The sequence below is a fragment of the Lycium ferocissimum genome, chromosome 11 (genome assembly GCF_029784015.1).
Source record: "Lycium ferocissimum isolate CSIRO_LF1 chromosome 11, AGI_CSIRO_Lferr_CH_V1, whole genome shotgun sequence".
In the NCBI taxonomy this organism is placed as follows: Eukaryota; Viridiplantae; Streptophyta; class Magnoliopsida; order Solanales; family Solanaceae; genus Lycium; species Lycium ferocissimum.
In genome coordinates, this window is record NC_081352.1 from 48247222 (window position 1) to 48391400 (window position 144179).

A 144179-nucleotide genomic window follows, 5' to 3' on the forward strand; every position below is an offset into this window, starting at 1 on the left:
GTTTTAAGTTTCTTTTTTCTTTCGAAAAGATGACCATGCTGAGCAGTGTTTTCAAAGGGTGTATTTCTTGGACCACTTCCTTTTTTTATTTTTGTTGTTCGTTTGTGTACTTTTCTCCTTGATTATTTTGGAGGATATATATTTTTTAAAGGGTGCCAAGTCATTGAATAGCATGCGCCTAATACTATATAATAGATGTTATATCTTAAAAATATGATTGAATAATTTATGTTATTTGTGTCTGTCTGCGCACGCGTGTGCAACTAGTTTATATGCGAATACAATAATCCACGGTTCAAACATGAGATCAAAGACTCTTCATATTAACTCCCAAAGACTCTTCATATTAGCTCCCCATGAGTGGCGACATTATTAATGGCGGTGTTCGTCCGAACTCCTACTTCCTTAAAAATCTTACTTCTGAGTTAAAATTATTTTTTATGTATATATAGAGATGTTGAACCCCCTGTTTCCTCTTCGTATGTTAACTTTTTTATATTTTGAACCCCCTCGACGAAAATCCTGGCTCCGCCACTGCTCCCCACTACCATATATATACCACACAAAAAGATGTGGTGAGCGGATGAGGGTGCTCCTTCCTTAACCAGATGTCTTGGGTTTAAACCCTGTGTATGAAAAAATTCTCGGTAGAGATTGCTCCCCTTGAATGAGCCTACGTGGCGTGAATCCACATCTAATCGAGCTCCAATGCAGGTACCGAACATCTGATGGGAAAAAAATAAACAAAAAAAAACTCCCCACCACCATGGAAAGCCATTTACAATATATGGGACTAGTAATTTTATTCGCGCTTTTTGTTAAAAACCAAAATCAAAAAAAAATTTAACCAAACCGAATAAAAAAACCGACATTTGGTTTGGTTTGGTTTGGTTTGGTTTTAAATTTGAAAACCGATAATATTTGGTTTGGTTATGGTTATAGTAAAAAATAACCGAATAAATAACCGAACCAAAATCGATAATTATATACATAAAATTTATAATTATTTATATGTATAATATTAACTTTTCATAAATAATTAAAGATATTTTATACCTTTTAATTATTAATTTAATTTTGGTCTACTTATTTTTAGACCCACGTCTTAAAAGAATATGTCGTCAACAATCCAAGCCCAACTCTAATAAGTCGTAAGCATAAGGGTAAAAAGTAAAAATCCTACTATCTCTTTTCATTTTACATCTGCTGAAAAGACGTTTTTCCTCAATATCTGCAAGGAGTTAGCCCTCAGGTAGTGAGGAAAAAAGAAATTCATAAGAAATTTGAAGAATGTAGAGAGAGAATATTTGAATTATCACACAGTCATAAATTGAAAAAGCAACCAAACCGAACCAAACCGACAATAACTAAACCGGTGGTTATTATTTTACTTTTGGTTATGATTTTAGACATTTAAAAATCGACTAAATTGGTTTGGTTATGATTTTAACCAATAACCAACCCAAACCGAACCATGAACACCCCTATATGGGACCCTTCTCAGTGAGTCAGTGTAGCATAAGATGACTTTTTGACAAAAGTAGTCCCGCTGCCTTTTCTTTTTCTCAAGTTTCCTGGGTAAAGATGTAGTCTCATTCAAATTATATATTTGCGGGTTCGGCAAAATTTAATGTTTCGATCCACTAAAAGAAATTGGAATTAGATACGAACTTTGTTGCTAATTCATCGAAAATTGCTCGTAAGTAGTAACTAATAGAATTTTTTGCTAATTCTTCGCTAAATACGGTTAGCGGCGAATTTTACTGTTAGCTAGCTATAGAATTGTTTGTCGCTGATTTCTGTTTGTAGTAGTGATCGAGTTGAACCATATGTGTGTAAAAGAAAACATGTGTATAGGGAGTTAGAAATACATTTCAATATTTATGCTCTCAATTCCCGAAGTAAGAAATTCTAAAAACCCTCCCATTCTTAGAGTGGGGTGGTGCCTCACATACTCTACCTCTCACTTCACGCTGTGGGATTCGGCAAGTATGTTGTTGTTGTTGTTGTATGTAGAGGCCGATTTACCGTTTAAATAATGGGTTCAACAAAATATAGTAGCTTTGAGATCTTGTATTTGTGTTTAGAATCTACTTTAATATATATAAATAATCTATTCAGAACTTCGTTCAATAAAAAAGGTTGTGATCCATAATTCATAAACTGAATATTTTGAATCTGCCTCCAAATTAAATTGGTATGGACTCACTTTTATATCCAAACGAGTATGCAACTGTCCCCATGATGCTTGACTTGCAGATATATAAACGCGACAATCAAGAAAATAAGATAATTACATAGAACTAATATGAAGATTTATTAGAACTTAAATTTATCATCGTGTATTCCACTTTTAATATGCAATACTAGCTTTCTTGTAATTCACATGAAGAATTTATCAAGTGATGTTCTAGGCATGTCGGGCCTTTCGGGGTTGAAACAGAAAATATAGTAATTCTGTTTGTCCTATAATTTAACTGCTAGAAATCTGGGGCGCACTCGAAGAGGAAAAAGCAATAAAAATTGTCAAAATTGTGAGTTGCGACTTGTGACAGCTGATACTAGTAGTAAATTTCAAGACTTTACTGTCAGAATTTGGATGGACATACCGATGAAGTCGAGATCACTAGTGCTTAACTCTTTCTAAGTTAGTACAAAAATTTGGCCATTTCTTAAACGGAAAAAAGTATTAATGTAATAGTGACCAACTATGGAAATGGCTTGAATTATGTCGATATTTGGGTAATAAATAGTATTTAGCCAATAATGAATGGTAAAATGGCCATCAGTACCATTTTTCATTAACGCTTGTATTTTACAATAATACGATATGACATTTGGTATACAATTAGAGATCCACGCTGCTTAATTAAATCAACACAAATTTATGAGTTAAGCTTTAGTTTAATTTAGGATGTAATTTGTCTTTAGATTTTAATTAAACGACGTGGACCTCTAATTAGAGGCCACGCCACATATCTGCATTGTAAAACCGATGTTAATGAAAAATGGCGTGGATGAGTCATTTTGGAATGACGATAAAGCATAAATGAAGCGAACTATTGACGAGTGGCGTAAATGGTCATTCTATAGTTAAGATATACTTAAATATTTCCGTTTTCTTAAATCTAGCTTTTTTCACCTGTACGAAAAATTAAAGATTTACAAATCTTCACTTTCCTTTTTGGCTTTCATTGTTTATCATTTTATATTGTAATATCGTCGTAGAGTATGTTATAAACTCTGGGATAGTTACATGATATTTGATCTTGTTTAGCTCTTAGTTTTTGCAAAGCATGTAAAGGGTCGGACATGTTTTACCACATCAGAATTAGTAAATTAAGATTTGCCCCCTTAGTTGTACTAATTTCTTTTTGAGTTATTAATAAACCTTAAATCCTAAGCCCCACACAAGAAGAAGAAAACAGATGTTTTCTCTGTCTCAATTTATGTCTTTTACTATCTTTTTTGTCTGTTTAAAAGAAATCACTTTTTATATTTACTAACACTTCAACTCAAACATATAATAACATGTTTAAGATCACAAGAACAAAAAAACACTCACTTTCATAAATTTCGTGTCCATTCAAACTAACACACATATAAAAAGAACGAAAGAAGCACTAGCAAATTAAAGGAGATAGTAGATTAATAGTAGTAGTGATATTAGTGCTAGACAATACAAACAAAAATTTTGTGAAAATCAAAGAAACGAATCACAAGAGGAAAGTCTTCATAAATAGAAACATCAATTGACTTTGTGAGTCATTTTGCAATCAAAGTAAGCGACAGACAATGTTGTCTTTTTCAGGTTTTTGACACTTCAATTCTTACGACCATTCCTGTTAGCTTTTGCATACCCTGTTATCTTTGTCTTCATCTCTTAGGACCTCACGATCCTTTAACCAAAAAAGGCTGTCCAAAGACTAACATGGGTCCAATTACCATATTCTTGCTTTGCATTTTGGGTCTCACATGGACCCCCTTTAGACCTCCACCCTTCTTTCCACCTAGTCTTTTGGTCCTCTATTTCCTTTGATTCCTTTGTTTTCTCTAGGCGTTCGGTATTTAAAATATATTAGTCCGATTAATCTAAACTTGTATCAAGTAGGTCTACTGGAAGAGTAAAATGCTCACTACTAAAACTAGAATTTGAGACTTCTGATTAATGCCGGAGAAATCTTACCCATCACCCCATACCCCTTGATGTTTAGTTCCACTTGTTTTCCACTTATAACTTGTTTGGATGGTTGTTAGATATCGCTTCATAACGTATTATATCGTATTCTATTATTCTGTATTATTTTGATGAATACAACTTTTGGATAAATTTTATTGTTTTTCGTCATTCCATTATGATAGAGACCAACAATTTGAAGAATAAACTTACAGTGTTACAAATAAAAAGGGCATCTGATAGAGTTATTATTAAAAAGGTAAGAAAAAGGTAAAAATGATTATTAAATAGTAAGGACAAAATATGAAGAAAATAAGGTAACAACCTTGATCACACAAAATTGGCCAAATAGAATAAAATGAAACTTGTCATTGTTACTTAACAATGAATTTAATAATACAATACAGTTTTATTCAAATCACAATCAAAATAAATTTTGTATTTAAAATAACCATATATAACAACCATCCAAACAAGTTGTTAGTCTCGGTCTTTATGCCTTTTCTTTGGGTTGAACTTCTGTATCACCTAGAATTTGCTATTAAAGAAAGGGAAAGTGGAAGAAAAATGGAGGTAAAAAGGAGAAGAAGAGACCACTTTTAATTTGGAAGTTACCTTTTTTAGCTTATCTCTATATCTCTTCCCTTTCCGCGTTAATATATTCCTTTTCTTCTGTAAAGGTAGTAGAAGGTCAATTAACGCTTACTTGGCACGTTCAACTCAAAGAAAATAGCGTACTAATATAACTTGGTTGTCGTTAATAATGCAGTGGCTAAAGGTCACAATTTGAATCATATGAATCCGAATGGTCATTGAAAAAATAAATACAGGTAATGAATATGATCAGTTACTTAAAAATACAATATGTTACTATATACCATGTTAAATTTCACTGATACTGTAAAAAAAATTTACACCTTTAATTTGAGTATAGAAGTAAAATCCTTTTCTTAATACCTGTGCTTTTATTGAATTTCAAGTCAAATCATATTAAGATAGTTGTGAATGGGGTTGGTAAATCTGAAATTTTGCATTTGATTGGGTGATAAACAACTTCACTTCTCCTAACCAAAATGGATTTGTCAAAGGTAGAGCTATATATCTGAAAACATTCTCCTTGCTCAAGAAATTATCAGTGATATAAATAAACCTAGTAGAGCTATAACTACAGGTAATGAATATGATCAGTTACTTAAAAATACAATATGTTGCGTGATACCACAGTTAAATTACTGTCAGATATCAGAAAAAGAATTTACATCTTTAATTTTAGTATAGAAGTCAAATCTTTTTCTTAATGCTTGTGCTTCTATAGAATTTCAAGTCAAATCATATTAAGATAGTTGTGAATGGGGTTGGTAAATCTGGAATTTTGCATTTGATTGGGTGATAAACAACTTCACTTCTCCTAACCGAAGTGAATTTTGTCAAAATGAAGAGCTATATATACGAAAACATTCTCCTTGCTCAAGAAATTATCAGTGATATAAATAAACCTAGTAGAGCTATAACTACAGGTAATGAATATGATCAGTTACTTAAAAATACAATTTGTTACTGTATATCATGTTAAATTACACAAATACTGTAAAAAGAATTTACACCTTTAATTTGAGTATAGAAGTCAAATCCTTTTCTTAATGCTTGTGCTTCTATAGAATTTCAAGTCAAATCATATTAAGATAGTTGTGAATGGGGTTGGTAAATCTGAAATTTTGCATTTGATTGGTGATAAACAACTTCACTTCTCCTAACCAAAGTGGATTTGTCAAAGGTAGAGCTATATATTTGAAAACATTCTCCTTGCTCAAGAAATTATCAGTGATATAAATAAACCTAGTCGGGGAAGGAATGGTCTTAAAGCTGGATATGACCAAAACTTATGATAGAGTCTCATGGAGCTTCCTCTGTATGGTTGTAAAGAGACTTGGTTTTTCGAAAATTGGGTGAACTCATCAAAAACTACTTATCTAACAACTGATATTTTGTGTTGATTAATGGAGGAAGAAATAGTTTTTTCAAGTCCGGTAGGGACCGAGACAAGATGACTTCTTATCTCCCTCCCTTTTCATTCACAGTGTTGAACTTCTATCTCAATTGCTCAATGATCTTCAAAGAAAACCTCGTTACAAAGGTTTCTGGATGAATAGTGAAGGACCTCAAATTAATCATTTGACTTTCGCAGATGATACAATTCTTTTCTATAATAGTAGTAAAAGACCTATTCAAATTTTTATGGATGCTCTTACTATGTATTAGAATGTCTCTGACAACTCATAAACAAGAACAAAAGTTGCTTTGCAGTGGGTCTAAGATTGGACTTAATGCCATCAACAAGATTAAGTAACATCTAGGGATGAGATACTAAATTCTTCCTATGAATTATCTGGGGTGCACACTCTATACGGGAAGGAAACTCATAGAATACTTCTCTGGTTTTGTTTGTAAGGTGATCAACGAGATAACAGGTTGGCATGCTAAGTTCCTGTCCACTGGTTGAAGGACAACTTTAATTAGACATGTCCTACTTGCTATGCCAATCCACATTCTTACTGTTATTAGTCCACCAAAAGGATCCTTGAAGCTTATTGAAAAATATATTAAATAATTGTTTTGGTTTGGGCATGAAATGGAGGCAAACACTACTAGATTTCTTGGCAAAATCTTTGCCACCCATACAAGGAGGGGTTGCTAATTTTAGGAGCCTTCATGACACCTCTAGAGCTTTTAAAGCCAAGCAATAATGGTCTCTCAGAACTGCTAACTCCCTTTGGAGCCAATACATGAACTTCAAGTACTATAGAGAGCAACATCCTACTATTGTGGTATGGAATAAAGGTGACTCTCAATGCTGGAAAGATCTTTGCAATATCGGGAGCATAACTGAAAAGAGTATATTTTGGAAGCTTGGAAAAGGAAATGTATCCTTTTGGTTTGACAACTGGTCTAGTCTTGGGCCTCTTAGAGCCTGTTTGGATGGGCTTATAAAAAGCAGCTTATACCGCTTTAGATAAATGAAGTTCCTCAACTGGCTAAGAATTAATTTTGGGCTTGCTTTAAGACAAAAAATGACTTTTAAGGCATACCAAAACACTCAAAAAGCTGAAAACAACATAAGTAACTTATAAGCCAATCCAAACGGGCTCTTAATCAGCTTTTGAATATAGATTCTTCTTATAGCAATTTAAAGGTCAACATGGTTTGGAAAAGAGGACAATGGGACTGGAACTGTTTATATATTCACGGACAGTGGGACTGGAACTGTTTATATATTCACTCCCTTTAGAAGTGACGAACAAGATCAATAAACTTAATATAACCCTCAGCATTTATAATGAGGATAAGCCTATTTGGACTGATACCCCAATTGGTAAGTTCACTATGGGATTAGCTTGGAAAAATATAAGACAAAAAAGGAGTCACAATGATACTCTGAGCGAGCTTTGGCACAAATGCACCTCCTTCAAAATGTCATTTCTTACTTGGAGAGCAATTCAAGACAGACTACCAACAAATGCTAGAATTGTAAGATTTGATGTTCATAGTGATCATGGATGTTACTGCTATGAGAATGCTAGTGATAACATTAATTCAGATAGTGTGGATCATCTTTTTTCCTCTGGAGATCATGCTAAGGAAGTTTGGAGTATCTTTGCTGGACCATTGAGGATACATTACAAAAATTTACCACTCAAGCTCATTCTTCTCAACTGGTGGAACCTAAAGACTGCTAATCCCATTACAAATTTTGTGACTAAGATCTTGCCTACCATCATTGCTGGGAAATTTGGAGATCTAGATGCAACTACAATTATGAGGAAACTAAAGCTTCAATACACTTCACAAAAACTAACATTCTATTCACTGTTTTGTAGGCTACTAAGAAGCAGTTCAGAAGAGCAAGAATAGGAAACTCTTGACATAGTTTGTACAGAATGATGGAATATACAACAGCTCAGAAGTCAACAATAGCAGTGAATTAGATTTTTTTTTTTTGAAAAAAAAACACCATGATTATGAAACTTAATAGTGATAATAGCTGCAAAGAGGGCCAGTGTGACAGTGATGGATTGATCAAAGATTACAAAGGAAACTTCATATTTTCCTATATTATTAATCTAGGGCATGGTACAAGCAATACTGCTGAAGTTGCAGCTCTTTTATATGTAGCTTGGGGAGATACTGATTCATTATTACTAGCCAAGTGCATCAACAAAGAATGGAAACCTCCCTGAAAAATTGCTAGAGAAGTGCAGGACATTCAGAGATTAGTTGAAGTATATGCATTCAACATTAGTCACTGTTTCAGAGAAGCGAACAAACAAGCTGATAAGCTAGCCTGCCTGAGCCACAAGATTGATGGAATCCAAACACTCTTTTGCTAAACGTCCAAGACTAGTTAGAGGGTTAATAAACTTAGACAGATGAAATATGCCTAGCTTCAGGGTAAAACCTGTCAAACCATCACCTTTTGTTTTTTCTCCTCCTTAGTGGACAGATCTTCATAGTCATAGTTTAGTTTCCTTAATTTACTATGATCATACTTTTGGTGCTAACCATAGAAGCTAGCTTCTAGATAGTCTCATCTCAATGATCATATAAAAATTTGGGATGCCAAATACAAAATTGTACATTTTGCTCATCAATGATCAATTGAGACAGTTTAGATAATTTGATAAAAACTTCACTTCTCCTAACTCCTAATTTTCTTTTCCTTCATCATTTTCACTTAAAAAATATTCATTGCATGACTGTGTTGTTAATTGTGCATTTTAAGGGTTCTTCAATTTTTTCAGATCATTTTACCATCATAATAATTATTCATAGGTATTGAACCACTCATGTCGTTTTCAACTTCTTAATTAATAATCCGATATTTTCGATATTCAATAAGAGTAAATTGGGGTATACATAGGTCGGGTAGTTTAGGTTTTTCAATTACCAAATCAAATCAATTGTGTTGATTTTTAAATCCGTAAGTCAAACCAAACCGACAAATTGAAGTCGGGTTTTTGAATTTTGATTTTTCTGGGGGTTTTTCAGTTTTTGGATTTTCCCCTGGTAAAGTCTTCATACACAAAACATACTAACTTGTGCATCAAGTATTTCATTCCTACTAGGATACAACTATATAAGTACTACTAATTACATGAATAAACACTAAAGAAAAATATAAAACTAAGTTATACATTTTCATTATCTAAACCAAACTAAAAAATAGATATCCAACACTACTATCATTCCTAGTGATGAATTGAATTTCTTTTTGTTAGCATTAGTATTAATTTGATTTCGGTTTGAGCTTTATTTAAGTAACTAACATTTATGAGTTATAAAACTTATTAAGGGCAAAGAAAGTATATGTACATAGTAAGAGGGTATATTTACAGAACATGATGAGACTTTTCAGTTTACAAAATATATCAATAGTTTCCTTACAAAATTTATACTAATCAGGTAAATTAAAAGGCAGTGAATAAAACACAGTAAATAAATTAGACGTCAATCATGGAAATAACGTGAGGAAACTGATCTTCCCTTATTTTATCAACTTTTTTCTCTCCATTCAAAATTAAAAAATATTGTTCCCTGATTTTCTCCACCTTGATCTTCCCTTATTTTATCCACTTTTCTCTCTCCATTCAAATTAACAAATATTGTTCCCTGATTTTATCCACCTCTTGCTAGAAGTCCATTCTAATTGGTAATTCTGGGTTGTATAAAATTTGTATAAAAAATTATATTCTTCAAATATCTACAACAATATACATCTTAAAAATAAATTTCATAGAACTAATTATATAATTTATAAGTTTAAAATAAAATTTTCATACAACTCCACATGCAATTATAATACAACTTAATGTAATTTTGCTACATCTTCAAACATGTGTGTGTGTATATATATAATAAATTTTGTAATTGATACAAACCAGATTCCATACGCATACACATTTTAAGACTAATTTATATCGAATTTATTCGCATTTCATACACATCGTGACCACATATATCTCAAAAATGATATATATCATATTAATACAAATTTCATACATATATTAGTTTTTAACATTTTTAAGAACTATAGTATATATAATTTATGCAGATTTCATATGTACGGTAATCATATATATATCTCAAAACGATACAAACCAACTTTTATATATATATTTAATACGCAGATCAGTAATCAAAAGCTTTGTATTATTAATGTATGCATAATCTATCAACATTTGTAGAGGGAGGGAGGGAGGGAGGGAGAGAGAGAGAGAGAGAGAGAGAGAGAGAGAGAGAGAGAGAGAGAGAGAAAGATATTTAAAAATTAAGAGAGAGAGAGATATATTTTGTAATTTTGTTGGTGTGTTTTGTAAATAAGAAAAAGTATTCTTATGTTTTGTAATATATAATCTTAAGCAGTATTATTAGGTCATTTTCTCACTTATTAAACCATTCAGAAATTCTAAGTCCAAACTTGAAATAATATGTTAAAATAGAAAAATAAAAAAATTAAGAAATATATATAATTACATTACAATAAATATATACAAAATACTTTTAAAACTTATATACATGTAATTAGGGTATTTCACAGTTTTGAAGTTAAAACCAAAACCAAACCGAAAATTTAACCAAACCGAATAAAACCGACATTTGGTTTGGTTTATTGGTTTGGTTTTAAATTTGAAAAACCGATAATATTTGGTTTGGTTATGGTTATAGTAAAAAATAACCGAATAAATAACCGAACCAAACCGATAATTATATACATAAAATTTATAATTATTTATATGTATAATATTAATCATAAATAATTAAAGATATTTTATACCTTTTAATTATTAATTAATTTTGGTCTACTTATTTTTAAGGCCCATGTCTTAAAAGAATATGTCCGTTCTAACAACTTAATAAGTCGAAGTTAAGGGTAAAAAGAAAAATCCTACTATCTCTTTTCATTTTACATCATCGCAAATAATATGTTAAAATAGGAAAAATAAAAAATTAAGAAATATATATAATATTTGAATTGTCACTTCGCTACCATAAATTGAAAATAACCAAACCGAACCAAACCGACAATAACCAAACCGGTGGTTATTATTTTACTTGGTTTGGTATGCTTTACATTTAAAAAACCGACTAAATTTGCTTTGGTTGGTTTTAACCAATAACCTACCCAAACCGAACCATGAACACCCCTACATGTAATGTCGGGTTGGTTTGATTTTGATTTGACTATTTTAGTTAAATCAAAACCAATTATGATTGTTTTTTTTTTTTTTTCAATACCAAAACAAATCAAAGCGTACCATAGTTGGATTCTTTTTTCCGATTTGTGGGTTTTCTTTGTACACTCGCGAAAGCTAAGAATGCAAAAGTATCCTGAGGGAATCAGAATGGAATTCTGATGTGAGATTGGATAATGATTGACTGCAACGTAGTGGACCCAGCCCACTTCATTTGAGCCGGTTTATAAGGTTGGGCTTGTCAACCCTCATAAGGGTCATTTGCAATTTTTTTTCCCTATTTTGTGCTGGTTTTTCACTTTTTTTCTTTCAAAGCAAATAATTTTTTCACACGGCATAAATTTATATTTTCGCATAGTATCCCACAACTTATTCCACCCTCCCTTAAATAATTTATACCCCATTAGGAATAAGTTTAATTTTCAAGGAGAAAAATTAAAGACCAGCTCCTTTAAAGGACAAACCGTGCAATTATTTCCCCTCATAACCATTTGTCTTGATAGTTTAACCGGTGTGTGACAAATATCCACTTCTAGGATTACTAATTGAAAATTTGAAATGTAACCAATATTTGCAAAGTAATTGAAAAATAGCTACCGTCATCGCTTAAATATCAAACTGAACGCTCACAAGTGCTTCTCATGAAGTGAGCTGGGTCATTTGCCAAAATAATCCATTATTACGTCAGGTTCATATCATTTGTCTTTTAAAATTTCTGTACATCCCTTAAGAAAGATAGTTAACCACCTTAATCAAAAGAGTACTTGTTTGAATTATTGTTTTTTCTCTTTATTATTGATCTACTAATTGCTTGAAAAGAAAGACATTAAATGACTTTATTTTCTTGAACTATTATTAGTATTTATTTATATGCAAAACTTCTTGACACTATTTTTCCTTTTCAAATGGAACATCATTTTATTTTGAACATAGTTACGAGATACGTTTCTGTATTTCTATGAGAAGCTCGACGGAACCCACGATTCCCAGTAGTAAGTCGTCGGCATATCACACGTAACAAATCCTTATTAAGTTAAGGGGCCCCCCCCAAGAAAAAAGAAATGCGGTACCGGCTATGTTCACACGCTGGACACAAATCCGTCATTCATAATGGTATTTCCTACCGATCCATGCCATTCTTCGTAGTATACCTGACAAATCGGGAGGTGTAGCCGCAATAGCACCAGTTTTTATATGTCTGTTGGCTTTACCCTTTTTTAAAAGTATGTATGTACGTAGTTCAAGTTTTCGCCTGATTCAAGGAATATTTTGGTTGCTTTTGGCGGATGGAAAAGCCGGGAGTGGGCATTCGGGCCGTCGAATTGGATATGAAAATTTTGGTTTGGATTTTCTGATGGAAGAAATAACAATCTAAATCCAATCCAATCCAAACAAGTACAGATCGGATTGGATTTTTTAAATTCGGTTTCGGGTTAATCGATTTGGATATTTCGGATTTTCGGTTTTGACTTTTGAGTCTTTAAGACAGGCTTGTTAGGAACGAAATTCATGTGACCCAGTGACCAAGTTACATGTCTTAGCATAATGCAAAACTAAATATGTGGATTCAGCAAAGAGTTGTTACTACTAAACCAAAAGTTATCAATTATTCCATCTGTTTCGATTGAAGTCGCTTATTCTTAAAGTAGTGAAGTAAACTCCCGCCGTTGCAAGCTATTGTGTATTTAATTTAGTAGAAAATTCTATAATGGACTTAATATTATAATGAGTAGGACTAGGGGTGTAATCTATCAACATTTTGGACTACTTATGTAACAATTCGAGCTAAGATTTGACTCATAAGACAGGGGTATAATGAACCCAATTTGAGTAGCGTATAAATGGAGTTTGAAACCCAATCAAGACATGAGAAGAGTCCTTGAGCAAAGGAAAGTCGAAAGCTTTTACGGAGCGTGTTTAAAGTGAGCTTGCACCACGTCTCAATTAAAATGAGTATACGGAAAAATCCGTAAGGAATTTGGGAAAATTTCCTTCTTGAAAGTTTAGATGTTAAATACCTTTCCAACGGTATATCATGGAGGTCAAAAGACATCCGTACAAAAAGTTATGCCCATTTTACTAAAATATATATATATATATATATATATATATATATATATTCAGACCGTAAAATTGGCCCGTAAAGCCCAAATCACCGGAACGATTTAAGACATAATTAGAAAATAGAAAAGGGTCCGTTGTAAAACTTCGTTTTAAGGCTTTTTCACTTCACTCTTCACACCCCTGTTTAGAACGACCTTCTATTCTCTCCCATCATCAAAACACCAAGAAGCCTATCATTCCAAGTCAATTCTAATATATATCCTTGTAATATAAACAAGAAATCATCATTCCTAACCTAGGATTTTCAAGAAAACCCATCTCAAGGTTCAAGAATTCAAGATTTTGAAATCTTTCAAAGCTCAAGTCTTTAATTCAAGTTTTCGAAAGGTTGTACTAGTTATATCTACGCTAATATCATTGTTCTTCCCCACGCCTCCTAATCCATAAAGTATGAACTTTACAAAACTAGGGTTTCTATACTATGCTCAATAACCCTAGGTCCATGTCTATGACTATATTATGTTTGGATTGCTATTATTCTATTTGGTATACTCACATGATTTTGTCGTAATCCATGAAAACTCATATCTTGTATTCCATGGGTTCTTGCATGCATGTTTTTAAATAAAAATGCTTATTTCACGAATATCCTACATATCTACAAATTTTCATGCAATTGTATTTTATAACTATGTTCATGCCACGACTCAAGATACATACAAAATACAAGTTATTTCATGAAACCATGTTTACAAGTTATTTCATGAAACCATGTTTACAAGTTATTTCGTGAAATCATGATTACAAGACAAGTACAAGTTAATTCACGAAAATCATGGGCTAGCCAACTATATTATGTTCATGTTTTGGGAGTTGCACGAATTCCGTATAGCCCGAAACTACGTAGCCACCGTAGGACAAGGATCGCTATACGATACCTTAATTTTACACCGAATGGATCCATCGTGCACGTTACCACCTTATAGCAAGGTTCTTAGATTTGAATGGTGATATCACATGGTCGTTTTATGAAATGCTCTCCCTACTTATCAAGTTTTACTTATGTTATATATATATATATATATACTCAAAAATGTCTTTTCGAATTAATCATGTTACCATGTCCCATGTTATTTCTTTCGGTTGCTTTATACGAGTACAAATGTGCCGCCCTTTTATTCTGGGGCCCGCATTTCACGAATACGCGGTACGGATTTACAGACGACGCCGATAGAATCCACAAACCAAAACCGGGTTTAGACATTGTCATTCTTTAATGTTTTGGCATCTAAAGGTATCTTTGGTTTGTCCCGAATATTCAATAAGATTTCATAGACCGACAAGTCGGTTGGTCATGTTGGACTTGGTTTTGGCACAGCTATGGTTTATCCGCGTTTTGTTTTTAAACAAGTATTTCATAATTACTATGACGTCGTATGTTTTCTTAAAGCCCATCGTGTTTCATTGTATATTTCCTAAGCCTCGTGATGATTCGACCGTCACGTGGTTCGCTCGGTCCATACTAATCTAGTTGTTACGCTTTTCGGGGCGTGACAACTTAGCTTTGGACACATATAATATGGGTAGGCTAAATAAAAGGTATAAAAATCTGAATCCGAAAATTCGAATTACTAAATTCGATATCCAAAAATTTTAAAAATAAAATCCGAAGTCCAATCCATAATCCCAAAATCTAAACCAAATATTAAAAAAAAATCAGATTTCGATTTGGATTTCGAGTTGGCCCAAACTATGCCCACCCCTACTTACCGTCTTAGCTTGGCAAGTAGTATCCAACATGTAAGCAAATCAAGAAGTAAATTAGCATTTTAAGTTGGACCAATAGTCATAAATGACCCATATTTGGAAATCAAACTTTATAATAAATCTCACTGTTATTTAAAGATTTTGGGAATGGAATAGAAAAATACAATATATAAAGCATATACTAAAAATAAATTGAATAGGGATGCGTTCCTTTCCGACTTTTATTGGTGCCCTAAAAACAGCACATGAAAATTGAAGCCCAAATATGGATTGGTGTAACTTGCACTCAATTTTTTTTAGGGAATTTTACACTCTATGCCAATTATGAAAAAATATTTACCCGTTTTAGCCCATCTTTTTTTAATTACCCGCCATAGCCATTTTTTTTCCTCTTCAGTTTTTTACTAGTCTTATACATTATTATACACTTTTATATATACATTGTCTACGGTAGATGTATAAAGTTATATATTGTTGTATAATATTGTATACTAGTCTTATACATTATTATAAACTTTTATATAAGGTGTATATCATTGTCTACGAGAGGTGTATAAAGTTGTATATTATTGTATAAAGGTAAATATTCAAGTTGGGCCATGAAATATTGGGCTATAGGTTTGTAATTTAAAATATGGGCTATGAATATGTAATTTTGACCCATAAATTGTTTATAAGTGAAATATCCCCTTTTTTTTTTATAGGGATGTTTGCGCAGTATATACCCAGGCTACTAAAAAAAGTTACGCAAATATGCTCATTTTTAAAGATTATTACACTTCATACTATTTAGGAAACTATATTTACAAAATAATCAACACACGTTTCCGTTTTATACATTTGGAGTATACAATTCACATGTTGTATACCTTAATGATATACAACAACAAGATTCAACTGTTCTTACTATTTTAATTTATATCTTATGAATTTATACCCCGAAGATATCAGCGTATATAACTGCTACAATATAATTTTTTTTACGGAACGAACTTTGTAATGGGAATGGGTATAGGCAGATAAATGATTTATTCTGCCTGGATATTCATGAAAAGCCTCCTTTTATGACTTGAATACTAGTAGGCAAAGAAAAGTTTTTTTTATTCTCTTTTCAAAAGTAATATCTTCTACATTTCATTTATAAATAATTGTTTGCTATATGAATTTCCTACGAATTAAAAAAATCACAAACTACCACATGGAGCTTAATTTTGATTTTTTTTTTTTTTAATAAATCAATAGAAGTGGATGGGAATAGAATCTAACTACTTTTCAAGTATGAAGTGTGTTTGTGGCTAAGAAATGGATGAATAAAAAAGTTTATGGCCCTGGACATGTAACATCTGTGTCACATAAAGATTGAACTATAGTAGATATGTAGGTCCCATAAATCTATAATTAAATCCACATAAGGTCCACAAATAATCTAAACCAATGTCGCACTTCACCGCCACCACTTTCATCAAAGTCAATCACTATTAAAGAAGTCACAAGTCTAATCTCAAATTGCAATATATTTTTTTTCTTTTACAAAATATAAAAATAAAAAGATGAAAACGACAAATTATTAAGCACAAAGTCGTCACATACCATAAGTTAGAAGCAAGCCACTTAATTTGGTCAAACTAATTAATTTTGGCATCAAAAATAAATTTAAAGAAAATAACTTGCATGACTTCCGCAAATCAAGGGTCCAAAAATATTTGGGGGAGAGTTGGGGGTAGGGGGGGGGGGTGTCCAACTAAAGAACATGCAGGTTAGGACCACACACACTTCCATATTCAACTTCTTCATTTATATACTTTATATAGCAAATGAAGAGAATGTTCATTTTGTTTAATGGCTTAAGAGGGAATACAAAAAGTGAACTGGCTTTGTAATGCTCTTTAGCTGGCTCCATTCTTCCAGTTGCCCTTACAACCCCACTTACAATAATTATCTCTTTTTCAAACTAGAATATTTAACTTATCAGCATAATAGATGGCATAAATTTAGTTGAAATTCCAACAAGTGAACCAAAAAAATACTAGCATGTGATTTCTTTTCATCTGTCTAAATTTAGGTGGTCAGATGGATTAGTCATAGGTAGCTAGCTAATCCATCTGACCACCTAAATTTAGACAGAAATGGATCAAACTTACTGGCTCGCCTTAGCTTATGACTAATCCATATGCAGTGAGCTAGTAACTTTGATCTAAACCCTGTATATTTCTTGAGAAATCCACTGAATATGTACATATTATATAACTTCAAAACCAATGAACTTCAAATCCAAAACCCATAAACTTTAAATCCTACGTCCGCAGAGTACACGAAAGTTAACGCGACAACCAACATTATAAAAACAAATTTTGACATAAATGAGAGTTCAGAAGTAAACAGACTGCAATGAAAACTATGTATATAACTTTATTGTTAGCAACATTAGCATTTTCTGTTTAGTAGCAGAGAGTTCTATCTGCCCCTATTATCTTCTTCTCAAACTTAGAAAGAGACCATAATTACATTTTAACTTCTAAAACCTGCAAGCCTCAAGCTTGCATGCTCCGTATCATTAACTTCAGATGAAAGCAGAAAACCTATTTCAACTTGTTACATGTTGGGATTCTTTTTCTATATCATTTTCTTATGATGTCCACCTAAAATAAAGGAAGAAATTTAAACTTCTTGCGCTTTCTGCTGAGAAACTATTTTAATTACTGCTTCTATGGAAATATGTCAGATACTTTTAGTGTCTAACCAACGAACTGTTTTGCCAAAAATCAGTCCTCTGGAATCCTTGTGTGTTTCTGAACCTAAGTGACAGTTGAAATGCCATTCCTTATTGGAGATGCAAAAGGGCTATCTGGTAGATTCAATCCTTGACCACTGCAATATCCCAAAGAAAACCTTAAGTGAGAAAAAGTCATCAACAACAAACTCAAAAGGACACAAACAACATACACTTTAAAAGGACCAAAGGGAAAAACAGTGAATTAAGAGGAAAGGACAGTATCGAAATGACTTACCTTTCTTGGTCACAGTGATTTGTCTTAGCATGCCTAGTTCTGTCCTCGGTGGTGGAACCATTGTTCCATACATCTAGCATGTAAGTAAAACCCTCGACCGATGGGAACTCCAGTTGTTCACTTTGGCCTATATAGGGGGAAGCAGGAAAAGAAAAGAAAAGAACAACGTTAGATGAAATGGATAAGTCAAGGATATCCTTATATGCAGCTGCAAATTTAACAACCTTCTGAAGAAAGCTTCAAATCCTCTACTGAGTAGCCAACGCGCATTTGATGGTGTTGCAACTCAGGAAAACGCCGCCTCTCAAACTCAATTGCACGCTCATGTTCCTCCATGAGATGTTTCTTCAATAGCCTTGAATTTTCACATACTCTAGGTGCTAAAAGAGTAGAAAATGATATAAATATAACTTCTACGACAAAAAATTAAGAAAAGTGTCATGCAGAAGGTAGATTTCCACTGTTTGAGTTGAAATGCATCTTACAAGATTGGTGCTCCGATTCTGCATCAGTGAAAGATGAATTATAATAGGAACCTTGATACGCTTTCTCCAGGCATTTTTTGCTGATATAAGATAAAGATCGTATCAAATGCAAATCAACGTTTGAGGGAAATATGTAAATATTAATTTGAATAGTATGAAAGATGCTTGCTGAAAATTATGCATAGTGAGATAGAATAAACAAATCAAATAGAATTAATTGGAACACAATTGAGCCAATGCTCCTCAGGTACTCTATTGTCAGATAAATTATTATCATCAGATACTTCAATAGAAGGGAAAACTGGTGGATAGGGAAAAAATTGAGATTCATTTAACCAGCAACCACAGATCTGAAAATGCAAGTTCACATATAATCGAGAGTAGTCAAAGAGCAACCACTGCTAATTTCAATAGATTAAACTACAAACATAAATGGCATTAGCAATGCAATATCATTGCATGCTCAGGATTCCACATCTAAGGTTTAAGTAAGGTACATTTGAAATGTGGATCTTTGACCAATAACCGTCAAATATGCAAGTAAGTGATTAGAAGCCTTATAGAAAAAGAAACCAGGAAATATACCCATCTCCATCCTTGGGCTTTTCCCTGTAAGGTTTCACCAAAACACGTGCTCCACAAACTAAATGAGGATTCCCCTTTGCCAAGATCTGCTTAACTGTCTCTGGGAAAACAAAAGTTACAAATCCAAACATTCTCTTCTGTTGACAAGGAATCCTAACATCTTGGACTGGTCCAAACTGACTGCATAAACATGAGAAGGCTCTAATAATTTATGAAGAACGGAAAAAGATGACTAATAGTAGGTGTCAATTCACTTGGAGCGGCCACTTACTTGAAATAGTTGGAAACATCTTGCTCGCTGAAGGTACTCTCAGCCGGAAAAGTCAGATAAATCTGGCGAGAACCGGCTACAATTGCTCCGTGATCATTTCTTTCTCCACTGTACTCCATGTATTTTGGAATATCCTCAGCTAAAATAACGGCATGCTGTCCGTGGGGCCTGTCTCAAATATACAAACATTTATATCAAATACAGCCAGAGTCAAAGAACACAATCCACCAAAGGAGAGAGCTATACAAGTTGCACCTGTCGATGACACGAATACTGTTTCTTAGTCGAGCGAGGAGCTTAGTCAGGCTATATCCAGCTTTCCCGTGTCTCTGGCTTTCTGTGAGATAACCCTCAGCCTGAAGTGATCTGCCAAATGTCTCATAGTACAACATGGGCAATGAAGCAATAGAAACCGGGAGACCCCTTCTAGATTTGAGAAGCTCAGTCAGCTCCATCTCTAGTTTCTCCAGAGATCCAGGGGAGAAGATATGTTCATCACTTCCTACTTCATTTAAATTTGCGTTGAATCCTTGGGAAAAGTTTTCTGGAGTTGGTTGGCCATGAAAGTATCTACAATTGCTTCCATGTTTACAAAAGCCTTTGTTAAAGTAATGACAAATCTTAACAGGAAACTCAGGCAAGCTTGGAGACCTTCGACTTGATCTTGGACCTAATGCAGGTCCAGCAAAATAGTGGTCATGGTCCGAGTGATCATCCAAAGATAAGAACTGAAGTTGGTTTGGGAGTTGACGTTCGTCGGTCATAGTATGAAGCGGATGATTTTCAGAAGGTCCTTGAGGGTCCCAGTAGGGATTTCCAACTAAAAGAGTCGGAAAGGGGCGAGGTGAAGCTGGTGAGAATGGAGCAAATTTCAAGGGAACGTCTACAGATAATGCTCGGTTGACCAAGGGAGGTGAAAGAAGACCAGAAATGGACGGTTTGGATGACAATCCAAGATCGTTCTTAGCTTTGTTAATCAACGAATGGATCAAATTGTCGGGACTAAAGGCTAATCTAATCATGTCTTGTTCACCATGATCTTGTAAGAGGAGATAACCAATGATCTTAGACACATTTTCTGGCTCTAGTTTCTGAATTCGATTATATACAACTTTTGTAGACTCGGAAAAGTCCATGTTCATCTTCAACCTAACAAATCAACATGGATGTTGACTTAGTCGAAAATCATTACTGATAAAACAATAAACATAAAATATATTCCAGCATATACATCAAAGAACAGCGCTTATCTAATTGCAATGGCACCAGCATACATTTCTCCATGAGAAAATCAAATATCCTTGAATCAAAGAGGGAAAAAATAACTGAAGAGAACATAATCAAAAATAAATCTTGAAAATAAGAGGAAATTAAAGGAAGACACCAGTGGTCAGCTTTATCTGACACCGTTGCTGATAACATTAGCCTAGCCACAACTGGACATAACAATAAGCAATCATCAGTTTTACCAAAAGAGGCAAAACACTAAAAGTTGTGGAGGATTCAAACAATAAAGGAGGTTAGCAGATATCACCAAATCTTGAACATAAAAATCAATTCTTGTTTCAAGAAACTTGCTAATTTTTAAAATTTGCTTTAGAAACCAACCTAACACTAGAATTAAAGCAAAAAGGACATTGTTATTCGATTTTATTTTATTTAAAAAAAAAAAGGAAAGTTAGCAGATATCACAAAATTTTAAACATAAAAATCGATTTTTGTTTCGAGAGAACTACTGAGTAATTTTTAAATTTGCTATAGAAACTAACCTAAAGCTAGAATTAAAGCAACAAACAGGACATTCTTATTCTTTAAAGAAACTGAGATTTAGCATATATTATCCAATTTGAACATAAACGTTGATTCTTGTTTATGTAACACCAAAAATGAGTTTTTTGACATTTCTCTGAAAACAGAAACATCAAAAGTTGTCTCTTTTCTTCATTGAAACAACATTCAAGACTTCAAACTAGTCACAAAATAAAAATAAAAACACAGCCCCTAGAAGAGAGAGTGACAAAAAAAAAAAAAAAACATCAAAAACACCATTTTCAAGAACAACAAAATAAAAATACCTTCAAAGTGTCTGAGTAGAGTAGAGTACAACACTGAAAAAGAAAATTTAATCAAAGCAACCAATCCATGTTTCTCAGTTCTCAAATAATTTCCTCTTGCTCTTCTTGTTCTGACTATTTCTTAATCTCATTTCTATAAAATAAAAAATTCATATAGTACTCTCACAACACTACTACTCTTTGTTCACTAACAAAAAAAAAAAAAAAAAAACAAAAAATGACAGAAAGGATTGGCTTTAAAGGGATCAAAACCAACTTTTAAAAATCATTTACTCAAAATCTCTACTATAACCAATAACCCCACATGTAACAGTACCAAGTACTACTATCAGTATTATACGTATCTAAAGATTAAGGAATTTTAAATTATGGGAGTCTTTGATACTGATAGGAAAAAATGGATAACTTAAAACTTTTTAAAACAAAATTTTGAAATGACTCCATTTACAGGCTGTATCTGTCGTTACAGAAAAATGCGGGAATTTATTAGGAAATGCGCCTGGATTTTCTAATTCAATTAGAACGTTTACTTACATAATAACATTACATAAATACCCCTCATCTATTTGTTTTTTCGGATTTATCTATGTGGCTAAGCCTTACCCAAATTATTTTTTTAAAATAATTCAAATAAAATATTTGTAACCGAACAGGTTGGCTTATGTGGGATACTATTTTTGTATCTTGAGAAAGTCTAGTGTGTTACTAGGTGTAACATAACATTATCGTCTGAGTGCCGCTAGGGATGCCACGTCATAACAAGTTCCTTGCATTTAAAGGAGTTGAGGAAAAAGGGACATGGGAATATTTGTTGTTTACTATAATTGTCTTATCGTCCTAATTATGATTATATTGAACAATAACAACATATTAGTGTAATCCCATAAGGTAGAGTTGGGATGATAGGGTGACGAGTGTATGCAGATGATACCCCTCCCTTGAAGAGATGGAAAGACTACTTTTGATATAGACCTTCGGCTTAAATAAAACATTTCAAAAAAGTAAAAAAAAGGGAATACAGAAATAAAAGCGGTAACAACAATAACAAAAATAGTGCAAGATGGAAATTAAAGCAGTACATAGCATTTAGGAGAAAGAACGGTAACAACAACAAAATAATGTTCAATAATGATTATATTGAACATTACCTTTAAAAAAAAAAAAAAACAAGTACAGTAGTTAAGACTTAAATAAGATATTCCTTCGAAATAATGTCACCTACACTGGTAAAACAAAAAGAAATGAGTATATATATTTGTGTAAAGATCCCAAAGTGAGTAAGGAAGGATTACGTTAAATAGTCATTGACCCGATCGTTTAAATTAAAAATAGCCGATTGATATTATATATATGTGTCTATAATTAATATATAGCGGCTAAAAAGATAAATAATAAATTCATCCGGCTATATATATAAAAATAATTATAGCGAGTATGAAGCGGATCCAAAAGAGAATATATGAATTCACAGGAACGTAGTAGCTATTATTCCTATTTTGTATATCATGTATTAAAAAATTCATTAAATATTTATAAATTCGCTGTAGGAACTCATAAACTTTAAATCTTGAATCTGCTTGTGTTAACACTATAAAAATGAAATTTAATTAATGGGCATTCTGAACTTTGCTTTCTATCCTTTACAGTGAAATGGCTAAGTAGCTATTATGGTTAAAATATATGATTGTTTTACTTGAAATGTATTAATTACTCCCTCCGTCCCATAACAAATGTCACCTTAACCAAAAATACGCATTTTAAGAAATCAATCATGCAATGTAAATTTTACTAAACTATCCCTATATAACAAAAATAAATTACTTTTCCCTTTTGATTAGAGCATGCATGAAAAGTACGCCTTTTGATATTGGGACTCCAATAATACCAAGTTTCTATGTGCTTTTTGTCTTAAATACATAAATTTATCAGTTTTTGTCTAAGGGCAAAGTTGGAAAAAACTTGTCAAAGCATTGATTTCCTAATGTGACACTTATTATAAGGAAAAAAAATTGGGTAAGATGACACTTACTGTGGGACGGAGAGAGTATATTTTTAGCTTTGGTTCAAATATATGATTGTTTTACTTGAAACTAACTTTTGCTTGAATGGGGCCCTTAGTTCAAAAGTTTAATGTTTGTATGTAAACCTGAATGGTTTATAGTTGAAGGAGTATGATAAATGGCATGCATGCAATCCATTTTCTTTCCTATAAAAATAATGAAGTTTTGCATGTGTGTCACTTGTCAAATTTGCTCTTACCATGCGACAGTATTTGGATTTTGGAACCTACTTTAATACTTTAGACTTTAGGCCAAAGTACAGATAGAAAAAAAATCCCAACAGAAAGTCTCCTCCACATATGCTCAGAAGTAGGGACCACACATTTCTTACTCAAAATCTACCTGGCAGCTTGTGGGCCCACCAGATTTGTGTTTCTATATTTAAAAAAAATCTGAGAGGGAAATTTGGTTTAGTTTTGAAGAATATGTCAAATTTGCACATGTACTAATGGAAATTGATTAACTTTTTCCTCTATTAGACTTGACAAGCTTGAAATAGACACCTGAATAGCAAGTATGGCTAGTAACAATTTTTAAAAATTTTCTTTAACATTCTTGTGTAATTTTTACTCTGAAGAAAAAGCTTTCGAGTTTGCACTTTAACACCTAAACTCTAATTTAAAGGCAGTTTTAAATTTTAGTAGATTAAAGGATAAATTTGAGCTTTTTTCCTCTAAAAATTTGAGCACGTATAGATCAGCTCATCAATTTCACATTAAAGTTCCATCAATAACAAAAATAAATACGAGACAATTTGCTAATGTCAAAAATATGAATAAATCAAAAGTATATTATATTTAGTGAAGGGCATTATAGTAAAAGAGAAGTTATAATTTTAGAATTTTTTTAAAAGTAAAAAAGAAGTTACTGATTAAATGGGTGTTTGTAGCCGATTGTAGCGGCAATGGAAGAGGTATCAATCACTTGTTATATAGTCCAACAATTGACTAACTTAGTAAAAGTTGAGCAAAATGTGCTGTAGATTTAGCTGTACGCCAATGTAGGAATCATACAAGACTTCGTTAGATTTTTGGGATTTTCTTTTTTACCGTTTCTACCGGATATACATTTCAGGGACATCTGTTAAGCTACTAGATGAACATATATTCAAAAAAGGGAAAATTACGCTCTATGTTTATTTTTATTTTTTAAATTACGCCACGTAGCCAATTTGTGTATAAACATCTTTTATACACTTTATACAAGATTGATACATTATGTATAATGCTCCCCCCCCCCTCCCCCCCCCCTCCCGCGAATATAATTTGTATATTGGGCTACGCGGTGTAAATATTTTCAAAAGTTGTATATTTTTTAAATTATATCACAACAATGCATACAAGATATATGTGTTTCATATACACATTTTGTACTTAATTATAGTTAAATTATATGTATGGTTAAATGATATGTATTTTTGTTTTACTCCTAAGATTAACTTCGTTTGTTTAGTATAAATAGTCGACACTGATAAGTATTTACCCTAAATAAGACAACAACAACAACAACCCAAAGGAAATCCCACAACGTGAGGTCTGGGGAGGGAAGAGTGTCTGCGACCTTACTCCTACCAAGGTAGGACGGCGATTTCGAAAGACCCTCGGCTCAATAAAAAAGCATAAAAAAAAAAAAAAAAGGTCGTATAAGGCTAAGAAATTCAAAGTGATATGAAAATGCAAATAACGAAAGCGACACGGATAAAATAGGATAATCAAAGTACGAAATAACGGATAATAGCGAAATCGAGCACAAGAAATTATACTGCGATAATGCGTCTACTAATAAGGAAGGATAACGAGACTATCTACTAGCCTACTACCCTAATCTGGGTCCTCCAAACCCTCCTATCTAAGGTCATGTCTTCGGTAAGCTGCAATTGCGCCATGTCCTGTCTAATCACTTCTCCCCAATACTTCTTCGGCCTACCCCTACCTTTTCTGAAACCATCCATGGCCAACCTCTCACACCTCCGCACAGGGGCATCTGTGTGTCTCCTCTTCATACCCAAACCATCTCAGTCTCGCTTCCCGCATCTTGTCTTCCACCGAGGCCACTCCCACCTTGTCCCGAATAGCCTCATTCCTAATCCTGTCACTCCTAGTGTGCCCACACATCCATCTCAACATTCTCATCTCGGCAACTTTCATCTTTTGAACGTGAGAGATCTTAACTAGCCAACACTCCGCCCCATACAACATAGTCGGTCTAACCACCATTTTGTAGAACTTGCCCTTAAGTTGTGGTGGCACCTTCTTGTCACATAGCACTCCGAAAACGAGCCTCCATTTCATCCACCCTGCCCCAATACGATGTGTGACATCATCGTCAATCTCCCCGCTGCCTTGCATGATAGACCCAAGATACTTGAAACTACTTTTCTTCTGGATGGCCTGGGTACCAAGCCTCACTTCCACGCCAACCTCCTGAGGTGCTTCACTGAACTTGCACTCCAAGTACTCTGTCTTGGTCCTACTCAGCTTAAACCCTTTAGACTCCAAGGTATGTGTCCAACCCTCCAGCTTAGCGTTAACTCCGTTACGAGTCTCGTCGATCAGGACTATGTCATCCGCGAAAAGCATACACCATGGCACCTCATCTTGAATTTGTCGCGTCAATCCATCCATCACCAAGGCAAATAAAAACGGACTAAGAGCTGATCCTTGATGCAACCCCATCACAACTGGGAAGTGCTCTGAGTCTCCTCCTACTGTCCTTACCCTGGTTTTGGCTCCCTCATACATGTCCTTGATCACCCTAATGTACGCCACAGGTACACCTTTAGCCTCCAAGCATCTCCATATGATCTCTCTTGGAACTTTGTCGTAAGCCTTTTCTAGGTCGATGAATACCATGTGTAAGTCCCTCTTCCTCTCCTTATACTGCTCCACCGCCCTCACAAGATGGATGGCTTCGTAGTTGAGCGTCCCGCATGAATCCGAACCGGTTCTCTCGAAATAGACACGCCTCTTCTCACCCTCATCTCCACCACCCTTTCCCACACTTTCATAGTATGACTTAGCAGCTTGATACCTCTATAGTTGTTGCAACTCTGGATATCCCCCTTGTTCTTGTATAGAGGGATCATTACACTCGACCTCCATTCTTCAGGCATCCTTGCCGTCTTAAAGATGACATTAAACAACCTAGTCAGCCACTCCAAACCTACCGAGCCCGTGCTCTTCCAAAATTCCCCAGGAATCTTGTCAGGTCCGGTCGCTCTTCCCCTGCGCATCCTACGAACAGCACCCTTAACCTCCTCAACCTTAATACTCCTGTAATACCCAAAATCGTGACGCCTCCCTGTATGTTCCAAATCTCCCAACACAATGTCTCTGTCCCCTTCTTCATTCAAGAGTTTGTGGAAGTATGACTGCCATCTCCGTCTAATGAGAGTCTCATCTACCAGTACTTTACCATGCTCGTCCTTGATGCACTTCACTTGATCCACATCACGTGCCCTTCTCTCCCTCAACTTGGCTAGCCTGAACGATTTCTGATCCCCGCTTTTCTCCTCTAGTTCAGCATAAAGGCGTTCAAAAGCTGCCGTTTTTGCCATCGAAACCGCCAACTTCGCCTCCTTCCTCGCTATCTTATAAAGTTCCCTATTCGTCCACTTCTCCACCTCATCCTTACTTTCTATCAACTTCGCATACGCCACCTTCTTTGCTTCCACCTTCCCTTGAACTTCTCCATTCCACCACCCGGGGCCCCGATGCTGACCACGACTACCTGTCGAGACCCCCAACACTTCCCTTGCTACAACCCTAATGCAACTAGCCGTCCTATCCCACATACTGGTCGTATCCCCACTAATATCCCAGGCCCCCATATCCTTCAATTTCTCTCCCATCTCCAGGGCACTAGTCGTGGTCAAACTCCCCCATCTGATCCTAGGTCGGTCATTCACGACCCTCTTCTTCCTCGTCATCTTGATCCCTAAATCCATCACCAAAAGCTTATGTTGGGTTGTAAGGTTGTCGCTCGGAATGACCTTACAGTCTTTGCACAGACCTTTATCATCCTTCCTAAGAAGTAAAAAGTCTATCTGAGTCTTAGCCACCGAACTACGGAAGGTTACCAAGTGCTCCTCCTTCTTTGGGAAACTCAAATTAGCTATCACCAACCCAAAAGCTCTAGCAAAATCCAAAAGTGACACTCCTCCTCTATTCCTGTCCCCGAAGCCAAAGCCTCCATGCACATCATCATAACCTCCGGAAATAGGCCCGATGTGCCCATTGAAATCCCCTCCCACGAAAATCTTCTCAGTAGGCGGTATGCCTCCCACTAACTCGTCCAAATCCTCCCAAAAGCGCCTCTTCTCCTCCTCGCCTAAGCCCGCTTGCGGCGCATATGCACTAATAATGTTCAAAGTGAGCCCTTCAACGACCACCTTAATCGACATCATCCTATCAGTGACTCTCCTAACCTCTACCACCTGATCCCTTAATTCACTATCTACTAAAATGCCTACCCCATTCCTATACTTCGACCTACCGGAAAACCAAAGCTTATACCCGTCTACCTCCTTAGCTTTAGGACCTACCCATTTGGTCTCTTGAACACAAGCTATATTAATTTTCCTCTTCTTAAGAATCTTAACTAACTCTATGGACTTCCCCGTCAACGTCCCAATGTTCCAAGATCCTACTCTCAACCTAGACGCTCCTTTAACCCACTTACCCCTCCTAACCTTTGCCCCTGTCCCCGAACGAGAACATGACCTTAGTCTACCATCAATACCTAAAGCCACGAAAATGAGTATGAACTAATAAATTATTCAAAGGTCTAAAGTCAGCAAAATGTAACTACAAGTGTATGAACAAAGAATAGATATGGCAACCGGAGGTACCAACTCCAGTTGAACTGAACCTGGTCGCCGCCGAAAACACTGTTCACCGTCGGAGGTACTGTTCACAAAGACCTGAAAGGGAGAAGAAAAGAGGGGGGGGGGGGGGGGGGGGGGGAAGGAAAGAGAAAAGGAGAGAGAAAGAGAGGACTGGCCGAAAAATGATGCCGGAAAAGGTCGCCGGCAACGGAGCAGCGTTGTTCTCGCAGCGCCAGAAGCAGATAACAAAGGGGGAAAAAAAGAAGAAGAGAAGAAGAAAAGAGAAGAGAGAAGAACAGTAAATCTGGCCGGAAAAGTGGCCGGTGTTACTTGAACGTGACATCGTTACCTGGATCTGAACAAAGGAATCTTACCGTTGGGTTGGGTGAGCAGAGGAGAGAGGAGAGAGAAAGTCAGAGGAGAGAGGAATAGAGACAAAATCACATAAGACTTATTTACCCTAAATAAGAAGGTGTTAAAAATTTATTGCCTACTAAATAATTATGTAACTCTTCAAATAATAATAAGACTAATAAGAAAGGAAATTTTACAATAAGTTCTCTGGTCCATTTTACTTGAGCCTTGTTGACTTGACGCTTTCCTTAAGAAACTTTTTATTAGGGATTTATTTTGCTAATTTACTCTTATTAATTATGTTTTGCAAATCTAAATTTGACTACAATTACTTTATATAGTTATTTAATTATAAGGGTAATACTGATAGAAAATAATAAATCTCTCTTGATTTGTTAAAACGGACAAGTAAAAATAAAAATCTATTTTTAGTATGAGGGCCAAGTAAAATGGAAGGCGAAGGGAGTAGTCAAAATGGGCTCCTAACTATATTACCACTGTTATAAACATCTATACTTAATTATCTAAGATAGCAAGATTTTTCAAGAAATACCAATTGAAGGAAAAAGATATCCCTTGTTTTTAGGCTCATATTTTGAGTTCTCTCTACCAACCAATCTTACCATCTCTCTTCTCTTTTTATTACTAGACTAGAAGACTAAGGAATGACAGTTAAGGTAAGCCGTCGGGAATCTCGTTGGGAAGCTATCTCTGTCAACAATTTATTTGAAACGGATATTTACCCTACTGATAAGTATTTACCCTAAACAAGAAGATGTTAAAAAATTAATGCCAACTAAATAATTATGTGACTCTTCAAACAATGACAAGGTTAATCTAAGAACGGGAATTTACTCTAATAGTCGAAAATGGGATACTAGTTATATTACTACTTTTATAAATATTTAGACTTAATTACTTAAGATAGCAAGATTTTGTAAGAAATAGCAGTTTAAGAAAATAGGGAATCCCTTGATTTTAGGCTCATATTTTGTGCTCTTTCTTCCACCTAACCTTCCATCTCTCGTATCCTTTTACTATCAGAAGACTAAGGAGCGACTATGAAGGCAAAACATCAGAAATCTCATACGGGAAGCCATCTTCGTCAACGATTGTCCTTTTTTATCTTCTTTCTCCTACTATCTTATTCTCCGTCTTTATCCACTAGAAATTCCGCCCTTAAACTTCACCGGTGATAAGAGCCACCATGGGCTACACTATCGTTCCCGACCCAAAATCATCACTCCGTTGCTGACTCGCGCTCATTGTTTTAGATTTCTCCAAATCTAGAATGGAGCTTTCTTCTTCTTCTTCTTCTTCTTCTTCTTCTTCTTCTTCTTCTTCTTCTTCTTCTCCTCCTCCTCCTCCTCCTTCTTATTCTCCTTCTCCTGCTCCTACTCCTTCTCCTTTTCCTTCTCCTTCTCCTGCTCCTCCTCCTTCTTGTTCTCTTTCTCTTCTTCTTCTTCTTCTTCTCCTCGCCTCCTCCTCCTTCTTCTTCTTCTTCGATCTTATTCTTCTTCTTCTTCTTCTTCTTCTTCTTCTTCTTCTTCTTCTTCTTCTTCTTCTTCTCCTTCTCCTTCTTCTACTTTTTCTCCTGCTCCTTCTTCTCCTTCTCTTCCTCCTCCTCTTTCTTCTCCTTCTCCTCCTTTTGCTCCCCCTCATTCTACTGCTGCTTCTCCTCCTCCTATGGAAGTAGTTTTTTATATTGTTATGGTGGGATGGGTGATGTTTATGGTGGTGGCTATGGTGATTTTTATGTGGTGGTTTGAAAGTATGAGATATATGTATGGTGTATATTTAGTATATGTTGGGTGTATGTCACTGTAAGTCCTATGTATAACTGGACACACAATGATAGATACACACGAAGTACATATAATGACATACACGCAACATATAAAATACATACAAACGACAAACAAAAGACATACAATGATATACATTACATATTTTGTATTTGTGTATGTTTTGCACCCATGGAATTTACTTTAATAGTCAAAAATGGGATACTAGTTATATTACTACTATTATAAATATTTACACTTAATTACTTAAGATAGCAAGATTGTGTAAGAAATAGCAATTTAAGGAAATAGGGAGTCCCTTGATTTTAGGCTCATATTTTGTGCTCTTTCTGCCACCTAACCTTCCATCTCTCATATCCTTTTACTATCAGAAGACTAAGGAGCGACTGTGAAGGTAAAACATCAGAAATCTCGTAGGGGAAGCCATCTTCGTCAACAACCGTCTTTTTTTTTTTTTTTTTTTTTTTAATCTTCTTTCTCTTACTATCTTATTCTCCATCTTTATCCACTAGAAATTCCACCCTTAAACTTCACCGGTGATAAGAGCTACCATGGGCCTTTACTATCGTTCCCGACCAAAAAGCATCACTTTGTCACTGATTCGCGCTCATTTTTTTTAGATTTCTCCAAATCTAGAATGGAGCTTTCTTCTTCGTCGTCTTCTTCTTGTTCTTCTTCTCCTTCTTTTCTTCTTCATCTCCTCCTCTTCTTCTTCTTCTCCTACTCCTTATCCTCATTTTTCTCCTCTCCTCCTCCTCCTTCTTCTTCTTCTCTTGCTTCTTCTTCTCCTTCTTTTTCTCATTCTACTCCTCTTTCTCCTTCTTCTCTTTCTCTTTCTTCTTGTCCTCCTTTTTTTTCTTTCTTCTCCTCCTTCCCCTCCTCATATGGAAGTAGTTTTTGTATTGCTATGGTGGGATGGGTGGTGGCTATGGTGATTTTTAAGTGGTGGTTTGAAAGTATAGGATGTATGTATGGTGTATATTTAGTATATGTTGGGTGTATGTCACTGTAATTCCTACGTATAACTGGACATAAAATGATATCACACGAAGTACATACAATGACATACACGCAACATATAAAATACATACAAACGACACACAAAATACATATAATGACATACATTACATAGATTGTATGTGTATGTTTCGCACCCACACTGTTGAATAAATATCTTTCTCATATTTTGTTCGTGGTTACAATTTATTTTTCATACATTGAAAATTTATTGTAAATAAATTTGGCATGCCCGGTGGGACTAAATCTTCCCTTCAACTCTTCTCTTACAAATTAGATCTGCAAAATCTATAGTCAATTGCTATGATGGCGAACACCGAAGAAAAAAATATCTTCAACAATGGGGGCAATCTCTGAAGGACATCTCTTATTCTTTATCCAAGTGGTTCCTTATCGAAACTGCAAAATAGCAAAAAGGAAGCATCAAGTGGTTTTTCCCCAAAGCCGCAAACTACAAGGATCAACAAACAAAGTGGGCTTCATCGATGTCACAAAATCACAAAGATGGAAGCTCCATTTTTATGGTAGCTTCAAGTCTCGTCTTTGAGTTTCATCAAAGCCCACACTCCGACAACCCTTGGAATAAGGGGATTCTATAGACATAAAAAGTTTATTGGAGTTTAGTCGGACCTATAAGACAATATCAATCCGTGGTCTTTAAGCCCAATTTTTTTTTAAGGGTTTCTTGGAGGCTACTTTGCCATAAACCTTAACTAACCCATACAAAGAGGTACTTGTTTCCTGGAAGAGGAATCTCGAATATTCAATAAGCTCTGTGGTGTTCACAAAAAGATCAAGACATCAAATATTATCTTTCCCAAAGCTGAAATGATCAAGAGGCATTCTTCCTCAGGATCAACTCGAAATACCAAAGTACTCTTTGCATTCTTAGAGATCAAATACACCACATTAGATTCACATCAATCTACGTTCGAGAAACACATTGTCCAACACTAGAATCACGAAGAACAATTCGGAGGGAAGAACTAAGAGATAAATAAAATGTACCCATACTATTTTTTTTCAGACATAGAAAATTTATTACAAAAACCATTGTCAATCAATACTCATTACAAAAAGCTAACTATGTTCATTACAAAAATACCCTTAAGGGTTGGTTGAGTTGGTTAGGTGAGTGGTTTCCCACATGGGAGAGCTAAGATCGATTTTTCTCAACAGTAGCATTTTTCAGTCATAGCTCGTCGCATTGGACTTGCCTACTGTGGTTTACACCTCCTGTGCGGTTTGCAAGCTATTGCACACTGAGCAGGTTACCTAGTGCGCACCGAAGAGTAGCAGCTATGGATTTGCCAAAAAAAAAAAGTGGCTTTCAATTAGTAATTGATTGCCTTAATAAAATTCAGGTATGCTCCAACACTGCAAATGATTTTTATACCATAAAATTTAAAATTTATTTGCCTTAGCTGATTGTAATAGTTGATTGCTTAAAAACGTCACTCAACTATAGATTATTTAACCAAGTCGACATTTTTTTAAACAAGAAAGTCATTCATCTTAACCTACATCATTTCAAGAATCACTCTACCAAAATCTAGCCAACAAAAAATGTTGTGACATTCTATTTAGTCCATATGGACTTTATGTACTATTGTATCTAACTTTTTGGAATTTTTGATCGAAGTAAGCCAATTCACCAAAATAATACGTTTTTTAAAAAATTTATAGAACTAGAATAAACGTATTCTTGAGTAACGTATTAGGTATTATTTTAATAAAAAAAAACCAACGGTCAAAAGAGCTAGGGGGTTAACAACGTTAAAAGATAATACGCTACCATAGGTAACGTATTATGGCTAATGCCTAACCCGGCCTAGAGTTAGTAATTGTCCCTCGTTTAAAACGATGTCGCATACTTTTGTTCGGCCCATATGTATACTGTTAAAATAATATCACGGTCAAAACATATCCCAATTGACCTTAACCCTAAACCCTCGTTCCCAACCCACACCACAACTACTGATTTTCATGAAATTTCACAAATCGTAGCTGAGAAACTTTCAAAGCTTTGTATTATTTGCGATTGTGCTATCAAAAATTATTCGAAAAGCTTGGGACGGAGTATTTTTTCTTTGATTGAGGTATGTTTTTCTTAACACATAGGAATATAAACCTGCATTCTGTTGGTATTGAGTTTTATCTGTTTTCTCTTCTTCTTTGTTTCTTTTTTGGATGACGAAGGAATAGTTGGGGATAATTTGACTTGGTTCAACAACCACGTTTTCTACGACTTGTGTTCACGTTTTGACTTTGAACCAAAACCCTAGGTAAATCAATATTCACAATTTTAATCCCATATGATTAATGCATTTGTAGGAATAGACACCTACGCTCAAATTTAGACATCCGATTGAACTCTTTCAAATTTAGATCTAATCTAGAATGCAAATTGACCAATATTTGGCACATAGGAATAGACACCTATGTTCTGCTACAGGTGTGAAGTTGTTGGGCTATGTTTTCTTGGCTAATGCCAACTTGTTTTGGCTTCTTCCTCTAAAATTGAAGCGGGAGCCTCTGAAGGCTCAATATAAGAATGAGTTGGAAAAGTTATATCAGTGAATCATTCTTAGTTCCCTACCTAATTATGCTTCATTAGCAGATTTATGTGCCTGTTGGCAGTTAAACATCCAAGATAAGCCCAAATTTTCCTGTCGAAGTGCAATTACACGTCTCTTTTTGTTGTTGTGTTAATGTTAAAGCAGTCGTATACATCTTTTCATATGGTTGTCCTTTTAAGGAATGAGGTATAATAGATATTGTATTCCCGTTAAAGGAAAAAAATAGTTTTGGCTTCTTCCTGGTAAGTGTTATTCAGAAAACCTTTGTTCTTCCAAAAATTCATAGTGCTAAAATATTTTAAATGACTTACTTTTAAAAAAAAAATGTCATCTTTAGGATTGTGTTGTTGAAGAGAATATTGATTGATTTGGGTAGTAAAGTTTGGCAAGTATTAGCAAAAATCACATGGGGTTTGAGTCCCCGATGCATATAGGAGTTGAGATGGGATTCATGATTGTTCAATTTTAGACAGTAGTTTTAGGGTCTTCTTTTGTCACTACTGATATTCTTGGATTATGGTTCCTTTAGCTTATGTTTCTGTAGAAAAAAGTTACATAATTGAAGCTAGCTATGTGGGGTTACTGAAAATGGTACTGAATATCAATTTAATCATTATTGTCTTGTCTGTGAGTTCTTTTTTATTCAATTTGAGCTTCAAAATGATTCTGGTTATTGACCACTTATTCCAAATTGCATATGGGATGGATAAATGTATTTGAGTAGAATTTGCATTTACGTTACAATTATGATTATATTGCCCATGTTTATGGAGTATCTTGCATCTGTTTTATAGAGAACTGCTACATATATTTGTATTTGATAAGGTAGGTTGCGAATACTTGTAGCTTTGATGACTGTCATCAACTATTACTTGGGATTTATTTGTTTATTATTCTGAAAATATTCACCTATGTATAGGTACTTTCTTTATGGGTAGTAATAATGCATACCAATTGGATCCTGGTCCACTTGACCCGTCTGTATTAACTGAACAACTCACCCATAGGTCACGAGATATATGGGATGGCAAAGACAATATGGTTCTGAATACGAGGAGGTGTGATGGAAAGTTTTAGGACCTCGTAAAGAAACATCCCATCAAGCCATGAGTTTTAGAAGTGATTAGACTATCTGGATTGTACGGTGTTTATAGATCTCAGCGGCTTGTTGTTGACCGTAGTTTGATCACTTCACTGGTGGAGAGAAGGCATCCCGAAACTCATACGTTCCACTTTAGGACGGGTGAGGCGACGATCACCTTCCAGGATGTAGAGGTGTTGTATGGTTTACCCGTGAATGGTAATCCAGCACTTGGGATTGAGCAGACAAGGGACAAAGTGCATTGGCAAAGTATTTGTGCAAGATTATTTGGTTTTATTCAAGATCCTGGAGACATCAAATATAGTTGCCTCAAGGTATCTGCGCTTAATACACATATGCAACATCAACTAAAGTTGCCTAACATGGAAACACAGGATATAGTCAACCAGATAGCTAGATGTTATGTGTTTTGTTTGATTGTTGGTACGTTGATGACAGATACATCTGGCAGTTACTTGAAGCTTATGTACTTGCCTATGCTCGAGGACGTTAATGCTTTTGGGTCTTATAGTTAGGGTAATGTGACCCTTGCATGCTTGTATCGCTGTCTTTGTAAAGCCTCACAAGGTAACCAACATGAGATAGCAGAATTCCTACCACTACTACAAGTATACCTAATAAGTAAACAAATTGTGTTCTATATTTCTTCTAGTTTATAATTACCTAACTATATATATTCTTCAGGTTTGGGGATAGGAGAGAGCTACTATCCTCAGGCCCCAGATAGTAGCACAAAGGGATACGCAAAATATTTTTCCTGCCTGTTTACCTAGGGGTCCATATGCTACTAGATGATTTGCACGTTTTAGTTGGACCGGCACTACCAAGCCCGTGTTGAAAGTTTTTAGGGACGCACTTGATTCTTTAACGGAGGATCAGGTACAATGTGGTATTAGTTTGATTTTAATTTCATGTATTTGTAATTGTAAAGACTTGTTTGATTTTTTTTTCATGTAGTTTATCTGGGAACGATATTCTAATGAATTAATTGAGAGCCTTCCCGATTATTGTCGCGTTGGACGAGAGATATGGTTTGCTAGAGTCATAATCTTTTGTTGGGATGTGGTTAAGGTTCACTTGCCTGATCGAGTTATGAGGCAATTTAGGTCGATACAGGAGATACCAACTCCATTTCCATTTGATTCCACACATTTTCACCACGATCGTCGGGGAAGGCCGAATACAAATTGGGAGTTGGAGCATGCACAATGGTTGCCTTTAAAGTCACCATACACCAATTCAAATGCGCGTTGACGTCCAAGCCACGCTTTCCTGTATGTCACTTGATGACCAAATTTCTCGTGAACCTGACTCATGGCATCTATTACTAACAACTTGGGATTTTCTCGACTTTTGTTTTAAAACAAGGATGCAATCCAATTGGTATCTAGGTTGGCATGACCTGTCGTAAGCCCTTCAGTCTCACATCTATGATTATCAACATACTTTCCTATCTTCCAAAGGTATATCCAAACTTCCGACCTCGAAGAAACCATAGGCAACCTAATAAATTATAAAACTTGCATCTCACAACCCTTAGACTTTTGTTTGATGTTACCACCTCGAACTCTTTATTTGTGCACAAACTCCAAATCGTCATGGCCCGTTTCAACTCTGCTTTACATATTTTTTTCCAAGTCTTTTTTGGCATCCTCAAACCAAACTAAACAACATCCCATCACAGATTCTCGTGTAGAGATTAAAATATCTTCCTCGTTCTCCAATATCGTAAAGTAGGGTATATCATGACATGGAATTTCGGATACACCATGACCAAATTGATTATGAGGATTTACACCAATATTATTTTGAAGTAAATCTCCAATATCACCGATATCTTCATGAGGTTCACTCTCTATTTCACTCTCTTCATCATCTCCTGAAGGTTCGTCATCCTCTGAACTTTCAGAGCTAATTTCAGCATTTGCATCATTATACAAATCAATGTTGATCTCAGTTTCTCTGTGGAGAAAAGGAAGGAACGATTGTAGGATATATAAGAAAAAAATTTCTCTTCGCAGAAAATTTATACGAGTACTAACACATTAAAAGTTAAAAAAATGCAACAATTTTGAGGTTTCTAATAAACCTGTTCTAGCACTAAATAATAGTGCAACAATTAAACATATGTAAAATTGCAACAGTTGGTAGTACAAATATCTTCTTGGGAGTACATATAATTTGACTAATTTATTTGTTGAATATATATAAACCCAAGCTAACAGAAAAATATAATTTGTTGCTTTACCTGGCCTCATATTCTCTGTGGCTACGACTAATATGTCTTTGACTACTTGAGCCTTCATCAAATAATCGGTGAACATCCCTGCTAGGACTTGCACCAAATGATTGACGGAAACCATGTGTTGCACTATATGATGATACATTGGTGTCAGATTGATTACAGAAATTTGAATTGTCGTGCATCGGCAATTGTTGGAATGATGGTTGAATAATTGGTTATGCAAAATGAGACTGACTGTCCATAGCAAATCCATAATTTTGGGCCAACTAATTCATGTGATAACCATACTGACCACTCATTTGAAATACAATTTTTTGATTTGGTCTTTACATAAATCTCTAAAATATTTATATCGATCTTATCCGCAAATATTTGAGGTATGGCGAAAAATTGTAGCAAGGATTGGTCATTCTCAATTTTAAACTCAATGAACCTTGTATTGTTACCTTGAAATGAGCATGGATAATTTTCAGAAATATCGATTTGAATATTTTCACTATCTGCCCCTATTTTCTCATGCAATAGTTCAACCAATTCAGCATAGTTCGTTGAAATAGACATGCTAACAATCATTTGGCACCTTCAGTATACCTGAATCCGTTCATTTCAGTAATTATTTCGCCACCCCAATACAAAGCAACCATCACATTATGTTCAAAATTGGCCATCTTTACTCCTACACACGAAAATAAGACACTTATTATTATTATTCATATAACAGAAAAATAAATAAAAAAATAGTTTTATTTTAACATATTACAACATATTTGACTTAATTAACTCATACCTGTTGAATTTTTGAATGTTGTTCCTAGAATAGGCCACACAAGTAGAAGCTTTGCTGAAAATTGTTGGAATGTGTTTGAACATTCGTTTCATACATTATATTTTGTAATGATCTGTGTTTGTTCGAAAAGTATGAGGAAGAGGGGCTTTAGCAGTCTATCGTTATTGTGTGTCACGTTTTACAATTAAAACGTAAGCGTGGATATCGTTTATAGTCAAATGCATTAGGAAGGATTCCCAATTTGCAGGATTCTCTGCAAGATTCGATTGCCCGTGCCTAGTTTCAGAAGAAACGTTACCGTCAGTTACATTTTATGCTGAAGTCGTAATTGCGGTTTACGACTTTAAGATCAATCAATGTCAGATTTCGTAGAAGTATTGTCTGTATTTGGATTCTCTAAAGTCATTACTGCCAGTAACATACTAGCCATAATACGTTACTCACGGTAACGAATTACTTTTTAAAGCCGTTGACCCGTAGCTTTTTTGAATAAAATAATCTGTCGTTCTTTTCGAAGATACGTTTATCTTGGATTCTATTAACTTTCAGAAAAACGTGCTATTTTGGTGAATTGGCTTAGATAGTAGTTTACTTCGGTCAAAAATTGTGCTTTTTGAAGACGGTTTCAATTGTTTTCACACAATAAAAAGAGGCCCAGCTCATGACTGAGGAGCCCTTTTAATTGGGACCAGTTTTTGGCGTCGAGGCGCCCTTCCTCTAAGGGCCCCGGCTTAGGTATAGATGAGCCTTTTTGCCACTTCTAAGAACTAGACAACAATGCTTCAAGAATTGTCAAAAGAGTAATTAATACAAGTTGGGAACTTGACTCTATTTTGCAATAATTCGTTGATGAAACAGACACAAATAGAATAATGTACAACAAGTTGCATCACTAGTCAAACATTCGACAAACTTTAGATCCATCACTCTATTTAGTGTCCCAGAAAATTACGAGTTCTAACTCATAAAGAATCTCGTTTACGAAGGGCACTTTTTTTTTTTTTTTTTGGTTTAATGGTAAATTTTCTCGGGGTAAATTGAAATTAATCGAATTATAACTTGTTTGGCCAAAATCTTCTGAGAAGTAAAAAAAATGTTTATTTTCTTAAAAAGTGCTTAATTTAAGGAGTTAAGGTGTTTGATCAAGCTTTTAGGAGAAAAAAACACTTTTAAGTAGCAACAAAAATTATTTTTCAGAAGTTAAAAAAGGTAGTTTTTTTCCTATAAACACTTTTTCAACCTTTGTCTAGCATAAATTGTTGATCTAATATTGCAAAAGTGCTTTTCTAATTGACTAGCCAACCATAAATATTTTTTAACCAAAAAGTAATTTTTCAAAAAAATACTTCTGACAAACAATACTTTTTAAAATAAACAAATTTTGAAAGCTTGAATAAACACACTACAGCGTCAACTTTTTTTTTTTTTGAATTATTTTAAATAATTATTTATTTTGAATTAACCTATTATTTCAACTTCAACCTTGAATTTTAGAATTTAAAATCTGAAAAATAAGTTTTAAGAATTATTTAAGTTTTTGCTCAGAAAATTCCGACCTTATTTTCATGTTCAAAAACAACATTAACTTCAATTTTAAATATAACTATTAAATACTATTTTTTCCTCAAGTCTCAACCGCCAACTAAAATATACTCCCTCCTGTCCATTTTACTTTTCTTGTTTTTTTTTTACACGTCCCTTAAGAAATCATTAACTAAAATGGTAATGTTACTAAATTATCCTTATTCATTCTTTGATTTCAATTTAATACTACTCTCTTTTTATCTCTCCACATTTATTAAGTAAGAGTAGAGGTGGAAATTAATATATCTTGATTTTCTAAGATGACAACTACTCCTTCCGTTCACTTTTACTTAGGGGTGGGCATAGTTCAGGCCAACTCGAAATCCGAACATTTTGGATTTTTGGATTATGGATTGGATTGTGGATTTTATTTTTAAAATTTGTGGATTTCCTATTGGATATGGATTTAGTATTATGAATATTTGGATATCCGAAAAAACTGAAATTTTTATACCTTACGTTCTACTCTATCCATATTATGTGTGCCCAATAGGCCAATGATACTAATAAATCCAATTTCGAAAGGTCTAATAGATTAATACCCTACGAGCTACGACCCTACCCATTAGTATAGTAATAAGTCCAAATACAAAACTTTCTACTAAATCAAATATAATGTAGGATTTTTCTTACATTCGGATACAATCTTATAATTATTTTATCTTGCATTGCCTAGAAAGCTTTTTGCATGGCAAGTGCCACTGTGTCAGCTGATCGAACTAGCTCAAGTTATCCAAGAAATGCTTTTCTTTCCCCTGTTCGTACTATTATGGAGCAATTAAGATCTAGATTTTCCTTTGTGGTACTCACAATTAAAAATACTCTCGTGTTGAAGTAGAGAAAGATGTACTTTTGAAATTATGCTGAAATTATCTTAACTGCATTGGTTTTTAGTTTTAATTTGGTTTCACATTATGCCAAGAAGTGTAGCTTGATAATTGGAGCACATGAATTTCGTTACAACTAACCCAACATTAAAGGCTCAAAAGTCAAATCCGAAAATCTAAATTATCCAAACATCCGAAACCGAACTTAAAAAATCCAATCCAATCCGAGCTTATTTGGATTGTAATTTCTTCAATCCAAAAATCGAAAATCCAAACCGAAATTTTCGTATCTAAATCCAACGGCCTGAACACCCACCCGTGTTTTACTTGTCCATTATGGACTTTGCACGCCCCTTAAGAAATGATAAATGAAATGCATAATTTACCATGATACCCATATTAATTGGTGTATAGTCTTAATTATTTGGATTAGTAATTAATGCTAAGGTTAAAATAGGAAAAATAAATTATTTTTCGCTTGATATGCCAAAGTGGGTAAGTAAAAGTGAAAATCTATTTATGAAATAGTGAACATATAAAAGTGAATAGAGGAAATATTTTGAACTATCTATTTTTAGCAAGAATGACAACTAAAGTGGATTGGAGGGAGTGGATTGTTAAACCAAAAGAAAAAGTGTACTTCACTTATCAAAATGTCCATTATACAAGTGCGCGTGGCAGCGCAACTCACGGAGAAATCGCGTGAAAGCAGAAAGTAAATTAAAATTAAACATAAATAAACAGACATATAATTCAGCAAGTACTAATAATGGTCAACGGGGCCTATTTTTGGGCCCACATAGTTACGAAAAAGCACAGCTGACGCTACACTTCATGTAAAATCAAGAAAAGCAAAACCAATATAACCTGTTCTCACTCTCAACACAATACTACATTTTTTTTTTCTCTGCAAACAAACATAGAAAACCAAACAAATCCCAATTGGCTAAGTGACTAAAAAACAGGTATTTTATGTTTATTTTCAATTGTGTGGGGGTGTTTGTTTGGTAGTTAATTAATTATTGTGATCAATGGAAAAATATCTTTTTTGATCTAATCTTGGTTTTTTTTTCTTGTGTGAAATTTCAGGTCCCTTTATTCCCATTTTTGGGTTGGGAAGTTTTCTATTTGACTCTATGAGCAAAGAAAGGCCACCAGAGCCTCTGGATTTCTTCATTTGGACTGTTGAGGTATTCTGTTTCTTTCCTAGTTTAAGATTCATCAATATTCCAGATCTTGAGAGTCACTGCTATTTTTTAATGGGGTTTTATGATTATTTTATGTAGAATGTTATTTTTTCTTTGTCTCACTGTTGTAGTTGTTGTGTATGATGTGTTTTTTCTTGATAAATTGATGATGGTAGGTGTGAGCAGTTAAAAAAAATGTATTTATTTCATCTTTTTTGCCCTTGCTGTTGAATTTTAGGCATATGATAAATTCTGCTAATGCATTTAGGGACTGATGTAGAGAATTGTACTCTAGGAGTCTAGGTTACTCGTGAAGGGAGTGGGCTTGAAATCAGGAGCTCAAAGAATGTCTATTTTTGAGAGAAATTCAATCCTGAGTGCATCGAGTTGGATGAATGGGTACACCACTGTTAAGATCAGTTGATACTTTTGATTGAAACGAAATAACATAATATGAGGATAAAAAAAGCGGTCTTATATATGTGCGAGGTAGGGATAAGGTCTGCGTACACTCTACCCTCCCCAGACCCCACCTGTGGGATTACGCTGGGTATGTTGTTGTTGTTGTTGTTGTTCTTATATATGTGCGAGAAAAATAGAGCCGCTTCTTCCTTTTTTCCCATCAAGCATGTATCAAATTCTACTTGAACTGTAGTAAGAAAATCTAGAAAGAAAGAGAGATATGGGAAAATATTGGAACATTGAGTGTTGGGAAACACTGTTTTGAAATTCCTTTTGGAGAATTTGTGAGACATTCTCTTGGCTATTGTATGTGTTAACTAGAGTGTTATCTCTAATGTTTTTTACCCTCTATACACTTGATATAGTAGAATTGCTCCTCCTAGCCCGTGGGGCATGTTGGTCGAGCTGCATAAATCTCTATCTCTATTTTCCTACTGCCGTTACTATCTTATTTTGTTGTCTTATTCAATCAAAAGAATTAGTTGACATGTCCATGGTATAACAAATGAATCATAAGCATGTTTTCTTTTCTGTAATTAGTTGGACGGAGAAAGAACATCACGGAAAGGGAACGATATTATAAAATAACCACAAAGAAATAAGTGAAAAGATAAACGTAAGGGGAATGAAGCGAAATGCACAACAAACCACAGTATAAGGAACACCTAATGAAGCAACTAAGGGTGTGATGCAGTGGTCAATGAAGTGGCTTGAGAACCATGAGCTTTCGGGTTTAAAACCCAGCGGAGGCAAAAACATTAAGAGATATTTTTTCATTGGTCCAAGCCTTGGTGGATAGAGTTACAAGGTACCTGTGTTGGTGGGAGGTAGTAGGTTTCGTGTGGAATTAATCGAGGTGTGCCGTGTGCGCAAAAGTGGCCCGAGTACCACGGTTATAAAAAAAAAACACTTAATGATTTGGAAAGTAGTGAAACCTTTTTTAGCTCTTCTCCTACTTAAACTAGCACAGCCATACATCCATTTGTGCAACATTAAAAGACTTAAGGCCCTGGTATTATTTTAAAGCATAATGTATGCAGGTTGTTCACTCTAGGCCTCTCTTGATGAGCATTTATATGACCATCGCTGATTGGAAGCTCCATCTACTGGAATTTGTTTTCGGGTTTACACGTTTCGTGTAATTTTGCTCTGGATTCTTAGAATCTGCGAGTTATGGGAAATTTGAAGTAAGATATGGTGAGTTTGATATCCCATGTAGTACATATTGCAGCTTGTGGGACCGATCTTCCCTTTGCACACAGAGGCAGAACTAGGATTTGATGTATATGGCTCTGAATTTTAAGACAAGACATCGACCTCAAGCTAATATACAATCATAACTAGACTAAGTTATGAGCATCAATATTCAATGTATTTTTAAAAAGTAACGAACCATTTAAACACAATATATGAATATAAACATTGCAATTACAATTGTATTTGATGACTTGTCAGGTTTTGAGAATCAATGATCGCATCATTAGGTATACTTTCAAATACTTCATCCTCTATACCAATCAAAACAAAAAAAAATATTTCATCCTCTATATAACGAACTAAACAATCATTCAAAAAGTTATCACCAATTCTGCTTCTCAAGTTTTTTTAATAAACTTCATTGAAGAAAAAACTCTTCCCATTGCAATAGCGACATGTAATATCAAACTTAATTTAACAAGCAAACAAACAAGTATACATATTTTAATGCATATTTGTTTCAGCCAATGTCCTTGAAAGATGTCCAAGTCCTTTCAAGTTAGAGAAAACATTGTCCAATTCATGCACATAGTCAATATAGTTGTCAAGCACAAAACTGAGATCTCCAAGCTTTGAAAGGCTGAACTCATTTGGATAATATGTAGAAGTTTCATGATCCTGTTTTTATCATAGTTTGCAGAAGAGTCATCGGGCCTCAAACTAGTCATACCAAGAAGCAGATTAGTATTCACTTCATTATATAGGTTGTTGAGCTCTTGAGCTCTGAGAGTTGCTAATCAATAACAACATAAAAAACGTCTACACGCAAATGATGAGAATATGTAACACTTGAGCTCTTACACAGTTTTCCAAGTATATACTTCTCATCCATTTCTGGGATCACAATATCATGCTTGTCACAAAATGAGGAGACATCTTATAGGTCCATTTAGAATCCCTCATTGAATGCAATTGTCCCTTTGTGAAATCAACAAGCTTCATAGCACTTAAATATCTTGATCTTTTAAGCCATATTAAAATCATATGTAATTGCCAACACTTTCAACATCAAATGCAACATATATACAAATTTATACGATCTTAAGTCGTCCCAGACTTTTTGCCATTGCATTCTCATGATAATTTGAACCCTCATTTGGAAGAACTCCAAGTACATGAACAATTGGCGAGAACAAAGAAATAAAGTTATGCACCGTCTTAAAATGTGATTCTCAACGGATATCACCTGCCTTTTGAAGTCCAAGTTCTTGATTTCATACGCTTCTCGTATGAACTTCACCAAGCACTAGTAATTTTTCTTATTTTTCAGCTTGATCATCTCCCTACAATCTCCAGCAATATTCAAAACATTAGCAAAAATATCAAAATATTATCAACATTAGAATATTTCATTGCAATAGCTACAAGAGTTAATTGCAATTGATGAGCAAAACAATGTATGCAATATGCCGAAGTAGTATCTTTTCTATCAAAGTTTTACGACCATTAATTTCTTCTAGCATGTTGCTTCATCACAACCTTGTCCCCGTATTTGAAATGAACTTGATAAATGGTCTAAACGCAAAGAATAGATTGCTTGTTTTGATGACCTTGTAGATGTATCTTTAACATGAACAAGACTAAGAAAGCGCTCAACAAGTTTATCCTTTTTGTTAACATACCTTGAGAACAAGGACCATTTGTTCCTTATGAGAGACATCCTTAGACTCATCAACGAATATCCCAAAATAATCCCTATTCAAGTTTTCATAATTGCTTTCACCGTTTCTTTTGCACAAGAATTCACATTTTAATGAATATTTGAACTCATGGTGTTATTTTTTGGAGCTTTTTCTAATATAATATTTTCATATCTTCCTTCCTATCTGCAAACCACTTTAAAAGATCTAAGAAGTGGCCTTTTCTTGTGGAAGTTTCACTCTCATAGTGACCCTGAAAAGGCATTTCTTCTTTCAAAAGAAACCTTACCATATAAATCAAAGCATTCGAGCTAATTCGATGCTCACTTTTAATTATCTCAGGTTATCGGTCAAAAAAAGTTAGAATAGATTGTGCTAGATTTCTTAAATCCCACATCATCTTAAATAACACCATGCCTTCTCCAGATATTCAAAAAGATATTGTGAATTCTTGTGCAAAAAAAATGATGAAAGCAATTATGAAAGACTTTAATTTGAATTACTTTGGGATATTGGTTTAAGAGCCGAAGGATGTCTCTCCTAAGGAACAAATGACCCTTGTTCTGCGGTATGCCAACAAAGAGGGTAAACTTATTTAGTACTTTCTTAGTCTTGTTCATATTAAAGATACATCTGCACGGTTATTGAAACAAACAATCTATTCTTTGTTTGTAGATCGTTCATCTCAAATACGGGAACACGTTTATGATGGAACAAGTAACATGCAAGAAGAAATTAATAGTCTTAAAAATTATGATTCTCAAAGATACTTCTTCGGCATATTGCATACATTACTTTGCTCATCAATTGCAATTAATTCTCATAGTTGTTGCAAAGAAACAATCTGATGAGGATAATTTTTTTGTTTTCTTGCTAATGTTTTGAATATTCTTAGAGGTTCTTATAAGCGTAGGAGATGATCAAACTGAAAAACTAAAGGAAATACTAGTGCCTGGTGAAGTGTATTAAATAAAGAACTTGGACTTCAAAAGCCAGGTGATACCCGTTGGGGATCTCATTTTAAGACAACGCATAACTTTATTTCTTTATTCTCATCAATTGTTCATGTACTTGGAGTTCTCGCAAATGAGGGTTCAAATTATCATGAGAAAGCAATGGCAAAAAATCTGGGACGACATAAGATCGTATAAATTTGTATATGTGTTGCATTTGATGTTGAAAGTGTTGGCAATTACATATGATTTTAATATGGCTTAAAAGATCAAGACATTGTAAGTGCTATGAAGCTTGTTGATTTCACAAAGAAACAATTGCAATCGATGAGGGATTCTAAATGGAATTTTTTGCTAGAAGATGTCTCCTCATTTTGTGACAAGCATGGTATTGTGATCCCATAAATGGATGAGAAGAATGGTCTTGAAAAGTCAAAGCGTAGGAGCTCAAGTGCTTACATATTCTCATTATTTGTGTGTAGAAGTTTTTTATGACGTTATTGATTTGTAATTCTCGGAGCTCAACAACCGTTTTAATGAAGTGAATACTAATATGCTTCTGTCCCTTAACTAGCTATATAAAGGAGAGCTGGCCCTTTTGCTATTCTACTTTTGTAACTACTATGCATCTGCTTGATGCCTGCTATGAAATCATTTACTTCATAAAAAAAAAAAAAATACTAATATGCTTCTTAGCATGGCTAGTTTGAGCCCTTATGATTCTTTTGCAAATAATGATAAAAATTAGATCTTGATACTTGCTACACATTATCCAATCGAGTTTAGTCTTTCCAAGCTGGTAGATCTCAATTTTGAGCTTGACAACTATATTGACTATGTGTGGGAAGTGGACAATGCTTCTTCTTTCAAATACATTGGTTGAAACAAATATGCGCAAAATATGGAGACTTGTTTGTTAAGTTTGATATTACATGTCTCTGCCAACTTTTCTTCAATCAAGTTTGTTAAAAATGTTTTGCGAAACAGAATTGGTGATGACTTTTTGAATGATTGTTTAGTTTGTTATATAAAGGATGAAGTATTTGAAATTATACCTAATAATTTGATCGTTTTCAGAACATGACATGTCATCGAGTGTAATTGTAATATTCATATTCATACATTGTGTATAAGTGATTCGTTACCGTTTAAAATATATTGAATAACAATACTTGTTCCTTAGTTTAGTTATTATTGTATATTAGTTTGAGGTCAATGTGTTGTCTTAAAATTATTATTGTATATTAGTTTGAGGTCAATGTGCTGTCTTAAAATTCAGAACCTATACTCTTAAAATCCTAGTTCCGCCTCTGCACCAATGTCTTTGTGTCTACTGGTGAAATTTCAGGCAAGAACTTCCGGTGGTAGGTAGTTGTCCTGATGGTGTGATTTAGGGGGAGAGTTGGGTTGGAATAAGAGTTCCTAAATTTCTATCGTCGTGGGTTTAGGACTTTCTGAGAAAGAGATTTAATCTAAAAAAGGTGGGGGGGAACCAGAGGCGTATCCAGGATTTGCAGTTTGTGGGTTCCCGCCCATCTCAAATAAAAAGAGACAACCAGGATTTGAAGTTTGTGGGTTCCTACCATCTCAAATTAAAAAATAAAAAGAGACAAATAAAGGCCTAGATGGTGACAAAGGGTATTTGAACCCTTGACCAAGAGGGTAGCAAAGCTTAAAAGGTTTCTTGTCTGTCACTGGACCAACAACACCCTTAGTTAATGTTTCCCAAGTCATATAACTTATATATTTATTGGATTTTTCAACACAAATACAGGATTAGCGCAAAAGTTACTGGGTTCCCGGGAACCTCCATCTAAAGCCCTAAATCCACCCCTGGGGGAACCTAAAAAAAGGAAAAGAACTTGGTATGCTAAAGAAAGGTCCTCCAACGACAAAACTAAAAGAAACATATGTTCTTGTTACTATCTCATCAAAAAACCAATCTTCTTGGAGCTACATCCTATATACCTCATTAGGAGCTAATTTATCAACACTTACATCCTTCATAAAGTAAAAACACACGCTGTAACGTTGTTGTCCACTATTTCATGGCATAAGAGCACATATATTTAATGTGCATGGACTTCTTATAATAAGAAAATGCATAGAATGATCAGTTGAAGTAGTGAAGACTTCTTAGCTGGATGGTTTTACTGATAGTTTTCAATTCCAAGTCTTTCTCTTAATGTCTAAGGATAGAATGAACAGGAGGATAGACTATACTCTTGGCTCCTCTACTTCATAATAGTGTGTGTAGTTTCTCATGTAAAATTAGAAGATTACAGTATTGCACTAGGACCCCTTCAGCTAGTAAGAACATGACTTTACATGTGAAATCGTGATAATAAAGAATGCTATCATGTGTAGATGGGGGTTAGCTGCCTGGCTAAGATACACCAGAAAATTTAAATTCTGATAATCAAGAATGCTATCTTGTAGATACTGGATAGCTGCCTGGCTAAGATACGTCAGGAAATGTAAACCTGTTACCTGCCCAACGTGTGCTACATATTAATCCACCTTTTGGTCTTAGCTAGGAATACATTGAGATGCACACAAGAGATGTAGTCATTTTGGGTTGTGTGAGCTTCAAGATAGCAAATGAGCAGCCCTGGTAATGGTCTTATGAAATAGAAGATAGTCGTGAGTTGTTCATAGGAGAAAAATAGTTCTCTTTGGATCTTTTTTTGGGGGATGATTTACAAAGTTATGCTTTGTACACCAGTTTTCAAAAAAAAGAAAAGAAAAAAAGAAATAGCTCATTGGACTTCACCATATAAGGTGGCTTTAATGATAATGTGGTACCACTATATTTTCTAGCAAAATTAGTCGAGAAGTTGGGGTGGCATGTAAGATACTTTTTGAATCGCTCAGCAGTTAGTCTAGAGGTTGGCGTATCCTGTACGTCTTTTCCAGCTAAAACTATGTAATATAACATTAGTGATTTTTGTCACATGCTGTCTTTTATTTTTGGGATACAATTTTATCATCTTTTATATAATAATCGAGTTATAATATTCTTCCATTGTCTTCGTATTCTTATAGCATATGAATGTATCAAATTAAATGTGCCTTCCACTTTTAGCTCAGTAAATACTTGTATTTGTTGTAAGGTATATGCATGTAGTTTTTCAACCTCGAGTTACCCAATAATTACATACTCGCCGCAGTCTACTTTGTAAATTGGTTTTCACATTTAAAAAGTCTATAGGTGAAATGAAACTAATGTGTGTGATAAAATAGAATTTAAACTTGAAGGTATTACTTGGACTCCGGACTTCGCCTTTTATATGGTGGAGGCATTAGTAGATGAAGATGGTGATTATTTTTCACTTTCTATATCACTACCAAGAGCTACTTTAGGGACCAACTTCCCCTTCAAGGTTGGTAACTCAAAAAGTGATTTGTTGAACCGCACGTCTCTGCATCTAAATTGTGAAAGTCATACTTCGGTAGACCAATGGAATTTGTGGTGATGAGCTGATTCTGGTAGAGTTGTTAATGCAGATGCCCTTATTTACCTTTTAAGTAGTGACATAAAAATCATATGATCAAATTCAAGCATGACAGAAACCTGGATAGGTTCATAGGAGTTTATCATTCTTCAAAGAGGACAGACACATAATTGAATCTGGTTTGAATTCTTAGATCTGCTGTAAAATGCTTGAATTTCAATATATTGTTGTGTGTGTGTGTGTGTGTCTGTGTACAAATACAATCTCCACAATGTCCAATGAGCAGATCGTATTACAATGGAAGTCATAACTCATTTGATAAAGGGGAAGCATTAATGAATATCTAAAGAGATCTGTAGTAATTCATCATTCTTTGAAGAGTAAGCACATAAGTAGGCTAGAATTGATTCCTTGAAGTGTCTGATTATTTATCTACTTGAAAATTGAAACTGACTAAGTGACTATTTGAGTAGATTATCTCCTCATTTGTCAAATCTTTTTGAACAGAAGCTGCACCGAGTGTGCTTTGAGCTGATGTGATTAGAACATGAAAAGGAGTGTTTTATTCCTATTGCAAGATTTGCACGCTTTCTCTTGTCCTCTTTCCATGTATTATGACATTTAGGTTTTGTTATTCACAACTTCATCCACATGGAACCAGATATTCACTTTACAATTGCTTTCCTGGGGCTATAATCCATACTCATCCAGTTGATGTAGATCTTGAGAAGGGAATGTATCTCGTTCAATGACTGATTTATGTTGTTAATTTTGTTGGCAGGATGTTGGTTTATGGTTGGAAGAAATAAATCTCGGTGGCTATCGTCAGATTTTCAAAGAGAACGGTGTTAATGGAGAATACCTGGAGGGTATGTCTATGTTCACGACTGAACAGATACTACGGTTTATAAGAAGATGTCACATGAAATGGGGAGACTTCATAACACTGTGCAAGGAGCTCAGGAGGATAAAAGGTGCATCTAGTCCCCTCCCCCTCCCATCTCTCTCTCAATTTTATCCGTAATCTTCCCAGTTTCTTGGTGCAAAGTTTTTCCAGTGCTTTTCCACTGTCTCCTCTGCTTGTCCAACAATGCGATTGAATCTGCTGTTGTGCTAAAGGATGAGCATAATATTATATTATATTTTGTGCTATAGTTTATTACGCTTTTATTGATTCAACTCATTTCATGTAGTGGCTTGCTTGAAAGGGGAACAAAAAGTCCGCCAACCTTGGTGGGCACCATCATGTCTCTCTGTAGTATTTACGAAGATGGCCAAGCGTAACAGGCAGTCTAGAGTGGTTTCATTGAAGCTGGAACCTTGACACTGATATCCTTCTGTATGTATGTTAATTTGTATTTTAAGAGGACAGCAGTAGGAAACTGCCTACATATATTTTCCACTTTTTTTTCGTTCTTTTTGTTGGTTCTTCTTTGGAGAACTTCCTCCTCTGTCCAAGCATTTACTATACATAGTTTTGTAGTCTGCTTTTATCCTAAATTAGTTGTGATGAATATATACTCATATGAAGCAAAAGAGATACAGTTATGTAAAAATCTCTACGTGCACTATTCTTATTGAAAACTCTGATTACTTTTGTGCAAGATTGAATGATGTTATTGTTGGGATATAGATACTATATCCAAACACATGGTTAATAGTATATCCGTCATATGATGTAAGTTAGCGAAATATAAAGGATTAAATTAGTCGATGAATTAAATTATCGGAATTTAATTTATTTGATTGGTGTCCGTAATCTTAACATGGGGAGTTAAATAAGTTTTTAATGAAGGATTTCGAAATTAAACAGAGAAGAGTGCAATTACGGTTTTACTAGTGGAATAAATTGTAATTTATTGTGGTAGGATTAATTCATTCATATTCCGAATTAATACCACAATAGGAAGCCTCGTTATTAAATCGCGGTCCTGCTTGTGCCCGAATATTCTAGAACGGAAAATAAAAGGAAAAATAATATCCTTGGTGGGTTAGAAAAAGAGCTACATCGTTTTTAGGCTAGGGTTTACCCTAAAAACGCGTGTGTATATAAAAAAGCCATTGAACCCTAAGTGATGATTGTTCTTTTAGCCGAATACTTGCCACTCAAGTATTACGTTCGTAAGTTCGTGGATACATAGTAGAAGACCGTGGAACCGGAGGAAGAACGCGTGGATGATTTTTGCTCGTCTTGAAGGTAAGATTAAGGTTGCATTCACGCTTCAAGAGATAAGATATCAATTTTATGTTTGATTAATATTTTGATTATGTGTTGTATATTACATATTAAAGTTTAAGATCACCGCTTATTTTCTTCCGTCGCGTATGCCTCGTATTCCATCATCAAGATTGGCAAAGAGCCGCTTGCATCTAAATAGATGACCTAGATGATATATACATCTAATTATACATATGTTCATGATTTATAATCTTGCCGAAAACCATGTGTATAGTTTTAGAACCTTGACGTTGAACAACGACATTGGTTGGAACCTAGAGACTAGAGTTGTCGGATTCAACATGTTAGATATGTTAAAACGGAATTTTTATTTGCTTACCTCTTTATTCTGTTTGTTCTCGCAAATGTGACTATTATTGGGTTCTGTACAATAATAATAATAATTAGTGAGGCAATGGAGAATCATTGTTAAAGGAGAAGAGTGATTCTTGTTTTCTGCTTATGGTATACGTTTGGTTATTGACAGCGGAAATTAGGTCACTGTTAAATAATGGAATCAAATTTTATTTGATTATTGGAGTATTCAGCAACCTATTAAATTAAGTTATAAAATTTCCTTTGCTTGTTCAATTATTCCTAGGCTAACCATAAGCACTCGTGCCAGTGCTCAGAAGAATCATTAAAGAGCCTATTTCTTTTCTTGAGAAGTTATAGGAATATAAACTAATGATTTTTTGTGTACTGAAAGGGTTTAGCTCAAGAGAAAAATTAGAAAAAGGTTTTATTATATGGGCTTTACTACACATGTATATAATCTGGTATAAATAAGAATTTTATGATAAATAAATAGTGATTTTCGAGTTGGTCTATTTATTTGGGATTGTTGAAATTAAATTCTTAAAAGCTTTATACATGTGAGATTATACTAATACATGAATTGAGATTTTTCGATTAATAAATTGGATCCATTTATATGGTTTATTTATTTGAGTTATTGGAACATTCTCAATGTATTGTGAAAATTATTCTTGAATAAGTGTATACTAGTTGTGGTGTTTTATATCCGATACAAAATTTATCTTTTGTTACTAGTATCACTTAATTAATTCATGAGAAGAGATATCGAGGTTGTCACCCGAAAGGGAAACGTAATATCTTGATTTTCGGGTGTATTAATCGAGAGGATAATTTGTTGAAAGTAGGCGTGTTGTGTCTTACTAGAAGAAGGGACACAATGTATGCCTTGTGCTCATGGATAATTATAAAAGGAGAATAGAAACCTAAATCAGATTATTTAATCCTTAGTTATGCCTAAAACGGTTATTTTGACGGATTTGGTTAGTTGTGGAGATCAAGAATTTCATGAACTCTTATTGACCTGAAATTTGGTGTGTTCATTGGAAACGCCCAGTAAGAAATAATCTTTGAAAAATTTTGTTTAGATGGGTTTTACGTTGTTCTTTCCGATTAAAACTAGTATGAAAAACTACTCTTTATGTCAGTTTTATTTATGTTAAATCTAGAACATGAATACACATGATTATTTAATATGAATTGATATATGATAAGAATGTAGGTAATATTGTTTAATTCTTAAAGATGCTTAAATTGTTTTGAATCTGATTTTGGTTATAGCTTTGGAGATGAATTATTTTAAGTACTCCAATTAACTGAAATTTAATAGATTCATTGGAAATGACCCATTAAACAATATTCATTATGATTTGGGATTGTTTAGATGGTGTTTTGGGCTATTTTCGTTTTCTTGAAAATTATTTTAAGGAAAAATAACTCGGTTATGATCTAATGGTGATAGAGATTCTTTCTTATGTTTTTCATGTCTAAATACTAGTGAAATAATAAATTTATGTGTTGACATTAGGTCTTCCTCCCCATCGGATGGATTTATTGTGGGTTGTCACTAGGTATAATCACTAGTTACATGTTGATAACTTGTATTAACTCTCCATCTGAGTTACATGTTGGGTCAATGGAACTAGAGATAATGATAATGATATTCACTTGGCTTAAATTAGCAGCATACTCTTCGTTTGAGTTAGCTCTGGTTTTAAATTTATGGAGTGAATATCTTGCATCACATGTATTTGTTGCATGAATTGTTCTCATACATGGATATCTATGTGGTGTGTTTTGAATTTTATATTCAATGATTACGTAAACATGCTAATTTCGAGAAAGCAACACGAAGATTATGTAAACATATTTTAAAATTTGTTCATTGTTCTTGATTCATGTATATTAGTATGCTAATGATGATATGTGGTAAGAACTACTGAACAAATGTATATGTTCTTAAATTCTATTTTGGCAGAAAAAAAAATATCGGAATTGGTCATGGTTTTGGAATTCTGATTTTTGACGAACTTCGATTGACTCGGAATTTGGTAGGTTCATCGGAAACGACCCACTGAGAAATACATACAGCTATGCTGTGATCTAGGGGATTTTTTGGCCATTTGGGGTCGTTTAGATGGGTTTTTGGATATTTTTCTGTTTTCTGTAAAAAAAAATTGTTAACTAAATTTTTTTTTTTTTTAACAAATAATGGTGTTAGGGTTCATTTTCTATGGTCTCCATCGTATATAGTAGTGATATAATTAGTTTATGTGTTGACATAGGTCTTCCTCCCCATCGGATAGATTCATTATGATTGATTCGTGTTCTAGTCCCTAGTTAATTGATAACTTGTCTTGACTCTCCAACCGAGTTACACGTTGGTTCAATGGAACTAGGGATAATTAAATGGGATATTTACCTAATATAAATTAGCGGTTTACTCTCTATCTCGAGTTGGTTTTGTTTCTTTATGGGGTGATATATACGGCATGACTCATATATTTTGCATGAATTGTTAAGTTTCCTATCGAATCTAACGTTCTAAGAAGCATGGTTATATGTGTGATGTGTGGTTTGAATTTTATTATTCATTCAAAGATAACTAATGATCTATTTAATGATTATATCTCAAATTCTCAATAGATTTTATCTAGCACACTTACTACTAGTCGAAATTTCTTCGATAGAAATAAGACATTAATTTAAAGGATGCATTATATGTAACTTCATTAGAAAGAATTTATTTTCAGTTTCTAAAGAATTTATTTTAGGTTTCTAACCAAACAAGAGATGGATAGTTAGTTTATTTTTCTTGTAACTCTTGTGTTATTGAGTTTGATAAACATTTTATCTCGTGTGGTACATTGATGCTTGACCCTTTAAATTAATAACTCTTCTGAACTGAATAATGTTAATCTGTCTCCTCAGAGAATTTTTTTTTTTCGTGAATTGAATGAACTTATCTGTGACGCTTGTGTCTAGGTCATTTAATCTGAATAGAATTTCGAAGTTGGTCAAATGATGAACTTTTGAGGTTCATTGAAAGTAGAGGCACTACCAACTTGTGAGTCCTATTTAGAAGGAAAAATGACTAAGAGACCTTTTCTCTTAAAAGGAAATAAAGTTAATGATAAGTTAAGCCAATCCATTCTGATTTGTGTGGTATAATGAATTTCAAGGCAAGAGGTGATTTTGAGTATTCAGACATTCAAAGAAGATTACTCATGATATGAATATATCTATTTGATGCTCTATAGGTCCGAATGCTTTGAAAATTTTAAGGTATTTAAGGCGAAAATGAAAAGCGTCAGGGAAAATATATTAAGTCACTGCGATTTGATCGTACTAGTGAGTACCTCTTTGTAGAGTTCATTAGTTACTTATTAGATAAAGGGATTGAATTTTTAATTGTCTACATCAAGTATCTTACAATAGATTGGTGTGGAAGAGAAAAGAAATATGACTCTTTTGAAGGTGGTAAGATTAATGATTCACTTATTTATATTTTCTTTTCGTTTTGGGATATGTCTTAGAAACGCTAGTTACATTCTTAATTTAATTCCCTCTAAGTTAGTACCTTTGATACCCATAGAACAAGGAATGGATGTAAGCCAAATGCGCAACATGTTCGGATATGAGGTTGTCTAGCACATGTGTTCAAAGGGAAAACAGATAAGTGGAAATCAAGAACGGATGTATACATGTTTATTAGATATCCAAAGGGAACGAAAGGAGGTTTATTTACTGTCCTAAAAGAAAATAAGGTAATTGTTAATACAAATGCCAGATTTTTAGAAAAAGACTTTTTAATAAACCAAGTTCCTAGAAGTAAACTAGTTTTATAGGAACTGAGCAAAGAAATAGCAAATGAGTCATCTAAAATATTCAAAAGTTCAAGAACATCTAACCGACATGTCAGGGTTGACGTTCCATTGCATTTAAGTAGTGGGAGTACCGTTAATAGGCGTAAGGAAATTCACTACCTGTAAGTAGTGGGAGTGATGTTGAGCAAATAACACTATATGAAGTCGTTAATATTTCAATACCGAAAGGCAATGAAGATAATATTAAGACTCGAAAATATGTTAGTATGACTATAATAGTAGTAGTACTTAGTCGTAGTGGGAGAATAATAACCAAGATCGGTTCGGTGTATACTCTTGGGAGAATTGCATGATAGGATTCTGAAAAGAAATACATTTTTTTGGAGAGTTTCATGATAGGATCCACGAAGATCGTAGTACGAACCGGTCGATTCTGACGAAGCACTACTAGACGAAGTTGCATTAGAAAACAACTTGGTAAGTTAATTTTTGCAAAGAACTTAGTCTCTAAGACTTTTGGTAGTCGTGCAAAAGGAATACATGTGAAAGTTGTAAATGCATGGTTAAAAGTCTAAGTGGGAGATTGTTGGGATATATATACTATTAACCATGTGTTTGGATATAGTATCTATTATAGAATAATTATTTATTCATTGTTTAATAAAGAATTAAATAGATCATGTACTAGTATGTGTGTCCTTTACTTATATAGTAGATGATTTAGTGTATAGAGTTTAGCTTATACACGGAAGATTAAATCGTCGGTTCTTATAAGTATAAAATTTATGTTCACAATCGAAGATGGAAATTGGACAAAGCCATCGGTATGATTGTAGCACAAGATTAATATAATGTATCTTCATTATGGGAACGGTGTAGTTCCGTCTTCTTGTGCTACTACATTTTGTATGTATTGAACGGACCAAGTAGAGATAAGTGTTTTTGTGCTGAATATATAAAACAAATTCTCTAGTTCATTAAATGTACTTATACTCTTAATCTTGATATAATTATTATGATCAATGTGATTTGTTCATTATTTTGATTTATTAAAAGGTACGACTCAATTGCGGGTCTATGTATTCCTGGTAAATTGGATAATGACAAATTACATTTGTGAAATAATAATTAGTTGATAGAATCCGTGTCTCGACTTTGAGATTGATGATACCCCTTTATGGATGCTTATAAGTCTCATATGAAAACCCTGCAGGTGGATTTTGTATCCGTCACATGATGTAAATTAAGTAGAAATATAAAGGATTAAATTAGTCGATGAATTAAATTATCAGTAATTTAATTTATTTGATTGGTGTCTGTAATCTTAACATGGGGAGTTAAATAAGTTTTTAATGAAGGATTTCGAAATTAAACGGAGAGAGTGCAATTACGGTTTTCTAGTGGAATAAATTGTAATTTATTGTGGTAGGATTAATTCATTCATATTTCGAATTAATACCACAATAGGAAGCCTCGTTATTAAATACGTGGTCCTGCGTGCACGAATATTCTAGAACAAGGAAAATAAAAGGAAAAATAATATCCTTGGTGGGTTAGAAAAAGGCTACACGTTTTTGGCTAGGGTTTACCCTAAAAACGTGTGTATATAAAGAAAGTCATTGAACCCTAAGTGATGATTGTTCTTTAGCCGAATACTTGCCACTCAAGTATTACGTTCATAGAAGTTCAGGATACATAGTAGAAGACCGTGGAACTGGAGGAAGAACGCGTGGATGATTTTTGCTCGTGCTTGAAGGCTAGATTCGAGGTTGCATTCACGCTTCAAGAGATAAGTATCAATTTTATGTTTGATTAATATTTTGATTATGTGTTGTCTATATTACATGCAAGTTCGATCCTGGCTATTTTCTTCCGCTGCGTATGCCTGTATTCCATCAGTTATACATATTTGCTTATTTGGGAGTGAGACTGAATCCTTAAGGAGGATAATATCTGCATTATGATCTTCAAGTGCTATGTTTTTGTAATGTCCGTACTACACTGATATTTTTGAGAGATCAAATGTAAAATCATTTTCCAAGTCCTCATCTTTACATTATGAATATGACAAGTGAAGGCGCTCTTTTTTTTTTTTTTTTTTTTTTTTTTTGTGGTAATTAACCGATTATATTACCAAAGCAATATTTACAGCACAAGCATTCGCAGTAGTTTGGACATCCCCCAAAACACTGCATTCATCAACTCATTCATCTATATATTCTATTCACCCTAACTAATGACATTATTTAAGGGTAGAAACTTAGGTATGTCAATCTCCTATTTAGTCTAGGCATCAAGCCAGCAAAGGCCCTCTACAATGAATTTCCTGAATTGTTTGCCTCCTTAGTGGTATTGGAGCTCTACTTTTCTGCTAAAAGTGTAACGACCCGTTTGGTTGTTATAGTGTTTTGACCCATTTAACCTCCCGTTAGTACGATCTATGACTTAGTGAAGTCACTGGGTTGGTTCCCGCAAGGTTCGAGTGTAAATTGAGTCATTGATGGAGAAGCTAGTTAAGTTAACGAGTTAGAGTTGACCACGGTCAACGCCAGGTTAGGATGACCCCGTGTCAATGTTTTGAAAGTTCCAACGAGTTAGTATGATGATTTTGAACTTGTCCACAAGTTTTGGTGAGGTTCCGAAGAGTTTCAAATGGGTTTGGGTTTTGTCGCGCTCGTATTCGATGTTTTCGCCGTAGGTCTGTGGATAGAAAGGGCTCCAGATTGATCAAAATATCTTTGTTTTGTGTGAGGTTTGAACCATTAGATCCGTATCGTAATTACGAAGCTATAGCAAAAAGAATCATCGCGTTTCGCCTCCGTATGAGGGAGTTATGCCCTTTTTCGTTCGGGCTGTTCCAGCAGGTCCGCTGTAGCGGACCCATGGCCGCTATAGCGGGTCCGCTGCAGCGACCCACTGACCGCCGCAGCAACCAACAGGGGGCAGAAAGCCCTATTTTTATACCTCAACTTCGAACCATTACTCACAAGACCCCAAAGTCAGTTTTCAAGAGAGAAAGAGGCAAACAGGCAAACTTCATTACATTCTTCGGTGAAAGCATCTTGGAGGGTAAGTCCCACCTTTATTTGTTCCTTTTCCTTTCTTCTTCAAATTCCATAATTATTTTAAGTTCCATCAATGGTGGGTGGAAATCCTAGAACCCTAAAATTAGTAAACACTTAAATAATTGGTGGGTTGTTGATTAATCATCTATGGGTATATATTATCACTTTCTAGGAAGGGAATTTGATTTCTCATGGTTGAAATTGCATGTTGAGACTTAGGGTTCTAATAAAAATGGAAATTTTGTCCTAAAATCTGTTTGAAAGGTTAAATTGATTAGAAACCCATGAATTGAAGGTTAATGATTGTAGAGATAGAAGTTATGATAAATTCACCATTAAAGGATGGTTTCATCCATTGAAAAGGGTAGAAGTAAGTGGGTCTTCTTCCCAAATTGTTGTTCTTGTTTAAATACATGGTTTGTTGCTTACTTAGCATCATATTGTTAGACTTTGACCGTTATGAGGCGCTTCGGAAATAGAAGACTCGTGTGGAGTAGTTCGTGGCTCCTGTTCTGCATTCGAGGTAGGTTACGGCTTACTTTAGTTAGACTTTGATTAGCGAAACGTATGTATTGTGTAGAATTGATGAGAGAAAGCATGATTAGGTCTTCGGACATGGTGTTTTGGTTGGATATTAGCTAGGTTGGTATGACTTCTGATTTTGTGGGCTCGTCGCCATTACTTTATGTACCGAAATATGAGATGTAGTTGTATTCATACTGTGGCGATTCAAGATAGATTTCTATTAGGTTGATTGTTGTTGATGGTAGCTCGTTGCCCGGTTATTGTGATTAGACTTATTACCTAAATTGTCGTGTTGCACTCAGTTCTCTCTTATTGTGACACATATTATCAGAGAAAGGAAGGATAATGAGTTTAGATTTGAATTGTGATATAAACTTATGACAGTAAGTAGATGAAAGCTTGATGTATGATTTACTGTTGATGATAGTATATAGAAAAATGTAGCATTTTGGTGATACAGGACTTAGTTGTGAGGCGTACTTGCTATGTGTGGAAATAAAGAGGGACATAGACTCTTATGTTGGGTGAGACGGGTTGTATGATTCATTTCATGGTTGAGTTGATCTAAGTCTTGTTATGACTTGTGGCTTGTGACTTGTACCTTCACTGTTGCTTTATCGGTTTGCATTGATTTACCATATTTACACTCATTTATGCATTCATACACTCATACATGATGGAAATGGTGGAAGGTAAGGATTCATGAAAGACTTGTGGCATGATGCGTTGTGTTTGACATTGATATTGCTAATTGTTCATAGTCCATACATACTAATGAACTGGAATACGTGGAGACATACATTGTAATGTGAAATTAGTGAAGAGGTTAATATAATCTTCTTGTTGAACTTGTGATACTATTTGATGCTAATTGTGAGCTTGTGGTCCGAGGTTCATTTCGGAAACGAGTGGTACATGATATGGATCCGTGTCTGAGGTTCTTTCCGAAGCGGAGAATTTATGGGTCGGTCCGATGAGTATCCGGAACGAGTGGTACATGGACACCATGGGTCCCCTGCAGGTCGTGACTTCTGGGCAATGACACCGGTGAGCATGTGTGTACGGTGTGTATTTGCCGATATTGCATGCACTTCATCATATTTTGCATTGTACATCATTACATTTTATTCTGCATTATGATATGCTCGTTTGGTTCTGATTTTGGTATGAATGTTGAATGCCTATTGTGATATAAATATAACCATTGACTGAGTTAAATTGTGGATTAGTGACTCTACCTAGGGACGGAACTTGGACTTGTGAGTATCAGGTGGGATTATTGAAACTTGACAGACTTGTGGTTTAGAAGCTTCATCTTAGGCTTTGAGCCTGTGACTCTGTTATGGGATATTCTGTGACTTGGATTTGAGTATTAAGTGGCTATCTGTTTATCTTGTTGATTTTATACTTATATGCGTGAACAAATCTTAGTCGGCCTATGATGCTTACCGGTACATAGTGTTTGTACTGATACTACCTTGCTGCACCCTTTTTGAGTGAAGATTGTGTACCAGATATTTCATCCAGACCACATCTCTAGCTTGAAGCTAGTTAGCTTGAACGGATCCGAGGGTGAGCTTCTATCCACGCCATGCCACCTGAAGATCTCTCTTTTCAGATGTCTACTTTCATTCCAGACATTATTTGTTACTATATTTGAGATATACTTCATTCTTTAGACATTATTGGCTAGAGTCCTTGTACGATGACTTTCAAATTTTGGGGGTGTAATAGTTAAGACTTCCGCACTTATATTAATTATTATTTATGACTTGGTCAGACTATTTATTCATTTACTTATTTATTGATTGTTAGAGTATAAATGATTAAAGAAGTTGAAATTGGCTAGTGATTAATGGGTTAACGGGTAAGGGTTCACCTACTAGTGATAATAAGGTGGGTGCCCGCACGATCGGTAATTTGGGTCGTGACAAAAAGAGTCTCAAATTCCTCTCTTGCCAACAGATATAGGCAACATGCTAATTGCTAAGGATATTTTATAGATAATTGCACCCTTTGTACTCTTGGCAGCCCAGCTAAGTTCATCTTGCCAATCTTTGGATGATTTGTTTACTCCTTGCCACTGTAGCAGTTTGTCCAGATAGCAGTTGAGTATATTGGAAGAACAAATGATTAACAGATTCATGTAGTATTACATAAGGGGCAGCAGAAATCACTTATAGGACTCCATTGTGCAATTCTGTCTTTAGTCAACAGCCTTCTATATATAGCTAGGTATAGGATAAATGTCCACCTAGAGGAGACATAATTGTTACATATTGTACAACTCTATCTTAGTCAACAGCCTTCTATAGATAGCACCCTCGTTTGTTAGTACAACAATCCTCTGTAGATGAACTTAATGAGGATAGTATTGTAGGCGCGTTTCTGTTTACACTACGAGAAAAAAAATATTTGGCAACAAATTTTTTTTTTTTTTGCCATAGATTGATTATTGTTGCAAAAAGTACTTTTGGCGACAAAAAAAAAAAATTTGTTGCATGAACTTTTCGGAATATTATGCGGCGTAAAGTGCAACAACTTTTTTTTTTTGGTTGCCAAAGTACTTTTTGCAACAATAATCAATACTATGACAACAAAATTAAATTTTTTGGCAACAAAAAAAAAAATCATTTGCCAACAATAAAACTTAGTTGTTGCCAAATATAAAAAATTTTGTTGCGATTCTATACTTTCTTGTAGTGTTAAGTCTAATTCTAAAATTGATATCTTGGAATAAAACTGATCTCTTAAAAGAAGAAACAAAAACCTCTTAAATTGACATCCACCTTATTTCTTTTTTATCAAAATTTATTCTATTAACTCTGGAATAATATTAAGATTTGAATATAAGAAGATATAATCGTAGTGTAAAATTACTTATACAACATTTGTTAATATAATCGTCGTGTTAATTACCTCTAAAATGTTTGGTATTCGATATATAATTTCCGTATGACTAATAAAACGTTTGATTTTTTATAGTAATAAATTTCATATAAGTTATGTGGAGTTTAATCCCAAAAATCAAATGATATATTACTATTTAAATATAACTTACACGAGAATAAAAAGGGCAGTATGATGCACTAAACTTTTACTATTTGTGGGGTTCGAGGAAGGAGTGGACTATATTGAGTCTATTGTAAGCATTTTTACCTCTTGCATTTCTACAAAAGACTGTTTTCACGACAATCCGTGACCTCCTAGTTACACAATGACAACTCTTACAATAGTCGGCCGCCAAGGCTCCCCTTCTATAAGTTATACGAGACTTTATGAAATATTTTATTAGAGATAGAATGTAAAATAAGACTACATGCATGTATTAGCAATACTTGAATAAGACTATCTAATGAAATGAATGCTGTTAGATTAAGCAATTTTTACGTAACAGTTTATGTACCTATTCATCACGTAACATTACAGGGGAATCCAACTAGACAACAGCTAGTCATGGCCAGAAATAAAGGTGAATATAGGATTTTAAGGCACCGGAGATGAAGAACTGGAATGTTTCATCATACTAGTACTAGTTCGTAATAGCTAATCATAATGCATGCCTAATAGAACATGTAAGTTTTACTCTCACAATTAATTAATAACCAATAAAGTAAGTCTTCTTATTCACATTCAATTTTATGCTTCTGGCGTTTCCATTTTGTAAATGTGATATTAATTGCATTCATTAACCATGTATGTTACCTTACCACTATTCTATAGTATATAAATGGTCCTAAACATCTCAGATCATTCATCAAGTGCTTAGCTCTTCTCTGAGGTCACTTCAGCTCAAAACTCATACGAGAACAGCCAAGTAAGAAAAGCAGTCCTCATCTTATTTCCTGTTAATGTTGCTTATATTACTGCTAAATATTCCACACAATTACATCTTCCCATCTTATTTTGTGCTAAGCTAATGTTTAGACAGTTATTTTTTCTACTTCGGGACAAGAAATAATGGGAAGTGCAATTTTCAATAGAAAAAAAAAAAAAAAAACTGAATTTTGTTTCTTTTTTCAAATATTTGTTGTTTACTTCTCCCGCTCTCTGAATAGCACTTGCTGACTAGGCTGTGCTACTTTGTGTTGTAGTGTTAACAGCAAATATGAAGATGACTAGCAGGTTGGTTCTTTTGTTTGTTGTGTGTGTTTTCGTGCAAGCCACATGTGCAAGGAAGCTTCTTCAGTTTCCGTCCGGTGACATCCCCGGCTTCGGCGGAATTGACCAAATTATCGGAGGTATCAGAGGTACTGCTGGCGGTGGAGGTGGAGGCGGCGGCGGCGGAGGAGGAGGTAAGGACGGCGGGAGTGGTTTTGGAATTGGAGGGGGTAGTGGATCAGGCAGCGATGGAGGTGGCGGCGGCGGCGGCGGCGGTGGAGGAGGAGGAGGAGGAGGAAAGGACAGCGGGAGTGGTTTTGGAATTGGAGGGGGTAGTGGAGCAGGCAACGATGGAGGTGGTGGTGGTGGCGGCGGCGGAGGAGGAGGAGGAGGAGGTATCAATGGTGGATATGGTGGAGGATTTGGTAGTGGATCAGGTAGCAATGGAGGTGGTGGTGGCGGCGGAGGTGGAGGTGAAGACCGCGGAAGTGGTTTTGGAATAGGAGGTGGATTTGGTAGTGGATTAGGTGGCAATGGAGGTGGTGGCGGCGGAGGTGGCGGCGGTGGAGGAGGTGAAGACGGCGGAAGTGGTTTTGGTGCCGGAGCTGGTGAAGGCCATGGAGATGATGGCGCAGCTATTGATCCTATTGAAATTTTCCCTTGAAGTTTCAATAAGGTCCTTATACGACTTTAGTGATCAACTATTTTCATCGGATTTTTCTCAATAGTTTAGAGTTAGAATAAGGAAATAAAGGCAAATTTGTCTCAAACCATATTCTTTAATGAGCTCTTTTCACTAAATAAATTGTGATTCATAGTTTTGTCGATTTTGAGAGTTGCTAAAATTATGTCATTGATTATATATGTCAATTGGAGTACCGTTATAAAATAATACAATTGAGAGTGAAACAAGAGATTTAGAGAGGAAGCTTAAGGAGAGATTTTATTGACATATTTTGATACCTTACCAAGGGATAAAGCCTTCCTATTTATAGGAAGATAAATGTAACTAGTTAGATTCTAACTCGATGTCCCATAGTTACTTTAGGTTATTTCCTAGTTACATTTTTCTCCAACCAAATCTTTCTCTCCAAGTATAAATTAATACATATTTTATAATACATGGACATTCACTTTTAATATTATTTACTACATTCCCCCTTGAATGCCCATTAATAGATAATGTGCCTCGTTAAAACCTTAGTAGGAAAAATCCTGTGGAAAAAAGTCCTAGCGAAGAAATAGAGTACACATATCTAGTAATACGCTTTGAAAGCTGCCTCAGTATAATCTTTCCAGGAAACCTAATTGGACAAAATCTTGGTTAAGGGAGAAAGAGTGCAGCGCGTATTTTACTCTCCCGGATGAAAACTTCACTTGATGTATCAGAGACAACATATCCCAATCGTGTATACTAGCTTCTCAAATCTTGAGGTTGGTAATGCCTTAGTTAAGATATCTGCTACATTGTCACTTAAAATTTCTTGAATATATTTTCACCACTTCTATGACGATCATGTGTGAAAATAATTTTCGGCGAAATATGTTTTCTTCTGCTTCATCTTCAATGTATCATCCTTTCAGTTGAATAATGTTCAAGCAATTTTGTCTTCAATATATCATCCTTTCAGTGGTACTTCATTCTTCAAGGAAAATTCTTTGCCCTTTTGAAGACTTAGCAATTACTGACTGACTTATAGAATGAATGATATGGCAGTACCCGCATATGTACACATAATTTGTTCGAGATCGAACTTTATAGAGATTATATAAATGTCCTGCATTTCATAACCAACAAACCTTGATTATATTGGTTAGAATCAATAATTTATATCATTATTTATTTCACTCTAATGTCTCCACGGGTATAAGTGAGATTACATCTTGCCTGAATAAAAACATTATCTCATGGATAGTAATAGCAGGATACATTAGTGCACCAATCGCACTAGACATAGTACTTTTTGACCATTTTCATGAGATCCAGAATTGATCTTTCTTTATGTTAAGCGATCTTACAACCATTGAGGTACTCGAGGACTTTAAGACCTTTTAGATCCTTTAAAATATTTCATATAAACTTCACTGTCCAACTTGACATGACAATATTTCATTATACACATTCAATTTTTCATGTATTGCAAGACTACATGAAATCTCATTGCATCCACCACAGGATAACACATCTCCATACAATAATGCCAAGATTTTTGCGAAAAACCTTGATACCACAAGTCACAAGCCGAACTTTATATCTTACGGATTTATTTTTCATTTCACTTTTCGCACAAAAATTCCTTTATACCCCAATGACATTATACCTTGAGGTCTTTGGACTATAGGGCCAAAATATCACTTTTTCAAGTGAAAAAAATATACTTGAACTGTGTATTTTTATTTGGCCAATCATTTATCTGTCCATACTCTTTGACATATTTGACTTCAAGATCCTCATCACTATTTATAATGTTGAGCGCTACATTATATCAAAGATACCGTCGACAGTCATTTGATATCGGTTCCTATTCGTCAGAACTTATCGGGATCTGTTCATTTTTCATCATTTTTAGGTACATGAATCTTTTTCAAAGTTTTATGAAGTGTCATGTTGTGGTGCTACTTGCCTCATTATTATGATCATTTGTTCCTTTCCGTCTTCAAGGAATTTTACTTTTGGAACCGATTGGTCTATCGCCATAGACTCGGTCCTTCAGGATGTTAGTTTAGTTGGAGCATTTGTAGATGGAATATGATATTGGGTCAGCAAATGCGCCTGACAATTTATTTAAATTATATCATACCAGTGATAATTCATTATATATACATTATTTTCCAACTGCTTTTCATCTCACTCCTTAGTGTTAGAAAATCTAACACGCATCACAACCTTATTTGGCGACCCATCTTTGTGCATTGTGGTGGAGAAACTTAATCATATACCGCACATTCAAATCTCTAGATGGGAATTATTTGGTTCCTGACCCTGAACCAATTGTGATAGGGAAATCTTATTGGCTTGATGTATACAAGCATTGTTGCATATTATATAACACATCTCATGCCAAAACTCTATTTGAGAGATTTGTTCTCATAACCAATTGTTTAACTATAATTAAATGCACGCAATTTCTACTAAACCAACTTGGATATAAATCAGCATTATCAACATATATTCATAGTTTGGAAATGTGCTCTTAATTTACCAATTTGAACAAACAACCTTGCGAAAATCAAATTGCAAGTTGATACCAAATGCACGTGTGACCATAACATAAATGCATCTATTTTTTTCAAATATAGCAAACCGAACATGAGTTGGGAATGTATATATATATATATATATATATATATATATATATATATCATCTTTTATTGTTCCAAAATCGGACAGGGATACAATCCCAACCTTGTTTTCCCCATTTAATGATCGGCTTGTCCTCATTTGTCGTATAGAATTGAAGGGATAAGAATCTTTTGCTTTCTTCAAAAAATATAAAAATGTGAATTCTCAATTTTTTGCATCACATTTGAAAGGAAAGGATAACCCATGCCAATGATATTTGTTTATGAAACTTCTAGTTTACTATCGCGATATGATTCCAATTTGTAGGCTGCATATAACTCCATATTTGTGTATGCAAACATGAGAAAAATTTCTTAAGTATATATCACATAAATATTTATAATAATTTGTACTTATAGTAAATGAAGATATAAAACTTCCCATAATTTGTAGCCTCAATATAACTCCTTTTTTTTTTCTTTGCCAGTGCCTTTGAAACTTAAATAAGTTTCTTTTGAGACATACTACAACACTAAAATTATGAATAATTTTCTTCCTCCGAGTAGTAACAAAGTAGCTCTTTCGGAGCTCTCAATTAATTTTGTGTACTATCACATATTTCATAACACCATCCTTATAGTGAACATCTCCTTTAAGGAGAAAATCTTGTAATTACGGTCATGATAAAAAAAATTATAGGCAGGAATTATATCTTGCTTTTACCCTTTGGTAATCCATGATAAGACATTCCACAATACTTGTGACGTACTAAAAGTATGTCATCAAATGACCGTTTATGCCAAAATAAAATTTCATTATTTCTCTTAAACCTCCCGTAGAGATGAGTTATGGTATTAGCAACCATACATGAGCACATCCTCATCCATAATTTTTATCACATCTTGACACATTCACTAAGACAATGATTATAATCAGCTTACATTGTCACATTCTCTTCAAGAATGGACGAATTAGCGTGCTTATAAATTTATATATTGTCATGCTTAACATTTATCATATATTTTATGATCCGCCTCAACATCACTTTGAAAGGTCAAGTGCGTCTCCACTTTGTATTCCATTCTTTTGATGGAGGATTTATAAAATTTATCAAATCGATTAACAATCGCATGCCCAATAACCTTTGATACCATATTGATGATAAAAATTAAATTTACCTTTTGAAGGACCATCTTGAGAACCCATCATGTTCTTCCTTTTATAATTAGCACAATGAAGACTATTATTATTTTGTCCCTCCATGCCCACGTTCATACAATCAACCATTTGTCTTATTATGCACTGCTACCATATTCACTTCAGGAAATAGAGCAAATTCAATGGGACGAGCTTCATAACTTTTCATCAAAATCATATTATTTTGCCTCGGTCATCATAATATCATCGATATAGTGCATTGGGACTTGAACCCAATGTCTTACTCATATTAAGACGTGCTAGACCATAATTCGGTGGGACTCGAACCCAATATCTTATAATGCATCATGGTGCACTAAGACTTTAACCCTACGTCTTATTCTCTTGGTGTGATAGGACTTGAATCCACCATCTTACCTTCAATCAATGGCACAATCAGGAGCGATTTTAGGTACTAAAAATTGGGGTACGTGAACACATGAAATTAGATATTTTATATATATATTTTCTAAAAGTATAATACCATATGCTGGAACCCATACTACTAAAATACTAAATGGTGCACTTGGTTGAAGATTGAGTTATTTACCTAGAGGACTAGGGATCAGTCCCACTTCATACTTTTTTTCTTTCTTTTTTATTTTTTAGTGGTGAACCCATGTTCCAGAAATTTCAGATTCGCCTCTCGGCAAAATAGGCCAAAGTGTGCTAGGACTCGTCTTCGAGCCTTTAAAATATTACCACTTCATGATTGTATACATAAGTGAATTAAGTTTCAACGAGATGTATGAAATATAGCCGTTCTTGGGTCAAACTGTTTTAGAGTTCACAAGTTAATAATAATCATCCATGGACATAGTAACAAAAGAAAATAAGCGTTACAAATTGAACATAAGAGAAAGAAAGAATATCTCTTCATACTTACAAATTGAACAAAAGAGAAAGAAGGAATATCTCTTCATATATACTTCAACAAAACAATATCAAATATCTAAGCATGTATGTTCGACCTAGTTAACAATTTAATTTTGGTAACCCGATATTTTTATAAAGCTTACAAGTAATTTAAATTCCAAGAAGTAATATGGGTACATCTCCATCATAGTCACGTGACCCGAATACTATAAGTTAGAAAATAATTTTTTTCATGGAGCATATTGGCAATGGTGCTCGCGTTCTGTAGAATCCAAAGTCAGCGTAATGGATGAGAAAATTTGGCGCACTACGTGGACCTCTTAAAAGTTCAACCATGAAATATCTCTGCACTTTTAATAATCTAAATTAAGATAAGATAAAAGAATTGAATACCTTATGTGGTTAAATGCAGAAGTTCCAAAGTGAACTGTGCATGGTGGAGATATTAATCCTCAAGAGTAGAACAATCTGCTAATGTGTTACAAAATACTATAAATTGAGAGTGAAACAAGAGAATTAGAAAAGAAGCTTGAGGAGAGATTTTATTGTCATATTTTGATATCTTACGTTACCAAGGAGATAAAGCCTTCCTATTTATAGGAAGAGAAATACTTGGTCACCAAGTAACTAGTTAGATTCTAACTAAATGCTCATAGTAACTAGAGGTTATTTCCTAGTTACATTAGTCTCGAACCAAACCCTGCTCTCCAAGTATAAATTAATACATATTTTATAATACACATACATTCACTTATAATATTATTTACAACAAGTACTTTTTATTTAGCAAATTTATCTATATTCTACAACACGTTCAGATCATATAAGTACTTAGATCGTAATGTAACAAATGCACTTAATGATCTTAGGTCCGAACCATTCTATACACGTACCAAATGACCCCCTAGTGTGGATGTTACTGTTGGTACGTTCATGTTCAAACCTAGTGTTATTAACCTGTATCCGAAAATATACTTAAATGAGAAACTGGAAATTTTAGAAAATAAAACCAGAATCTAAAATTTTAGAAGAACAGTATCTGAAAAATGTATAAGAATTAAATCGAGCCCACTGAATGCATAGTGTGTCCTTAAGGAAATTATTCCCCTCAATGTACCCGAGGTTGTGGAATATATCCTCCCAAGATAGAACGATTTACTCACCGTTGTAGCGGTACTGCAAACTCCGGCGCCAACAAACTCGCTCGAAAGCTGTAAATCACACGAAAATTTAAAGTGCAACAAAAAGAAAAGAGGAGAAGATCAGAAAATCCGTAAGGAATATTCTGAAGATCATCAGGACATATATAGCCATGGAAGCGTTGGTTCAGAAAGGTGCAACTCAAAGGCTGCACCCTTTCAGATGGGCGGGAATATTTGAATTAATCCGGGAAGGAAACGGGTCACGGATCAGAAACGGATCCGGAAAATCGGGTCACAATTTGGATTTTTAATTAATAATAAAACAATTAAAATTAATTAAATTTGGTCCAAAAAGAAATTGATCAAATTCGAATTCGAAGCCGAAGCTGAAGCCGAGCCGAGCGACGACGAAGGTGCGAGGGGGGGGTCCTCTTCTCAACTCTTTATGAGCTAGAAGATGTGCTTCTACATATAAGCACAAGAACTTTTCTTTCCACAACCAATGTGGGAGAAATGTTTCATTCAATAAGCAAAAAAGGAACAATTCAAAATTTTCATTTTCCCTTCATATTTCTTCCATCCATTTCCCATTCATCTAATCATTAAAACCCAACGATCCCCCACATGAATGGGGAATGACTATAAGATAAAGGAATGCACGGACAAGTGTGTGATTTACAAGTAAAGATTAATTGCATCTAGATAAGTAGGTTTCCCTTTGAACTTTCTATAGTGAACTTATATCGGATGTACTCGGTCAATCGGTAGATATGATATCTTTGAACCGTCGAGCTTTGTTGTACACCTAGACAACATAAGTCACACAATTAACTCTTAACCTTCTATGGTTCTCACTGTTGTGTTCGTTTCAGCCATGAACACTGCCTGGTTTCACGAGTGCATAGAGAATTGGCCTTCACTATCATTCTCCTTGAAGCGGCTTAAGCTTTACACTCACATAGGTGATTTCTAAACGTGTAAACGTGTAATCCTATAGATACACTATCTGTTCATATCTTGCCAAACTTAGAAACCATTAAAAAACGTTAATGCTTTATTAACTCATGCTTTATCCTTATTTCTGAACATTGTCTTCATCACCAGAATGAGTTGAGTTATTTGACAATATTGAACAGTCATTCATAACTTTGGCTGATCTCTTTGAATCTAGCTTTTATCTCCAGTCTACTACGCCATAATAGCTTGTCCTAGGCCTTAACCCTATTCCCCGCGATGATCTTTTAACTGCCTCTCCAGTTAGGACTTTTGTAATTGGATCCGACACATTATCTCTCGGCTTTACGTAGTCAATAGTGATAACAGCACTAGAGAGTAGTTGCCTAACGGTATTGTGTCTCCGTCGTATCTGACGAGATTTTTCGTTATATATAACACTGCCTACCCTACCCATTGCCACTTGACTATCACAATGTATGCATATAGGTGCCAACGATTTGGGCCAAAATGGAATATCTTCCAAAAAATTCTGGAGCCATTCTGCTTCTTCACCAGCCTTGTCTAAAGCTACAAATTCAGATTCCATTGTACAGCGAGGGATGCATGTCTGTTTGGATGATTTCTAAGATACTACTCCTCCACCAATGGTAAAAACATATCCACTTGTGGATTTAACTTCAGATGATCTGATGATCCTATTTGCATCACTATATCGCTCAATTACTGTGGGATATTCATTATAGTGCAAACCATAGTTTTGGGTGTCTTTTAAATACCCCAAATCTCGTTTCATTGCCATCCAATGAGTTTGATTGGGATTACTTGTGAACCGACTCAGCTTACTAAGCACATGCTATATCTGGTCGCGTACAATTCATGATATACATCAAACTTTCCAATACTCAGGCATAGTCCAATTGTGAATCACTTTCACCTTCATTCTTTTAAAGTGCAAAACTTACATCAATTGGAGTCTTTGCAATATTGAAATTCAAATACTTGAACTTGTCAAGTACCCTTTCAATATAATGAGACTGTGATAATGACCTTGTGGAGTTTTATGGATCCTAATTCCTAAGATCAAATCAAAGAACTCCTAAGTCTTTCATGTCAAATTTGCTAGCAAGCATATGCTTAGTGGCATTTTATGTCGGTAATATCTCTACGCATTATCAACATGTCATCAACATATAAACAAACAATGACTTCATGATTTGGAGTATTTTTAATGTAAACACATTTGTCACACTCATTAATCTTAAATCCATTTGCCAACATTGTTTAGTCAAACTGTTCATGCCATTGTTTGGGTGCTTGTTTTAGTGCATAAAGTGACTTAACAAGTTTGCACAATTTCCTTTCTTTACCAGGAACCACGAAATCCTTAGGTTCTTCCATTTAAATTTCTTTCTCCAGCTCTCCATTTAAGAAAGCTGTCTTAACATCCATTTGATGGATTTTAAGACCATACACGGCTGCCAGTACTACTAACACCCAAATGGATGTTATCCGTGTTACCGGCAAATATGTGTGAAAATAATCAAGGCCTTCTTTTTGTCTATAACCTTTAACAACAAGCCTTGCCTTATATTTGTCAATAGTGTCATCAGCTTTCATTTTCCTTTCAAAGATCCATTTCGAACCTAAGGGTTTATTTCCAGGAGGAAGATCAACCAATTACCATGTATGGTTGTTCAAGATCTCAAATGGTGAATCTGAAGAAGACATGGCTTCTTTAAATGTTTGAGGCTAATTTTCAAGCAAAAATATCACAAAATCCGGTCTAAAGGAAGTAGATGTCCTTTGACGTTTGCTACGCCTTGGATCCTCTTTACTTGGTGTATTTTCCTTTTGTTCTTCCCGTGGTCGTTTAGATCTTTCGCTAGACGACTCACACTCATTTTTATACGGATAAATGTTTTCAAAGAATTCAGCATTATCTGATTCAATTACCGTATTAACATGAAAGTCGAAATTTTCGAATTTGTGAACCAAAAACCGACATGCTTTACTATTGGTAGCATATCCAATGAAAACACAATCCACAATTTTTGGTCTTATTTTGACCTTTTTGGGTATAGGAACTTGTACTTTAGCTAAGCACACCCACATTTTGAAATATTTCAAGTTGGGTTTTCTTCCTTTCTATTTTTTATATGGAATAGATTGTGTTTTGTTGTGGGAACTCTGTTGAGTATTCGGTTAGATGTAAGGATAGCTTCCCCCACAAGCCCTGCGGCAAATCGGAACTTATTAATAAAGCATTCATCATTTTCTTTAATGTTCGGTTTTTCCTTTCCGCAATTCTATTAGATTGTGGTGTGTAAGGGGTAGCAGTTTGATGAATAATTCCATATTCTAAACGTATCTCTACAAAAAGAGATTCATACTCTCCACCCTTATCACTTATTATCATTTTTATCTTTTTATTCAATTGATTTTCAACTTCATTTTTGTATTGCTTAAATGATTCAATTGCTTCATCCTTACCATTAAGCAAATGAACATAGCAATATCGAGTGCAATCGTCAATAAAAATTATGAAATACTTTTTCCCACCGCGAGATGGTATTGACTTCATATCCTAAATATCTGTATGAATTAAGTCTAAAGGATTGGAATTTCTCTCAATAGACTTATAAGGGTGTTTAACAAACTTAGATTCAACACATATTTGACATTTTAATTTATTACACTCAAATTTAGGCAATACTTCTAAGTTAATCAATTTTCGCAAGGTTTTGTAGTTGACGTGTCCTAAACGAACATGCCATAAATCATTTGACTCTAATAAATAAGACGAAGCTGGAATTTTATTAATACTGTCAACAACTATTACATTGAGTTTGAAAAGGCCCTCTGTGAGGTAAACCTTCCCCACATACATATCATTTTTGTTAACAACAACCTTATCAAAAACAAAAACACATTTGAATCCATTCTTGACTAATAGTGAAGTTGAAACTAAGTTCTTCCTAATTGTAGGAACATAAAGAACGTTGTTGAGCATCAACACCTTGCCGGAAGTCATCTTCAGGAATATCTTCCCATATCCTTCAACCTTTGTTGCAGTATTTCCTATGGAAAGCTCTTCTTCGAGTCCCGCGGGAGCATACATAGCGAATGCTTCTTTGACAAAGACAAATATGTCGAGTGGCTCCAGAGTCAATACACCACTCCTTTGGATTTCCAACAAAATTGCATTCCGTGAGCATGGACATAGATCATCAATTTCATCATTCTTTCCCACCATGTTTGCCTAATCTTTTTTCTCATTTTTCGTAGAGGCCCGACAATCTGGAACCTTATGTCCAGTTTTTCCATAATTATAGCAGTTGTCTTTGTATTTTTCTTGTTCTGCTCCTTCTTTTGCCCAGACGGCTTCTTCCGTTTCTTATTATTTGGACCAGCTTCCTCAACGATGTTTGCTCCCATAATCGTTGAGTTTCCACACAATTTCTTTTCGGTGGCTTTGTTATCCTCCTCGATCTTCAGACGAATCACAAGATCTTCCAGTGTCATTTATTTGCGTCTGTGTTTTAGGTAGTTCTTGAAATCTCTCCATGAAGGAGGCAACTTTTCAATTACCACAACCACTTGAAAGGCCTCATTAACTACCATACCTTCAACAATTAGGCCATGGATAAGGACTTGGAGCTCTTGAACTTGGGTTCCAACAGTTTTACTGTTCATCATTTTATAGTTTAGAAACTTGGCAACCACAAATTTTTTCAAGCATGCGTCTTCCGTTTTATACTTCTTTTCAAGTGCAATCCACAATTCTTTTGAAGTCTTCGCAGTACTGTAGACGTTGTATAGGTCATCCTCTAAACCACTAAGGATGTAACACTTGCACAAGAAATCTGAATGCTTCCAAGCCTCAATAACCATGAAGCGCTGATTTTGTGACATTCCTTCTTCAGGAACTGGAGGATCTTCATTTGTGAACTTTTGCATGCCAGCCAAAAGAACATTCTTTGCTACCATCCTTTGAAGTTAATTTCAGAAAATTTCGCTGGTTTCTCTGCCGGTGCCATTACATGTGTAGCAGTTAAATGACTTGATGATGCAACTGTCGTTGCCGCAATAGTCTCCGTTCCAGTAGAAACATTGACATCCTTTTCTATTGCCATTTTTTCACTTTCAATAGTTGATAAACAATTTAATCAATGGCAAACAAAATAGAAAAGTAAACAGTGAAGGTTTATATGTTCAAACTGTTTCACAAGTTAACGATGAAGTTTTTATGTTCTTCAAAACGTTTCACAATTATGAACTTTAAGAATCCGACGAAGTTTTTATGTTCTTCAAATCGGAATAGAAAAATTCAAACGGAGTAGAAAACTAGAAAGGTTTTAATCTCTAGAAACAGAATACAAATTATAAAAAATACAAAACTAATTTCCTTAAGATTGTTATTAACCTGTATTCGAAAATATACTTAAACGGGAAACTGGAAATTTTAGAAAATAAAACCAGAATTTGAAATTTTGATCATCAGGACATATATAGCCATGGAAGCGTTGGTTCAGAAAGGTGCAACTCAAAGGTTGCACCCTTTCAGATGGGTGGGAATATTTGAATTAGTCCGAGAAGGAAACCGGTCACGGATCAGAAATGAATTCGGAAAACCGGTCACAGTTTGGATTTTTAATTAATAATAAAACAATTAAAATTAATTAAATTTGGTCCAAAAAGATTATCAATCAAATCATCCGAATCCGAGCCGAGCGACGATGACGGCACGAGGGAGGTCCTCTTCTCAACTCTTTATGAGCTAGAAGATGTGCTTCTACATATAAGCACAAGAACTTTCCTTTCCACAACCAATGTCGAGAAATGCTTCATCCAAAAAGCAAAAAGGAGCAATTCAAAATTTTCATTTTCTCTCCATATTTCTTCCCTCCATTTCCCATTCATCTAATCATTAAAACCCAGCACCTAGTTCTGAAATCGATATCTTGAAGGAAAAAAATAACCTTTTAAATGGACATCCACTTTATGCCAAGCAGTTCTATAATTCTGGAATAATATTAAAAGGTCCTATGTATGAAGTATAAGAAGATTTAATAAGACTTCCATATATAGCGTTTGGTTTTCGATATATAAACATCGTATAAATAATAAACCGTTTGGTTTCTGATATTAAATTCGGTATAAGTTATGTGCAGTTTGGTATAACTTAAACGAGAATCTATGTAATATTCTATTCGAGACAAAGTACATCAATAAAACTATTTGAAGAAAACAATGTTTTTAGATTAGGCAATCTCTACAAAACAATATGTATTATTATTATTATTCATTGCATAACCATTCATACATTATTCACCGGATAACAGTCCCTACATTATTATTCACCGGATAACCATTACTTGCATTAATTATAATCTTCATTCTTCGTGTAAGTAGACCTTTTGCCAAAACAACCCAAAGTAGAACTGGGGATAGTTTTCAGGTACTGAGCTATTTCATCATACTATTACTAGTTCTTAATAGCTCTAACACAGTAATGCCTAATAAAACATGTAAGTTTTACTCTCACAATTAATTAATAACCATAACGCAAGTCTTCTTAGTCACATTCAATTTTATGCTTCTGGCGTTTCCATTTTGTAAATGTGATATTAATTGCATTCATTAACCATGTATGTTACCTTACCACTAATCTATAGTATATAAATGGTCCTAAACATGCATCTCAGATCATTCATCAAGTGCTTAGCTCTTCTTTGAGGTCACTTCAGCTCAAAACACATACGAGAACAGCCAAGTAAGAAAAGCAATCCTCATCTTAATTTCCTGTCAATGTTGCTTATATTACTGCAAAATTTTCTACACAATTACATCTTCCCATCTTATTTTGTGCTAAGCTAATGTTTAGACAGTTATTTTTTCTACTTCGGGACAAGAAATAATGGGAAGTGCAATTTTGCAATAGAAAAAAAAAAACTGAATTTTGTTTCTTTTTTCAAATATTTGTTGTGTACTTCTCCCGCTTTCTGAATGGCACTTGCTGACTAGGCTGTGCTACTTTGTGTTGTAGTGTTAACAGCAAATATGAAGATGACTAGCAGGTTGGTTCTTTTGTTTGTTGTGTGTGTTTTCGTGCAAGCCACATATGCAAGGAAGCTTCTTCAGTTTCCGTCCGGTGACATCCCCAGCTTCGGCGGAATTGACCAAATTATAGGAGGTATCGCTGGCGGTGGAGGCGGCGGCGGCGGCGGAGGAGGAGGTATGAATGGTGGATATGGTGGAGGATTTGGTAGTGGATCAGGTAGCAATGGAGGTGGCGGCGGCGGTGGCGGTGGCGGCGGAGGTGGAGGCGAAAACGGCGGAAGTGGTTTTGGAATAGGAGGTGGATTTGGTGGCAATGGAGGTAGCGGTGGCGGTGGCGGCGGAGGTGGAGGCGAAGACGGCGGAAGTGGTTTTGGAATAGGAGGTGGATTTGGTAGTGGATTAGGTGGCAATGGAGGCGGTGGTGGTGGCGGCGGCGGCGGAGTTGGAGGTGAAGACGGCGGAAGTGGTTTTGGAATAGGAGGTGGATTTGGTAGTGGATTAGGTGGCAATGGAGGTGGTGGCGGCGGAGGTGGCGGTGGTGGAGGAGGTGAAGACGGCGGGAGTGGTTTTGGTGCCGGAGCTGGTGAAGGCTATGGAGATGATGGCGCGACTATTGATCCTATTGAAATTTTCCCTTAAAGTTTTAATAATGTCCTTAAACGGCTTTGGTGATCAACCATTTTTAACGGATTTTTCTCAGTAGTTTAGAGTTAAAATAAGGAAATAAAGGCAAATTGTCGCAAACCATATTCTTTAATGAGCTCTTTTCACTAAATAAATTGTGATTCATAGTTTTATCGATTTTGAGAGTTGTTAAAATTATGTCATCGATTATATATTTCAATTGGAATACTTTTTATTTGGCAAAAAATGTATCTACATTCTACAATACTCTTTAATTTAATCAATGAAATTTAAAAGTCTTAAAAAGTGCAACTTACCTTAGCTACTGCTTATTACAGAAAAGATTGTTTACCCCTTAAGGCAACTTTTATATGGCTTCATAAGTACGAGGTTTATAAGCTTAATTATTCAAAATAACAGATATAACTAAACCAGTAAATGATGTGACATCATCATCATTATGCATATTCTTCTCGACAAAAACATTAGACTCATTAAAAATGACATAAACAATATTTCACACTTATCATTCATGATCAAATACACTTAATTTATAGAGTGGAGAGCGACCTACCTATCTCAACTTTTTCAATGAATATATCTTTCTTTTTAAATGTCACACTCCCTTCCTCGAAGACGGTTAGTGAGAAGAATTTCTTTATTTACCTATCTCAACTTTTTCAATGAATATATCTTTCTTTTCAAATGTCACACTCCCTCCCTCGAAGACTGCTAGTGAGAAAAATTTCTTCATTTACCTATCTCAACTTTTTCAATGAATATACCTTTCTTTTCAAATGTCACACTCCCTCCCTCGAAGACTGCTAGTGAGAAAAATTTCTTCATTTACCTATTTCAACTTTTTCAATGAATATACCTTTCTTTTCAAATGTCACACTCCCTACCTCGAAGACTGCTAGGAGAAAAATTTCTTCATTCATGTGCCTTGAGCAATCACTATACAAATTCAAGTACTATCATTGGTTGCTCTGTCTCACCCTAACCTGCAAATCTAAATTAAGTATTAGACTTAGGAACTCAAACTTGTTTGGGTCCCTTTCCTCGTGAAACATTATAAAGCATATCTTTTCTAACCCATTTAACAATGTTTCATTTTTCTCAAGAGCTTTTATTCTGGCTAAACATTCATATTTATAGTGTCCTGTGTATTCATGGTGGCTACATAAGCTATGTTCGGGCAAGCCAATATATTTTCTTTTGATTTTGATGTCTCATCTCACCCTCTTGCTTTGTAACCAACATGACATCTATTATGATGTTCATTTAACCTGCTTAAAGCTTTAGTGAATTTATTCTACTTTCTGGTCATTGCAAGTTCAGAGTTAAATATTTTTCAAAGTCTCTTGAAGCTCTGATTTTTTTCTAACTTCTTTATAGTAATTTCATATTCAAGAGATTTTTTTATGGATGTCAACTTGACTCTTGCTTGTAGTTTGAATTTTCTTCCTTCAGAGACGACAATGTTCCATCCAATTTGTTGCTTTCATTTGTGACTGTTCCATTAACGTTTTCAAGTTCAGTTTTATACTTTTTAAAAGCTTTACAATCAGATTTTAAACTTAAAAGAGTTTTAGCCAGTTCATCTTTTTCCAACACTCACAAGATGAAGGTCATTCTTAATGAAAGTACAAGGTTCACTACTTTATTCTTAGATAAGTTCTGAACCCGGGCTTTAAATTGTTCGAGACTTACCTTAGAAGATTCATCATCAGACTCGGAGTCGATCCTAGTCATGAGAGCTATCATTCCAATACCTTTACTTTCATCCTTTACTTTCATCACTTGATTCTTCATAAGAGGTTTCTCCCCAAGTTTCTTTCATGGCCTTTTTAAAGGCCTTTGAAGCAAATCTTTTGCTGCTTCTTGAAATTTGTACATTCCTTCTTTTGTTCTTTCTTCTACACAATTACCATCATTAGTCACTTCCACCGCCACCATCACTATCAGTATCACCATCTTTACTGTCAATCACTGCCAATCATAAATGTGATCAGTCAGTACCGCTCCAACCACCTTCATTATCACAAACTATAACTATTACCAATCACCTCCTCCATCACAACATCTACTCTCTATCACTGCCAACCACTATCACTATCATCACCGCACAACCATTTCCACCACCCTTATTGCAAACCATCACCGCTTCCACTCCTACCATACTACCACTATTGTCATCATATATCACCATCAAGTAACCATCAATGAGCTATCAAAAACCGGGTCCGGAACCAAAATGCCCCAAAAAAAAAACAGTTTCGACCAAAATACCCAACAAAAAAAAAAAATGTTACGAAAACACCTTTAGCGCAGTAAATTACTGCGCTAAAGAGTTAACGGAGACGGCTTCGTTAACTGCTATAGCGCAGTAAATTACTGCGCTATATTGTTATTTTTTTTTTTTTCTTGCTCTTTTGGTTAACCCTTCTTTCGTTACACTTTTTAACGTACTTTGACCATAGATTAATCATGCTTCGGGACCCCGAAACTTCAATATTTTATATAGAACCCTACTTATTTTTGTGCGATTAATTAGGTAGGATCAACACATCAAGGATACACAAAAGTTCGGATGACCGTTTTAAAGGTTGAAAAGTGCTCGAACGCCATTTTCGTTCAAGGCTCGGTGACATTAGCTTGAAGTTCTTTACGAATACTTAAACTTGTTCATTAATAAGTAATCAAAAGTTAGTCAAAATGGCAGCATTCATACAAAAAAAAAAAAAAACTTAATTAAATTGCATCATTCATAACCTTGAGTAGATGAAAATACTTAACATACTAATTCATTAATAAGAGCATAATGATATATTAAACTTAAAACTAAAATCACAACATTCTTGAGTAGATGAAAATACTTAACATACTAATTAATGCCTAAGAGCATAATGATATATTAAACTTAAAACTAAAATCACAACATTCTTAATCATCATCAGAGTACAAGTCCTCAATATCGTCCTCGAAAAATATTGGCGGTTTCTTAAGACACATCTTTTTTTCGGTGGCGCTAGTTCTCTACCGGTTGATAATGCTTGTTCTTCGGCCAACTTTAGCATGTAAAATCTACATCGTCTTGCCAAAGATTCTCGTTGTTTTCTTTTCTAATCCTTTGCACGGCAAGCTCGCAAGTTTCTGCACCTACTTGAGGCATGGTTAAGGAGTATCTTGTTGGTATTGGAGCGTTGAGATTTTCCAAGTCACGAACAAGACGTTCTGATTCGGCAAGCCGATGTGACCATTCTCGGCGTAAACCGCAATAATATTCCCGCGGATCTGAATATTTCACACTGCAGAAATCATCATTACGCTCTATAAAAAGGTGGGGATTTAGCTCATCTAGTTTGAAATCACTGGTATCGCTCGAAAAACTGCTATGATTTGAACTCTCATCATCACTGCTATTTGGTTCTTTTGGAAGGAGTAAAGACCAAGCTGAGTTTCTACTACTCGACATTGAATATGGTGTAGTCTAATAATAAAGAAAGAGCTACTTATATAGTTGAAAACCCCTAAGTACCCTGGGGGGGGGGGGGAGTCTTTATGACCCTACCTACTTACCTTATTGTAAGAAAAATGTTAATCTTCATCGACATTTCACAACCCGAATCCCACTTGGATCTAAATCTTGTGCTACCATATATACCATATTCTACCCTATGGTATCGTATTTGCATCCGATTGTTCTCTTCGTGAAAACGATTAAGAGCCAAATTAAACTCTTGTGGAGTTCCGCGAGGCATTGACATAGCACGTTTTTTTGGGCATTTAAGCCCTATTAAAGCTAACTTTTGCTCCAGTGCTGCAGTCTCCCTAACACGCCAATCCCACTCCTCTGTCATTTTATTATTGTATTCTCGATTGAATCTATCATTAGGGTTGTTTGAGTAATGAAAATCATCATCATCTAGTTCCTAAGTCCTACCCATTGCTTCAAATATGTTTGCTGGAGTGAACGATATAACACGGCTAATATCTCTAAATTGGTCAAAAAATGACATAGTAGCTCAATTTTGTGTGGAATGTTGTGTGGTTGGTAACAACTATTCGTCAAATTACATTATATAAAGTTTGATTCGAATCATGACGTTTTTCTGTTTGACGATTAGTCGAGGTGACAATGGTGCAATTGTATAGCGCAGTAAAATAATGCGTTATAACAGTATAACGCAAAGAATTTATCGCGTTATCAAGTATATAACGCAAGAAATTATCCGCGCTATACAACTGAAGTGTAATATAACGCATTTATTTCATGCGTTATGCGTCTCTCCACACTTATTTTGATTAGACGTAACACTGTAATTGCATGCATGCGTTGGTTGGTTATAAATACCGAGTTCGTATAACGCAAAAAAAGCAAAAAATTCAAAGTTTCATCTAGTTTTTGCGTTTTGTATTCCTTCTAAATTATTCAAAATATGGCAGATGTTCCAAGAATTAAAGTTTCTTTATTCTGGGACGGACAAATTATATTCGAGGAAAATAATTTGCGCTATGATTCTTCCCCAAATTACCATGTTAAGTTTCCACTTGACTTAAAATTCTCAAAACTACTCCAAGCCTTGTATAATAGACTACAAGTTAGTAGCGTGATTTTGATCTAAATATAATTGGAAAATATCCAACGTCATTTACGCCGCAAGGTGTAACTAGTTATGGTCGGTGGTACATTCAAGACGATGAATTGTTGATCGATTTTTTGAAGGCGCCTTATGATTATAGGAAATGCATAACTTTAAACGTCCTTGAAATGTATATAGAGAAGGTCCCCATTAATCGACTTGAATTCATGGCTAGGGCTCCTCGGGAAGCCCGAAATAGACCTCGTTGGGAAGCCCCGTCTATAATTCAGGCCGAAGTCACTCAAGCGGAACCTACTTATCAACACAATTACCCTGACATGAGTACCTATGAAAGCATTTTGACTAGCCAAATGCCTCTGGATAGTTTAAGTCAGCAATTTGACGGGCAGTATATTCATTTTTTACATTATTATTATTATTATTATTATTATTATTATTATTATTATTATTATTATTATTAATTATTATTATTATTATTATTATTATTATTATTATTATTATTATTATTATTATTATTATTATTATTATTATTATTATTATTATTATTATTATTATTATGTGTAATGGCACTTGAATGCTACTAATGATGTTGATTATATTATTTAGGGGTTATACACCTAATATGGATCATATCGGACGCCTCCTCAATCGGGATGGATGAATCAGGTTGGAACATCCTCAGCCTATCCAACAACTCAAAGCGATGGTCCTTCCTCAAGTTTCGGTGCAGTTGATTACTATCGGTACGTCTATTTTTTTTTAACATCAATAGTGTTATTTGATGTGTAGTAGTTAAAACACCCTAATTTCTTGTGTAGGGAGAATATGGTGTTTGCACCAAATTATAGGCAAAGGCGTGCTATAGATGGTCCAGATTATCCGAATTATATAGTGACATCACCTAGCGATAGTGAGGAAATACCTAATGCGGAGGAAAGTGACGATGAGCAAAGTGACGATGAGATTGAGGTTGGAACTAATCGTCAACATCAAGTAGAATCACATTGCAAGACATGATGAACGATCCGGACACGAGGAGGAACCGAATTCACAACAACCATTTGAACAAGAATAGTCGACTCCGGTTCGGCGCCGCAAAGCCAATTTCAACAGAAGCAGTCGACCCCGATTTAGTGGCATTCCGATGAGATCCCATATCTTGATCATCTTCAAGATCGCCCGTATGCCTTTGTCTTTACTAGGGATGATGATCATATTCGGCAAAATTTGTGGAAAGAGCCGGTGGATCCGGTAAAACAAAAGGCTCATATTGAAAAAGGATGATTTTCAGCTCGAAAAAATCATTGCAAAAGGTTATCGTTAAGATTTATTGCATCCAGGGGATGAGGGAGTTTAAAGTTGACGATTCCACACGAAAACTTTGGCGATTGGTCTGTAAGCGAAAGTATCAAGGTCGCGAAATGGATGCTCCGTGGTAAGGAACCGCCGAAAAGATGTGGACTATTTCAAAGTTCTACACAAAGCACACTTGTGATATGGGTGACCTCCCGTATGATCATTGCAATCTAGATACTAATTTGATTGCGCGTGTATTAGTTGGCGACATTAGAGAAAACCCAAGGTATCCCCTTCGCCTAAGTTTACTTTATTTTTTGTGTTAATATAATGTTCCTCGTTGTTATATGCTGATATTTCAAATTTTTCAGGTACCCTATTAAAGACTGTATTAGAGCCGTCTTGAAAGTATATAACAAAACTGTTACTAGGAGGAAGGCGTATCTTGGGCGTAGGCGTGCACATGAAATAGTCTTCGGCAATTGGGAAAGCTCTTTCAAGACGTTGCCGAGATACATGGCGGCTCTACAACACTTCAATCATGGTACCGTTGTTGAATGGAAGCTCAAATCGAAGCCTTTGGTGTGCTTAATATTTTTGATTTTGTATTTTGGGCCTTCAAACCATGCATTGATGGGTTTGCTCATTGTCGGCTCCGTAATATCAATAGATGGAACACATGTGTACGGGAGGTATGACATAAAGCTCCTAATAGAGTTGGAATGGATGCAAATGGAGCTATATTCCCTCTAGCTTTTGCAATTGCAGCTAATGAGAGCATTAGTACGTGGGGTATGTTTTTGGACTACTTAAGGCAACACGTTATTAAGGATCGCATGGGAATATGTGTGATATTAGACAGAAATGCTAGCATATTGCACAATATGTTCAATTTGCAGGGGTGGCAGCCACCCTTTGCCTACCATCGTTATTGTTTAAGGCATTTGAAGGCAAACTTCCAAAAGGCATATCGAATCCCAGCACTTTGCAATTGGATGTGGGCGGCTGCAACAGAGCATCAGGAGAAGAAGTTTAACCCGGTGGACATTATTAGGCGGGGGCGAATGAGGAAGCCTTCCAACGTTAAATGCAATTGATAAAGACAAATGGACATTACACCGGATGAAGGTAGACGATGGGGTTTGCCGACAACAAACAGCTACGAGTCATTCAATGGCTTGTTGAAATCGCACGGGACTACCCGTCACCGCAATGGTGAGAATGACATTTAAGCGAGGTTGTGGAGCGGTTCGTCGATGAGATCAAAAGAGGCCAAAGCACGTACGGCAACAGGGGTCTAAGATGGATGCCAAAACCGTTAAAACTATTCGAGTACCACAAATATAAGGATCGAAACATGATCGGATGGAGTACAACCCTGGCAGCGCATATTTGAACTCACAACAAGTGTGCAAAGGTAAAGGAGGTAACGTTCACACAATTTGTGAGATTCCAAGAACATGCACACGCGGGAAGTGGCAATCATATCACATGCCATGTTCTCATGCCTTCAAGTGTTTTATCACAATGGGAAAGAACGCCTCCTCGTACATGGTGAGAATATACGGTTGAAAATTATGCAAGAACGTATCTTTGGAAGGTTCTACCCACTTGGTAGTGAGAGTTATTGGCCACCGCATCCATTTTCAATGGTTGCAAATAAAGCATTTATCCGTAAATTCGTAAAGAATGCGTACTCGCGTATTCATAATGAAATGGATGTTCCACCGGGAGATACACTCGAAAATGCTCATTTTGCAATTATGTTGGTCATGATAAGCACAAGTGTCCCTTACGGCATGGTGGTCAAACTACATCTCGCGGTGGAAGTACCTCTCGTGGAGGAAACTTTAGTGGTGGAAGTACCTCTAGTGGTGGTGGCACATCTCGCGGTGGTGGCGGAAGATCAACTCAAGGGCATTAATTGATGAATCTTTTTTAAGTTTTTTTCTTACTTTGATGATTGTATTTTTAAAAGTTTGGGTTTCTTATTAATGAATTAGTATGTTAAGTATTTTCATCTACTCAAAGTTATGAATGATGCAATTTAATTAAGTTTTTTTTTTTTGTATGAATGCTGCCATTTTGACTAACTTTTGATTAATTATTAATGAACAAGTTTAAGTATTCGTAAAGAACTTCAAGCTAATGTCACCGAGCCTTGAACGAAAATGACATTCGAGCACTTTTCAACCTCTAAAACGGTCATCCGAACTTTTGTGTATCCTTGATGTGTTGATCCTACCTAATTAATCGCACAAAAATAAGTAGGGTTCTATATAAAATATTGAAGTTTCGGGGTCCCGAAGCATAATTAATCTATGGTCAAAGTACGTTAAAAAGTGTAACGAAAGAAGGGTTAACCAAAAGAGCAAGAAAAAAACAACAACAATATAGCGCAGTAATTTACTGCGCTATAGCAGTTAAAGGAGCCGTCTCCGTTAACTCTTTAAGCATGATAAATTCTTGCGCTAAAGGTGTTTTCATAACATTTTTTTGTTATTGGGGTATTTTGGTCGAAACTGTTTTTTTTTTTGGGGCATTTTGGTTCCGGACTCATCAAAAACCACCACATTATAACCTACTAATTCGTTAGTATAAATTAATTTTTTTAATAAAAAACAAATCACAAATATTCATATCTTGAGAATACAAATAACCACAGTCCTTCAGTATTCAGATTTAAATATAATAGTTTAATGTTCAAATATGCATTTATATTTAAACATTTTAACAAAATGCCTTTAAGAAGAAAAAAAGAGAGCACCCTAAGCCGCTGCCCCATTTTCAAAAATTGTAAAAGTCTCTTCAGGTTCTAATCTCCTGCTAGTAGTAGTATAGTACTATATATTAGCATTCGCCATTAGAGAGTGGCAAGCAAAACCGTTAAAACCCTAGTCTTATTAACGAAAAAATGTTTTCACCGGGAACAAAGAGATCAAATTTCAAAAAGAGTGGCCGGGAAAAACCTACTACCGGCGGTTCACCGGTAACGCCGTTAACGGAGAATAGAAGGGCGGTTGATGATAATTCACCTGCTATACCTAATCGACCTAACACTGGTACTCCTGCTCCTTGGGCTTCTCGTCTTTCCGTTCTCGCCAGGTAATTTACATTATTACATTCTCTATATATATGTGTGTGTACATAAATTGAAGAGATAATGGTAAAACTATCAGCATTTATGTATTAAAACACGCCTAGTTGAGTGGATGGTGATAGTTCAGGTAGGCAAAAGGGAAAAATTGCACCCAAGAGTGTGGTCTAGTGGTCAGTGAAGTGGGTTGAGCACTGTGAGGTCTCACAAAAACACTAGGTGATTCTTCTCATCTGTTCTACCCAGGGTGGATAGAGGTATCTGGTACCTGTTTTTGCTGGTCGGACGTGACAGGTATCCCATGGGGAATTAGTTGATGTGCGCGAAAGCTGACCCTGATACCACAGTTATCAAGAAAAATTAAAAGAAAGGGGGAAAAATTGATAGGTGACCTAGTCCGCTTCGAGTTGTGTTTTAATAACATAGATGGTGATGGTTCAGGTAGGAAAAGGGAACATAAAGATAGTTCAGGTAGGACAAGGGAACAACTGATAGTTGGGGTGTGAAACTAATAGTTCAGATGTGTTTTTGACCATTAACTCTAAATTGAACTACTGCTGATGTTTATCTTATTACGAATTCCTACTTGCTACTCGAAATCTACATTTCTAGTTTAGGTATACTGTAGGTTGTAAAATTGCTACTTAATAATCCTGGTGTTACTACTGATTGCATTTGTGACTATATAATTAGCTACATTATATGTGTAAATAATTTGAACTACCGTTGATGTTTATCTTATTGCGAATTGCTACTTGAAATCTACATTTCTAGTTTAGGTATAGAGTTAATGGTCAAAAACACACCTGAACTGTTACTTTTTCTCGAATTTCACATCCGAACTATCAATTGTTCCCTTTTTCTACCTGACTATCACCATGTTCCCTTTTCCTACCTGAACTATCACCATGTACCCTTTTCTTACATGAACTATCACCAACTATGTATTAAAACACACCTCAAAGCTAACTAGGCCAGCTATCAGTTGTTCCTACCTGAACTATCACCATCTACTCAACCATGTGTGTTTTAGTATATAGATGGTGATAGTTTAGGAATAGGGAACAATTGATAGTTGCATGTGAAACTCGCGAAAAAGTGATAGTTCTGGTGTTTTTTTGACCATTATCTCTTAGGTATACTGTAGGCTGTAAAATTGCTATTTAATAGTCTTGGTGTTACTATTGATTGCATATGTGACTCTATAATTAGCTAAATGTGATTCCTTGTTTTCATTTTATTTTTGCTTTTTGTTCGTTATTGCATTTGTTTTCAGATTATGCAAATCTGCTCAGTTTTTCGTTTTGTTGTTCGTACATTAATACTTGGATTCCATGTGTCCTGTGTGAGAAGTAAAATGGAATTCCCAGTGTTGTGCGCTTAAAGTGCGCTTAAGCCCTGAAGCAAGGCTCAAAACATGTTGAGCACTTTGCCTCGCTTAATGTGCGCTTCAGTGTCGTCATCAAGGCTCTAAGACAAACTTTTCCTCGCGAATGAGCGTTTCCTGAAGAGGCTACACTAAACACTTGATATCTCATTTTATCTTAAAAAAATATCAATTTCTTTGTGCATATATTTATTATTCATGCTTTTTAATATTAGTCTTGGACTAAACATGTATATTTGTGCCTTTTTTCATTAGAGCTTACATTTTATTTGCGCTATGCGCTTAAAGCCCCAATGGACCCTACAACATTTTTGTGCTTTTGATAACATTGGAATTCCCTAACTAGTTCGTTTTACTAATCTATGGGCCACTATATTTAAAGATTACAGTGTCAAATCTTGCCTATTTATTCATATTCAGTTTGCTTTCTCGGAAACAAATGTGTGGTTGCGCATGCACATTTATTATCAGGATGGTTGTCATTAGTAGATTGTTAATGAAGGGATATAAGTTGTAGAAGTATATTTGAATGGAAACTGATTAAGATAGTTTTTGTTGTTAATTATCATAGAATCCCACCTGCAAAGAAGAGTGATAAAGGTGAAGAGACCGATCCAATTCAACCTGTCTATGTTGGAGAGTTCCCACAAGTCCTACGTGATGAACAGGCAGTTTTGCTTCAGAAATATGCTCCTGGTTAGTCAATGAGCTGATATTCTATCATGTATGCGTTCACTTTTTGTCAGTACCGCTTTCAGAAAATAGTTATTCTTAGTTGTGCCCCCTTTTTCCATAATTAAGATAAAGTAATAAATTCCAATATTCCAGTGCTTTGAATGCCTGCTCTAAAATGGAGTGTAATCTTCTTGAGTGATTGATTTTGAGACTGCACATGTGTTTTTGTTAAGGTAATGCGTCCATCTCCGGTGGAATGGATAAGGAAACTTCCTTGGCATGGATTATATGTGGAAGCAAACTCTTTATCTGGAGTTACCTATCACCAGCAGCTTCTAGGAACTGCGTTGTTCTTGATCTTCCTTCGACAATGTCAGAAAATGAAGATATTGGAAAATCTTCTAATGATTGGTTAGTTTGTCTCATCAATTGGGATAGGAGTACCGAAAAAGTAGCTAGACAGTGCAGTTCTGCTGGTATTGTTGCCTGTAACCGGAAAACTCGAAATCTCATATACTGGGCAGATATCTACTCTGCAGCTCGGAATGAACCAGTAGTAAGTTTTCCTGAGGAGTCTGAGGTGAGTTTTTCTACTTCTGATGTGAAGGGCACCCCAACCAAGTTGCGGCAGCAGAATAAACCTGGGAGCAGTGTTACTCGTTCAAATTCTCTCAACTGTTTGATTGCTTGTGCTGTCCCCGAGACTCATCACAGTCATGCCTCTGTTGCTCTTGCTTGTAGTTCTAATGGCGAACTTTGGCAATTCGTCTGCAGCCCCAGTGGTATTCAGCGCAGAAAGATTGATCAGGACATGGTTAGTAAGAGCTCTCAAGGAAGTGATGGTGGGCAATTCTTTGGAGGTAGGGGCTACCCTAGGTCGCTGGTTTGGCAGTCTCTTTCCCATTCTTTGAACAAGTCCAACAGACAGTTCCTTTTATTGACAGATCATGAAATACAATGTTTTGCTATTGAACTTTCTCCCTCGTTCGATGTTTCTAAGATCTGGAGTCATGAAATTGTTGGCACTGATGGTGATCTGGGTATCCAGAAGGATCTGGCTGGGCAGAAGCGAATCTGGCCTCTGGATTTGCAGATTGATAATGACGGCAAGGTTATTACTATTCTCATTGCAATTTTTTGCAAGGACCGGGTCACCAGCTCAAGCTACACTGAGTATTCACTTCTAACCATGCAATACAAATCTCGGGTGAATGTCTCCTCAGAATGTGTAAAGCCACATGAAAGGATTTTAGAGAAAAAGGCTCCTATCCAAGTGATAATTCCTAAAGCTAGAGTTGAGGATGAAGAGTTTTTATTCTCTATGAGATTGAAGGCTGGGGGTAAACCCGCCGGTTCAGTGATCATACTTTCTGGTGATGGCACTGCAACTGTATCACATTACTGGAGAAATTCTACCCGGCTTTATCAATTTGATCTACCATATGATGCTGGAAGAGTTCTTGATGCTTCAGTTTTCCCTTCAGATGATGGCGAGGATGGAGCTTGGGCTGTACTAACTGAAAAAGCTGGAGTCTGGGCTATACCTGAGAGGGCGGTTTTACTTGGTGGAGTTGAACCACCGGAGAGAAGTTTGTCACGTAAAGGAAGCTCTAATGAGAGGTCATCACTGGAAGAGAGGAAAAACCTATCTTTTGCAGGTAATATTGCTCCAAGAAGGGCTACTTCAGAAGCATGGGATGCTGGAGATAAACAAAGGCCTGGTCTAACTGGAATTGCACGTCGAAATGCTCAAGATGAAGAATCTGAAGCTTTACTAAATCAGCTTTTCCATGATTTTCTTTTATCTGGGCATGCGGATGGTGCTTTCGATAAACTGAAGACATCAGGGGCATTTGAAAGAGAGGGCGAAACAAATGTTTTTGCAAGGACAAGCAAATCAATTGTGGATACCCTTGCAAAGCATTGGACTACCACCAGAGGTGCTGAGATTGTGACTTCGTCTGTCGTGTCCTCGCAACTTTTGGAGAAGCAGCAGAAGCATAAAAGATTCCTTCAATTCCTGGCTTTATCCAAGTGCCATGAAGAACTGTGTTCTAGACAGAGTATGACCTCGTTGCCGTATTATATTTGCTTTTTCCTCTTAGGCCTCCAAATGTGGTTGAACTATAAGTGTATTTGGTATGACGGAATTAATTTTCCATGGAAATATTTTCCTCTAACATTTTTCATCATTTGGGTGGTAAGGGATTAATATCTGATGGAAAAAAATATTTAAATAACAATAATTATAATAATAATCGCAATTCGGTGAATGTTCTGATGAATTTTTTATGTGCTAAAGATTACTTGTACTAAAGATTAATAATAATGTCTGATTGATTGTTGGAGCAGGTAATTTGAAGTTAAAAGTTGAAGATAGTTCTACGGAAAATGACTTATGCCTTTGAGTGAGGGAAGCATGTCATTTTCCCTATTTTAATTAAAAATGTTTTCCTTAGAAGACATTTTTTGGTAACGAAACATAAGTAAATGACTTCCTCGGGGAAAACATGTCTTGGAAAATAGCTTTCGCCTTTACTGACAACACCCTAAGTTTGACATGATTTATTATATGTAGAGTCAGCTTCAACGGGGTTCTAGTTTTAACTCTTCTTTTGCTTTGATATGACTAAGTTCATCATCAAGGGAAGCCCATTTCAACCATGCTTGGCAGAGGCTCCCTGGAATTAGTCATGGCCTTTCTCATAATTGTCCTCGTTTAGATTGGGGATTCAAGAAGACAAAACTTCTCTCATGGAACTAAACGCATAGCAACTACTAAACATAAAATTGTTTGCAATTATTTTAAGTCAATTAAATTTATTAATTCAATAAAATGGGTGTCGATAGATAGTTCCATTTAAAGTTAGTGATACCTTTTCAAAAAAATTTTTGGTGATAGTGACTGAAAAAAAGACTATAGATTATTAAGAATGAGAATTTTATGTATCGAAATGTGGATTATATGTCTTTTGGTTTTGTAGACAAGGGTTATAGTCATAAGTAGGGGTGTCAAAGGGGTTTTGCTTTGGGGGGGGGGGGTGGTTGAGCTGAATTTGGGTGGGTCAAAATGGGCTGAGTTAATAACTGTGCGGGGCTGAGATGAGTTGGGTCAAGGTGTGTGATAAACAATGGGTTCAATGCCAACCATTGCAACTCTTACGTTGGTTTAATTTCTTTGTTTTTTTCTTATAATTTGTTTAATTACCTTTTTTTTTTTAATTATTGCTAAATACAACATATCAAATAAAAAATTCCTCAAAAATATTTTGATAAAGTTTCTAATGGGTCAATTTAGCCCAAATCAACCCAACTTTTAGATTACGAACTGGGCGGGTCAAAATGAGCCGAGTTAATAAATGGGCATGTCATTAACCCGCCTATTCTTGGGCGGGTTGGACGGACATGTTTTATGGGCTAATTTTGCCACCCCTAATCATAAGCATTGTTTTTTGCTACTGAGATAAAATATCTTTTTTTAGATAAAATATCTTTTAAAATGTTGAGTTGCAAGTTTGTACTGGGAACTGAATAGGGAATAGGAGCGAAGCTTCTTAGCGATTCCACTGCACTGGAATCTTGTTTCGTGCACTACATGCTATCTGAGTGAACAGGTTAAAATTGGACCCCTAGGTTAAATGTTATTAGTGGTTTTCTTAAGGCTAAATTTGTATGGTATGATAATGGAGGTGAATATAAGTTTTCTAAAAAGGAGAAAAATGTTTGACTTGAAAATTCCCAAGCTAGTCTCTAATTACTATACATCACTGTAAGTTATGGCTGCACTTTTCTGCAAAACTAGGTCCAAATGGATGCTGACAATTGGCAATCTTCACTGGCAGTTAGAGCATTGAACTTGCCAGTAAAAAGCGGTTTTCACACTCTTTTAGTCGTCCTTGTCACTCATCTTTTCATGCCATCACTGGATCCGGTTGTTCTGCCATTACTATGTGAATTGCTTGTCAAATGTTTTTAACATGTGACACTAAAATAATTTAAAGTTGTTTTTTCATGTCTTGTTTGATGGCTCTTGGATAGGGATGGCAACGAGGCGGGGGCAGGGCGGGCTGAGCCTTCACCCGCAAAATCTACTCCCCCCACCCCCCCTCTCCTCTTCCCTCTCCATGCATGTTTTTTTGTTATTTTTTAAATCTAGAGGCTAAATCAAGATTTAATATTATTGTAGTGAAAAAAAAAAAAAAGTCAGAACGTAGATTGCAAGTAAAAAAGAAAGAGAAGTCATGGAATCATTTGATATACTGCTGGGTTTTGTAGTTCTTCCTTTTGTAGGATATAATGTGTTAGAGAGTGACAAGCCATTAGGTGAAGAAAACTACATAGATATATACACACCGACACACATATTAATATTTTATCCACTCTATTATTGTTTACCTGTAGTTGGTCCTCCGTTAGTTTCAACCGAGAATATAAAGAAACAGAATTTACAATCTAAAGGTTAGTTATTCATGGCTCACAAAGTACATGTTGTAAAGAATAGTTTAGAGAATGAAATCTGTATATAAAGCAAAAGAAAAGTTATAATGCACAAAGAACTGAAGGGTACAATCAGTGGATTTATATTCCCTCAAATGCAGCAACGTTTCTATGTCCAGTAGCATCACCTGTAAATTAGATTTTCAAAAAATTGTTCAACCCGCCCCGCACAGGTCAACCCCCCCCCCCCCCCCCCCCACACACACACACCCCCCTACTCATGGAGACCATAGGTTATGACAAAGCAAGTCAGATTATCTAGCTTCCAATTGTCCTTGAATGGTCTAAATTAGGATGATCAATTACAGTCCTTATTACCATTAATAAGTAGTTATTGCGAGGATGGTAATTGTTTATCTTAACTGCAATAGTATAAGTTAATGACTGCAAAAGCAGATTGTCCACATGCTTTTATGTGTAACTTATATGCTAATGGATTTTTTTCTCTTAGAAAGCATAGGCCTAAGAGTTTTAAATTCTGTGCCAGGGCATGCTTTGCATATTATCATGGAACATGGTGAAAAGCTTGCTGGCATGATCCAATTGAGGGAGCTGCAGAACAAGCTCAATCAGAACCGTGCCTCAGGAGCTGGTGCTTATTCAACTACTGAGATGTCTGTTTCTGGTTCCCTGTGGGATGTCATCCAATTAGTTGGCGAAAGAGCTCGCCGAAGAACAGTTCTTTTGATGGATAGGGATAATGCTGAAGTTTTCTACAGTAAGGTCTCAGATCTTGAAGAATTTTTTTGTTGCTTAGAGAGAGACCTCGATTACATTATCAGTGAAAAGATGACAGTTTCTGTTCTCTTTCAAAGAGCATGTGAACTCTCCAGTGCCTGTGTGACTTTGCTTCGCACAGCCATGACATGCAGAAATGAAAATCACCTTTGGTATCCTCCGTCTGAGGGCTTGACACCATGGACTTGTCAAGAAAAGGTGCGGAATGGGCTCTGGAGCCTTGCATATTTTATGCTTCAACTGGTGAAGGAAAACAATTCCCTGGATGATACCATAAAATTAGATTTTCATTCACACCTTGAAGTGCTATCTGATGTATTATTGGAAGCATATGCTGGTGCTATCAGTGCGAAAGTTGAGCGTGGTGAAGGACACAAAAGTCTGTTAGATGAGTTCTGTAATAGAAGAGATGCACTATTGGAATGTCTTTACCAGCAAGTGAAAAATTTAGTTGAAGGCAAACTGCAGGTTGATCTCTCTTTACCTCTTATTCATTTCTCTTGGAAGGTTTGATTTACAGTATACCCAGCAAAAAAAAAAAAAAAAAAAAAAAAAAAAAAAAGAAAAAACGCAATAGATCCTTTTTCTCCCTTGTACTTGTCTGTTAGTGTTCATATATGTAATAAATGGAGTTACCTAAGGATAAGATATTCTTGAAAAGGAATACGGTATGAAGTCTTATCCCAGTCCTTTTTTTTTTTTTTGGCTCAAACATATATAAATCCATGCAGGGTTTGGGTGAAGCAGCTGAGGAGCAAAAGTCAGAGATTTTTGGAAAGCTTTCCTCAGGCTTGTTGTCTATTGCAAAAAGACACGAAGCTTATAAAACTCTATGGAGTGTATGCTGTGATCTCAACAATGCTGAACTACTTAAAAATCTTATGGTAAAAATTTATCTGTTGTGTGTTTTGCTTGTTCTTATTTGTATTAGTAAGCTGATTGTAGATCACATGGTTCTTTAGATGTTTGCCTACTTCTGCTTAAAAAGCTTTTGCTTGTGCAGCATGACAGCATGGGACCTAAACGAGGCTTCAGTTACTTCGTGTTTCAACAACTGTATGACAACAGACAGTTCTCTAAGCTTATGAGACTTGGGGAGGAGTTTCAGGAAGAGCTAGCAATATTTTTAAAACAGCATCAGGATCTCCTTTGGCTTCATGAAATATTCCTTCATCAATTTTCTGAAGCTTCTGAAACTCTACATGTTTTGGCTCTTTCACAAAATGATAGCTCTGCTATGGATACTGAAACGGACTCATTTGACACCACCACAGAAACAAGTTTGGTGGAAAGAAGGCGGTTTCTGAATCTCTCCAAGGTTGCTGCATTGGCAGGTATTCTTTCCTTTAACTATGTAAACAAAGAAATGTATAAAGTTTTTGATGAGGTTTGGTAAAAGTTTCCAACTGAAAAAAATGTACCATATGGTAAAAATGGCTGATTTAATTACGTTATATCAGTTAATTCCAGATTGGTTATAACTGTTTGAGCTTGTTGATATTCTTCATCTTCTTCATTTTCCATGTGTTTTTTGGACCTTTGACTTTTAGAATTCAACAAATTTCATATTTCCAATTTATCATTTTCATATTGCTTCTATGCTTTCTACTGGCGACAACTTATGTTTACTTCATCCCTTGGTAGGAAGAAGTGCTAATTTTGAAGCAAAGGTGAAGCGCATAGAGGCTGATTTTAAGATTCTGAACTTGCAGGTATCATTTTAATTTTTTGCTTATTCGGTTATTGAGCTGAGGATTTCTGTGTCACCACAGTATACGTTGCTCTTTTCTGAACAGAATTTGTACAATGCGAAAAATACAAGTTATTAGGACATTAGCTATAACACTAGCAGTGACTACTCAAAGTCTAGCTTACTATCTTGTAGGTTGTTACACTTAATATAAAAATGTGTTGTATGATTTACTGTATCTGCCATGATTTAGTTGCAGAACAGTAATTATGTTGTCATGTCAAACTTGGGTATTGGCTGTTCTAACTTCTACCTATTGATCTACAGGATTAAACAGAACATAGGGGTTTGTATGGACTTTAGTTATCATAAGAACTTCCAAAATTCTATAATTGAGGGGAAGGGATGTGGAACATAATCCTGTAGTTTGGAAGTAGAGGTAGATGATCGCAGGCTAATGGCTGGTAATAATGGGAAAAGAAAAAGTTCTTGTTTGAAGTATTTATGGAATAAATTGAGGTAAAAATCTGGATAGACTGCTTTATCTATGTATTCACTGTCTTGAGAAGTTTTACACCTAGTAAAACTAGAAGCAACCGGAGACGGCTTTTCTAGAAGAAAGATTTGAAAAGCTAATAGGAAATGAGGTAATGAGAGGTTTTTTCTTAGTTCTGTGGTTGAACAGCCAAATTCAGTGCCCCAACCAGGCAAATGCAACCAGTTAGTGCCCCACTTTCCCTTTTTGTTAATGTTTCTTGTTTCTTTCTTTTAATGGTCCAGTTGCTCACTTGGTTGTTGTGGCGAGGGAACCCTGATAGATGAATATCCTCTCTCTCTCTCTCTCTCTCTCTGTGTTAACTATATATTTTTTTGAAAATAGTGGTGTCGTTCGGGGCAGTTTGCGCACAACTCAACTATTACATCGGGTACTTGCTACCTCCCATAAGCACAGAGATCAGGTAGCTTTGCCCACCAAGGCTTAGGCAGATGGAAAGAAATGACCGAGCATTTTTTTGTTTCTATTGGAATTTGAACCTTGACGTCCAAGGTTTTCACCCAATTCATTGAACGCTAAGTCACACCCTTGGGTGTCTCTGTTAACCATATCATTGTGCTTGATCACTTGGTCTGTGTGCGTGTGTTGTGTGTATCTGCAGGCTTCTCTTATTGTCAATTTTACTTCTCTTGCAGGAAGAAATAATGAAACTCCTTCCGGACGATGAAAGGCAAAATATTAACCAGCGCCTTCTTCCTCCAGTGGATCTTATTGAATTGTGCCTTAAAACTCAGGATAGGGATCTTTCTTTGAGAGTCTTTGACATTTTTGCGTGGACCAGCTCCTCTTTTATCAAGTCTAATGCAAGCCTCTTGGAGGACTGCTGGAGAAATGCCTCCAATCAGGACGACTGGGAGAGGCTATATCAAGCTTCTGTAGATGAGGGGTGGGGTGATGAGGAGACTTTGAGCATTCTAAAAGACACCATTCTTTTCCAGGCTTCCAGCAGGTGCTATGGCCCCAAAGCTGAAACTTTTGAGGGCAATTTCCAGGAAGTGCTGCCGCTGAGGCTGGAAAATTCTGAGCATGTGTCTGTAAAGAACATGGGATCCTCCGTGGAAGTATTTCTGATGCAGCACAAGGATTATCCTGATGCTGGCAAGCTGATGCTCACAGCGGTTATGCTAGGAAGTGTTCACTCCGATACTATTAGTATTGTGGAAGAGGAGGGACCTACCCCAATGGAGTGATTTTTATAGTAATCTGAATGATTGTGGGGAATTTGAGCTAACCCTGCATAATTGTAGTGTTTCTTTTGCTGGTTGAGCAGCTTGAGCTGTAGTTTTTCAACACCAACCAATGAAATTGTATATGGCAGTAATGTTTCTTATCAGTGGCCATTGTAGTTAAATCAATCTAGGGTGAGTACTTGGTGGTTTTAAACAAAGTTGGTAGAATGATTGATGAGTAGCGTTGGAACATTAGATGATTTTTAGAGTTCTTACAAGTCAACAAGCAGGAGAGATTTCTCCTTGTAAATTTAGTTAAAATGTGCTTATGATTTTCTTGGGAAAAAATTATTTTTGCCTATTCTCCTAGGAGTGTTTTGCTGTCACTCAGGTATTCTGCGTGTTATCACAAATCCAGGGTGTTTTAGCTTGACGATGACAACTATTAGTCAGCATCTGAGTTTCAGAGAGTTTTATAGTCTTTGTAAAGAAAGAACAAAAAACAAGTGCATTTCGTATAGATTGCGTCTTGTTTCTACACTGTTACAGCAAAGGAGTGCATTTCTTGATATTGAACACACTTGATGGGAGGCGTGATTGGATTTAAATCACGGGAAAAGGACCAAAACTACCCCCAACTATTCAAAATAAAAAAAGAGTCAACTCATATTAAACTATCCCGAAGGAATATGAGATGCTACATGAACGTTACGCTCCGAACGTTAGCTCCAAAAGCTTTTCTGAAGAGTTCCAAGTGAGAGTACACTTGGAAAAAAAATGAGTAAATAGGTTAAAACTTGCTTAAACTATTATTGTTGTACAAATTTTATACCTAAATTATTGGGTTTGACAGATGTCCCTTGAATTCATAAATTTGTTGTGTCAAGTGAACTTATTTTTAATACTTTTGTCATATCCCACATGCCTCTCAATAAGTTATCCCAAATGTTTTGCTACATATTCAACTGAAGGGTTTTAACCTAAAGCGAGTTATAGTCTAGAGGGAATAACAGGAACTTCAAATAATTTAAGTACGAATATCGCAAAATAGTGATAGTTTAGGGGGTTTTTAACCTATTCACCTTAATAGAAAAATTATACCTCCTGTTTGATTTTTGTCCCGAAAAATGCTGACCGTTAGTATATTGGCTCATTTTAACCTCAAACTTTACAGATTCCATATCATATTAATATCCACATAAAATAATTTTCATTTGCTGAGGTGGAGATACAAGTTGGATATTGTTGGGTCTTGTATAACAGGTTCATTGTACATTTGCGAGAAATTCCCTTAAAACACCTCAGTGACTGCATATCTGAAAACTGAAAGAAAAATCTCACCCAACAGATGTTGTAACGCCACGTGGCATAACAGAGGCCTCTATCTGCCATAGGAAAATCACAAGGGAAATCCAAATACATAACATGAACCAATCAGCCATTGCTGACTTGTACATATGTAATCCTCAAAATCCATTATTTTGCATATATAGCCACCTAGCTCCCTCTTCCTTTCATATCATAAAAAAGAAAAAGAAAAAAAGAGCTTCTTTGAAGTAAGGAGAAATGGCCACTTCTGCAATTCAACAATCTGCATTTGTTGGGCAGGCAGTTGGTAAATCACAGAATGAGCTTGTTAGGAAAGTCGGCAGCTTCAATGGTGGCCGTTTTACCATGAGGCGTACCGTTAAAAGTGCTCCTCAAAGCATCTGGTATTTCTTTCATTTCAAATTTAATTCTTCATCTATATACCTTTTATACTATTCTTTTGATACTTAATCGTGATGTACGTGTTAGTTTGCGCGCACCTTGACTAGGTTAATTAGCACAGTTATTAGGTAACTCTGTGAGATATGAGAAGAAATTGTTTTTGCCTCTGTTGAGATATGAACTTGAAATCTCGTATTTTTCAACCTTTTTTTTTCCAAAAAAAAAAAAAAAACTAATTTTAGAGAAATCATTATCTAATCTGCACTTAACACGCACACACACACAAAAAAAAAAACGAATGAAGATTGTGATCATTCAACGTCACACTAGAAGTACACCAACTAATTGGAAGCAAAAAGTACCAAAAAGTAGTGATGTATCCAAAACCTAGAAGCAATGAGTTCTACTGTTTTTGATGCATATATATAGTTTTATTCTTACACATATATGTAAATACAATATAAAAAAAGTACTATGTATTTTAGGATAGCTGCAAAGATTTTCTGCTAAACTTCTTGTGTTTACTCTATATTTTCCATAGGCAAAAGAGTCTTTATTACTGTAGTGCAATATTATTGAAGCTCTTGCACTATATAATAGCATATGGTTGCTCTAGGAATTTTTTTCATACATGTACAACTAGCCATCAATTGGTTGCGCTTTATAATAACATCTAATCTAGTAAATTTGAGTGTCTTTTTTACATGAATTTTGATTTTGACATGGTTCATTGATCAAATAGGTATGGAGAAGACCGCCCAAAATACTTGGGCCCATTCTCTGAGCAAACCCCATCATACCTCACCGGTGAGTTCCCAGGTGACTACGGTTGGGACACTGCTGGACTCTCAGCTGACCCAGAGACATTCGCCAGAAACCGTGAGCTTGAGGTGATCCACTGCCGTTGGGCCATGCTTGGTGCTTTGGGCTGTGTCTTCCCTGAAATCCTTGCCAGGAACGGTGTCAAATTCGGTGAAGCTGTTTGGTTCAAGGCTGGAGCCCAAATCTTCTCCGAAGGTGGACTTGACTACCTCGGTAACCCAAACCTCGTCCATGCCCAGAGCATCCTCGCCATTTGGGCTTGCCAAGTTGTCCTTATGGGCTTTGTTGAAGGATACAGAGTTGGTGGAGGCCCACTTGGTGAGGGTCTTGATAAGATCTACCCCGGAGGTGCCTTCGACCCACTTGGTTTGGCTGATGATCCCGAGGCTTTTGCTGAATTGAAGGTGAAGGAAATCAAGAATGGACGTTTGGCTATGTTCTCTATGTTTGGATTCTTCGTTCAGGCTATTGTTACAGGAAAAGGCCCAATTGAGAACCTCTTTGACCACGTTAATGACCCAGTGGCCAACAATGCTTGGGCTTTCGCCACAAACTTTGTTCCCGGAAAGTGAAATAATTAGTATGTAATCTTGTTAAATTTGGGTTAATGAAGTTTTATGCTTTGTGAAAGATTGGCTTGTATCTTGATGCACTATTTAACTTGCTGATGTTTTACCAACATATAGTAATGTTTCTCAGTTTTCTCATTTTGTCTTTTTACTCTAAAGTATGATATTCGCTTTGCCCTTCTAACATTTTTTTGGTGGAATGCCCTTCAAAGGCGCTGGTCTTTAATTTTCACCCTTCGCTTAAAAAAGTGACCGAAAATATTCCGAATTTCTGGGTTCGAACTGCCGCAGTCAAAAAGAAAAAAAAATTTCACAAGACAAGGCTTTCACAAAACCTCTACCTTAAGGCCTAACTTTTGCCCGAATGGGCTTAATTTTGTTATTGCCTTAAGGCCTAATTTTGCTACTTAACTTTGTCTAGCGAATTTTTTAATTTTTTTTTTTTTTTTACTAAGCCGGGGTTGATCCCAGAATCTCAGGGTATTAGCTAGAGGACAAAAATTAAAGACCACCCCCAAATAAGGTCAATCGTGCAAATTGCCCCAGTTCCAATTATCACATTTTGGTTACTGAATTCTGCACGCAATGACCTTCGAATTCTACATTAGAAACACAATTATGTAGTTTTCTAGAAATAGAACTAGCGTACAAGTATGTTTTCTTATCCATGGTAGAGATATCACCTTGAATGAAAACGAAAAATATGAAGAAAAATAAAGGATTAAATCATGAACATGTACTGTTCAGGTGGCAGCAAAAGTCCTTTACATGGAACTCGGAAGCATTCTGAGGAAATAAATTCCTCAAATTCATTTTTTAGTATATGGATTCATGCCATAAATTTGATAAGAATAGTGAGGACAAAGCATTAGTCTAACTAGAGGCTGAGTGAGAATTTTAACTAATTGTATTCAAAATATAAAAAAGTAAATACACCAAGAATTGAAGGAGATTTAACATATCTAACACAGTGTGTCTTCGATGAATGAGTGTCAATTGATTCACCTTGGACAAGCATAGCTCCACCACTGAATTTGCATAAGGATATTGAAGAACTATTGTAATTCAGGGAAATCAGTAAGTAGTGAAATGGAGAAGATGATTGAGAGAAGGAGACAAGATTGAGAGGAAGAAGAAGATTTATTCATCAAAGCTTAAAATGATAAAATGTACAATAACCACCTTATACAGTGATCAACTTAGCTTAACTAACTAAGTAGGATATTAACTAACTTTAATGACACTTAACTGATCTTAACTAACTCTACTAACTGCATTAAGATATTTACAGAATTGCCCTTCTATACATATTTAAGTGACACCAACACTCCCCCTCAAGTCAAGTTAGGTGGGAGAAGATGTTCAAAACACTTAACTTGCTTTTGAGATACTCATGTTGAATCTTGGTTACCCCTTTTGTAAATATATCAACTGGCTGATCCTTTGTGTTGATGTACTGAGTAGTTATGAGACCTTATTGGATTTTTTCCCTTACAAAGTGTCAATCTATTTCAATATGTTTTGTCCTCTCATGAAAGACATGATTTGCAGCTATTTGTATTGCAGCCTTGCTGTCACTAAACACTGTAACTGGTTGTGAAACATTCAATCCCAAATCATTTAGCAGACCTATAAGCCAAGTAAGTTCAGCTGTAGTTGATGCAAGACTCACACGTACTCAGCTTCTCCTGAGCTTCTAGAAACTGTGGTTTGTTTCTTTGACGTCTAAGATTCCAAAGACTCTCCAATCTTAATCATGAAACCAGTCACAGGCTTCCTTGTAAGAGGACAAACAACCCAGTCTGCATCACAGTATGCAGTGACTGTGTTGTTGCAGCTGCTTGATAGAAGTAGTCCTTGACCTAGTTCATTTTTTATGTACTTTACAATCCTCATTGCAATATCCATATGTGTTTTCTTAGGTTGTTGTAGAAATTGTCTTAAGGTTTGAAATTCAAATGCTATATCAGGCCTAGTTACTGTCAAGTACAGTAACTTGACAATCAGTCTTTGATAGATTCCTGATCTACCATAGGATCCTCTTTAGCATTAACTTCACTGTATTCATCAGACTGCTTTAAGTGTTCATCATATTGCCTAGATGTAGGTTTTATGCTATTGTCAATAGGAGTAGTTGATGGTTTAGCTGCTAACACACCTACTTCATAGATGAGTTCTAGAATATATTTTCTCTGATCCATTGTAATTCCTTTTCTTGATCTAGCAAATTCAATCCCTAAGAAATATTTCAACTCTCCAATATCCTTCATCTTAAAGGCTTGTTGTAAAGAGTCTTTAGTATTCTGAATAAGCTCTATACTGCTCCCAGTGATGAGTATATCATCTACATAGATTAGTACCACTATAATTCCTTGATCTGATTTCCTTATGAATAGAGAATGATCATGTTGACTTTGTCTGAAGTTAAACTTGGTCAAAGCCTCCGATAACTTTGTATTCCACTACCTAGGTGCTTGTTTTTATCCATACAAGGATTTAACAAGTCTGCATACTGCATTCTCCCCACGCTTTTAAATCCTTGTGGCATTTCCATATAAATTTCGTCACTAAAATTACCTTGTAAGAATGCATTATAGATATCCATTTGATGGATGTGCCATTGTTTTGTAGCAGCCAAAGCTAACACAGACCTGACAGTTACCATTTTCACAACTGGTGAAAACTTTTCTTGGTAATGTATGCCCTCTTTTTGACTATATCCTTTAGCAACAAGTCTTGCTTTGAATCTTTAAACCTCTCCACTGGACTTGTATTTGATTTTATATATCCACTTACAACCTATGGTGGATTTCCCCTTTGGCAGTGACACCACCTTCTAGGTGTTATTGTTCTCTAATGCTTGGATTTCATCCTTCATAGCTAGTATCCATCTTGGATCATTACTTGCCTCAACATAATTCTTTGGTTCAGTTTCATGAGATGTAGCAGCAACATAAGCTCTATACTTCTCTGATAGTTGATCATAGCATATATAGTTGTCTAAGTTGTATGAAACATCTTGATGAATATTCAAAGCATATAAAGTCCTTCATCCACACTGGCGGTTGTTTACCCCTTGTGGAATGTCTTATAGAGGTAGTAGGCTGAATAAGTGTTGATTGGATTGGTATTAGAGGTATTTGTGGAGGTTGAGGTATTTGTGAAGGATGATCTGGCTGTTGTTATGCAGTTTGGTTAGCTGGTTGTTGGTGGTGGTGGTTTGATTGATTTTGTGGATTGTCCTTAGATTGATGGTGATTATTTTCTGGTGTTTCAAGATTTTGATATCCTTCTTGTGTATCCAGTAATGTTTCAGACTGGTTAGGCTGAGGTTGAGTGATTCCACCTGATCCAAGGCAGATGAGCATTCTTCTGTGTGAAATAGATTTGAACTAGTATCTAGCAATACAAGACTGACTTTCTGCACTTGATTTTGAAATGGAAAAACTTCCTTTTTAAAGGTTACATCCCTGTTGACAAAGAATGAATTGGAAGTTAGATCAAGTAATATATATATATAGCTTTTTGAACCTTAGAATATCCCATGTGAATAGCTATTTTTGCTCTAGGCATCAGTTTGTCATGCTGATTGATGTCTTTAGCAAAACACAAATATCCTACTACCTTTAAGTGATTCAAAGATGGTTTTCTATTATGCAGCTTTTCATAAGGAGACAAACCATTCAATACTTCACTAGGTAATCTGTTTATAATGTAGACTGCTGCAAGTATGCAATGCCCCCAATACTTAATAGGAATATGTGTCTGAAATCTAATTGCTCTAGTTACTTCTAATATGTATCTATGTTTTCTTTCAGCTACACCATTTTGTTGAGGTGTATATACACATGTAGTCTGAAGTATGATTCCAAGTTGTTTGAACATGCTTTTACACACAGAATTAAAAAATTCAGTGCCATTATCAGTTCTTATCATTTTGACAGATTTCTCAAACTGAGTTTTTGCATAAGTGAAGAATTGTTGTAAAGATACACACGCATCAGACTTCTGCCTAAGTAAAAATACCCAAGTTAATCTAGAACAATCATCAACAATTGTAAGAAAGTATTTATTGCCATAAAATGTTGGAATCTTTTAAGGACCCCATATGTTTACATGCAATAAATCAAAGCAATTAGCACTCCTACTAGTACGAGTCTGAAAAGGTAATCTTGTTTGTTTTGCACATGGACACACAATACATTGACTAATGTCATCCTTTATTGTTTGTAAGCTAATAGGTAACAACTTCTTAAGTACTGATACTGATGTGTGGCCAAGTCTCTTATGTCATAGACTCATGTTTATTTTGTAGTCATCTCCAACTTTTTGTACTAATAAAGCAATGTTTCTTTGAACTCCATTTTGATCCAAAGAGAGATAAAGTCCAACAACTTCTTTACCAATTGATATGATCCTACATGGCACACTTCATCTAAAGACTTACATCCAAAGCCAAGTTATGAAACTTCAAGCTCTACAAGCAGCATGGATGATAAGGATGGCATTGAAGGCCTCTGGAGGCTCCTACAAGCCACACAAGATGGCTTATGATGTGTGGAAGGTGGCTTGGGAGTTGATTGAAAAAGAAGCTACTAGAAAGGGGACCAAATGCGCAAATGGCTAGCAGTGCAAGAAGGGTATAAACGCAAAGCGGCCAAACGTGCAAACAGGGTCATTTCTGCAAATTGATTACACTTGCAAACTTGGATAAGATCGGGAGTTGGCTATTTGTGCAAGGAAGAAACATTTCGAAATCCAAGTCAACATCCCAACTAGCCAAACAAGGCTCTTGCCTCATTAATGACATTTTTGTAATAACTTAGTCTTCTTTAGTCTAGTAGTATAAATACTAGACTTAGACATTTCATTTATTAGACATTTCATTTACTTAGATTATGTTGAATTGAGATGAATACTCTACGTTGAGTGATAGTTTGTTTAGTAAAATTAGTGTAGTGCTAATCTAGTGTTTAGTGATAGTTGATTATGGTGGATTCCATTGTTGGCTATTGAACCCGTTTTCCATTGATTTCATGTAAGAGTTGTCCATTTGTGGATTCATTTGATTGACTCTTAATTGAATTCAAATAGTATAGGTTCGTTAGTAGGAATCGATTAGGAGGGTTTGAATTTTATATATCCAAATTTGCCTATAATTCCTTTACTAATTGGGTCTTGCTTTTATCCCTCTTCTTCTCATCCCAAATTCTTCACTTCTCATCCCTTGATTTCTTCGTTATCTTTATTTTCGCGTATTTGTTGTTTGAATCCGTGTCTTCCACAAGCCGGATCGTATCATTTGGTATCAGAGTTTAGGCTAGAGTGTTGTTTCTACAATCCTCAATCCTAGGTTTGAATTTTGAAAATCCCAAAAAAAAAAACCGAAAATTTGTTGTAGTTTTTTGGTGGATTTGAGGTCAAATTTGAGCTCCTTGATATTAAAAACCGCTAGATTTCAAATTTCGTGGCATTTGGAGGTGTTTTGAAAATTCTACCATTGTTGAAGGTTGAAGGTTTGAAACTTGAAAGTGGGTCTTGGTAATTGAAGGTGAAATTAGCTTCAATCGGTGTTGGGCTTTGTTCTCCTAGTTGAGAGGAGCTTAGATCCGAATTTTGGTGCAAAAATAAGTTGATTTGGAATTTGGGTGTTCTTCAAGTTCATAAGCATCTTCATATCTTCATAGTGAAAAAGAAGACTTAAAAGAGTGTTTGATTCAAAGTTCTTCAAGTCAAGAGGCTAAAAGGTGTTTGTGGGCCCAAGTAAGTATCCAAAAAAAAAAATCAGAAATATTAAGTCCAATTTGCTGATTTTTCAAAAAAAAAAATGCCACGTCAGTAGCCTAACGCGCTTCTGCAGGCGCGTGGCCCACAGATTCAGAGAGCAGATTTTTCAAAAAAGTCTCAAATTTTTCTAAGTGTTGGCAGATTTTGGTCCAAATTTGAGGGGGAATATCTTTGTGTGTATAAGGAGTTATGGGACTCATAATATATCAAAATTCAAGTTCAGAGAGTCTACTTTCTAAATCAACAAGCTGTTCGTCAATCAGAGCTATGTAGAAATAGTTATGAGTGTTTTAAAAAGACGCTGCAAGCAGCTCCGAATTTTCTAAGTGTTGGCCAAAAACTTCTCAAATTTGTCTAAGTGTTTGGCCAAGGTTTGTTCACTTCTTCTTCTCATTTCTTTGATTCTCCTAGCTAATTAACAACCAGTAATTGATCCTTACTTGGTTGTTAACTAGTTCTTGAGTCCGTATTTCTTTCGTGCCAATTCCTTTCAAGCTTTTCTTGTTTTAATTTCGTTGGAAATTCTTTGGCTCTTTCCGTTAGTTTTTGAGTCGTCCGTCATTCATTAAACAAGAATCCATTCTTCCACAAAGCTTAGCAATCTTGTGAATTGATTTGGGATAAGAGGTTCTTTACAACTTTGGAAGAAGCACTAGGTTTAGATGTAAGGTGAGTGCAAATACGAGTGACGTGATGAATTTTTGCTACTAATGTGTTTGCTAGTTTTTGCAGGTACAATGTTTATGTTTGGGAATTTGGCATTGCCTCCTTGTAGTATCGAGGCGTACATGGCTCAACTTGTGCAAGAGAGAGAGAACCTATTCGTTGCAAATGTGCAAAATTCCAACGTGGAGTGGCCAACCTTGTGTCCAAAATCTAATGAAGAAGGTTACTTCGAATGGGAACACAAGTTGGATGAGATTTTTGAATGTTACCACTACTTGGAAAAAGAGAAAGTGGAGCTACCTTCTAGCACCCTCAAAGGGATTCTTATAAACCATTGGGAGCATAGGAAAGGAAGAGGGAACCCAATTGAGACTTGGAGTGCCTTAAAGGAATTTTGGAGGTATTGCTTTGTCAATCCATACGGAAAGAAAAAAGACACCAAGCACATTTCTAACCCTTCGAAGTGCATTTTGGGAGCTCATTCCCTTTTCAAAGAACATGAGAGATACAAAATTGAGAGGAGTAAGGGAGAGCTATGTGACAACTCTAGAGCGGAAAAAGGAGAGATTGTGCGGAGTGACGTGAGGGAGTTGTCACAACATCATTCTAACTTTTTTACTTCTTTATCTTGTTATGAAGACTCTTTTGTAGGTACTCAAGGAGATAAATTACTAAAGAAGTCATCATGTGAAGAACTCCCATGCTTGAAAGAAAGAATGGAGGCCAAGACCATCCCTCCAATTGGTCAAGTGGGCTTACCATTGGTAGCTCAAGGTAAAGAAGATCCTTTGAGTGCACAACGAGGTAAAGAAGCTTATCCTAATACTCTTAATTCTTTGAGGGATCTTGATGCCGGATTGAGTATGAAAGATAGTTTACCATACATTAAGCTTAATGACTATAGTTTACCATGCATTAAGCTTAATGACTCTTTACTATGTGTTGAGCTTAATTGGTCTTTGATGAATATTGACAATGTGGTTGATAGGGGTGATCCAACACTAGTTGATCCTATTGATGACTATCTTGACTCTTCTTTTGAGTTTAAGTTGTATCCACCTAGTGTTGATCTTCTTGATATGCATGTTAGTACATTGTCATGTGAGTTGTTAGGACACCCACTAGTTGATCCTAGCGATGACCGAATTGAATCTTCTAGTAAGGTTGATTTGTGTCCAACTAGTGTGGATGACGATTGTTTTGGTCAACTTGCTTATATCGATAGTCCACTAATTGAGAAATGTTGTGATTTGCTTAATGAATCTCAATTTAGTGATGAAGTTAGCCAAGTTGATATTGAATGTGAATATGACACACCACCCGTGTTTGACAATTATGGAGATGAGTCTCACGACCTTGATTTGTTGTCATTTGTTGAGATTCAAGATTCTAAAGGTGTTATGTGTCAAGTAGATAGTCATGAGATTGAAAATGCTTTGAAGAATGACCTTTGTCTTTTTGAGAGTGAGATTGCATGCTTTGATCATTCATTGGTCATTGATTCTTCTCTCTTTATAGAATATGCGTTATTTGATATTGACATGACTATTGGGAATGATGAACCTAGTGGGGTGTTTGGTAATGTTGAGCATTTGGTTTCCTTTGGAGACTATAATGTGATAGGTAACCCACTATGGAATGATGACACTCTTTCCCATGATGGAGACCTCCCTTGGTCCAATTGTAATCCATTTGTGGGGAAAGAAAGTGAACAAAACAAAGGTGGACCTTGTTTAGAAATTGCCAATTATTTCTTTCATGCTCAACTTCATAGTAACCTATTGGATGATCTTGTTCTAGATTCTAGTTGTGAGGTTACACTTGAGGATGACATAGAAGAGGAAGTTGTTTTACGCAATACCTTTATTTACTACTTGTTTGCATTTGATGATGCTTATGTGTATATTTTGGGTGCATCTTATGTTAAGGGAGACTCTTATAGGGTAAATGATTGTGTCCTTAACCCTACTAGGTGGGTAATCTACCCATTTGATCCGGGTGATACCTCGTGTGATTTAGGGACACTATCTTAGAAGAGTCCTTTCTTGAAAATTGAATTTTCATGGTGCTTCATGTCAAATAGAACCAATGTAGTATTACATGCTTCATATTTTTTATCCATTGGTTTTATTACTTCACCCTCACGTCATGAATCTTAGAGGGATCAACTTCTTGATACCTCACGTGTGCAAATGTTAATCATGATTGTCATTGATGTGTGGTTGTACCACAAATTTGTTCATCCTTAGCATGAACACGTGACTATGGTTTTGTGTGCTAACCCTCAATCCTTGAGGAGTATGTTTTTGTGTGTCTTCCCTTGGGTTTTGCTAGGTACGGATTTGAGGATGAATCCTTTTGAAGAAGAAGAGGACGATATGATCCTACATGGCATACATCATCTAAAGACTTACATCCAAAGCTAAGTTATGAAACTTCAAGCTCTACAAGCGGCATGGATGATAAGGATGGCATTGAAGGCCTTTGGAGGCTCCTACAAGCTACACAAGATGGCTTATGATGTGTGGAAGGTGGCTTGGGAGTTGATTGAAGAAAAAGCTACTAGAAAGGGGACCAATTGCGCAAGTGGCTAGAAGTGCAAGAAGGATATAAACGTAAAGCGGCCAAACGTGCAAACAGGGTCATTTCTGCAAATTGGTTACACTTGCAAACTTGGATAAGATCGCGAGTTGGCTATTTGTGCAAGGAAAAAACATTTCGAATTCCAAGTCAACATCCCAACTGGCCAAACAAGGCCCTTGCCTCATTAATGACATTTTTGCAATAACTTAGTCTTCTTTAGTCTAGGATTATAAATACTAGACTTAGACATTTCACTTACTTAGATTATGTTGAATTGAGATGAATACTCTACATTGAGTGATAGTTTGTTTAGTAGTGTAGTGCTAATCTAGTGATTAGTGTTTAGTGATAGTTGATTATGGTGGATTCTATTGTTAGCTATTGAACCCTTTTTCCATTGATTTCATATAAGAGTTGTTCATTTGTGGATTCATTTGATTGACTCTTAATTGAATTCAAATAGTATAGGTTCATTAGTAGGAATCGATTAGGAGGGTTTGGCTTTTATATATATCCAAATTTGCCTATAATTCCTTTACTTGTTGGGTCTTGCTTCTATCCTTCTTCTTCTCATCCCAAATTCTTCACTTCTCATCCCTTGATTTTTTCATTATCTTTATTTTCGCGTATTTGTTGTTTGAATCCGTGTCTTCCACAAGCCGGATTGTATCACCAATCCTCTTCACCCTTCCAGTGAAGAGATCCTGAAAAAGGCAAAAATTAGGAAAGAAAAAAGTAAAACACTGCAGTTCTTTGGTTAGTTTAGAGACAGATAGTAAATTGTACTTGAACTTAGGTACATGAAATACATTTGAAATGGTACTATAAGGTGATATAGAACAAGAACCAGTGTATGATATCCCCATTAGGTAAATGAACACCTTTGGAGTCTGTAGTCTCAACTATAGTTGTTTTATGAAGCACATTGGGACTAGATATCATGTCGTTTGTGGCACCTGTGTCCACTATCCACTCAGGACATTTAGGGGCCAATAAGGCCCGATACTGCATACCTTTACCTTCTGCATTTACAGAGTTTGTAACTGGAGTTTGAACACTTGCTGCATTGACAGATGCATTTTCAGCTCCTGAATCATTTGTGTGTGTGTTCCCTAGCATATTAATGATCTGTTCATAATGACTTTGAGTAAATGGTGCACCACCAGTTTGATTCACTTGATTCATTTGACCGGTACCAACCATACCAAGATTTTGTTGATTGTATGTCATCATTTTCCCATTATTCTGAGGAACTCGACCCATGTTTCCTCCCATTACAGGCACATTAGTGTTTTGACCATATAGAAATTCATTTCTTCCATGACTATTATCCTCCACACATACATTATAAGCAGCACTATGACCATGACCTGCATTTCCTCCTTTCTTGAACCTATAATCCGATGGATATCCAACCACTTTGAAATAGTTCTATTTACTGTGTCCTTTCAATTTACACACCTCACAGTATAGATTGTAATTTCTCTTGAACCTTGGATTGCCACCATTTCTTGGATTTCCATTCCCAGTAGCACATTAAAATCCATTAGTTCTTGAGTACATAGCACCTTCAAAATTACCAACAACATTTACAGGATTACTGCCTAGTAGGCTAGCATTTGCTGCAAAGATTTCTTTGACTTTCATCACTAATTACCATTGAGTATGCTTGGTTTACTAATGGAGTAGGACTCATCATAAGAATTTGACTTCTTGCTTGACTATATGAGTCATTCAATCCCATGATGAACTGAAACAGTTTCAGTTTTTGCAAATGAATCACAAACTCCTTAGATTTATCATAGTTACATGCAGGGGTTGGAACTAACCCATAAGTTTTTCAACCTTGAAAAATACACAGATACAGAGGCATTTTCTTGGGTTAATGTGGCTATTTCTTTATGCAGGTTGAAGGTTCTTGAACCATTAACCATGGTAAATCTTTCTTGCAATTCAAGCCAAATAGCCCTACAATCTGTAGCATACATGATTCCTCCAAGTAGATCTTTAGAAACATCATTTATAATCCAAGACAAGACTATTGCATTAACTCTTTCCCAATGACTCCACATGATTTCTGGGAAAGATTCTTTGGTACAACTACCATCTACTAGTCCCATCTTATTTCTACCCCCACAAAGGCAATTCTCATTGAATTATACCATAAAGAATAGTTTTCGATACCTTGAGTTGAAATGAAATAATCTGAATTCCACTCACGTCTGATGGCTCTTGAGAACAGTGCATGTGTATAATCCAAACCCAAAGTTTGATTCCCAGAACTTGCATTTTGTGATGAAGTAGGCCCATTCACGTTTGTAGTTGGAACTGCTCCAGAATTTGTAAATGCACCATCACCACTTTGTATTCCATTAAACACAGGAACTGATTCGTTTGTCATTGTTTTTTATTTCAAGAATTATAGCGGAAGCAAGAACAGAAATTATTCTATTAAGATTATCAGAAATTGAGAATTGACACAGATTTTGAGCCGTGAATCTTTATTGCTTTGATACCATGTTGTTATTCAGAGAAATCAGTAAGTAGTGAAATGGAGAAGATGATTGAGAGAAGGAGATAGAAGAAGAAGATTTATTCATCAAAGCTTGAAATGATAAAACGTACAATAACCACCTTATATAGTGATCAACTTAGCTTAACTAACTAAGTAGGATCACTATAAGAAAGTATAGAAATGGCAACAAAATTTTTTATATTTGGCAACAACTTAGTTTTATTGTTGGCAAATGAACTTTTTTGTTGCCAAAGAATTTAATTTTGTTGCCATAGTATTGATTATTGTTGCAAAAAGTACTTTTCGCAACAAAAAAAAAGTTGTTGCAATAGCATCCATTGGAAAAAGTTCATGCAACAAAAAAAAAAATTGTTGCCAAAAGTACTTTTTGTAACAATAATCAATCTATGGCAACAAAAAAAAAATTGTCGCCAAATATTTTTTTTTCTTGTAGTGGATATTAACTAACTTTAATGACACTTAACTAATCTTAACTAACTCTACTAATTGCATTAAGATATTTACATAATTGCCCTTCTATACATATTTAAGTGACCACAACAAGAACTTCTTTTGGTATTTTGATACAAGAATCAGAAGTTAGTTTGAGTGAACTTCGTTGGCAGCTGACTTGGCAATTCAGTTAGGATTAGTTAGAGTTGTTAGATAGACAGTTATAGTTGTTAATTGTTCAGCTATTGTAGCCTTGATTCAGTTTAGTCGATGCCTTGTAGGCTATATAGCCAATACTGTAAATGTACTTGATTCATTCTATTCAAGATATACAAGTCTATTCTTTCTCTCTATATACAACTCTCTCATTTTAGCTTTCTTCTCGGATTAATCCCTGAACTAGCTTCTTCCCTTCCTCGAGTTGAATCTCCTGGATTGACCATATTTCATCAATTATCATTCGGGCATCAATTGGTATCAGAGAAATCGATCCTCGGCATTGCGATTAGGGCTTAAAGAAAGAACCAAGTTAAATCAGTAGAAAAAATGGAAGACAAGCTATCGCAAATTCAAGAACAGTTGCAGAAACTGATGGAGGTTATGACCAGTATGAATGAAAGGGAAACCAAGACTATTAAGACAATGATGGGAATCAAGGAAGCCATTGGAGTTATGACTTAAAAAGGGAAAGATAACGAGCAGGCGAGTGCTGAATCATCAATCAGCAAAGTTTGTTCAATGGATAGTCCTCTTGAAGGGAGAAACAGAGAATCTCAGAATGGTTCAGCGCATAATGGACATGATTCTTTAGCAAAGGAACCTGAATTTCTTGAAGACATGCTTCTTGCCAGACTTTTTATAGAAGATGAAGGTGATGTACCTTCTGAATTTGGAAGAAATGTAGCCGCCCCTTACATGTTCGATCAAATGCCTGAGAGAAATGGGATGTCAAGAAATAGCATAATATCTTATTATCTACCTTTGGCTTCTTGGTACTCTACTCAGGTTGGTTATTTCAATGTGAATTCTTGTAATACTTTCATGATGGAATATGAGAAAATTATTTTGGGTAATGGAAGGGAGAAGCATAACAGAGTTGGTGCAAAGCAAGGGGGATTGGATAAGGTTGTTGTTAATAAGGGCCAACAACAATTCTTTCACCTCAAATATGATCGAATTAGGTTTCCGGGGGTGAAAAATGCATTTAATGGTAGAACTTGTGATGTTTATTCAAGAGCTGCTTGGAAGGAAGTGCTTTCATGGCAAGCTTGTTCGCCTTCCCTTGGAAAGATGAGTTCGAAATCTTTTGGGCGGACTAAATTTTTTTTGGCTGTCAGTAGATACTTTAGCCATATCCTGTTGGTACTAAGTCCTTATCGTCATCTACTAAAGCTATTTTGGAGAGGAAATTGGTGAAAACGAGTAACAAGCCTGTTTGTCATGTGTTGATCAAATGGACTGGAATTGAAGCTGAACAGGCTATTTGGGAGTATCTTACAGAGCTGCAACATAGGTTTCCATCCTTTAATCCTTGAGGACAAGGATGTTCTTTACGGAGGGGTATTGATACAAGAATCAGAAGTTAGTTTGAGTGAACTTCGTTGGCAGCTGACTTGGCAATTCAGTTAGGGTTAGTTAGAGTTGTTAGATAGACAGTTATAGTTGTTAATTGTTCAACTATTGTAGCCTTAATTCAGTTCATTCAATGCCTTGTAGGCTATATAGCCAATTCTGTAAATGCACTTGATTCATTCTATTCAAGATATACAAGTCTATTCTTTCTCTCTCTATACAACTCTCTCATTTTAGCTTTCTTCTCGGATTAATCCCTGAACTAGCTTCTCCCCTTCCTCGAGTTGAATCTCCTGGATTGACCCTATTCCATCAATTATCATTCGGGCATCATATTTAATCTCTCTTTTTTGGATTGGGGGTTGAGTTTGGGGAAATGTATGGAAAAGTTTAATAAGAGAAACAAGTCAATTTGGAATAAAAAAAGATTTATTTCAGCCGAAATGATGATATACAATAGCCTTCCAATAATTATGTTCGTTTAAGGGGAGAAAAAAAAAACAGGATAGTCCTTTTGTAAATTATGAATTGCGCTCCTTTAACATTCTCACCCAAAGGAGTTGATAAGAAATGTATAACGTGTTAACATGCTATGTCATTGATGGACAATTTATAAGAAAAATAGATGGAATAACCATCATCAAAGGTAACAATAGAGTGATACGTAATTATCTATGCTTAATTATAGGTTAGAAATTTAAGTCCAAGGACTAGAGTCACCTTTAGTAGGAAGTGTTTTACCTCTAAAGTGGGACTTCGTAACACAAATTAAAATCAATAGGCCAAGAAAGTCTAAAAGTGGATTTTCTCACATTTAACGCGAACCAATCTGGCCTATAGCACATATCAAACGTCGCATAAAAAACTAAAAAATAAGAAGTATAATTGAGTAAATAATTTCCCACGACCAATTACAAATTGAATAGAAAAAATAACTTTATAAATATTTTCAAAGTTTTATTTACCGGTCTCCTATGTTAAAAAGACTATATAGTACCAATAGTACTAAATATTTATAATGATCTCTCTGTACAAAAATACAACCCCAAATATCTTATCCTTTCTACTCGAGGGGATAACAGAGCCTTTTTGTTCTTTCCAAAATCATTTCTCTTTCTATTTATGCAGTTGTGAAAAGTGACCCCCATTCATTTATCAGAAAAAAAAGGGAAAATGTTTGAACACATAACAGCAAGTGAAATAGCAGGATTTGGGGTGGGCGCTTTATTACTTGGCGCCACAGTTTATGCTCCCAAAATTGACTCCTTCATCTCCACTTCTCAGCGTAGGTATGCACTGTTTCTATATCTCTACTTATTTCTTGTTTTTTTTTTCTTCTTTTCCTTTTTGGTGTTTTCTATCATTTGCCTTCTCTTTTTATCCATGTAAACAAGTGAATGAATTAGGATATGAGTAATACTGTACTGAATGTGTACAGATATTTTTACACTTCCAGTGTATTTCAGCTTACAAAAGGATGTTAATTACCACTTTTAAGTTTTACCAATGTTTTTTTGATGGACGTTTAAAGTTTTACCGTTTACTAACTAGTACTCCACTTATCATAGAAATTTACTTATAATTACCTTATCTGCGGATTAGGTGCACGTCATGGGTTCTTTGTTATAGATAGGCGAACATCATTGGGTCGAACTCTGTTACAAACAAAAGACTGGTATTTAGGATATAGGGGCAAGCTAATTATTCACCGAGTTTCGAACAGTGTGTCACCGGCTCTGGAGTATTTCAGTTATAAAATGGATAGTATTTAAGCTTGTAAATACTAGTTTAGGAAACTTAAAGAGTTTCTCATTAGCCAAAGCGGATCTACAACAACCACGAGTTCACGACTCGGTCACCAGTTATCAGAAATCCTTATGAAGCGAATGAATTTTTTTGTCAACGGCCTAAAGATCCTCTAGAAGATGCAGAGGTGTTTTCTTTGTAAACTCTAGCCATCATATTATCGTGGAAAAACTTATATTTTCCTACATTCATAATGGTGTATTTATACATTATAGGTAGGGATTAGGAGGAGGACAAGTTAACCGGCAAACGGGCTAATTAATACACCTCATTGGTGGACCCAACTCAGTAGTTATTTCCAACATAAAAAAATTTACCTTATAAGTGATCTGAATGTATTTTTTACGTTATTAGTGCATAGAACTTAAACTCAATGAATTATATAGTTCACAGCTCATATTGTTCATCAAGAACTCAATTGTTTTGTTTCAGTTACATAATGTATAGAGTAGTTTTTAGAGAAAAGGGGATAAATTCTTTTGCTGCACTTTTTTTTTCTTCCTATGAGCAGTTCACTGGGGATGTGCAAAAGATGTGGAGATTTGAGGCTGATAGCATGTTCAAGCTGCAAGGGATCTGGTACTATTAAAGGAGGACCATTAAATTTCATTCTGTTGGAGGACAAATCAAAAGCAGGATCCTCTTCTTCTTGTACTAAATGTCAAGCTAGAGGACACTTTCAGTGTCCCGAGTGTTCTAAACTTAGTCAGGCTTGATCTACTTTATACTATGTAATCTTAGATTCGTTGTGGATGCTTCTTGGGAAGTTTCTTCTTTACTGTATAGAAGATAAATGCTTCTGTGGTGGAATCTGTCAAAATTTCTTCATAGACAAAAGTTATACAATCAGCTTGCATAATTGCTGTTGGGTTCTTGAAATGTTATATACTCATACTATTATATGACATTTCAGCTTGTCATGATACTTCTGATATTCTGAAACCATATGAAGTATTGCTGCAGTTACTGCTAAAGAGTTGAAGCTATTAAAAGCAGCCTTCGATGCTACTGAACTCCTAGGTTTCTTGGTTCATGGACAGATTATAATGTAGGATTTGTAATTCGATCACTAGTGATCATTGAATTGTTGTATTTGTCATCAGATCTTTGGGTTTTTATATTAGAATCTGGATATACAGTGGATTGAATGGAACATAAAGTAACATAACGTCCGACTAATAATGCAGAGCTTTATACAGAGATTAGCTTTTCGTGTACCTCAAACCAATCTATCCACTCAACCACATTTACTAGAAAAAGGATACCCTCAGTATACATTACATTTCTGATAGCAGTAATGAGAAAGGAGGCTTGCACGAAGATATCAAATGTTTTTACCAGAAGATAAGGCTTGAATTCACCAAGAGTCATTGCATGAATATGACCCATTCTTGAAATGATGAAAATGGCTGTTGTCTCTGACAACTATCTCGCTCTCATAGATTTCAGATGATAGTTTTGTAACCGTGTGGAGATCATTGCAAACACGTAGGTTTTTCACTATGCGAATTGGAGTTCCAGGCTTGACATTAATCAGACCAAAAGCAATGGTCAGCCTCTCACTGTCATTCTCCAATTCAGCATCCGTTTCCTTCTTCCCTTTAACGTACAACAGAACTTGGCTTGTATCTTCTCCGTGTCCCCCTATCATCAAATTCTAAGTGATTATGTTGCATATCTGGCTATCATGGAATACTTCTCATTCATTGCATACCCAGCTATCATCGAATACTAAGTGATCATGTATCATGATCAAGATTTCATATACCCATTAACCATGGCATTTTAAGAAGCTAAATTTCTACTTAGCAATTTTTCAAACTTCTCCCTTGCCTCTTCAATTCTCCCACTTTTTGACAACCCGTCAATCAAAACGATCCAAGAAAAAGCATCCCTTTCAGGCATTTCATGAAACAATTCAATTTCACCACACTTGAAATGCCCATCCATCAAAGTATTCCAAGAAATACATGTGCAACATTTTATCAAAAACTTTACTTGCAGAATCGACGTCATCACATTTGGAGTACACACTAACGAAACTGCCTCTCCACATACACGTCTAATCAGAACCCAATTTGCAAAGCCAACCCATGAATCATCTAACATGTTGTTTGATTTAATGTATTAAGAGCATTTTTTTTGTGTGCTACACAGAATGTGTACTTGGTTATGGATGGGATTATACCTTGAAAGTTGGTGTAGACTTAAATCTACAAACTATTTAGATAAAAGAAAGCCACTTACACTTTCTATTCCTTCTGTGTTCTGCATAATCAGAAGCCCAGATTCAATACTAACATATATATTAAGGCACCTCTATATGACTCAAGTTACTCAACATTTGATTTACATTGCATTCCTTCCTACCTAACCTAATATATTTTAACGTAAATTACACTGCATTTTGATTCAAATTTTCTGGCTTTTTGGTATTCTCACAATTCTTTAGCAAATCAGTATACCCATCAGCTGAAGCTATGGCAAACTCTGTCAGTGAGCTGAGAGCAACTGACATTCCTGCACATAACACTCTAATGGCAACCTCTGCCATTTTTTCTGCTGTCATTATTTCCTCGTCAAACTGTCCAACTTCCACGACCTCCATGTTCCCAACCGATTCCTCCCCATGCCTCTTTGACCCACCAGGAGTCCGACGGGAGTCTTCTTTTAGTTGTTGCGCATAGAGTGAGCCTACTCCTGCTGCGAAAAAATCTAGTCCTTCAAGCACTTTTGTCTCCCTGATGTAGTCTAATAACCTGGACCATTGGATGCAAATGCTGAATATTGGTGGAGCTCCCGGGGAACGACGAGGAGATAAGGGTGATTTTGATGCGTCAGAATCTGAATGAGCACAGCGTAAAAGCCAGCCTGCTAAAGCATGCAAGTATGATCGTTGAGAAACGATCCATGACTCGAAACAGGCTCTCCAATTTCTGAGCTCCATCTCAAGGTTAGCAGCAGAACGGGCTAGATTATGGGTCTCAGAAGGTGACATGACAGTGTACTTCCTTAAACCGGACTTCTTTGAAGGTGTGCCAGCTAGTAACAGCTTGGCTTCATCTAGAGTATGCTTCTGCATTCGGTGGCACTCTGTCATAACCTTCCACATTTTGCCTAACCTGTTATTGCAATTAAAAGGGCTATGTTGTAAGTTTTTTTACTACATTGCAGCAAATAACAGTTCATGATTATAAATTATAAATCTGACCATTTTAGCAACTAACAGCATTGATTTCAAACTTTAGCTCCAGTAATTGACTAACAAAACCAAATTGAGAAAGCTCCTGGAGGACATCTATTAATAGAAACCAAAAGAACAGAATCTCTGAAGCTCTAAATCATAAAATGTGCAAAATCAAGACCTTTGGGATCCTTCTGGTGAATTTGATATGAGCAGACAGCTAAGAGCAACTAATGTAAAATGTTTTATCTTTTTTTATTGAATTGAGAAATCAATGTAAAATGTTTTACTTGATAGGTCTTACTTGATTCTGTATCTTTAAAAGAACCTTTCAAATTTTCTTTTAAATCTTTTTTTGGTAACATATTACAATTACGTGAGTATGTACAAGCGTATAAACGTACATATGTATGTATGGGTATGGGGCCAACTTCAAGAACATGACAGTTTAAGCAAATAAATCATAGCATTGGACTGGTTGGCTAGTATAGATAGCTGAAGAACAGTAAGAGAGATAACATATACATACCCTTGCACTAATTCTAAAAGCTGAGGCTGCAATTCTTCATCCCTTAACGTTTCGATCCTTCTTGAGATAGATTCAACAGAATGGATTGAAACCTTTATCTGAGTATCCAGATTCCTAATAGCTGCCCTTGTTTTATCCACCGATGAAGGATCTGCTCCACTCACATCTAGATTTCTGAGCTGAGTCAATTTTTTCTCATACGCTAGACGGATCCTCTCACCTGCCTATCGAACAACATTACAATAGTGAGTAACTGATGTTCACGATCAACATCTTAGAGTAATTAGGTTAACAGGATAATGTTACTTAAGAGAAACATGTTTGGGAGGTCAGATTAACATGTTAAAAGAAAATTTTAACCATAATTTTGTTTTATGCATAAATGCATGTCGGATTTTCCTGTTATTTCTGGAACGAACAATGATAATTATTCTTCTTGCTCAAGAGTCATATTCGATAATTTGAATTCATTCTACTTTTCAACAGGTTGTAAACAAGAGTCTCATCTTATTTTTAGACAGTAACTAGTCGAAATTGGTTTACATCTTATATTTTGTTTTAGCAGCAGAAGTATACCCTGACTTCCTCATATAATTTTTTCTCCCAGGCATACAATCTGTCCAAGGTTGATTGATGACTGCTTGAGAACGTGCTAGATTCATCAGACAAGTCACTACTGCTCTGATAACCCTCATCTCTTAAAGTTGAAGGATTAATCAAATATCTCGACGAGGATGATCTTGACGACCCTGAGCGAAACAGAGCCACTGGATTCAACATTTTCATTGCTGCAAATAAAATAAGCAGATTAGCATCCAAACATAAATACTTCATAACTTTGACCAAATAACATGGCGCAATTCTTTGAATGACAAATCTTGAGGTGTTAGGATTAATTGATGACAATCAGAAAAATAAGCATGGACTTTTTTCTTTTAACAGGAAAAAAGGCACTGCTTGTAGTAGTGAAGACTTCTATATCAGTTGCATAAAATCACATAGGAATAACATTAAGCTTCAAAGTGAAAAAACAATTCTTCTTATTAGATTGTTCCTGCACAAAAAAACTAGGGCTCTTCTAACAATGCGACTGTATACTGTTCTGTTGAAGCCTACCCATTTCTCCCGAAATATATCAATTACTTTTGATAAGAGAGGTTAAAGAAAACTCCACATTAGAAGCCATAAAAACTAGTGTTTTCCTTTTCCATGCTACTAGGAACATGCAAGGACCTAGCTCTTTGAATATTGAACATGCTAAAATAATGTGACTGTTGTTTCAACTGTATGCATACATTTTATCATATGTGGCACCATGCCATAAATAAAGATCTTTTGCTTTTATGTAAACACCTTACCTGACTGATCAGTCGATTGCAATGAGTACTGAGCCCTTACAGCCTCTAACACAGCTGACACTTCTTTAGCGGAACTACAAGCAATCTTAAACTGACTTTCAAGATCCTTAATAACTTCTGACATGCTCGTAGGCCTTCTATTTACATAAACAGTAAATCCAGGTGTTTCCTCTTTTGCTTCAGGATCAGCGACTGCTGTCTCCTTATTGCTGACTTGCCCTACATTCTGTGTTTTTGCCACTGTTGTGGTTTGGTTGTTAGTCTTAGATAGTAAGTCATGAATATGGGGAACATTTTCATGTTCATCGTCGGTTTCATCCTCATCGCTATCTTCATCATCATCATCATCGTCGACATCTTCCACTACAACTTCATCTTTGTCACAAAAATTGTGAGCTACTTTGGTCCTCTCCTCTTTCACATCCTCTCCATGATCAGTTTCTTCTACCTCTGTCTCCTCTTCTAGCTCAGGAATTCCTTCTTGCTCCCTAACTTGTCTTAGCCCATCATTGTCATCGTCGAGAATCGTCTGCTCAATACTGTTCCTCATAGGAGGATAACCATAATAATCTAGTGAAGAAAATGGATTCCAAAAAAAATCCCACTGTGATGTTTGTGGTGAAGGGGGAGGCAAATTAGGCCTGTTGTTGGGGGAATAGTGAAAAAACGAGGAGGAGTTCATCGGTGAGGATTGCATAGAAAAGAAACTATCCATCCCATATTGATGAACTGGGGAGTAAGCCTGGATTCTAACTGTTTCAGGTGACCTCGGTCTTTCTTCAACAGAAACAGCAGGATTCCCACCTGACCTAAGATAATTTACATGTATAGTGGATTTGTGTTTGTGTTTGGGTTTGGATTCAGACTTTAAGGGTGTTATGGAAAATGTATTTGGTTCTATAGAGATAAAACCAGGACTAACTTTCTTAATGGGTGTAGTAAAAGGTGGAGTTTTAAAAGAATCCAGCGAAAACTCGCGAGGCTCATCGACTTCAACATAATCTCGAAGGGCAGCAGAAACTCTTTCCATAGCATGGATATAAGCCAAGTGTCCAGAAGCAAATCGCATCCATTGTTCCACTGCTTGTTTAATGAACTTCTTTCGATCTTTACAAAGTTTAACAGCTTCTTCATCATCCAACTTGGATGAAGAACATCCCATTTCTCTCAAATTAGCTTTTTCTCTCTTCTATTTTAAGAATTTTTCAGGCTTGAATCAAAAGAGGAAAGGAGATTAAGTTCTCTTAATGCGGTCACCAGATTCATATGGAAATCAGCAAACTGTTCAAAACAAGAAAGTGAGTTTCAGAAGTTACATTCGCGGAGAGAATCATAAGATATATAACCAACAAGACAAGAAAAGAAACAAAACAGCAAGCTATTCTATGCATAAACTAATGGAAAATAATGTTAGATTATTAGATTCTTTGCCTTGTTTATAAGTCATGAGAAAAGAGAAAACTTGAAAGCACTTGCTCTCCCCAAGAGATCAAGATCATATTAAAAATATGTCTCGAATTTAAGGAAATTTTTCCAATAAACAAAAATTGCCATCAATAATTGAGGAAATATTTCCAATGAAATGTTAACTGATAATCTGATAAGAGCTTAAGAGTATTGGTTATGCATTCAGGTGAGGCACGTCAAGCTCCAAAAATTGATATACCCATATTTCAACAGAAGATTAAACGGCAGCCCGGTCTGACTAATCTCCCACATGCGCAGTGGTTCGATGAAGGGCTACTAACATAAGTTTAATATACGCAGCCTTACCCTACATGTCTGCAAGAGGCTGTTGCAGAAAATGAGAGCAAAATTAGCAAAGATTTTCAGCTTACTATTCAATAAATCAGTAAAACAGGCAAAACAAGCCAAAAAAATGGAGAATAAATAATCAAAATCCTCTGTGAAGCTTGTAAAACTAAGGAAACATTACCCATAAATTGCAAGAACTAAAAATTGAGTTTGCAATGCACCCTCACACATCAAAATTGAGATGAACATAAAAGGCCATTAACAAAAAAAAATAGCAACTAGGTTCAGTATATTCAGCTAATAAATCACAAAAAAAGGAACCCATTCTAACATTTTCCAACTTAGCCGCAACAATCAGCAACCTAACACATAAACCACTTGAAACCCACCTCTAAAATATCATCCATTCACATAAAAACTATTTTTGTAGGTATAAACTAAAAAAATATAAAAAAATGCCACATTAATGTTAACATTTCCTTCTAATGGGCTGAAATTTTGAAGAAAAAAAATAATAGATGCCGTTTAAAAGAAAAATGAATGGACGAAACTCACACAAAAACTGGACTTGTTTTCATGATTTTCTCATTCCCTGATAACATACCCTTTTTACCCCCCAAAAAAAGAAGCAAAGTGAAGATAATAGAAGACAAAAAAGAAGTGGGGTTATTGGAATATGTGTAACTAATCTGCATGAAGATGAAAAAAAAAAAAACTGTACCTGGGAAGAATAAAGATGTGAATAATGTGAAGTAACAAAATGAACAACAAACAATAACCTAAGTGGAGTTTGATCAGTGCCAAGTGTGTGAGAGGAAAAAAAAAATAAGAGAGAGACGTTGTGAGAGAGAGAAAGCAACGGTCAAAACAGATTTTAAAGTAAAGGAAAGCAAAGAAGAAGAATAGTATATATCACCGAAAAGCAAAAAATTAAGGCAAAGATAAGAATATGGTGAGGTTTCAGAATATTGACGATTTTATACTTGTTGCCATTCATGTTCTGTTTATTTCCTTGAGTGCCACTCACTAGTCGTTTTCTTACTTTATATTTATGTCAAGTCATGTAATTAGGGGTAAAAACTGAGGGCTCCTTTGGTTAGAAAACAAGTTATTCAGGAATTAGTTATCCCGGGATTGTTATTCCACCTTTAATGTAGGATAAAAAATACTATAATCCCCGAATAACTAATCCCGAGTTTTTATTCTAGCCAAACATGGGATAAGGCGGAACTAAATTTTTATCCCAAGACTATTTTTGCTTATCCATCATACCAAACGAGCCCTTAACGTTTGGACATTGCTATTAATGTGTTGTTAAGTTTAATTTTTTTGTATATTAGTTCATTCATTCCGAAACAACTTTAGATCTTGAAACATAAACTTCAAATGTGCAATGTCTAAAGTTGTTTCGAAGTAGTTTATTAAGCGTTTGGCCATGAAAACCAATATTTTTCACTTTATTTAGAATTTTGAAGTTGAAGTTGGAGTTGGAGTTGAAGATGGAGTTGTTTTTTGTTATAGTTTTTGCAAAGAATATTTGGTTGTTTGAATGTACTGAAAGTCAAAAAAAGTGGGGAAAAAAAGTGAAAGCAGAGTTTTAGGTGTTTCTCAATTTGAAATACAACTTTAAGTTATATTTGAAATTTTCATGGCCAATTGCTGATTTTAAAATAAAGTGAAAAAAAATCCGAAAAAAAAAAGTAAAAAATTCTTATGGCCAAACGGGTTAGACTAGTAAATTTTTATGCATTGTGAGTATGACTTAAATTGTGATCCCTAAATCACGTATATGTGCACTTTAATCTAACTAAAGGTGGTACGTGAACGATTTGAACTGAATTTAAACGGATCAAAACAAGTTGATTTAATAAAATAAAGTATTGTCCCAACCCAACCTAAGTTATCGGCTAAGATGTACTAATGTACCTGATTATATGCTTTCGCCTGTTTGGGCATACTATTCATATGATCTTTGACACTTGGGTTTTTTACTTTTTTGCCTTCTTTTTTGTGGGTCATAAAACTCATAATTTTTGTATGATTTGCTGCGTGTGTGTCATATGACTTCTCTTCCAACTTTACCTTCAATTTAATTTTTTTTTGTATTTCCCCCTCGATTGTTTGGATTAATATTGGTTCTACTGTATAAAGATTATTCATCAGCTTAATTAATTGGATTGTTGACACTATAGGCAGGTATGTTGAAATATTTTGAAAAAGTAAGGAACATACAACAACATATTCGATAATTTCACAAAAAAAAAATAATGAACATGTTTGTCCAAACATCCTAACGATAGTATTATGTGACGTTATGAGAATATATATATATATATATATATATATATATATATATATATATATATATATATATATATATATATATATATATATAAAGGCCAATAAAGAATGCTAGAACTAAAACTACAGAGGAAAAATAATTAAATCTTAATCATTTTCAGAGAAAATGTATTTAGCTCGCACCTTGTTCTGAGTATCATATCAATAAAAAGAAAAGCGGGGAAATTTCGGTAATGTACAATTTAGCACACAAAATTACATTTGATAGCCATATTTTTAAATTACAAACCCATGACCCAACAAATTATGGTCCCAGTATATATATTATATTAATATACAACTTTATACACCTATCGTAGATAATAAACCTTGTATAAATATGTATAATAATGTATAAAGAACGTGTTTATACACACTACAGAGATGTTTATACATTAAAGGGTTTTATACAAACGTGTTATACAATGTTTATACACCGTAAATACAAGTGTTAAAAATATAACATAATGTATGTGTTTTATACACACTATACCCTAAAAAAAAAAAAAAAAAAAACATTAGAAAGAGATTTGGAAGAAAAAAATAGCAGCTTGGAGTTTGATATGGGGGGGGGGGGGGGGGGGGGGCTATCTCGGGTAAATAAAAGTTTTTCAATATGGGATGGAGGTGCTGTAAAAAAAAATAAAAAATTGTCATTTCGGGTAAATAGTTTACCCAAAATGGCATACGATGTTATTTTCCCAAGAAAAGCGCTATCAATTTCAAATCAATAACTTAAACCTTTTTTTTAATACTCAAACTGGTCATTATCGAACTCTTCCTATACTTTATTTTTACAGGGCTACCTTTGGTGGTCGGGAGGGGAGGAGGGTTAGTTCTGTTAAATAGTGATAGCCCTCCAATCTGCTTTTATTCATTTTCAAAAATGGTGTTCCTATATAAACTTTTGATTAAGTACTATAACCTGATTTTTTTAAACAAAGGGACAGAGAAACAAGCGGAGAAGTTGTTAACGACTTGAGACAATGTGTGACATTTTTCCACTTTTTTTGGGAAATAATTTCCTATTGGAGAATGCTTATTTGGATGAAACTGGGGAGAAATTTACAAGCCAAAACAAGAAGAAATTGCCAGCCAATGTCTGTTTGTTCAAAAGGTTCTAGATAATTATATCCATTTTATTATGAGTTTAAGTTTTGACACTATCATAGCAATTTGCTAGACTATTATTTTATTTTTTATGTTATCAATTAGATTTGATATAGAAATTAGAAAGTTAGCTGTTATTGTACATATAACATAATCTGCCAATGTAAAAAAACATTACTCGATTAGTACATATACAAGACACTAGTCTCAAAAGTTATGTATAAAAAGTAATATTTTAATTAAAGAAATATAATTTATGTTGGTAATAATTAAATTTCAAATAACATTGGTGTTGCAATTAGATATAGCTTAGCATTGGTCCTAGACTACATAGAAGGTGTTGCGGGATGCACTGAGAGCTCTATTCCTATAGTCTCATGGAATAGCATGTACTTAATTTTATACTTGGTTGAATAAAATCTTTTTTATTTGGCCAAAAAAATGATTAAACTTCAAATAAGTATATATTTTTAATATATAAAAGCAAAACTTTTATTTCACTCCTTTAATATCTTAACTTTCATTTTGATGAAATTATTTACTTCGAATTAAATGTGGAGCCATAATTTGAAATATATGAGTTTCGAATCCTAATATTTTAAGTTATTTAGTTCTAAATTAATAATTTATACATATTTAATGAACTTTCAAGACAAATACAGAATTTGAACCAAAGTGCTATCGAATCCGATCAAATTGGTAGCTGACACTCCAATTCCGCCCTACTTCAAATTCATTTTGTGTTTAAAAGATTAATTTTAGCTAACCAAACAAGATATTTTAAAGATAACCCAATCTTGATATAATATTGTCTTCATTTTCAATATTATATAGCATCATTTAATAATTTGTAAAACTATCTGAAAATCATTTTTGTACTAATCTTGGTAAATACATATGAGCTTATTAAAGTATAAATATAAAGTAAAAGAAATGCCTACATATGAGTAAAAGAATTTTCTTCTCAAATTTCATAATACAAATATAAAGTAAAAGAAATGCTTACATGAAAAATCTATAATAAGCAACAAATGAAAAAGAAGAAAACAAAGAGCAACAAGAAGCAAGAATATCTAGCGAAGAAATGACTATTTTTTTAGGTTAATAGATAAGATCATAAAGAAAGCAACAGGGAAAATAAATTCAATATCAAAAAATCCTTAGTAGGGAGCTTTTCCCCGATTGAGCCCTATGCGACGCGAATCTAGATTATCTCGGGATTAAAATAGGTAAATAAGGCTTCGATAGGCTTTTTAAAAAGTAAACCATAAGAACAAAAAATAAATTTGATATAAAAAATAAGATCGTAGAGGTAATTAATAGAAAATTTTGACATTTTTCGGAAAGTTTTGTGAGGACTACAAAAGCCCTTCTCGTAGTCCCTTATATATATATATATATATATATATATATATATATATATAAAATCTTTTGTTCTTATATTACTCATAAGGACTTAATAATGAATTGAATATTCATCATTAATTTGCAAGTCACCCTCTTTAAATGGGCAGATCTAGTACATACATAGCAGTGGACATTCTTCATTTTTTTTTTTTCTAATTCATTAGCTTTAAAATCTTAACAAGTGAAAAATTTGCATACATTTGATGTTTAATCAAATTAAATTAATTCAGTAAATTCAGGTGAAAAATTAATTATCTGATTCTCACTCTATATATACGTTAGTCGATTCAGTAATATTCATATTACTACACATACCAGCAAAAATAAAATTTAAAAAAAAAAAAACAAAAAAAAAGAGAAAGGAAAAGAAATAAAAGTTGGCACTCATGCATAACCTCTATCCTCCTTTTCATAGTATGAAACAAATTTATACTTTAGAATTTTCGCTTTCTTTGATTCGTAATGTGTTTGCTATACTTTAATAATGTTGTTTTTATCAAAACGTAGTATTATTTCCCCTTAATGCTTATGAAATAGGATGGCAAATCTATTCTTAAATTAATTGCCAAAATTATACTCATATGCTCCAGTTAGTGTTAATATTAAAATTATAGTCTTACCATGGAGTAAAACTTCCATTTTGAGGATAAACTTGAGGAAAAATTGTAAGTCGATGTACATTAATCTTGTATTGAAATAATGTATCATATCACGCTTTGATGATTGAGAAATGAAAGTGCAAAGAAATGACATTTTAACCGGCTAGCAATAAGATTTTTTTTTTCATTATATGATTTTAATATGAACACTTCATCGCCTTTCAAACTTACTAGACAAGTAAAAAGAATGCATACCTCATAATTTGGTATAAGATAGCTTTTCGTGTCAGACCTCTAAACTAAGATTAAAGATTTAAAGTATTGTAAGGTCGATTCATAGTAAATTTAAATGTATACAATATATAGAATAGTTAACTTTTTCAACTTTTTTCCTTTTTGTTATCAGGGATGATTGTTGAGAAACTTTAGATGCAGTTTTGTAATTTGTTTAAGTAAGATAACCGTAATTACGAAAAATGATTTAAAATTGATAAAATATAATCCACTCTTTAAAATATACATACTATAAAATAAGAAAGATCTCTTTAATCTTCAAAAATATTGTTCGATATGATTTTGTATCGATAATTATGAAAAAGGGTTGAAAACATACATTTTACCACCAACAACATATATTAATCGTCGAAAATACCTAGAAGAGGAAAAGATCTTAGCACAGTAAAATACTAAAATGTTAATCTTTCTGGAGTTCAGTATATTGGGAATGGAGTCAATATTTCTAGAGTTTACAGTTCGTTAATATAACAAACAATGTCTTTTGATACGCAATAGGACACAACATCATATAGTGAAAACTAAGAAAGGAGGTTAATAATTTTCTTATAGTTTCGCACAATTCTTATCTCAATTTATGTGACACGCCGTTTATCTTAGATGTTAGATTTGGAATAATTTTAATGATAGAATTGCTTTAAATAACTTTTATAAGTTTCAACATTAAAAAATAATCAAATTTAGACTTTAATGAAATATTTTATAAGCCTAAACTGATCTATTAACATTTGTCTTAACAGTCAAATCAACATCTTAAAATTTCTCTCCAATCAAATGAAATCACGTGAAAATTTGATAGGAACATTATCATAGCTTACTCCTAAAAAGAAAGAAAATATTTTAAAGAAAACAAAAAAGACAGTAGCCCATAAAGCAAAAGAGATAAAGCAATTACAACTTTAATCCCACCAGATGCCTCGAACATGTTGTGATGGAAATGCCATTATTTCGTTTACAAATTTCAAGAATGCCATTGCCTCAAGATGATGATCCATTTTGAATTTTAATTACTCCATCATTACTTCTAAATCCTCCTATACGTTAAATAATAATTTGCATTTTGACGAAGATTATACGGGACAAAACAGAGTCATTACGGGAAACATAGTCGTACAATTTTTCCACTTACTCATGTTCCAAGAAAATTGCCTCTTATTTCTACCATTGTGGGGACATAAGTGTCCTTTTATTATCTACAACCTTTGGGCGATATAATTATCCTTTAAAAATTTTGCAGCCCTTGAAAATGACATCTTGATCTTATAGTATAAGAGTATTTGTCCCAATATATGATATTTATGTTTTTTTTTTTTTTTTCAAATGTTTCACTTATTTAATACTTTCTTAACGCAAACTTAAAGAAAAAAGTAATTCTCAAAGATAAAATTAGGATCTTGATTTTAATTAATAAAAGTCTCCAAATATTCTGAAACAATTTCAATTAACACAAAACGATTAATAGTTGTGATCGGTCAGAGATATGTATATGTGAAATGTCGTCTTAATTAATTTTTCGCGATCAAGATAGCTAATCCATAATTTTAATAATAGCTCTCACACATATTCAATGGAACAAAAGAAGTAAAAATGAAATCTCTCCATTTGTTTTTATTTTTTATAATTGTAATATTAAATTCAACTTCTTGTACTTTCAATTTTACGGAATCACTCCACTAATAATAGGTATATCGAATAACTATGTCCACCAAATTTAGAAAGTCCTCTAGTGTTTTTATCTTCATTTTTGTTAGTTAAATGGCATATTGACTTTAGATGCACATTTACTACTTCATGTTAATCCTTTTCAGCAGTAACGAGCCGTGGATGGAACATAATATTACTTGAATTTATTACCTAGACATCTATTTATTCACTTTAATTACTGTGACATTAAGCAACTACCTTTGCAAAAGTCATATAAAATAAATTATTGTTGCAATAGTTTCTTACTTTTAACAAGATTCAATTTTTTAACAAACTAACCTAATCGATCGAGTCTCGTGATCGATGAAGATCAAATCTTGAGAAGGACAACTATATTATTTTAAAACAAATAAATTCCACTTTCGCCTACCTGGTGTTTAAATGTTGGCCTTTTAATGTCAAAATATTAAATAATAAGATATTTGACTTTGGGACAAAAGCTCCATTATTATTTTTTGTATTTTCCTGTCTGGTTGGTACTCCTATTGCCATACAGCCAAATAATAAGACAATATTATTATAACGGTGGGAGATGTTCAAAATTTACTTTCTCATCTGACCCAAATGCTCAGGAATTAGGATATGCTGAAAGTACAACTTGAAACCGAGAACCCCCTTTAATTTGGTGGTTTATTTTTCAATTTTCTTAATTTTTCAAGTCGAAAAATATGTTCTATTTTACCCTTGTCTTTTTATAATTTCTTATGATGATAATGTCCGAGTTAGTATATTCACCTCAACAATAGTAGATGTAGCCTTAGGCCCCGTTTGGACATGATTTGAAATCATGTTTGGACATGCAATTTGGGTATTTTAAGGAGTATTTTCTCTTCTAGACATAAAAAACCCCACAAGTTGTGAAAACTATCAAAACATTCTCAATTCTTATACATTCTTACCAAATGAGCAAATCATAGTTCATAACAAAATTAATACTCTAATTCATAACAACCGGCTCAAAATTAATACTAGAAAACATTTCTAAAAATACAACATCAATTGATCAAATTTTAGTTCAATAAATAAAATTAAACTGTGGGTCCTTTTTTACAAAATTAAAAGGTTGGTAGACATAAATAAAATTTAGTGGAAGTTAATGAGATTTATAAATGATTGATGGGGGTAATTGTTAAAAATATTTATCAATTTATGAGTCTTTTTTTACAAAATATAAACTTATGGGTTAAATTTTATATTTAAAAAAATTGAAATCATGGTTTCAAACCCCAAATCATGCCTTTTTGGATGATTTGGAGTTTCAAACCATGCGTAAAAACGCATGTCCAAACGCTAGTTTGAAACCATGATTTCAAAACTCACGGCCAAACGCCTACTTAGTAATACGGGTTCAACCAAATTTAATATTTTAAATATATATGAAAAATAACAACAACAACAACAAAAAAAAATACTTATGAAATTCTCTAATTTTAAGTTGTAAGTAGTGCTATAAATTTTAAAATTTGAACTTATCAAATTTAATTTTTGAATATGTCTCTAAATACATGTAGGGAGTGGTCGGGATAGAAATAAAATTGAGTGGTCGTACAAGCACAACCATTTTAGGATTTAGGTGTTCATTTAAGAGTTAAAATAAGTATATATAGCCCAAGTCAATCCATTTAATATTGGATCACCTTTAGTTTAGACTAGACTACAAAGCTCTATCAATTTGGTTTAAAGGTAAGTGAAGTGAATAAAAATTATGGGTGATTATTGTTAAAATATGAAAAGCAAATAATTGCCAGGTGCACAATTTTTGTTTATATACTATTAATAGAGCTTACCTAATAAAATAATCGATATACACGCATTCAAACACTACGTAATAAACAAAAAAATTAATGTCACAACAAAGTATAAAGCAAGTAAAAAAAGGTCCTTCCAGACACTAGACTATAGTACAGAAGATTAAAACACAGGATTCTCCTTTCACATGTTTATTCAAAGATAGGAAGCACAACTCATGCTGCATATTTATTCTTAGACTACCAAGTCCTTTCACAGGTGCATTTAATTCTTGGACTATATTTTAAACTTCACTACTTCTGACAAATTTAATTCAGTGAGTTTTCCAATGCTAAATTTTACTACATGCAATTGGTAGTCTTCCTACTCAGGACTTAGTACAATATTATATTAATTTATGTCTAGGAGGAAGGTTCACATATATTTGCACTAACTAGAGTAACTAGATTTAGGAAATAAATAATTTAACAGGTGGACAAAAGTAACTTAAGGAAGAAGTATGGCTGCTGAATTATAAAAAAACAAAACTAGAAAAGGAAGATGCATCAGTTTTGCATAATGGGTTGAGTTCACAATTACTTTATGAAGAAAAGATATTGTAAATTGTGGAAAGAAAAAGATAAATGGAGACATACCTAAAACTTTGTTTGTTTTTCTGTGTCCAACTTTTTAAGACTTGTAATATAGGAAAGGATTAGCAGGTAACAGATCTAATTGCATGTGATTAAGGATCATTACGTACTGATTTCTTTCTCAAAACAAGTTGATGATATGGGAAGTTAAAAATGCTATTCTCGTATTAAAACTAAAGTGAGCTTGAACTTGGAATTGGAGTTGTATCACGGTTCCATTCCCACTGAAAATTCTTTTTAATTCTTCTCCTCGAATGTCCCTAACTCAAAAATAATATTTCATCTGTTCCATTTGATGTGACACGATTTCCTTATTAATCAATCCATAAAACAGTAATTTTTTTTATATTAAGAAACTATTTAACTTTAAATTGTATTTTACTTTTAATGACATTTTTAACCACATAAATACAATAACAGATTTTAATCACAAGTTCCAAAAAAATTATTTCTTTCTTATACTTCATACGTCATGTTGAGGCCTAATGAGGACAATAAAGAAAAGTGAGGAGAATTTCTCATTTTTCTTTTACCTTTTCCGTACTTGTCATTGGAACATGAATCAAAAAGAAAAAGTAAAATATCTTCATCTTTGTTCTCAAAATCAAACACCCCTTTAAGAATGGTAAATACTTAATCAGTATACTCATCATTAATACAGAGTAACATTCCATTTGCTCTTCGGTTTCTAATTTCTTGATTGCCTCCTCAATTATTCAATTGTTGTTCCTATAAGTTTCATTCACATTAACTTACATGCTTCTTGGGAAAGTAATTTTATTCGACGGCCTTCAGAAGAAGTATATCATCGATGGCCCATTACTGAAAGGCCTTATGAATGATGACGGCCCAGCATAAATTGCACGTTTGCCCTTTAAATGGGCTGGTTTTTATGAGATAATTACGGCCCAATTCCCACAAGTGATCTAGTTCATTTTTTTGCGCGGATTGGCCTTCTTTTGGGGTGGTCTTTAAATTTTGTCCCTCAAGTTGGTGGTTTTTAAGTTTTGCCCTTCGCTTGAAAAAGTGGCCGAAAATATTGAGATTCTGGGTTCGAACCCCCAACTCAGGCATAAAAATAAAAATAATTTTGCAAGGCAAGGCTTTGAGAAAAGTCTGCCTTATGCAGCATAAGTTGCTTTAAGGCATAACTCCGAATCCGGCATACGTTGTCTTAAGGCATAACTAAAAGTTTGCCTTATAAGGCAACCTATGCTGGATCCGACATAACTTTAGTTATGCCTTAAGACAACTTATGTTGTCTCTGGCAGAGGTTGTCTTAAGGCATAACTAAAGGCATAAAAGTCTGCCTTGTAAATTGTCTTAAGGCATAAAATTTGTGCTGCATCCGGCATAACTTTCCCCAAGCATTGCCTTGCGAAATTAATTTTTATTTTTATGTTGGAGCCTGGGTTCAAACCCAGAACCTCAGGGTTTCTACGTGAAGGGCAAAAATTAAAGACCAGCAATTTGAGCGCCAAAAATTAAAGACCACACCAAATGAGGGGCATTCCTGCCAATTGCCCAAAATAGTTTATCTAACCCAATTCCTTAGTTATTAGGGGCTTTTAATTAAAGGTGATAAAAAGGTTTAAAAATTGAGTTGGGATAACTCTAGTTTTTTTAATTGAATAGGCATGATAAACTTTGAATTAGTGATTAGGGAGTTTTGACTTGCCCCAAAGTTATATTTTTAACACTTTGACCCCAAGCTTTGTTTTTTACACTTTGCCTTCAAGTTTTGTTTTTAACACTTTGACCGAACTCATATAAATCATAAACCCTTGCCCCCCATGCCCCCCACCCCGCCCCCCGCCCTTGCGCCCCATCCCCACGCCTCACAAAAAAAATATTTTTTTAAAAAAGATTTTGAATTTTTTTTTTTTTTTTTGTATCTCCAATTATAGTCCCTCTGGGATGTAAAATATATCTCTTCTCACCATCCCCATAGTGTATGAGACAAATGTATGCATTTCGATTAGGGTCGTATTCTATGGTTACGATTCTACCATATATGTCTTTTTCATTCCATCGAAAATCGATTTTACGGTATAGAGGCTTATGACCTCCCCCTCAATTCTTGACGGTATCGAGCTGGAACAACCTGCCCCCCGCCCCACCACCCCCACCCTCCCAAAAAAAATTAATTTTATTTTAAAAAAAAGTTTTGAAAAGATTTTGTTTTTGTTTTTTTGCACCACCCCAACCCATCCACCCCTCCCCCCGCCCTTGCACCCCACGCCCACCCCCCACAAAAAAAAAATATTTAAAAAAAAAAGATTTTGAAAAGTTTTTTTTGTTTGTTTTTTGTACCACCCACCCGCCCGACCCCCACCACCCACCCTCCCAAAAAAATTAATTTTATTTTTAAAAAAAAGTTTTAAAAGGTTTTTGTTTTTGATTTTTTGCACCACCCCCTCCCCCATGACCTTGCCCCCACCCCCCCCTTGAAAAAAAAAGTTTTTTAAAAAAGAGTTTGAAAAGTTTTTTTTGTTTGTTTTTTGTACCCACCACCCCACACCCTCCCAAAAAAATTACTTTTATTTTAAAAAAAGTTTCGAAAAGTTTTTATTTTTGGTTTTTGCACCACGCCCACCCCATCCACCCTCCTCCCGCCCTTCCCCCCACCCCCACCCCCAAACCCCTAAAAAAATGTTTTTTTAAAAAAGAATTTGAAAAGTTTTTTTTTGTTTGTTTTTTGTACCACCCAAAAAAAAATTAATTTTATTTTAAAAAAAAGTTTTGAAAAGTTTTTGGTTTTGGCTTTTTGCACCACCCCACTCCATCCACCCTCCCCCTCCCTTTCACCCCACCCCCACCCCCACCCCCACCCCCAAACCCCACAAAAAAATGATTTTTTAAAAAAGATTTTGAAAAGTTTTTTTTTTTTTTTTTTTTTTGCCACCCCCTACCATCCCAAAAAAATTAATTTTATTTTAAAAAAAAGTTTTGAAAAGTTTTGTTTTTGATTTTTTACACCACCCCCACCCCATCCACCAACCCCCCCCCCCCCCCTCCCCGCAAAAAAAAAATCTTGAAAAGTAATTTTTTTTCTTTGGTTTCTTACTCCACTCACCCAACCAAAAAAAAAAATTTGTTTTAAAAAAAAAATTTGAAAAGTTTTTATTTTTTGTTTTTTGCATCACCCCCCCCCCCCAAAAAAATTCTTGAAAAGAAGTTTTGAATTAGAGCGAGCGATAAATCCTCCATATGTTGATCCTAGCAAACCCGGAAGAAGGCGGACAAAGAGGAGGCGTGGAATCGGGGAATCATTGCGAACGAGGAAAAATAAATGCTCCTTATGTAAAACAGCTGGCACAAAAATAGTTATTTTTTGGAACTTTATGACATTTTAATATTGTTCTTTTTAGAATGATAATTTATGTTCTTGGTATTTGTGAACTTGGTTTATATGATATGTTGATCGTGTTCAAATCACAAATGTGTGTATTCTTGTTAATAAATTGCTGAACAGTTTCCAACAAGTAATGAATCTGTTGCAACAGCTTTTGTAACTTGTTGGGTTTTATCCAACAAGTAACAAGACTTGTTGTAGCAACTAGTATCTTATTGGAACAGGTATCTCACTTGCTGCAACGTATACTACGCTTGTTGCAACGGATACTACGGTTGTTGCAACGATATTACGCTTGTTGCAACAGATATTACAGTTGTTGCAACAAATACTACTTGATTCACCCATATTTAGTGATCAACAAAGGGAATCAATGATATTTAGTGATAAACAAAGGAAATCAACGATATATAGTGATCAATGTATAACACTTAATCAATTTGATGTATTTTGAGTCGAGAGATGATTTGCGAGTCGAGAGATGATGCACTAAATCGAGTGATCATTACAGTGAATTGATGTGAACTACTTGATTCACCCATATTTAGTGATAAACAAAGGAAATCAATAATATTTAATGATCAATGTATAATACTTAATCAATTTGATGTATTTTGAGTCAGGAAAGATAATCTAATAAGTCAGTATGCATTAAATCGAGTGATCATTAGAGTGAATTAATGTGAACTACTTGATTCACCCATATTTAGTGATAAACAAAGGAAATCAACGATATTTAGTGATCAATGTATAATACTTAATCAATTTGATGTATTTTGAGTCAAGAGAGATGATCTACTAAGTCAGTATGCACTAAATCGAGTGATCATTAGAGTGATTTGATGCGAACTACTTGATTCATCCATATTTAGTGTTAAACAAAGAAAATAAATGGTATTTAGCGATGCATATATATGTCTACTAACATCCTTAATGGATTAGGTAGTAATTTTATGAATTAGATGGGCAATTCTAAGTGTATTCTTCCTAAATCGAGTGATCATTAGAGTGATTTGATGTGAAGTACTTAATTCGACCATATTTAGTGATAAAAAAATGAATTCAATGTTATTCAGTATAAACAAAGGAGTTCAATGTGATCAATATCGTGAATATGTTGCAACAATGAAGGAGTTGTTGCAACATATGAGATACCTGCGACAACATATGAGTAAGTTGTTGCAACATATGAGATATTTGCTACAACATGTGAGTAAGTTGTTGCAACAACTACGCAACTTGCTTAAACATCTGATCTATCTGTTGAAACAGATTAGTAACTTGTTGCAATTTCTTCAACAAATGTATGATCTGTTGCAACAATTAACTCATCTGTTGCGACATATTTTTTAGTTTTTGCAATAATTTAAGCAATTTTTTGATTTTTTCCAACAAGGTGAGTAATTTGTTGCAACAACTAAGCAACTTGTTTAAAAAGATTAGTAACTTGTTGAAAGCATTAGTAACTTGTTGAAATAAATTAGTAACTTGTTGCAACTTCTTCAACAATCTTGTATGCATCTATTGCAACAATTAGTAAGCAAAATAAATAAGTTCATAAACGAAAATTGTTCGATGACACCTTGGCTCCAAATACCACAACTTGAGTAATAATTTGTTCAGCAACTGCCTTCTAGGGTGTAGCAGATTTCCTTGATCTACTCCATCTCCTTCGTTTCCGTCATTAGTTTCTTCATCTTCTAGTTCTTCTTCACTTTCTTCATTTGCATCTACTGCTTATTGCTCTTATTCTTCATCTCTTTCCGAGGATTGATTGTTAATTTGGCTGTCAATTTGACTATATCTTTCCTCAACATTTGCTGATTCATAAATAGGTTGTCTACTTGTTGCAACAAGTGTAGAACTTGTTGCACTACACTTGTTGCAACAACTACAAATCTGTTGGATATCTTCTACAAACAGAACCAAATAACCGAAGCTATGTCCAACAGATTTGTAGTTATTACAACAAATTGTCTACTTGTTGCAACAAGTGTAGAACTTGTTGCAACAATTACAAATCTGTAGGATATCTTCTACAAATAGAACCAAATAACTGAAGCTATGTCCAGCACATTTGTAGTTGTTGCAACAAATTGTCTACTTGTTACAACAAGTGTAGAGCTTGTTGCAACAAACTACAAATTTGTTGGATATCTTCTACAAACAGAAGCAAATAACTGAAGCTATGTCCAACAGATTAGTGAGTCGTTGTAACAGATTGTCTACTTATTGCAAAAAGTGTAGAACTTGTTGCAACAACTACAAATCTGTTGGTTATCTTCTACAAACAACCGAGATAAATACCGGACAAGAACAAAAAACTATATGTTGGATATATTTTCCTAAACCCCGAACCATACCAGACAACAACGGAAAAACCATCTATTTCACTACAAACACACAACAACAACTGAATTTTATCCAAATTTTCCTAAACCCACACAAAAAAAAAAAAAAAAAAAAAAAAAAAATTCAAAAATGCCTTTCAAGATTTTTTTTTTTTTTTTTGGAGTGGGTGTTGTGTGCAAAAAACCAAAAATAAAAACTTTTTCAAAACCATTTTTTTTAAAAACAATTTTTTTTTTTGAATTGGGTGGGGAAGTAAGAAACCAAAAAAAAAAAAAAAAGTTTAAAAAAAAGGGTTCTTTTGCAAAAAAAACTTTGCAAAACTTCTTTTTTTAAAACAATTTTTTTTTGGGAGGGTGGTGGGTGCAAAAAAACAAAAAGAAAAACTTTTCTAACTTTTTTTTTAAAATATTTTTTTTTGAGGGGGTGGGGTGGGGGGAGGGGGTGAGGCGTGGGAGGAGGCGGAGTGGAGGTTGTTAAAAAAAAAAAAAAAAAAACTTAAAAAAAAAATTGGGTTGGGGGGAGGGTTGGGAGGAGGAGGATGAGGGGGGGAAAAAACAAATAAAGAAAATCAAAACTTAAAAAAAAAAAATATCTTTTTTTGGTGTGGGGGAGGGGGTGGGAGGAGGTCGAGGGGTGAAAAAAACAAATAAAAAAAATTTAAAACTTAAAAAAAAAAAAAAATTGGGGTTGGGCGGGGAAGGGGTGGGGAGAGGGGGGGCGGAGGAGGGGGGGAGCGGGGGGGCTAGTGAAAAAGCAAATAAAAAATTTAAAACTTTTTTTTTAAAAAAAAAAAATTAGTTGGGGGGGGGGGGGGGGGGGGGGCGGATGGGTGGGAGCGGGGGGGGCAGAAAAAACAAATAAAAAAATTTAAAACTTAAAAAAAAAAAATTGGTGTTGGGGCGGGGGGGGGGGGGGGGGGGGTGATAAAGGGGGGGGAATAAAAAAATTTTAAAAAAAAATTGGTGTTGGGGGGGGGGGGGGGGGGGGGGGGGGGGGGGGGGGGATGGGTGGGAGCAGGGGGCTTGGTGATAAAGCAAATAAAAAAAATTAATTTTTTTTTAAAAAAAAAATTTGGGGTTGCGGGAGGGGGGTGGGGGGGAGAAAGGGGGCTAGTGGGTTTTAAAATTATAATTTAGTCCCAACTTAAGTTAATTACATTTTTAAGACAAGTTTGACCTTGGCTGATCAAACTTGTCACCATTTCTAATTAGGAGACTTTTTTGTCACCATAAGTTTATTCTTCCTAGTTATTACCTGGGTAGCTCATTAACTCTGCATCTCTGCCCTCTTTCTCTCCTTCTTCTCCCTTTTTCTCTATGTGTTCTAAAGGCAACAAGAATATTTCAGAGCTCTTTATAAACACGAAGGCGTTCTTGTTCTTTATTCTGGCAATTACGAATGTCACTGATAAACATCGACAATCCTCTCATTCCAGATAAGGCAATCTCGAATGGGTGTTGCCTCCTTTTGTTGGAAATAGCTCAAGGAAGACGATTCTAAGTTTGAGTTTGAGTGAAATTTGATTGAGCTCAGTGTGGTAATTATTGAAGGTGAAAATTTAAAAATCTAAAGCCCACCATTGTTGGGGTCTCAAAGCTTTGGATTATTTCAAATCTGAAAATTTACTTTGAGAAATAGATTGGTGGCAATTGGAACTGGTTTGAACCGATTCGAGAAGCTGAAAGTTTGAAAAGAAGATGATATGGTTCACTTTTAATTTTGTGTATAGCAGTGTGAATACATTATTTTACTTTGTTATACAGAACATATATATTATCTATACACTGTAATTTGAGTTGTTTTCTTTATACATTATTATACAAAACATATACATTATATTTATAGAGAGTATATGTAATGTTTATATATAGATATACAGAACATATACATTATCGGTACACTAATGATATAATGGGCTACATCGGCTGCAAACTAGATGTGTGGGTTGTATATATGGGTTGTTTCTCCTTTAATTTTTGCCTTTTAACAATCAAACTTATGCCTAGCGGGGCATAAATTATTTATTCATTCAGGACATAAATTGTGAAATATTATTATGTAAAAATATAAATTTATGCCTCGCAAAAAAATTATTTTTTTTGAAAGGCAAAAATTAAAGACCAGCACAAAATTGGGCTATAAGTGCTAATGGCCCCCCAAAAATGGTGAATTTGTCGGGCCTACCTAGTAGCTATGTCCTTTTTCTTATTTTGTTAAAAGGAATGATATTGAGGTAAAAATTTCACGATTTCTTCTTCCTTTTTCTCTTCTTCCTTTTCTTCCTCTTACTGGGATTTAAGATTACCAGATGTTTTCTATCCATTGATTTCGGGTTTGAATTGATTTTATTTCGCTTTACATGAAATAAAAAGTTTATGATTATTTAAAAAACTTGAAATCAAATGTGTGTTATTGGAAAAACTTGAAAACAATGGCAAATCACTATTATTGCAAAATAGATTTGTTAGATTTGTTGTTTTGAAAAATTGATGATCGAGATTTGTTCTTAATGACCTATGAGACTTATGTTTCAATTTTGAAATTATTTGATGCGGATTTGGATGTTATATTGTGTGTTTGATTGTTGAAATTCGATGAACTAGTTGCTGGTTCGGGAGTTCATCTGAACTTTAGCCCAATATACACCTTTACCTCATAAAAAAAGTCTAAAATTTGGCCTCGCCAAGGCCACAACTGCAGTGAACAATGTCAATGATATAACTTCGAAAATGTTAGGTCTTGCAAGGATATATATCTAAAACCTTGTCAAAGCCACAACTTCAGTAAAAAAATATTTGAAGTTGGCCTTGGCAAGCAATACCAAACTTCAGGTAAAAATGTTCGATGTTTGGCCTTCATAAGGCCATACTTCAGACAAGAATGTTCGAAGCTTGTCAATCTTCAAACGCTAATTTTGCAACTTCAGTCGCGTATGTTTGAAGTTATTCTCAAAGCAAGTAAACTTGCACAAAAAAATTAATTTCGGGTATAAATTCAATGGAGGTGCCACAAACGAATATGTGTGCACTTGACAGAAAATAGCAGGGAAGTTGACAAATATACAAGATATTTAAAAATATCGGCCTCCATTTAGCCAAGGTTAACTGATGGCAATTGTAGTCAAATATATTTTGGAGCTGATAGCCAAAAGATCCAAATTATATGAAAATAACATAAGCTCAAATGGGTGAGGATGGAATTCAAAATATGAAAATATTTAATAATTGTTTTTTGAATGAGTATAGTTTGGATTCGTCGAAAATATTTAGATGAAAGGATAGACAAAACTTGAGGAAGATTAATTTGAAATGGTTTGGATAATCATTCAGAGCAATTTTTTTCCTAGAAAGCGTCATTTTAACAATGTCTATCACTCGTGTGTATCGCGTATATCATTTTCTGTCATGCACAAATTTTTGTGGATATACACCGATATACATGAAAAATATATACAGATACTACAAATTAAGAATAAGAATATATTTTTACTACAAGAATGAGCCAAGAAAAGATCATAATTAGTTCTTGTGTCTTCTTCACAATTGAATGCTTTTGCTTTCAAAGTGGATTGCTATTTACAAACAGATAGATGATGGATGTCATAGATGCAATTTTGGTGATGGACGCATCTGTTGATGTCGTAGATACAACTGTGGTGAAGGACACATCTTTAGATATTATAGATGTGACTATGGATTGATAGACGCCTCTGTGTATATCATAGATGCGATATAGATTGACGGACGCGTATGTTTCTAACATGTGTATTTCCACGAATACATCTACCGAGTTGTATGTGCATCTGTGATTCCTTTTTAATATATATATATATATATATATATATATATATATATATCCTTCTCTTTTATTTTTTTTATTCTTCTTCCCACAAAGATTTAGTAGAAAATACTCGAAGAGCAAACCTCTCTACAATGGAAACATTTGTCTAAACATTTCATGGTTGCTTTAGAAAATACGTCAAATGTATGTAAACTAAAAATTAATGTTTAGATCTCATTTAGCTGTTATAAACAAAAGTACACAAGAACTTTTTTTTTGTACTTATTACATTATAAACGAAAACAAATACTTGTTAAAATTTAAAATCTCAATTGATTTTCATATTTCATTAATTAAAAATTGAAACCGTAAGCTAGTGTTGTTTGCATATATTAAAAGGAAAATAATTATATTTCTCATAGTAATCTGATTTAGTCTTGTAAAATTTCAAACTTAAAATAGACTAATTACACCTACCAAAATTAGGGAAATAAGTATCAAATTTATACAAAATCGGTAGATAGGAAACAAGTGATTTTTGAAATTTAGCAAGACTAAATTAGGTTACTATGAGAAATATAATTTTTTTCCTTTTCGATATTCGTACTTGAAAGTTCTTATGTACATCACATTAATGATGATTATCATAAATATTGTAATACTTTATTTTTATACATAATATTATTAATCAATATTGAGTACGACTGCTATAGAAAGGTAATTTTGCAAAGAGTGTACCATGATAATGAATGCCATTGCTGTTATAGGTAGAATGTTGTTATAGAAAAGTAAAATATAACATGAAAAATCAATTACGAGAAAATCAGGTCATTATAATGAAATGTTGTTATCACGATTAGCAATTATAGAGAAGTTTGACTGTATGTGTGGAATGATATTATTATTCATTTTTATTTAAAAATCTTATTTTTATATACAAATTACATGAATAATTTAATTTATATACCTAAACGTGACACACCAAATCAAATGAAAAAATAATATGATTATGTTACATGCCAAAATGATGTGATATGCCTAGTCAAAACAATTGTCAATGAAGATGTCACGTGTACAAGTGATATATTTTGGCCAATAAAATGTGGCCTCGTCACTACTTTAATCAGCAATTCCTATCAACCAATCAAATTAAAGGAAAAGAGTTTTTCCTCGTCACAACTCTTCGCTCCTACAACTATAAATAGTGATGCCTATAATTCAGAAAAGACGTTCAGAAGTCAAACAAGAAGCAAGAGAGAGCTCGTGGATCAAACATCACAAATTTCTTTCCAAGCTACAATCATTCAAGGTTCCAACATTTGAAGATCCAGACTAAAATTCAATATCAAGTTCAAAGTAATTTATTTCAGATACAATACATACATAGATTTTGGTTTGAATTTTGTTTACTTAATTGTTTGATAGAAAACTAACATATTTAGAGATTGGGTAAAATTAAGTTCTTGGTATGATATAGTGAGAGTATTTTAGAAAAAGAATTGAATTAGTTATATTGTTTGAATTTTGTTTCCTTCATTGTTTGATAGAAAACTAACATATTTAGAGATCGGGTAAAATTAAGTTCTTGGTATGATATAGTGAGAGTATTTTAGAAAAGAATTGAATTAGTTATATTAACAAATTAATTAAACTACGCAATTAATAAGATCTCGGTCAAAAGAATAATTTTAGTAAAAATTTATATTATTATAAAAGCCTGAATATAAATGTTGGTTGACCAAAATATCCTTCAAATATTGAACGATTTTTATGCCTCTAGGAGCTAGAATATCTCTTTAAAGAAGCAATTTTATATTGGATAGAATTG

At 34.8% G+C, this 144179-nt stretch overlaps 9 protein-coding genes and 1 long non-coding RNA gene across 12 annotated transcripts; 7 read left to right on the forward strand and 3 right to left on the reverse strand.

The window, feature by feature from the left end:
• Positions 1–17636: 17636 nt before the first annotated feature.
• LOC132036778 (zinc finger CCCH domain-containing protein 18) lies at positions 17637–22146 on the reverse strand. Of its 2 annotated transcripts, none has more exons than XM_059427156.1 (8): positions 21680–22146; positions 19851–20753; positions 19605–19772; positions 19334–19513; positions 18749–18828; positions 18488–18643; positions 18264–18390; positions 17637–18123 (listed from the first exon to the last, which is right to left on the reverse strand). In XM_059427156.1, exons 2-8 carry the CDS (start codon positions 20744–20746, stop codon positions 18051–18053), a joined length of 1680 nt encoding a protein of 559 aa, XP_059283139.1. In that variant the 5' UTR covers positions 20747–20753; positions 21680–22146; the 3' UTR covers positions 17637–18050. The 2 variants fall into 2 exon arrangements, with proteins under 2 accessions (XP_059283139.1, XP_059283140.1); XM_059427157.1 differs by having other exon boundaries at positions 19860–20753; positions 21680–22143.
• A 13143-nt stretch (positions 22147–35289) lies between these two features.
• Positions 35290–36635, forward strand: LOC132037664 (uncharacterized). Its single transcript, XR_009409955.1, has 4 exons — positions 35290–35735; positions 35860–36029; positions 36106–36300; positions 36379–36635. It is a non-coding gene; the product is annotated as an uncharacterized LOC132037664 (long non-coding RNA).
• A 5041-nt stretch (positions 36636–41676) lies between these two features.
• Positions 41677–51422, forward strand: LOC132036486 (uncharacterized). The gene is made up of 4 exons (XM_059426841.1): positions 41677–41829; positions 41954–42054; positions 50600–50792; positions 51012–51422. Exons 2-4 carry the CDS (start codon positions 42001–42003, stop codon positions 51140–51142), a joined length of 378 nt encoding a protein of 125 aa, XP_059282824.1. The 5' UTR covers positions 41677–41829; positions 41954–42000; the 3' UTR covers positions 51143–51422.
• A 12052-nt stretch (positions 51423–63474) lies between these two features.
• On the forward strand, positions 63475–64718 carry LOC132036034 (putative glycine-rich cell wall structural protein 1). Its single transcript, XM_059426254.1, has 3 exons — positions 63475–63585; positions 63863–64264; positions 64349–64718. Coding segments are annotated over exons 1-3 (588 nt in total). The 5' UTR covers positions 63475–63584; the 3' UTR covers positions 64534–64718.
• A 12502-nt stretch (positions 64719–77220) lies between these two features.
• Positions 77221–78189, forward strand: LOC132036157 (glycine-rich cell wall structural protein 2-like). The gene is made up of 2 exons (XM_059426412.1): positions 77221–77529; positions 77614–78189. Exons 1-2 carry the CDS (start codon positions 77385–77387, stop codon positions 78021–78023), a joined length of 555 nt encoding a protein of 184 aa, XP_059282395.1. The 5' UTR covers positions 77221–77384; the 3' UTR covers positions 78024–78189.
• An 8497-nt stretch (positions 78190–86686) lies between these two features.
• On the forward strand, positions 86687–98049 carry LOC132036017 (nuclear pore complex protein NUP133). Its single transcript, XM_059426239.1, has 8 exons — positions 86687–87016; positions 88967–89091; positions 89304–91133; positions 94055–94773; positions 95037–95189; positions 95309–95639; positions 95950–96017; positions 97187–98049. The coding sequence occupies exons 1-8, from the start codon at positions 86826–86828 to the stop codon at positions 97739–97741; spliced, it is 3972 nt and encodes a 1323-aa protein (XP_059282222.1). The 5' UTR covers positions 86687–86825; the 3' UTR covers positions 97742–98049.
• Positions 98050–99218: 1169 nt separating this feature from the next.
• On the forward strand, positions 99219–100957 carry LOC132036018 (chlorophyll a-b binding protein 4, chloroplastic). Its single transcript, XM_059426240.1, has 2 exons — positions 99219–99432; positions 100173–100957. Exons 1-2 carry the CDS (start codon positions 99287–99289, stop codon positions 100822–100824), a joined length of 798 nt encoding a protein of 265 aa, XP_059282223.1. The 5' UTR covers positions 99219–99286; the 3' UTR covers positions 100825–100957.
• Positions 100958–115435: 14478 nt separating this feature from the next.
• On the forward strand, positions 115436–117110 carry LOC132036029 (uncharacterized). The gene is made up of 2 exons (XM_059426250.1): positions 115436–115686; positions 116715–117110. The coding sequence occupies exons 1-2, from the start codon at positions 115571–115573 to the stop codon at positions 116917–116919; spliced, it is 321 nt and encodes a 106-aa protein (XP_059282233.1). The 5' UTR covers positions 115436–115570; the 3' UTR covers positions 116920–117110.
• Positions 117111–117560: 450 nt separating this feature from the next.
• LOC132038430 (pentatricopeptide repeat-containing protein DWY1, chloroplastic-like) lies at positions 117561–118153 on the reverse strand. Its single transcript, XM_059429101.1, has 2 exons — positions 118009–118153; positions 117561–117847 (listed from the first exon to the last, which is right to left on the reverse strand). Exons 1-2 carry the CDS (start codon positions 118151–118153, stop codon positions 117561–117563), a joined length of 432 nt encoding a protein of 143 aa, XP_059285084.1.
• A 213-nt stretch (positions 118154–118366) lies between these two features.
• On the reverse strand, positions 118367–123959 carry LOC132036028 (nitrate regulatory gene2 protein-like). Of its 2 annotated transcripts, none has more exons than XM_059426248.1 (5): positions 123751–123959; positions 121275–122555; positions 120493–120704; positions 119917–120140; positions 118367–119325 (listed from the first exon to the last, which is right to left on the reverse strand). In XM_059426248.1, exons 2-5 carry the CDS (start codon positions 122434–122436, stop codon positions 118599–118601), a joined length of 2325 nt encoding a protein of 774 aa, XP_059282231.1. In that variant the 5' UTR covers positions 122437–122555; positions 123751–123959; the 3' UTR covers positions 118367–118598. The 2 variants fall into 2 exon arrangements, with proteins under 2 accessions (XP_059282231.1, XP_059282232.1); XM_059426249.1 differs by lacking the exon at positions 123751–123959 and adding an exon at positions 123585–123726.
• Positions 123960–144179: the final 20220 nt, after the last annotated feature.

Bases quoted from the DNA above. Each gene is read 5' to 3' on its own strand.
- LOC132036017 (XM_059426239.1), top strand. From the start codon at position 86,826: ATGTTTTCACCGGGAACAAAGAGATCAAATTTCAAAAAGAGTGGCCGG. The intron at 89,092-89,303 runs GTTAGTCAATGA...GTTTTTGTTAAG, and splicing joins GCTTCAGAAATATGCTCCTG to GTAATGCGTCCATCTCCGGT. The intron at 91,134-94,054 runs GTATGACCTCGT...ATTCTGTGCCAG, and splicing joins AGAACTGTGTTCTAGACAGA to GGCATGCTTTGCATATTATC.
- LOC132036778 (XM_059427156.1), bottom strand. From the start codon at position 20,746: ATGAACATGGACTTTTCCGAGTCTACAAAAGTTGTATATAATCGAATT. The intron at 18,391-18,487 runs GTTGTTAAATTT...CCCCCTATATAG, and splicing joins TTTGAAGCTTTCTTCAGAAG to GCCAAAGTGAACAACTGGAG. The intron at 18,124-18,263 runs GTAAGTCATTTC...GGGATATTGCAG, and splicing joins AATCACTGTGACCAAGAAAG to TGGTCAAGGATTGAATCTAC.
- LOC132036486 (XM_059426841.1), top strand. From the start codon at position 42,001: ATGAGCAAAGAAAGGCCACCAGAGCCTCTGGATTTCTTCATTTGGACT. The intron at 42,055-50,599 runs GTATTCTGTTTC...TTTTGTTGGCAG, and splicing joins TCTTCATTTGGACTGTTGAG to GATGTTGGTTTATGGTTGGA. The intron at 50,793-51,011 runs GTGCATCTAGTC...CATTTCATGTAG, and splicing joins GGAGCTCAGGAGGATAAAAG to TGGCTTGCTTGAAAGGGGAA.
- LOC132036018 (XM_059426240.1), top strand. From the start codon at position 99,287: ATGGCCACTTCTGCAATTCAACAATCTGCATTTGTTGGGCAGGCAGTT. The intron at 99,433-100,172 runs GTATTTCTTTCA...TTGATCAAATAG, and splicing joins AGTGCTCCTCAAAGCATCTG to GTATGGAGAAGACCGCCCAA.
- LOC132036028 (XM_059426248.1), bottom strand. From the start codon at position 122,436: ATGGGATGTTCTTCATCCAAGTTGGATGATGAAGAAGCTGTTAAACTT. The intron at 120,705-121,274 runs GTAAGGTGTTTA...TTTTATTTGCAG, and splicing joins GCAATCGACTGATCAGTCAG to CAATGAAAATGTTGAATCCA. The intron at 120,141-120,492 runs GTATACTTCTGC...GTTGTTCGATAG, and splicing joins AATTATATGAGGAAGTCAGG to GCAGGTGAGAGGATCCGTCT.
- LOC132038430 (XM_059429101.1), bottom strand. From the start codon at position 118,153: ATGGATGGGCATTTCAAGTGTGGTGAAATTGAATTGTTTCATGAAATG. The intron at 117,848-118,008 runs GTAGAAATTTAG...ATTTGATGATAG, and splicing joins GAAGTTTGAAAAATTGCTAA to GGGGACACGGAGAAGATACA.
- LOC132036034 (XM_059426254.1), top strand. The intron at 64,265-64,348 runs GTATCAATGGTG...GTGGAGGTGAAG, and splicing joins CGGAGGAGGAGGAGGAGGAG to ACCGCGGAAGTGGTTTTGGA.
- LOC132036157 (XM_059426412.1), top strand. From the start codon at position 77,385: ATGAAGATGACTAGCAGGTTGGTTCTTTTGTTTGTTGTGTGTGTTTTC. The intron at 77,530-77,613 runs GTGGAGGCGGCG...GTAGCAATGGAG, and splicing joins TATAGGAGGTATCGCTGGCG to GTGGCGGCGGCGGTGGCGGT.
- LOC132036029 (XM_059426250.1), top strand. From the start codon at position 115,571: ATGTTTGAACACATAACAGCAAGTGAAATAGCAGGATTTGGGGTGGGC. The intron at 115,687-116,714 runs GTATGCACTGTT...TCCTATGAGCAG, and splicing joins ATCTCCACTTCTCAGCGTAG to TTCACTGGGGATGTGCAAAA.